Source organism: Salminus brasiliensis, chromosome 18, assembly GCF_030463535.1.
Source record: "Salminus brasiliensis chromosome 18, fSalBra1.hap2, whole genome shotgun sequence".
In the NCBI taxonomy this organism is placed as follows: Eukaryota; Metazoa; Chordata; class Actinopteri; order Characiformes; family Bryconidae; genus Salminus; species Salminus brasiliensis.
The window spans coordinates 31,342,348-31,484,962 of NC_132895.1; the positions used below are offsets into that span (position 1 = coordinate 31,342,348).

The 142,615-nt window shown below is 44.7% G+C and overlaps 7 protein-coding genes and 1 long non-coding RNA gene across 12 annotated transcripts in view; 4 read left to right on the forward strand and 4 right to left on the reverse strand.

Moving 5' to 3' along the window:
* Positions 1–2,093: 2,093 nt before the first annotated feature.
* st6galnac4 (ST6 (alpha-N-acetyl-neuraminyl-2,3-beta-galactosyl-1,3)-N-acetylgalactosaminide alpha-2,6-sialyltransferase 4) lies at positions 2,094–9,245 on the reverse strand. Its single transcript, XM_072662348.1, has 6 exons — positions 9,157–9,245; positions 8,770–8,818; positions 7,886–8,029; positions 7,276–7,685; positions 7,059–7,166; positions 2,094–6,694 (listed from the first exon to the last, which is right to left on the reverse strand). The coding sequence occupies exons 2-6, from the start codon at positions 8,779–8,781 to the stop codon at positions 6,502–6,504; spliced, it is 867 nt and encodes a 288-aa protein (XP_072518449.1). The 5' UTR covers positions 8,782–8,818; positions 9,157–9,245; the 3' UTR covers positions 2,094–6,501.
* A 2,538-nt stretch (positions 9,246–11,783) lies between these two features.
* miga2 (mitoguardin 2) lies at positions 11,784–24,420 on the forward strand. Its single transcript, XM_072662394.1, has 15 exons — positions 11,784–11,930; positions 13,239–13,446; positions 14,260–14,375; positions 14,472–14,592; positions 15,550–15,674; positions 15,891–16,008; positions 16,215–16,324; positions 16,481–16,593; positions 17,550–17,622; positions 17,719–17,805; positions 18,099–18,197; positions 18,283–18,417; positions 19,311–19,364; positions 19,901–20,017; positions 20,344–24,420. The coding sequence occupies exons 1-15, from the start codon at positions 11,835–11,837 to the stop codon at positions 20,566–20,568; spliced, it is 1,797 nt and encodes a 598-aa protein (XP_072518495.1). The 5' UTR covers positions 11,784–11,834; the 3' UTR covers positions 20,569–24,420.
* A 416-nt stretch (positions 24,421–24,836) lies between these two features.
* On the forward strand, positions 24,837–27,378 carry LOC140539308 (uncharacterized). Its single transcript, XR_011977822.1, has 2 exons — positions 24,837–26,277; positions 26,423–27,378. It is a non-coding gene; the product is annotated as an uncharacterized lncRNA (long non-coding RNA).
* Positions 27,379–29,553: 2,175 nt separating this feature from the next.
* dolpp1 (dolichyldiphosphatase 1) lies at positions 29,554–38,064 on the forward strand. Of its 2 annotated transcripts, none has more exons than XM_072661670.1 (8): positions 29,554–29,634; positions 32,296–32,396; positions 33,156–33,240; positions 33,520–33,619; positions 33,939–34,037; positions 34,133–34,261; positions 34,787–34,876; positions 35,334–38,064. In XM_072661670.1, exons 1-8 carry the CDS (start codon positions 29,556–29,558, stop codon positions 35,368–35,370), a joined length of 720 nt encoding a protein of 239 aa, XP_072517771.1. In that variant the 5' UTR covers positions 29,554–29,555; the 3' UTR covers positions 35,371–38,064. The 2 variants fall into 2 exon arrangements, with proteins under 2 accessions (XP_072517771.1, XP_072517772.1); XM_072661671.1 differs by lacking the exon at positions 29,554–29,634 and adding an exon at positions 30,033–30,900.
* Positions 38,065–40,968: 2,904 nt separating this feature from the next.
* On the forward strand, positions 40,969–65,988 carry setx (senataxin). 3 transcript variants are annotated; one of them, XM_072661471.1, is made up of 26 exons: positions 40,969–41,047; positions 47,470–47,664; positions 48,349–48,556; positions 50,141–50,250; positions 50,371–50,581; positions 50,679–50,798; positions 51,508–51,682; positions 51,781–51,877; positions 51,990–55,598; positions 55,683–55,779; positions 56,110–56,283; positions 56,638–56,867; positions 57,386–57,541; positions 57,768–57,918; positions 58,057–58,149; positions 58,543–58,655; positions 59,139–59,210; positions 59,363–59,512; positions 59,611–59,718; positions 60,167–60,330; positions 60,544–60,633; positions 62,368–62,460; positions 62,585–62,746; positions 62,860–62,955; positions 63,260–63,347; positions 63,896–65,988. In XM_072661471.1, exons 2-26 carry the CDS (start codon positions 47,476–47,478, stop codon positions 64,709–64,711), a joined length of 7,572 nt encoding a protein of 2,523 aa, XP_072517572.1. In that variant the 5' UTR covers positions 40,969–41,047; positions 47,470–47,475; the 3' UTR covers positions 64,712–65,988. The 3 variants fall into 3 exon arrangements, with proteins under 3 accessions (XP_072517572.1, XP_072517571.1, XP_072517573.1); XM_072661470.1 differs by having other exon boundaries at positions 40,995–41,148; XM_072661472.1 differs by lacking the exon at positions 60,544–60,633 and having other exon boundaries at positions 40,995–41,148.
* A 17,593-nt stretch (positions 65,989–83,581) lies between these two features.
* On the reverse strand, positions 83,582–86,206 carry LOC140539600 (uncharacterized). The gene is made up of 2 exons (XM_072662338.1): positions 86,162–86,206; positions 83,582–84,898 (listed from the first exon to the last, which is right to left on the reverse strand). Exon 2 carries the CDS (start codon positions 84,888–84,890, stop codon positions 83,862–83,864), a length of 1,029 nt encoding a protein of 342 aa, XP_072518439.1. The 5' UTR covers positions 84,891–84,898; positions 86,162–86,206; the 3' UTR covers positions 83,582–83,861.
* A 6,332-nt stretch (positions 86,207–92,538) lies between these two features.
* Positions 92,539–94,480, reverse strand: LOC140539645 (uncharacterized). Its single transcript, XM_072662389.1, has 2 exons — positions 94,423–94,480; positions 92,539–93,754 (listed from the first exon to the last, which is right to left on the reverse strand). The coding sequence occupies exon 2, from the start codon at positions 93,747–93,749 to the stop codon at positions 92,718–92,720; it is 1,032 nt and encodes a 343-aa protein (XP_072518490.1). The 5' UTR covers positions 93,750–93,754; positions 94,423–94,480; the 3' UTR covers positions 92,539–92,717.
* A 4,563-nt stretch (positions 94,481–99,043) lies between these two features.
* The window catches only part of ntng2b (netrin g2b), a 70,596-nt gene continuing 27,024 nt past the window's right edge, over positions 99,044–142,615 (reverse strand). Inside the window, exons 3-7 of one of the 2 annotated variants that reach the window (XM_072662291.1) lie at positions 130,799–130,971; positions 125,467–125,496; positions 107,644–107,811; positions 105,636–105,770; positions 99,044–101,917 (exon numbers count right to left, since the gene is read on the reverse strand). In XM_072662291.1, coding sequence (XP_072518392.1) covers positions 101,688–101,917; positions 105,636–105,770; positions 107,644–107,811; positions 125,467–125,496; positions 130,799–130,971 — 736 coding nt within the window. In that variant the 3' untranslated portion in view covers positions 99,044–101,687. The remainder of the gene's footprint in view (positions 101,918–105,635; positions 105,771–107,643; positions 107,812–125,466; positions 125,497–130,798; positions 130,972–142,615) is intronic. The other variant, XM_072662292.1, reaches the window with a different exon arrangement.

A 142,615-nucleotide genomic window follows, 5' to 3' on the forward strand; every position in this document is an offset into this window, starting at 1 on the left:
TTCAGGCCGGCCACGCCTCCCTCTTCGGGATTGGCTCGTTGCGAGGCAGGCGGGGCTTGTCTGTGTGAGGGTGGCGGCGAAAAACGGGCAAAAACACGAGTAAACCAACAACAAATAATAATAATAATAATAATAATAATAATAATAATAATAATAATAATAATGTACTGGAGTTGATTTATTATCTATTAGCTCATAAACGTCCAGAAAGTTGTGAAAATTCAGAAAAAGGCGACTTTAAACCGACCTTAAATCTGATTGGCTGCGGAGGCTGCCAGTACCGGTCTGTCTGGTCAACGCCCCGCCCACATTTCTTATGTTGCTATTGCTATTATGTTGGTATTGTGAAAATATTTGATATCAGCTTAGATTATTTAACCTAAGCTAAACTAGCATTTTAAAACTAGCATCTTACACAGCTTTGGTTAAAGAAGCAATATGTAAAAACTGGGAATTACCGTTTGTACCACTGGGAACTTGCACTCGGACCACCACCAGTAAAGCGGTATTCACAAGCGGGATTCTAGACTCAGATGTTTTTAAATTCTGTTTTTAATCTTTTAAAAAAGTTTTTACACTCCGATGCTTAGCTAACATATTAATTCTCTTAGTTTGATATTTCGCAGTGTTCGTAGACGACTCGGCATCATCGTTTTGGGATATCCAACACATTTCCATGCCTAGTGGGTTAAGTTCATGCACTTAAAGCAGGCTTATGTAGGAATTGGTATATTTTGCTCTTGGGCTCCTCCTACAGTTTGGGAGTTTAACTCATTTTTGCACCACTGTCACAAATACAATCTCGCTTATAGCGCCCCCTTATGGAACGTAGCAGAATACCTGACATCTTCAAGTTCTTGTCTATAAAAAAAACTAGACATTTACTAAGGTTAGATGCCGTAAGTGTAAGATCTCCACCAAAGTCCTCTAGTGCATTAGCAGCGGCCTGGGGTGGCAATGACGGAGACGCCATTCTCCCTGTTGAAGTCAGTGGAGCGTCAGGATGATCCCGAAGCTGCTCCCTCTTTCCCCAGCAAAGACCGACCATTGTTCAGACCAGAAATGACCACTGCTGGAGTAATGCTAACTTCTGCTAGCCAGCCTATGAGGACTTGAGCGGAGAACGAACACTTTCGCAATCTGTTCAATCCAGTGTGTGTGTGTGTGTGTGTTTGAGCTAAGACGATAAGCCTTTGTACCACACACACCCAAGAGCAGGGAGGGTAAACGAGGCAAAGAGACCAGTTTCCCTCTCATTTTTGAGCATTTTTTTTATGCTGGAACAAAGAGCTGCTAGTTTTTTTTTTTATTGGTTTTGCAACCCAGATAACATGCCCATGTAGGGCCTGTATGGGTATCTCAAGACAGGTGTGGTCCACAGGCTGTGGTGATGGGACAAGAAAGGGTTAAACATGGGTCCTCTCTGGATTGCACATGACACATGGGGCCTAGATGGGACCCATGTGAGATTGAGGTGGGCTGTAATGATGTATATGGGCCCATTTGGAAAGCCTAACTGGGTATCAACCAACTCAGAGCCCATGCCCACCTAGCGTATGTTCCATCCAAAAGAACAATTTGGCTAAGAAGTCTCAATACCAAAAAACAAGGCCATGTCTTAGCGATGTCCATGTCCAGCACAATTAGGTCTTTATTTGTTTGTTTGTTTGTTTTTTTTTAACATATATATACTGTTGGGCCTCCATGAGCACCAGTAAACTCAGTGTGTCAAAGCAGGGAACTCAAGGAAACTCAACAAACTGTGGACACCAGCCCAGGCCTCGAGGCCCAGAACTGATGACCCCTGCTCTAGAGTGTCAACACCAGGCCAATCCCAGCCCGGGAGGCGGAGCTTATCAGAATACCAGAGGTGGGGTTTCACTTCAGCGCCAGCTCTTAACACCTTTAGAGCACTCAGCAGCAAATAAGATTAGAGAGAGAAGGTGTGTGGTAATCCACAGAGACCAGCCTATTTTAAGCCGGCCTGATTAACAAAAAGAAAATATTCAGATTAAATGTAAACAGAAACCCTATTTTTGGAGCTTTAGGCCATGAGGTCATGGCTGGAGTATAAAACACACATCTAAGAACTGTTCATTGATCACATCACATTTAATCATAGAGAGATCCTCTTGAAAATGTTTAATATTCATAAAACACATGAAAACACATTGATATTTAATACTACATCAGCACTCAAAGCACTTATAGGACACCAGTTAGGCACTACAGCAGGTCATTGACTTTGAGCAACCTTCAGGTTCTCATAACTCACAGCATGCAGAGCTGCAGACATTGAATGATGAAATGATCAAATTATGGACATTAAAGGAATACTTCAGCGATTTTCAATATCACCTCTATCTGTTGCACCGGGCCTGTGTTATCGACTACAGCTGAAAAGAATTCTAACACGTTTCCCAGTTTTTGGTAAAGAACAAAAAACGTGCCAACTCCCAGCATGCCTATAATGCAAGCTATTGGGCAAATGACAAAGGCCCTGTGAATACCTCCAAAATCCAAAGTCAGTTCAAACCCCAAGCTTGTTTGCCAGGTGTCGAAGTGGTCTGTAATAAGCAGGCAGATAGAGACAATGCAGGAGTATTCCTTTACACTGAAGCAAAACAAATAAACAAACAAATAAAAATAGTCCCTGCACAGATAAATACTGTAAGAAACACATTTACAACCCTGTGCAAAAGTCAAAGCAAACTCCAGCTTTGTTCAGATGTAGTAAACAAGGCTAACTCAGTTGTAAACAAACAAGGCTAACTCTTGTTACCTATCAAACAAAGCTAAGTCTGTTGTAAACAAACAAAGCTAACTCTGTTGTCATCTATCAAACAAGGCTAACTCAGTTGTAAACAAACAAGGCTAACTCCTGTTACCTATCAAACAAAGCTAAGTCTGTTGTAAACAAAGCTAACTCTGTTGTTATCTATCAAACAAGGCTAACTCAGTTGTAAACAAACAAAGCTAACTCCTGTTACCTATCAAACAAAGCTAAGTCTGTTGTAAACAAAGCTAACTCTGTTGTAAACAAAGCTAACTCGTTACCTATCAAACAAAGCTAATTCTGTTGTTATCTATCAAACAAGGCTAACTCAGTTGTAAACAAACAAGGCTAACTCCTGTTATCTATCAAACAAGGCTAACTCTGTTGTAAACAAAGCTAACTCGTTACCTATCAAACAAGGCTAACTGTTGTAAACAAAGCCAACTCTGTTGTAAACAAACAAAGCTAACTCTGTTATCTATCAAACAAAGCTAACTCTGTTGTAAACAAAGCTAACTCGTTACCTATCAAACAAGGCTAACTGTTGTAAACAAAGCTAACTCTGTTGTAAACAAAGCTAACTCTGTTGTAAACAAACAAAGCTAACTCGTTACCTATCAAACAAGGCTAACTGTTGTAAACAAAGCTAACTCTGTTGTAAACAAAGCTAACTCTGTTGTAAACAAACAAAGCTAACTCTGTTATCTATCAAACAAAGCTAAGTCTGTTGTAAACAAAGCTAACTCTGTTGTAAACAAAGCTAACTCTGTTATCTATCAAACAAAGCTAAGTCTGTTGTAAACAAAGCTAACTCTGTTGTAAACAAACAAAGCTAACTCTGTTATCTATCAAACAAAGCTAAGTCTGTTGTAAACAAAGCTAACTCTGTTGTTACCTATCAAAAAAAGCTAACTCTGTTGCTAATCACCAAAGACCTCCATGCGTTTATTTAATTTCCTAAGAAAACAGCCATTGATTATCAGTAGTTGTGAAAACTGAAGGCTGGCCTCTGACTTTTGCACAGTACTGTCTATAAACAGAGAGTCCAGAGCACCACAGATTACCAGTGATTCCACTACATTACACAGATGGATTTTTGTAAACCCCTTAAACAAATACAGTCAACAGCAGTAATTCATTTACACGTTTAAAAAGTGTAACAATACAGTTCATGAAAACCAGTGCTTTAAAGACATTTACCTGAAAAAAAAGAAATCTAGATTAGTTCATTTGAACGTCCTGAAATCTTAAACCGCAAAATACTGACAGTCTGTACAGATATGTACACTAAAACAGTAAACATGAGAATCGCATCGATCGTATAAGCAGCTCTGCGTGAGGGAAATGCTAAGTGCTAATCTGACTGAATTCCTTTGGTTTCGCTAAAAGGACGGGCAGTAAGAGAAGTGAACGTAGAGAGCCATCAGGCAAATTCACACTGGAGACTGGGTTTGGAAGATTTAACATGATTAGCATATCTTTTTCAAATTCAAATGGGTCGTTTTATTACTGTCCGACATTTGCAAAACAAAAAAAAGCGGTCAGTTTCCACATTAATGTTTCACATTTGCTTTTCCTTCAAGGAAATCTAGCAAATGAAGCTTTCTATTCATAGCTGGAAAGCAAAGCTAGCGCTGCCGTTTTAACCAACCAACTGTAAAGTTAGCTCTGTTGTTGACTAATAAACAATGCTAACTCCAGCTTTGTTTATACATTGTAAACAAAGCTAACTGTGTTGTAAACAAACAAAGTTGACTAGGCTAACACCAGCTTTGTTTACCAGTGATAGAATTAAACGGGTTATTTCATAAGTGTTCTACATTTGCAAACATTTGCAAAACAAAGGAAAAAAGCTGTCGTTCCTAACAAAGCAACAATAAAGCTAGCTCTGTCGTTAACCAAACAACAAAGCTAACTCCAGCTTTGTTCATTTATAGTAAACAAAGCCGATTCCGTTGCTAACTAATAAACAAAGCTAACTGTGTTGTTGCCTATCAAACAAGGCTAACTCCAGCTTCATTCACATGTAATAAACAAAGCTGTGTTGTTAACAAAGCTAACTGTTGTTTCTTATCAAACTAAGCTAACCTTGTTGTTAACAATCAAACAAAGCTAACTCCAGCTTTGTTTATAAGTAGTAAACAATGCTAGCTCTGTTGTTAACCAACAAACAAAGTTAAAAACTACAAAACAAAACATACAGACTCAGATGTTTTCTCACACTAAAATAGGTTTATGCCATGTGACCTCATGTAGCCTCATGTAACCTAACATAGCTTCACTTAGCTGCTTAAAGCATACAGTCTCATGAGGCAAGATCTTAGGCACCCAAACCCCAATATAACACGCAACCCCATATAACCTCAAATAGTGTCTCAGATTTATTAACTCCATGTAGCCTCACAGAGCTCATGTATCAATTTTTGTAGATGGCCTCATGTCCCCAAGTCTCACATAACCCCAAAGCTTCTTATGTAAGTTCTTGTAGCCTAATATAGCCTTACATGGACTCATGTACCGTTACAGAAATGCATGTAACCTCACATAGTCTAACTTTAAATTGCGAAATGTAGCCTCACACAATGTAACCCCACTTGACTTTACATTGTCAAAAGTAACCTAAACTTTACACCGTCAAATGTAACCTCACATGACATAACCCCACACAACTCTACATTGTCAAAAGTAGCCTGACGTGACCTAACAGGATGTAACCCCACTTTACTTTAACCGTGAAATGTAACCTCACGTGACCTCACATGATGTAACTCTACTTTACACTGTCAAATGTAACCTCATGTCATGTTACCCTACTCTAATGTACACGGTCAATTGTAGCCTTAACTTCACCCTGTCAAATGTAGCCTCACGTGACTTCACGCGATATAACCCCACTCACCTTTACACTGTCAAGTGTAGCCTTACTTTACGCTCTCATATGTAGCCTCACGTGACCTCACATGATGTAACCCTACTTTACATTGTCAAATGTAGCCTCGTGTGACCTCACATGATATTACCCTACTTCACTTTACACTGCCAAATGTAACCTTAACTTCACACTGTCAGATGTAGCCTCACGTGAGGTGCCCCCACTTGACTCTACACTGTCAAATATAGTCCTGCAACAGTAGTCTCACGTGACCACCTGTAACATCTCTCGTAACTTGCTTCCCGTTGCTTCCTTTCAGGCATGCCAGTGACGTCCCATGATGGCGTTAGCTTGGCTAAGCTGCGTCCTGTCATTTTGACCTTGGAGGTCACAGGTTTGTATACAAACAAAATACATAGTACATTAAGGCAGCTGGACCCAGCATGTCCAGAAGTCAGTAGACGATAGAATATTTATAGTTAAAAAAAAAGAAAGTATAAAAATAAAAGTAGGCAACAGCAGCACTGAACTACGCAAAGCGCCTCAACAACAATAAAATATGCAGAAGAAAATACAACACCGAAATGTGGCAAAAAAGGCAAACGGCAAGAGCTTAAAGAAGAAGCACTGCAAAAGATTTCCTTTTGAACCGTTAGTGCATGAAATGGCCATTGTCCGAATATTTTCGGACATGATGTAGGTTATTAAGAGTTTATCACAAGCTGGGCTTGTTGTGGCTTTTTTTTTTTTTTTTCTGACCAGCTTACCAGCTTTCCGGAATCAAGCAAAGAGGAGGAACTAGCGTTTCTGAGGAACCACTTAAAGTGGTCCAGGCGAGCGGTCAGGGAGAGTCTCATTGCCGAGGAGTCCAGGTAGGGTATGGGAAGCGCAGCTTTCCCCGAGAGGCCCAGCGTCTGTAGATGTTCTTCTCCGTGATGAAGCGGTGGCCGCCTCTCCGGGCTCGCTCGTGCACTCTGTACATCCCGCACTCGTCCAGACGGTACGACTCGTAGTAGTGATACGGCACAGAGGTGTGGTTGGCAACGCTACACACACACACACACACACACACACAGATGTGGGAGGATAAACCAGGTTACACTCGTCTAACGTCGTTTAACATTTGATATCTAACAGGTGATACCCCGCAGACTGACCCTTCCCCCTCCCCTAAGCTCCACTTCATCTCCAGCTGGTGAGCTCAACCCATCCGGATAAAGGAAGAGCGCATTATTATTGCATTATATTACTGCATGTGCTGTCAGTGATAAACCACACCGTCTCGCAAAAAAATACCATGTGGATGATTCACCAACCCGATGGTAAATCTTCCAGCAAGGTATAAATGAAATGATATTTGATTGATATGATATGGTGAATTTTTTTATTATAGTTTTTTATCCTACTCACCTGCAGTACGAGCCATCGATCATCCCGTAAACATCAATGCTGTCACACACCTCAGTCGCCAGAATCATAGTGAAAAACCCGGTACTGAGAAACGCGCCTGACTTCATTCTGTGTGAGAGGAGAGACAGACAGAAAGAAGGAAATCACTATAAGGGCCCCAGCCCCCAACACAGTAACCTTCCAAACGCTGACGCTCCAACTGGTCGCCTGATGTTACCTGTTCTTGCCTGTCTCGTCCTGGAACACGCGGTCACAGTACAGCACCTTGTCCTTGCTGACCGTGTAGATGTGTGTGGGCGGGTACTTCCTGGCCAGTCTGACCAGTGTGTTAAACACCCTGCCCTTCCCGTCCTGCCTCATGTTCCTCTCCGGGCCCCAGACCACGTACAGGGTGTCAGCCTCGTGCCTGAAGAACTCGGCCTCGCGCCGCAGCAGGTGGGGGACGCTGGTGTGCGAGACGACGCGGACGCTCGTCCGGTTCCCCACGTCAGCCTCGAAGCCCTGCGTGGGCGCAGCGTTCATGCGGATGACGCACTCGTGCCCGTCGATCTCGCCGCCTCGCCAGCTACCGCGCATGTGTCCCGAGCTGGACACCACGGCGCAGCGGCCACAGTGGAGGGACAGGTGCTGGAGACACAACACAAGCAGTGGCACGTCATACTCTGGTGAAGAGTCCGTTTGGCGTTGGGCGTGTGCTTCTTTAGTTTACAACGGGACGTGCTAGGCTAACATTATCATATATACATATATGCATATCATTAAAATGGTGGAGGGATACATGCAGGGCGTAGTTTGGCAAAATAGCCCCCCCCCCTCCCACAACTCACATGCAGGCCTGACGTTCCGGGAGGCGGAATCCTCTCATAGCCACGGAGGCCGAGGTTCACAGCGAGGTCCCCGGTTCTGGTTACATGACTGTACCACAGCACCAGAGAGAGGGTGATGACGAGGAGGCAGAGCCAGCGTAACTTCTGCACACAGAAGGGAGAGGGCGGTAGAGGTTTCAGTGGGCCGTCAACACTTTCCACTTTCCACAGATAGTCTGCCTAATAACAACAGCTTACCAGGGGTCCTTTGTGCCCCTCAGATCTTTATATGATACCTCACACCTCAGTATGGTACTTTGAGGAGGTCTGTGAAAGGGTTCCTTAAGATCAATGGGCCCAAATTGATCTTAAAGGCCCAATATCAAAGGAAAATACTATATGGACAAAAGTATTGGGACACCCTGAGCTCCAACAGCTTTTGTGTGGTCGTTGATGTTGGACGTGGCCCAGATATCTCTGTTTTAGTTCATCTCAAAGGTATCGAATGGGGTTTAGGTCAGGGCTCTGTGCGGGCCCTCTGAGCTCAGCACTCGGCCCTGACCCCGCTCTGTAACTTTACGTGGTCTGACAGACCTGTAAAGTGAGCTGTTCCTCCTAAACTCTTCCACTGTTCAGTAATAATACCACTCACAGCTGATGGAGGAAGATCTAGGAGGAGGGAAATTTCACCAGCTGACTTGATGTTGGTGCAGCGGTGTCTCCTATTACATACAGAACCACGCTGGAGTTCAGCGAGCTCTTTAGAACCCACACCCATCCTTTCACTAATGTGTGGAAGGTGCAGACTGCATGGCTAGGGGCTGGGTTTTAGTGTCAACATGCAAGAATAAGATCTCCAGGAGGAGGGTTGGAGAGCACTGTTTCTGGGAGTGTGAGCATCCTACCAGAGACTTCATGTCCTGCTGGAACCTGCAGCACAATCATGGCTCCCACCTACACACACACACACACACACACACACAAAAGAAACAGGGCAAGGTCAATCAAAACCAGCATAAAGGTCCAGATGAAGCAGCAGGGCCAGATCAGAGCTGCAGTTTCACCTGCAGTAGATAACAGTAGCTAGTTAACAGTGAGAGTCAGTGAATCAGTGAATCAGTGATTCAATGTGTTGCTAAAATGCTAGCTAACAGGCGAGCTAACCAAGCAGCCGCACAGTCAAAACAAGAGCTGATAACAATCCTCTGCTATATTTCAGATCGTTATTAATGTTATAATAAGACAAATAAACATTTCAGACGTAATTAGCTTTGGGAAATTAGCATCCTTACACAGCCTTGGCACGCTGATGTTTACGTTCCGTGCGTTCCGGCGCACACCGCGGTCGAAGCATTTAGTTCCGCCTTCATCGGTTCTCTTTTTTTTTTTAAATAAAAGGGATACATCTCTATATTTTTAATAATTTATTGTTCGGTTTATTTTAAAGTGAAAATAAAAACTGTAAAATGCGATAAACGTGATGCAATTACCTTTACACGTAGCTCACGTGTCTTTAACCCACAACAGGTCACGTCAAAGTCCGCGATGTTGGACTCGGTTCTTTAGATTCGGTTCTTTTCAATTCATTTCAGTAAAAAAAAAAAGAAAAAAAGAATCGAGTCTTTCCTCTGGAGGCAAAGTTGGAGCCCCTCTTCTGTACTTGACCTAATCCTAATCCTTTTATTATAAATACTGTATTACATTGTTATTATAAGACCGCCTTTGATGCTTTTTCATGGTTGAATCCCAAGTCTTCTTACACATTTAGTGAACTATTTGAGTGCATTGTAGTGTACATAGTTTGTTGTCTTACTACATCTGAAATAGGGAGATATTTGGGCTTTGGCCCATTTCTACAGCCACATATTTCTTTTAATAAAACGAGTCACTTTTCTAAGACTGAGTTTAGCTTAGTTTTCTAAGCCCGCTGAGAAAGATTGGAAGTCATGGAAAAAAGGCGGCCTGTTTAGACAGGCCACTGGGGATTGAGACACAGCCACTGACGGTGGGACCAGTTGCAGTGGGAAATGTTATCTTTTCTAATGACATGGGTTAAATTACAAACAGGCAAGATATTCTCTGTGTGATGTTTACTTTTTTACTTTTAACACATGAATGTGAGTAATAATAATTAAAATAAATGAATAAATAAATTAGTTAATAACAATAAAACGAGTCATATTAATAACGTAACGCAACAATAGCCACAAATTTAAAATATAACCTCATAACTGCATGATTAAATAATTAATACTAGCTATAATCTTCCTCGGTAAATAGAAGCTCTGTAAATCCACGAATCGTCGAATCGGTCCGTTGAGACGGACTGGTCCAAAGAATCGATTCGAATGAATCAACTGAATCAAAATTCCCGTCGCGGTCAAAAGTCAAGTGTCGCTTGTATATTATTGGACGGTCAGTTCAACCCGCCTGCCTTTGTTCTACAACGCGATTGGCTCGTTTTTGCAGAGCCGGCGCGTCTATTGGCTGGCCGTGCTCTCAGTCAACCCGTGCCCCGCCCCACAGCAAAAGTGACGTTAGTATGTGAAATGCGGCGTCGTTGGGAACGTCCTTCTGCAGCGGCGGCGCGCGGCAGTGAGTTCGTTCTCTGGCCTTTTCGCTCAGTCTCTCTTCAGCCGGGCACGTCTGCTCATTTCAGCGGCCTGTACGGGAACTTTCGCCGCAAGTCAGTCCTTTATTCGGCTCGAAACGACCACGGTACGGTGGGCTAGGTTTGCATGCTGTGGGCGAGTTGCTAGCTGGGCTAACTGGCCGTGGCGGTGTGCCGCTTGTGGGGAGACATTGGGTTGCGTTTGTCCCAATCCACATTAACCTTGCATCTGCTGCCTACGTAGGGAGCTCACTTGCACCCTTAAGGAGTAGCGGTGTTTATTCGCGTGTGGTGGGGCTAGAAAAAACACCCAGTTTCGGTTCGGGAGGAGCGGCAGGAACTGTGCTTTTCTTAGACAGCCCACTGAGAAAGATGGGAAGTCATTGAAATAAGGCTGCCTATTTAGACAGGCCACTGGGTATTGAGACACAGCCACTGACGGTGGGACCAATTGCAAGGGGAAATGTCACCTTTTCTGAAAACATGGAGCTTACAAACCACCAAGAAAGCTTTTTGAGGGGCTTATATTCTATGTGTGATGTTTATTTTTGCCCCAAAGTCTAATTTGAACATTAATATGGGTTTGAGTATTAAAACAGACTCTTTATTTTAAAGGAGCTATATGCAACAACATATTATTGTTATTTATTTATTGTATTAGCTAATATGTATATATAATGTTTATAATAATATTTAATTTTTTAATTTGCTTCTCTGTATTTAAAATGCTAAAAGTTAAAGTTTTAAAAATTTTAATATTTATTTATTTATTTTTCATACGGCCCCTTTAATGTCCCCAAGATGCACTAAAAAAAGCTTCTTTTTTTTTTAATTAATAATTTTTTTTTTTTTTTTTGTGAGCACACCTGGCTAACCTACGCTTAGCCAAGCTAGCTTGTCAGTCTACATTCCTATGCGTGACTCCACCAGCTTCATTGGTGTGCAACAACAAAAAAAAGGCCGAGCTGGTCTTTTAGGTGTCCGTATCGGCTCGAGCGGAGGACGGACCTTGCGCTGCACTCCGCTCTTCTCCGAGTGAATTCTACCGTGTGTTGATGTGTGGACTGTTTATTTAAGCAAACGGCTCCAGTCAAGTCTGATAAGCGCTCTGCTCTTGTTTCCCAGGCAACGACAGGGATGAGAAGCCCGAAGGAGGCCTGACTCCGGATCAGATCGGAGACCATTGTCACCGATTCGCTGGCTGAGCTGCCGTCCGATCAAAGGCCCCAGGAGCAGAGCAGAGCAGAGCTGTGCTGTGGCTGACCCTGGATCCTGCGGAGGTGGGGGGGTGGGAGGCAGCAGGGGCAGGATTGTGGATGTGAAACCAGTGTGTGGAGTCGTGGGAGGGGCGGAGCTGAGATGTCCGTCAGAAACGCAGAGGGTGTGTCCATCATGCAGGCCTTAGCTATGACGGTGGCTGAGATACCTGTCTTCCTCTACTCTACCTTTGGACAGGTATGGATGATCTAACACACCCTTTTTTATCTAACCAAACACACACACACACACTCATGCAGAACAACTACTGTGAAAACTGTAGAAGCTTCAGTTTGTGTTCAAATGGTAAAATATCCAGCTTATTTATGTAGCTTTTCAAGTTGGGTGGAAATCTTATGAAATTGGTGACAGTCTAAACGCAGTGTTCTGTTAGCAGCTTTAGCCTAGCATCTCCTGTTGTAAAGTAAAGAGGCATGCGTCCGATACCGAACCAGCCTTGACTGACCGACTGCATCTAGGCTCAGTGATCAGTCATGCTCATTTCATTCTTCACCGAACTTCTCCTTTAATAGGCTGTATTGACGCCTTACAGCAGAAACGGCCCACCAGGGCTGCCTGAGCACCGAAGGCGAGCCTTTGCCACCTAAAAAGTCCCTATCAGTCAACTCCAGCTAGCCTCATTTGACCGCCACTGGCATGGCTAATTTTACCTTTGCCTCACCTAACTATGTCTTATCTGACCAAACACACACACACACACTTGATCTCAGCCACTGTATTCTGCCACACTGGGCAACTCCTACTGCACGCAGACTACTGACCTGGCCGGCGCAGTTTATTGATTGTTCTGGCCACTTCTTTTCGTACACTGTTTTGAAACCGAGCTGAAATGAAAGCTTATAGGTCACTCGGGCTGTTAAGGATATTAGTTCAGTGGAGTTCAGCAGAGACATGCCGCCTGGTTTTCTGCTGTCCGGTGCAGTTTGAGTTTTGAATGAAAGCAAAACAGAGCTGTGGAGACGGCCTTCAAAAACAAGAAGACATATTTGTTATATTTGACATATTTTACAGAGACTTTTATTTTGTAAAGAACCCAAAGAACATTTCAAACCGTCTGCCGGAACCTCAGGCTTGAGCCACGTTCAGAAAAGGGCCTTATCCGCTACACTGTCCATTCGTTACAATCACTCTGGAATAGAAACCTTGATTTCACTAAAAAAGAAAAGGCACCATCTTGTGGATTTGGACAGAAATGCAGTTTAATATTTTTGTATTATAATTATTTCATGTCGTTTTTGTTTTTAATTATTATTTAAACACTTTATTGACTGATTTCAAGGTTGGTGATTAATCATGTTCATTTGATTCTTCACCAAACTGGTCCTTTAACATGGAACTTGCGTCGAGCAGCATCTAAGTCTAAGCTCAAGATCAAGATTATTTGCAACCCTTTAGAAATAAGACCACTCCCCCCCCCTCCCCAAGCCCCGCCTCCTTCCTACTGACGTTCACATTTCTCCTCCTCTTTCCTTTCACCCCCCTCAGTCTATTTTCTCTCAGTTGCGGTTGACCCCGAGCCTGAAGAAGGTGTTGTTTGCCACGGCTCTGGGCAGCGTGGCCTTGGCGTTGACGGCGCACCACCTGAAGCGGCGGGGCAGGAAGAGAAAGCAGGCGGGGGAGAAAACGGCGGTGAAAACGGTGGGCATTCCTGAACAGCTGCTCCGCTCGGGCAGGCCGGCGTCGCTGAAGAGAGGTAAGGGCGCTCATATTTACACACTACACCCAAGACATGCTTCTATACCTTTGTGCTGGAGCTGCAAGTCTAATGTAGCTAACCAGTAATGGAAGCTTATACCCCACCAATTAGCATAGTGCTAACCGTATGCCTAGACCATCCAAGTTTAGGTGTCAGGACACTATTGAATACGTCAGCCATTTGTACTCTCCCAGTCCAGAATGCACTGGTCATTTTTAGTGAACAGCGTCACTGAAAATGGACCACAATGCATTGCGAGTCTCTCGTTACTACGCACCAGGGAGTGGAACGAAATGGATCCTGCTACATTAACTTCATATAAACCAACTTCAAGTAAACTTCACATGCTGTCCCATGTAGTTCATTAACAGTAGGTTTAGGTTGCTCAGCAACGTCACTGTCAAAGTTTATTCCATGAGCCAGCAGGGGGAGCTGTACCCTCGCTGCTCAATCCCAAACCCAGCCTACAAGGACATCCATTGGCTCCATCGAGCTGCTGAAGCTTTCTTCTGTTGGCTCACTGTTGAAGCGTTTGCCTGAAACAGGGTTAGCTTCGTCTTCCACAGTGGTTTGCAAAAGTTCTGGCACCCCTGGTCAAAATTTCTGTTAATGTGAACAGGTAAGTGAGAAGATTGACCGTCAAAACGGGTCCTTTTGGCTACAATAAGGGAAGAAAAAGGGTGCAGAAGTTCATTCAAAGAACACCTCTCCAACTGTTAAGCGTTGTGTTGCAGCCAGTGGCATAGAGAACAGTTGGTTTCAGATTTTTGCTCAACGTTGTTCCCAATGGGTCTCTCGTTGTGTTTCCAGGTCCGTTTCCAGGGCGTCAGATGATGAGCCCCAGCACTCGCAGCAATGACACGATGAGTGGGATCTCCTCGCTTGCTGCCAGCAAGCACTCCAGTTCGTCCCACAGCATTGCTTCGGTACGATACACGACTCCACATCACTTCTTGGTACGAGGCCGTAGTTTCACACACTGTACTCTAGGGGGACGCTCACTGGCCGTGCTTCTCTTGCAGGCTCGAATCCCTTCGTCTCCCAACCAGCCGGCTGCTGCGGCCACGCCATGGGAGGCGGAGCCAGTGGCAGAGGAGCCTGGAGCCCTAGAAGACGCGAACGCGGAAAACCTGTACATCATGGGTAATTGAGTCCAGCACAGTCGGTCTTCGCTTGATTGAGATTGAGACTACTGTCCAGGGAAGATGGCTTTCTGCTAGGTTTTGGAGGAGCACTGATGTGAGGATTTGATTGCATTCAGCAACAAAAGTCTTAGTAAGGTCAGGATGTTGGATGTTGGATGTTTGGTGATCACCACCGCACCTCATCATCCTCAACTCCCCAACTCATCCCTAAAGTACTGGATGAAGCATCCATCATTCCAGTGAACACTTCCAGTTCCGCTTCTCCACACTTCAGTGCTGGGGGGCTTTATACCCCTCTATAGACCTGAAATCAGTCGATAAAGTGTTTAAATAATAATAAAAAAAAAAAGAAATAATTATAATACAAAAATATTAAACTGCATTTCTGTCCAAATCCACAAGATGGTGCCATTTCTTTCTAGTGAAATCAAGGTTTCTATCCCAGAGTTATTGTAATGAATGGACAGTGTAGCGGATAAGGCCCTTTTCTGAACATGGCTCAAGCCTGAGGTTCCGGCAGACGATTTGAACTCATCCCTAAAGTACTGGATGGAGCTCCACCATCCATCATTCCAGTGAACACTTCCAGTTCCACTGCTCCACAGCTCAATGCTGGGGGGCTTTATACCCCTTTATAGCCCACCCTATGGTGCCAATAGCTTCATCAATGTTTATCTGCTCCAGATAGTCCTATTCTATTGGCAGTAGTACTTCCCAACAGGGACTAGACACGCTGTGGGTGTGTGCATTAACACATCTTTGTCAGAATTGGGTTCGTTAGAAAGGGTGTCCACAAATATTTGGACATATAGGTTACCTTGGTTTTTAATGTTGCCACTGAAGTCCACCAGTGTTGTTTGGTGCCTGTTCCAGTCACGTTCACACCTTCAGTCTGTTAAACCCGCTGTATGGAGAGCCGGGTTTGTGTAACAGCGCTGTAATTTGTAACCTGTAGGGATGGAGCTGTTCGAAGAGGCGCTGCTGAAGTGGGAGCAAGCCCTGAACGTCAGACACCGAGGCCACAGCGATGCCCCCCCCTCTGCAAGCAACAGCCTCGTCCTGCAGGGGGCAGCACTCACGGTAAAACGGACTGGAGCTTTTGAAAATTGGCTTAAAATAATAATTGCCTGCCCCTTCACATGTTGGTCACATGTCCTTTTGCTGGTAAAGTAGGTGGTTCTTGGCCCTCTTAAAGGGGGGAGACATTCGTCTCGAATGTGGAGTTTTTTCATGTAATGTAAAAAACGCTTGCAGCCGTCTGTTAAGTGAAACCCCTGTGCTCTCCGATTGCAACAGCCGGACTCCAGGAATCGGAGGTTTGCGGAGAAGCTGGAGTCTCTCCTGCACCGGGCTTATCATCTGCAGGAAGACTTTGGAAGCACTATACCTCCTGACAGTCTGCTGGCTGACCTGGGTGAGTTGTGTTTATATATATATATATATATATATATATATATATATATATATATATATATATATATATATATATATATATATATATATATATATATATAATTACACACACACACATTTCATTCCAGACATTGGACTGTTGACTCCAGTTTGGATACTAAGTTGCCAGTATTATTCCCTGTGTGTGTGTGTGTGTGTGTGTGGTAGAGAGTGAAGGCACACTGATTCTGCCCACCGTGGAGAGCTCCCATCGGATACAGGACGACGACGACGCCGCCACCATCACATCCGACGAATCTTTCTTCTCTGCAGCTGAGGTCAGTGTATGTATATACACGCACACACACACTCACACACACACAGGCTAATAGCTGCAGCAGTTGTCTAGCTGTGGTTCATGTCTCTCTTTTTCTCTCTCTCTCTCTCTCTCTCTCTCTCTCTCTCTCTCTCTCTCTCTCTCTCTCTGTATCCAGCTGTTCGATGCGCTCTCTCTGGACGAGGTGTATCAGCCGCTGAAGCCTGCAGCGCTGTATGAAGAGGCTCTGAGTTTAGTGAGAGAAGGGAACGTGACCTGCAGATCTTTCAGGTAGTGCACTGTCAGATTCTTGCATTGGGGTCTGAGGACCTGGCAATTTACTTGGGAGGGGGGGGTGGTTGCTCGTCACTGTTTCGAATGCTGGCACTTCCACTGGTTACCATGGTGACACAAGAAGCAGAAAAGTCTTACCAGCTCCTTTCTACTCCCTCGCTAAGCCCCGGTTACACCTGCTTGTTGTCGACCCCCCCCCCCCCCCCCCCCCGACACATCATTTTTAGATGTGCTGGGAGGACTGAGACCTGCCGACGCAGAGGGTGGACACTAGAGGGTAGCCTCGGCCCAGCGTGCACTTCCCCTATGCACTTCCTTCTTACGCATCATCCACGCTGCTCCATCACACACTACGCCTACACTCTTGCATACTTGCACACTGTGCACACACTCACTCCCTCCCTCCCTCCCTCCATATGCAAAGAACAAATTCCCACTCCGGGCCGGAACACTGGCCAGACCTGCTGTGTAACGCTGTGTAACTTGAGTCATATTAGTGTAAAATCCTGTAGTATTACGCTATCGCCCAGTCAGTCCATGAGGGGGCGCTCAAAGCAAGGTTTGTTTTTATGGCGGTGGTGTCAAAGTGAATTACACTCCTCACCTGTAGGGGGATACCAGTCTGCCTGGCAGCTTGGGTTGCAGTTACTGGGTTAAGCATATTGCAATTTTCCATTCCACCTTAAACTGTGCATTCGCGCCAGGCGTCTGAACAACAGCTGCATTATTTAAGGTGGACCGAAGCGTTCCAGCAAGGCACTGAAGAATGAGGATCCAGCTTCAGCTTTGTGACTTCTTCAGTAAAACGTTGGGCTCGAAGCCAAGCTGAACCGAAACTCATTTTCACACCTTTTCTCTCTGGGTGTGTGTACAGAAGTGTGTGTGTGTGTGGTCTAATTCACACCACTTCTAACAGTAAGTGCATCCTGTGTGTGGCTGTGTGTGCTCTGCAGGACGGAGCTGCTGGAGTGTTACAGCGATCAGGACTTCCTGGCCAAGCTACACTGCGTCCGACAGGCTTTCCACGTCAGTACACACACACACACACACACACACACACATATATACTTGTGCTTCATCTCTGTAGAGTCTGAATGCTCATTTAACTGTGTATGTGTGAAGGTGCTGCTGTTGGATGAAACCCACAGGACCTTTTTCATGGAGACAGGCAAGCAGATGATCACTGGCCTCATGATCAAAGCCAACAAGGTACTGGAAGCACCTGTGTCCGCAATATGGACAAAAGTATTGAGACATCTGCTCATTCATTGCTTCTTCTGAAATCAAGGGAGTTGAAAAGCGCTTATCCTGCTTTTTTTTTCTAGTAGAAAAGGATTTTCTGGGGGGGGTTATACCTCTCTCTAGCCCACGCCTGGCATTAGGCAGTATGGTGCCGATAGATTCATCAATATTGATCAGCTCCTGAGGGTCCTATTCTATTGGCAGTACTTCTTCTCTACAGGGACTAGACAAGCCTGTTGTTTGTGTGTGTTTGTGCACAGAGTCCAAAGGCATTTTTGGAGAGTTATCAGGACATGCTGTTGTACAGCCAGAGCGAGGAGACCTGGCCCACCACCAAAATGGAGCTGGAAGGACGCGGGGTCTGTCTGATTTACGGCCTCTTTATTAGCTAATCAGCTCTGATGTAATGTCACTGCCTTTGACCCTTTGACCCTGTGCTCGCAGGTGGTGTGTATGAACTTCTTTGACATCGTGCTGGACTTCATTCTCATGGACGCGTTTGAGGACCTGGAGAACCCGCCCACTTCTGTGGTTGCCGTGTTACGGAACCGATGGCTGTCTGACAGTTTTAAAGAGACGGTAGGAAATTCCGGCATTACTGCATTCCAGTACAGTGGTTCTCTGTAATGGGGGGGGTCCTCCAATTTAGCCGTTTTGTTTGTTCTAGGTTCTGATTAGGCATGTCAAGGTTTGTTTTACCCCCCTCCGATCCGATCCAGGTCTCTTAATGCTTGCTATCGTCCGAAATAGCGTCTGGTCCCATCTTTGTGTTTGTAAAAATAACCCAGCTCCACAATTTGGCTAAGCTGTGCTAATCCACAACATTATACAGCAGTAAAATAGTCTTTTTAGTAGCAGTTTCTAGAATCAGACTCAATTCTAATCTCATCTACTTTGTTTGGAGCAAAGTTTTAAACTCTAGTTATGTTTAATATCCTAAAGTCCAGTCTGACCAACCCACCTAGTCCTAGCTTTTATGTCTGCATTAGCTTTAGCATTAGCCTCCTCCTCGGTTCTGAATGGGCCGTTCAGAGCTGGTTTAGAACCAAAGACAGGAGTATGGTTCTCTTGCTGGTAGAACAGAGCATTTCCACCATAGTCTGATTTCCCTGACTAGGGCAGTCCCTCTGCAGAGGCTGAGGGTCGTGTCTAGTCATGGCACCGGCAGATGGACAGCAGATGGGGCTCTGCTACAGCGAACCCAAGGATCGAAAGTAGGTCGGAACCTTAAAAGCTAATACACGGGCCCCCGATTCCGACTCCAACTGGATTGGATCGGGACATCCCTAGTACTGACGCACCTGACTGTGGAGCTGTGGGCCCGTCCTTCATTGGGGGACCACCACAGTTATATTTCTTTAATACTGTTTACTTAATTAACAATTAATTAAGTCTCTAATATTTCATTTTTATTGATTATGATTGTTTTTTACACTTTTTTATTATTTTATTTCTCTCTCCTTTTCTCTCAGGCTTTAGCCACGGCTTGCTGGTCGGTACTGAAGGCTAAGAGGAGGCTGCTGTTGGTAAGTGTTTTGCGTGCTCTCCACACCGCTTCGCCCCCCTCCAATACTGATCGGAAAAGCGAATCTGCGGCATAATTACTGTGAGGCTCAGTGTGTGCACTTCCTGGAAACTCCTAAAATCAGGTTTTCATGATGGGGAACCCTTTAAATAATCCATTACGTAGAAAAATAATAGCCAGGGCCTATTGTTGTGGGCTGCCGTACGCACTATTAGAGCTGAATACAATTACGGTGAAAGTGGCAATCATCAGGGCCCAAGCACGGTGCGCCATCGGAGAGCCAGCGGAGCACAAATGATGTGCCCCGTTTTTATACTGATCTGATAATAGATGTGAGGGAGTGTTTTCTTTTGGGGCATGACTCTGGTTTTGCATAGTCCTGGTTGTCTAATTATTAATGTGAAATATTGTGTGTAAACCCCAGTAGTTTCTGCTACGAACGATGCACCTGGACCTTGCTGAAGGGCTCTGGTTTCTGAAGCTGTCCTCCTTTTCACTGTTCCTAATGTTTCCTGTGCGGGTTTGTGCCTGTTTCAGGTTCCAGACGGCTTTATTTCTCACTTCTACGCCATCTCGGAACACGTGAGCCCGGTTCTGGCGTTCGGTTTTCTGGGCCCCAGGCAGCACCTGAGTGAAGTGTGCACCATTTTCAAGGTAAAAAAAAAACAAAAAACCCAGCAGAGCTTTTGCTAGAGAATGCTGTGTTTGTACAGGCCAGTATAGTGGAAAAATGACTTGCTGAGTTTTATATGGTCTTAAATAAAAAATAATGTCCTAATAATAACCTAAAAATACCTACTTTTTAATGTTTTTTTTTCTATTTCTAGAATGCAAATCATTACACTAATGACCCAGTTCTAGTCCTATTTTCTCGTCTTTAGCCCTTTATGTGATTTTTGGGTTATTATAACTTATAAGGTTAATGCATAATAAGGCATAAATTTATTGTTATTAACGTCCCTCTCTTCTGACCTCAACAGCAACAGATAGTGCAGTACCTGAAGGACATGTTTGACCACGACAAGGTGCGGTTCACCTCCGCGCAGTCGCTGGCCGAGGACATCCTGAGCCTTTCCCACAGGCGCACGGACATCCTGCTGGGCTACCTGGGCATCGACAGCCTCCCCGAGGCAAACGGAGCGCTGCCAGCTAGCCCGTGCCAAGAGACCCCTGAGCATTCGCTTCTCAGGGACCAGCAGGACTGAGTTCGCCCAGTTTGAGAACAGCCAGACAAGTGGAATTTAGAGTCAGGCTGGAATTTTGGAACCATACACTCGGAAATTCTCCATCTCTCAGTTTGGTCCTAAGGCACATGGAAATTAGGCAGTGAAGTAGTGTCTGCACCCTTCAATCCATTATCATCGTTATCAGCAAGCATTTTGCAAAAATTGGCGAGATAAAGGGAACACTGTCTTGGATCTGGGCTTCCATTCACTGACCATCGGATCCCCAACACCGCTCTTCAGAACGTGGGTGTTTTTAGAACCGTCTCCATTGAGATTGTTACAGTATCCAGTCTCCAGCTTTCGAGACGGGCTGGAGAACACTGCTGCTGCTGCTGCTGCTGCTTTTGGAAGCTGATTTCATCCTCAAAGCTGTCCGGACAGGTTCAGAAGCTAAAGGGAGCGGCGAGGATTTATGTAGATCCCGAAATATCATTAAGACGAGACCATAGCCCAGTTTTGCGTCGGCTGCTCTGCCCTTTTTCTGTCTCCTGCATGCCTCCCTGATACTCCCACTCTCAACCAAGCACACCAAAAGATTTGACACCATCATGTCTCTGGTTAAGAGACTGCCACACTTCTGCAGCCTCGAGGGTATTTGCATATCAGTTGTGCGTATCGTTGCTTGACGTGTGAAAGTCGTGTCGTACTTCTAAAAGGGCAGGGCCAGACTGCTGTGCTGGCCAGGTGAAGATGTCCATGGAGTAGGCAATAGCATTTGAATAGGCAGCAGGTCAGTAGGGGTTTTGCATAGTCCTTCTGTTTAACATTGGGCCAGAGGGCATCGTTTGTTCAAGGGAAATGTCAAAAAAAAAAAAATAGCTCAGGTTGTTTGAACAAGTGGCACCAGGCCTTGCCATGACCATAGCACAAATATAGCCCTTTTATTTACTACCCAAGTCCACCGGTGAACCTTCACACGTCTTCTGAGTTTTAAAACGCACTACTGATGATAAAAAACAGTGGCTATTTCAGTATTTGTGGGGTAATCATGTTAACCCCTTGTTGGACCGCATTGGACTTTCCCTTTAAATTGAACCAGTTGACCACTAAAACTACTGCAGCTGCCCTACGTCCTGTAAAATGGTCCAAATTCTGCTCTGTTTTTAACAAATCCCCATCTTGTTCGGTCAGAAAAGACTCCCCAAGTTGTTTGGCATGGCTTATTCGGCCGTATTAGGACCCTGGCGCTGTATTTCTCTCTTGACAGAAATGAAGGAAATTGCAGCTATCGCGTCCGGTGGTAAACAACAGTGTTCTGGACCTGGTCTGTTTAATCATGTGTACGCTTTCCTCCCGAACGCCACGGACGTCCTCTGAGTTAGTGTCGTGACATGCTATGCTAACATTGCTGCTGACTGAAGTGATATAGCTAGCAGTTGGTCCCCTAACAGCACCCGTCCTCAATATCGCCCGTTCTCGCGCAGTGCGCATTTTTGCCATAGATGCGCAAGATTGCGCCGTTGTTAGCGATGTATTGTATTCAGGTGGGTTTTTTTTGTTGTTGCAAGAATAAAGTTGAAATGCCTCTCTGAGGCGCAATCTTAGGCTTTGTGAATTTCATCCAAGCGATTGGCAGAGAAAGAGGGAACAAGCGGAAAAGCGCAATACGCGGTAATGGCTGATATTGGGGACGGCCGTTGTTAAGCCAAGAGACCATTAAATATATATATTAAATATAATTAAATATGCTAAAATAAAGTGTTTTGTGAGGTAAAATGATCACAGTAGTGCTAAGAAATCCTCCTAGGGTAACAGTATGTAAACAGTGCTGTTGGCACCACCACTGTGTGTAATCTGGTACACCTGGGTTATGCATGAGCCTTAGCTGCGTCCCACAGTTAGCTGAAGTATCCAAACCACTAACGTAGATGTGTCTCTTACATGAACCCCATAGGAGCCCCATAGGAACCCATACTCTCAGGCCTCGTCCTGCACAGGCTCGTTCTTCCCCAAACAGGCCTCTACAATAATATCAAATATACCAAATAGTTACAAATTCGCTGTCTGATGTCTGAGTGCATTATTTTTACGATCATTTTGAGAACATTTTGGCTTCTGTGTTTGTTCTTTTGACCGAAAATGGTTGCCAAAAAAATGTAGCCAGTTTTCCCTGTATATTACCATCATCAGCATTACATATAAAACACAGAAAAGGCTCGATTGGTAAAAAAAAAAAACGGCTGTGTGTTTGAGTCGTGGCGACGCCTGGTTTCCATTTCACTCCAGCCGGTGCGTTCAGTCAATACGATGTGCAGTACATTCACAAGAATAAGGCCTTGTGTTCTGAATTTCACCTTTTCAAATCAAGCCCGGGTCCTGTAATCGATTTTTTTGCTGTTTTCGTGCACTTTATTGTAAAAAGAAATGGACACAGAAAACAAAGCGGTATTTTAATCTATTTTTAAGGACGTCCAGAGCAGTCTGACGGCATCTAAAGCAGCGGCTGTGTTTTTAATTTGCTTTGCAAGTTCGTGAAAGTGGTATTTAAGGGAATGTTAAGGATCGTAAAGGGCAGTGTACTTCGCAGTAAGGTTTATTTGATGTCTTTTTGTGCCTGTGGTGTCCGTCCTCACGTTTGAAGCTACAATCATTGTTTTTGTAGAGATGAACTGACCAGTGCCAGTGGTCAGTCCTCCGGTTCTGTGTGTAAAATCATGATTTAGTTGAAATGAACTATAATGTCAGATATGTTGAGGTTGAACAGATCGGCTGTATCGGTCAGAATGACAAACCTCCACAAATGCAGTAACCTTCAGGGGTCAACGGTTTATTTCAGAAGTGGGTGAGGGTCCTCTTGGGCTGGACGATATGGCAGAAATATATTGCGATGATTTGCGATACGTTTTCGCAATACATGAGAAAATATCGTCTTATACCAACCTCTAGGGGGCGCTCTTGCTTTAGAGATTGTGGGCTGACCTACACTCTTTATAAATAAGGTACCAAGAAGGGTTCTTTACAAGATGCCATAGACGAACCAGTTTTGGCTCTTAAAGCAGGGACTTTGTGGTGGTGTTTTTTTATGGTCTGCCACCTGGGATACCACAGCAACCACCTGGGATTCTATAGGATAGGCTCATCAACACCAATGCAACCACTTGTAACTACCACTCGTTTCTTTTTTTTTGGCTCATGTTGGCTCAGAAGTAAAAATCATGGCTGTACATCCGTAGAACCCACTTTGAGAACCATGGCCCTACAGAACTTTTCAATGGATTGTAGTGTTTAGAGTAATGTGGGAATTTAAAGAACCTTTTTTTAAAGCAACCTGCATGTAATGTGAAAAGGCTCTAGAAAGTAGCATTCAGTCGGTGTAGAACCTTTACATTAGGGGAAGGTTCTCCAAAAAGAACCAAAGGTTTAAAGAACTTCCAAATCATGTACAAATGTGTTGAGACTTGTTTGAATGTTCTTTAAAGAACCATATACCAGGTTTTATTTTTTTATTATTGTTACCCAAGAACCATTTAAGCAACAGAGTGGGTCTATAAAGAACTATTTTCTTCTAAAGCTCGTATTTTTTAGGCCGCATATTGAGGTTATTTGACCCCTTGAACCGCTCAGTTTTTTTTTTTTTTTTTTTTTTGTTACAGTTTTGATTTAGCATATCTTGTGGAGTCCCACAGGGTTCTATTTTAGGACCTATGAAATTGATGCTATTTATGACATAATGACAGTAAGAAAGGTTAAAAGGTTAACCATGATGTTTTGTTTTCAATAATTTAGGGAACCAAAATTGGTTCTTTTATGGCACTTACTTTTTTCCCCCCTCTTTTTATTTATTTATTTTGTTTTGTTTTGTTTTAAAGGCTGTATTTACAAATTACTAATCATGCATATAATTTTTTTTAATACATTCAATGGTTCATTCATATATATATATATATATATATATATATATATATATATATATATATATATATATATATATATAATGAACCATTGCATATATATATATAAATATATATATATGTATTTATTTTATTTTTTTAATTCATGTATTCATTTATTTGTATTTTCAGAATGACTCCCCTGTCCAAATGTTCCAGTTCTCATTTCTAACACCATTCAACACGACACATGGGCACGAGTGCGGTCAGTTTGCAGTGATGATGTGTGTGATTAGATTAAAGGGGTGGTTCGCCAACACGGTTGATTGCTGACCTCAGATGCAGCCGATCCGCCAAGACGTGTTTGGATTCAGGCGTGTGCCTCTTAGCTTTTACACCTGGTGTTGCTAAGCTAATGTCGCTAGCAAACACTGGACTTGGACTGTCACCAATCTCATCTCTGTCAATAAACGCTCTTGATCATCTACAAACCTAACATCTTCAGTGAGTGATCCTAGTGTTTACAGAGATGAGGTCGGTGACTGTCCAAGTCCAGTGTTTGTTAGCGACGTTAGCCTAGCATCGCCTGCTTTGCACTAAAGAAGCACGCGTCAGATATCAAACATGTCTTGGCTTATCGGGTGAATCTGGAGTGTTTAATCATGATTTTTATATTTGATTTCTTGCCAAACTAAAATCCTTAAGGTTGGGAAAGGCCAATTGACTGAAATAGGCCTGTTTTTTTTAGTTGGACGTGATTTCAATGTTTCTGATCATTGATTAGTAATCAATAGTGTGTGTTATCTTGTAGTTAGGGCTGGGTTTCTGTGAGCAAGGGTGGATGATCTTGCAAATATTTACACAATTTAACAGGTGTTGATGATACATATTACCAAATGCAGCAGTAGATTTTAACGGTATCTACAATACAACAATAAATTCATTTAATAATTAAATAAATAATAAAATACAGTCAGAATTCCCACCACTACATGCTAAATTATTAGACTGGCACGGTTGTAGCAATACACCGCAGATCCTGTTGTATCGTTGTAGCTAGACTAGCATGCTAGCTTGTGGCTGGAGTGTTAGCTTAGGGTTAACTAATTCGTTTGGGGCGCTGTATTTGCCCAAGACACTGTAAACACGAAGGACGGCGATATTTTTAAATATTGCGCTTTTACGACGTTGAATGCTCTAGTACACTGAGTGTAAGCATATTAGCATATTAGCATAGTAGCATACGCCAATGGCTGTGTACGTTCTACTCCGCATTGCCGACAGCAGCGGTTTCTAGACTGAACATGCCGCCTCCCACTCAGTTCTGGCTTAGGCCACGCCCACCTTCAGTGTGTATCTGAATCGGTAGCGAAATCAAGACGTTGGTGTCGAGAGAACTTTGCGTGATACCCAGCCCTAGTTCTAGACAGGGTCTAGAAGTCCTTAGGAAGGTTAAGAAGTCCTGTTGTCCTCCGATGTCCTGCCTGTACCCAGCAGCTTCCAGTGTCTTGTAAGTCTTGTAAGCGTGCCTGTGGATGTTGCACCTCTAACCGATGTAAGGGAGTCAGCCCCGTTACAGCCAACCCTACATGTCCAAACGTTTTTAGACATCCTTGTCTCCCGAAGTCAGGAATATGAAAAGGACGTATGTCCCCCACCTTTGTTGCAGGACCAGATTCTACTCTCTAAAAAGGTTTTATGCTAGATGGTGGAACATTGCTGTGAGGAGGATTTGATTGCATTCTGGTCCAGAGGTATGACGGTGGCTCCTTGAGGTCTAACAATGGTCCGACGTTGGTCCTTGAGGTCCACTGGTGGTCTTCAAGGTCCGACAGTGGGTCCTTATAGTCAAACAGTGGTCTGATGTTGGTCCTCGAGGTATGGCGGTGGATCCTTGAGGTTCAACAGTGGTCCGACGTTGGTCCCTGAGGTCCACCGGTGGTTTTCGAGGTCCGACAGCGGGTCCTCAAGATCGAACAGTGGTTTGACAGTGGGTCCCTGAGGTCTGACACTGCGTCCTCAAGGTCCAAAAATGGTCTGCCGTTGTTCCCTTGAGGTCCGCCAGTGGGTCCTCAAAGTCGAACAGTGGTCTGACGTTGGTCCTTGAGGTATAACAGTGGGTCCTTGACGTCCAACAATGGTCCGACGTTGGTCCCTGAGGTCCGACAGTGGGTCCTCAAAGTCGAACAGTGGTGTGATTGTTGGTCCCTGAGGTCTGACACTGCATCCTCAAGGTCCAAAAATGGTCTGCCGTTGGTCCCTTGAGGTCCGCCAGTGAGTCATCAAGGTCAAACAGGGTCTGACGGTGGTTCCTCAAGGTCTTAGGAACCATAGATGGACTGAACCATCACTACCCAACACCGTACCGAGCACTGGTGACCTTAAGGTGCTTTTCTATGGGGATTGTTTGAGGTTAAAGGGAGGACCTTGATGTAGTTAAATACCCTGACTGGAAGGGGTGTCTGGATGCTAGTGGACATACTGTGTATTACCACCAATTACTGTGTCTTAAATAACCTTGAATGGTCTTTAAAAAATGGTTCATATGTTCTAGGTCACAGCCGCGGTAAGGGAGTTAGGCCCTCATGAAGTGCTCTGTTTTGCTGTTGTTTTTTTTTGTCTGTATAAAGGAAATGACCGAGTCGCTCCACGAGTAGACTGCGGACACTAGCTTGTGTAAGACTGTACAAGTCAGGTTTATAAGCATTGCCAAAGTGGAGGAACCAGGGGCTGACATTAAAGTTTAAGAATATAGTCTTGTTGGGGTTTTTTTTGTTTGTTTGTTTGTTTTTCTTTCTTAATTTCATTTGCCTTCAGTGTATGATCATTTTGCTGACGATGAACAGCACATGCCACACAAACTGTTGGTTTTAATCTTTTGTATTTTTCTTTTCCTAGTAAAACCTGTGTACATATGATGCCTTTTTTCCCCAGCCAACCATAAATGACCTTAATTTTTTCTGTCTGTCTTGTTTCTCGTCCTTTCGCATTAGTAATTTACTCTAGCTAGCTCTGAAATCGGAATAGGCCAACTGCAATGTTCAGTGCTGCCAGAAGAGGCCGCCAAATTCACCAAGGAGCTGCGTTCCAAAACCTAGGCTGCAGCAGACGGAGGTTAGACGGCCCTATGACAAACCCCTTTTTAGTAGCTTATTGGTCACACAAGTAGACCTCCCCCTAATAATTTACCATAGTAATGTACTCAGAATTAAAAAACAAAAAAGCCCCGCTGCAATGTTCAGTGCTGCCAGCAGAGGCCGCCAAATTCACATCTACCAAGGAGAAACGAGCTACTTTTGAAAACCTAGGCTGCAGCAGACGTAGGGCGGGTAACCAAGGACCGGTAAGGACACAATGGTTGCATCCTCAGAATCGCTCTGCACGTAGTCTGCGTTTCTGGGCTGTATACAAAGGGTCCTTCGCTTTGGAATAGCCTTCTGTGATGCTGAGGCCTACCATAGCTGCAGCCTAGGCTTTAGGATGCCCTCACAGTGTCAGTAATGCAAAGCATCAACAGTAGCACCAAAGTACTAACAGCGCCCTCTAGTGGAGTATATTCAGCCTGCTAAACATGGGGTTCTGAGGAACGATATACCACAAAATAGGTCATGTCAATTTAGCCAGATAACTTGCGCCCAAAGTCAAGACGGTCCTGTTGGGCAATCCTCAACTTTGGGCTTAAGGTATCTAGCTAACTGAGCAGTTCTGCTTTTTGGGACACTCCCCAGGTAAGAACTTCACGTTTTTGTTCAGAGGTTGTCGGTTGTCACTCCTCAGAACCTGGTCTGATTATTGTAAGCTATTGTAGTTTAGCTTCCAGACATTTTAATTAAACTATATATTATGTATAGATATATACAGCTGCATTTATGTGTGTATGTGTAAAATTGGCTGTAGTGTGTTATCTAGGTTAGCTAGGGATACAGTTAGGCCTGTTTGATGAGTATGTGAACACAATAATATGTTGACTATTCTATTAGCCTGCTGCTCGGTCACTACATATTGTGCCTCTGTTTATTAGCCTGCATTAGCAGTCAGGGGGTGCGTCCCAAGCAAGTTTGACCCCTGAGGACGGGAGGACACTGTACGGTAATTTTGCAATTGGAACGGCAGCGTGGTGCATAATGCATTCTGGGATATTTGGCTGTGCCAAATCTCCATCCTCGAGAACACGGGCGGAACCAGAACACTACACTTTTGAGAGGAACGGTACTTGGGCTGCACTTGATGGGGTTTCAGGAACACTTATTAGGGGAAAAAAATGGAGGATAGCAATTCAAGCGCGGCGGAAAGGGCGGCTAGAGAACTTGCAGTGACGTGAATGTTGTCATAGCAACGCTTCATCGCTTCCTGTTAGTAAAATTAATATTAGTACATTAATATTTAGTTTACTAGCCTGCAAAACTGCACCATAAAGACTAGTATATTGTATATACCCTGTAGTGTTAGTGTGTAGTACGCAATTGGGACACAGCCAGGCTTTCTTTATTACAGTGGGTTGCCTAAAGCATGCTGGGTAATGGGCACGAAAATCCTGAATAAAATATTCTGTGCTAGTTTTAGGCTGGAATTTCCTATTAGGAAGCCTCTACATTATTATTAAAGGCAGAAAATAAATATTTAGAGAGGTAAATTGTATTATTTTTTTTTTTTACTTTTTTGTTGCTGCTCCGTATTATATTTATATTAAAATATATTTAACCAAAATATAATATTTTTCAGTGCGTTAAAAATAACGAAGTACACAAACCAAAAAAAAGGCCTGGGTTACGTTTATTGCTGTCCTCCATCCCCGCACGCTTCGTGTGAATTGAGGGGGACTGAAGCGGATCTCTCCATTCACTCGGTTTTTTTCTCCCTTTCATTTGAATAAACCCAATTTTCATACGTCCAGCCAGGCCTGCGCCGATTGGCCAGCGTCCCTCCGCCGGCCGCCTCTGATTGGACGGCTGTTCCCGTGCAGATTTTTTTCCCTTTCCCTCCTCGACTCTCTACGCCGTGAATGGCCGAGCGTGGCGGCAGCGCCCCGACGCGCTGATTGGCTGCCCGCCGTTGGGCAGCGCGCTCTGAGTGGCTGGCCGCTGTAGGGCGGTCCGTCCTGATTCGCCGAGCTCTGCTGCCCGGTGTCCGGGTAAGATGGCGTCGGAGGAGCAGTGCTCGGCGCCGCCACCGCGATGGCAGTCGGTCTCCTTAACCCACGTAGAGTATCCGGCCGGTGAGTGAGTTAGTGTGTGTGCTAGCGAGCGAGCGAGTGAGTGAGTGCCCGCGTGCCCGCTGAGAGGCTTCGCGTTCCCGCTGCGAGACACTCGCGTCGCCGCTCGGCGCTTCGGCTCTCGGCGGGAACGTTTACAACTGAATGGGCGCGCGGTTACAGCAGCAGCGGTTACAGCAGCAGCAGCAGCAGCAGCAGCAGCAGGAGGAGGAGGGAGTGAAGCGGGTGGAGGGGGTGTGCTACCAAATAGTGGCACCGTAAGAAATCGTGCATCCGCGGAGAACTTAAACACCAACAATTGCCAAATAGTGTGCGTGCGCGTGCGCGCGCGCGTGTGTGTGTATGTGTTTAACCCGCATGCGCGCCTGTGCCCTACGCGTTTACCTCGCGCATCCTCTCCTCCTCTCCCCGCGGTGTGTTTCACCTCCTCCTGTCCCGCTTTAGCTTCATTTAAATGGTGTTTACGGGCTAAACTGCACGAAAACAATCCCCGAAGTCTCACTTTGGCTCCCTGCCGGTGTGTTTATGCGGGTTTTTAAACAACACCAGTCAGCTTTGCAGCTTAGCTAGCTGGCTAACTAGCGAGCTAACTTCGCTGCTGCTGCTGCTGTTGTTATTGTTAGTTAGCGCTAGCTAGCTGCCTTGCTAGCTAAACGTTGCATCAGCTCCTCGTCGCCTTTGCTCGGTATAACTTTTAAAATTAGGCTTAATTTAACCCCTAATTTAATCATAAACTGCTCTCAGTAGCTGCCAGTGCTGTTGTTGCCCCACAAAAACAAACGAAAATGTCGTTAAAGGGCTCATTTCCCACGTTTATGCTCATGTTTTTATCCTGAGGTCCACTTGTGTGGATTTATCGTCAAAAACCATCAAAAAAAGCCATTTTTATTAGTACTTTTATCTTAAATTTAACATATGTAAATCTTTCTCTTCTGATTGGTCTGCTTGACTTTTAGAACTAAGCTAATCTGCTGTAGGCTTAGTATATGGGCTGGTGTATGCAAATGAGGTGGTTGTGACATCACAAAAACATGACCATTTAAAATCAGTGGTGGTCAAAACGGGCGAGATTCGGGCGGGCGTCTTAAGGTCCTGGAAAGATAGCTGGGAAGAAATGAGTGGACGACCCCTTGAACAACGTAAACATCAACCTACAGACCATCGTGACGCCGCTACAATCTCAGAGAGTGCTCCTAAGATGTTAATAAGGAGGAACCTAGAGACGAACCAGTTGGGTGACACCAGAAAAAGTAGAGAATGGTCTGATCTGTAAGTGAGAAGGCCGTGAGGGCCAAGGCAAAACGGGCTTGCACCTCTCGAGGTAGACCATTGGGGATTTTGGGGTGTGTTTAGGATCGTTAATTAATCTGCAGTAGAACCTCTTCATCTCCATCTTCACCAGATTCTGTGATGTTTGCGTCCCGAAATTGCTGTTTTTTTAGTTGAACTGTTCTTTCCTCTGCCAGTAAAATGTTCCCTGTGCCACTAGCTGCAACACAAACCCACACTAAGATTGAGTGACCCTGTGCTTAACAGTTGGAAAGGTGTTCTTTTCATGCACTTCAGCCCCTTTGTTTTCCAAGTTGATTGAGGACTTCCCGTCACTGGTTGCTACCTGAGGCAAGGTGCGAGTCTTCACACGAGCTGCCCATTTAATGCGTGCCAAGACTGACGCTGGGATTCCCTCACCTCGTGGGCAGCAGGTTCTTTTTAGCGGCGTCTGCTGCTTCGCTGCGTTGGAGGGGAAAAAATATGTATCCAAGAACAAGGCGCCTGTGTCGTCCTAATTATTTGCAGGATGGCTATATTAAGCCACCCTTCTCCCTCACTAAAAAAGAGAGAGAGAGAGAGAGAGAGAGAGAGAGAGAAATCGCTCCACTCTTCTCAAAGTCTGAGTACCAAGGGACAGAAATTTAGGACACAAAGCGTGGAGCTTACTCAAATCCACTTTCTCTAGTTTTTTTTCCGTCCTTACTCTGAGAATGGAGACCCTGGGTGGAGCGGCCTGGTCAAGGCCCGTCTCCGTTTGGGGGAAATTGAAGGGATGTTTTTCACCATGGCTGGGGCTAGAGCTGTAAGTCGGTAAGTCTTTTGCCTGGCATTCTTAGGAAAGTCACGCTCGCAGGTGTACATCACACAGCAGGGATTCAGGTGCAAGGCCCAGCTGTGCTCTGTGCCAATCTGGTGATCCCTGAGGACCCAGTTGGCAGCTGAGAGTCCCTCTTGGCTCTCTCAACAACTGTCCCGAAATGATTCAGGGGATCAAACCTTATGTTTTCAATGCAAATCAAGGTGTTTGCTGTGCTTTATATCATTTTTATGTTTTTAACTGTGAAACTGTGGTTCATTGTAGAGAGACTTATCGATTTCTTTACAGTGGTAGTGATGGAAACCAGGTCTCACCATGATTACAACACAAATAGAGGCCTTTTATTTACTATCCAAACCCAAACAGTGAACCTACACATGTCTTCTGACTTTTATTGAGTGTTGTTGATTGTAGATGACTGTTTGGGACTACCTTGCCTTAAATGTCCCATGTTACCCCTCCACCAGGAGTGGGTTATATTCACCACCTCTGTGAGCAGTTGCACTCAGAACAGGATATTAATGTAATATAATATAATGTGGAGTCTTACTTTATACCTGTTTGTCTGTGTACAGGTGATCTGACTGGGCAGCTACTGGCCTACACCAGTCTATTACCCATGGCAATCCTGGTTGGATTCGTCACACTCATCATCTTTAAGAGGGAGCTGCACACGGTGAGTAGTATTGACCTACAGCCTGGGATCAGTGCCCCGAGTGTCTCAAGTGTCCGAGACACTCTAGACGCTTCCAGTCTGAGATCTGTCACCGAGTTTAATTGGAGCCTTAATCCAACACGCCTGGCCTAGTTAATCAGGGTCTTCTGCAGCAATGTTTGCGAATTGATTCAAGAGACAAGTCACAAGGGGGTTAAGTTCAACTCGAGGATCTCGGGTGCGAGCCCGAGATAAGGCTGGAGACACCCCTTGGTTTCAACCCAGAGACGAATTTACTGGTTTTGGAGTGTGAACCCAACATTAGTCTGGGGTGCGAGCCCGAGTCTAGTAGCGTTTTTAAAATGTCGGTCCAAGGCACGTCTAGGGTGTGACCCTGAGATAAGTCTAGGAGTGTTTCTGGAGTGTGTGTCCGATACGATTCTTGCACCCTGGGGTGCAAGTCAATGTCACATCTTGAATCTTGAAATCTAATTATGCAAACCCAGCTTTAAACCAGTTCCACAGAATCCTGAGCTTTTCATTAAAACAAAATAACCTTCAGTCTGAAATACAGAACTGAAGCTCAACAAATAAGTGAAATAAAAAAGAAATAATGAACGTCTTTAACTAGATCAGCTTACAGTCTTAGCTAAATTAGCTGTTGCGCTTGCTTGTAAACATAGTTACTGTGAATATTGAGCACCAGATGCTTAATGGCATGCTTTTGGTCATTTAGGGTGTGTTGCATTTAGGGGGTTCAATGAAATCTCTCTCTTTCAGATCTCATTCTTTGGTGGTTTGGTGATGAATGAAGGGCTAAACTGGCTATTGAAACACATCCTGCAGGAGCCCCGCCCATGTGGAGGTAAGTCTGTACACAAACGCGAGACACCGTGCTGGAAGCTTCTGTTACCTGTTAGCTATATTAGCCTATATATATATATATTTTTTTTTTAGTCAAGCTGTTCCTTTAAGTGTCAGGCTAATTAAACACTGGATGTAGTAGAGAGGGGGTTGGGGGCTAAAATGCCATGGGTTGATGATACTGGCAGCCTATATTTAATATCTCGCTGGAACGGATGTTTCTAGAGCTACTAAAACTGAGACGTGTAGCGGCTGTTTGTAAATGTGTGTTTTTTCACAGGAGGCCACAGCACCGTAACGACAGAGTACGGCATGCCTTCCAGCCACTCGCAGTTCATCTGGTTCTTCGTTGTTTACTTTTTCCTTTTTCTTTATTTAAGGTAAGTCCTCATCAGAGGCATGGGCATGAGTCGCATGACTCAGCTTCAGGTCGAGTCCTGATTAGGGACATGTCATATAGGTTATTAACCAGCCTCAAAGTCCTGACTCAGTACAGGTCAGTATTAAGTGAAATCCCGGTCGGTACGGGTGCAGGTCAACACATTTTAGGACTGTAATCCAAATCATTTGACTCAAGTCCACACCTCTGTTTGCTTAGTAGCTTATTGTGATCGAGAACCCGCAAGCCTTGCTTGAATGCCTAAAAGCTGTTCTGAGAATGCAGAGCTTTTTGTTTAGCTTTGTTTATTTATCCCCCAGAATGCATCAGACAAACAATGCCAGGTGCGTGGAGTTGTTATGGAGACACGTGCTCTCAATCATCCTACTGGGCGTGGCTTTGTCCGTATCCTACAGCAGGTAAGGTGTGTTTGTGGATGCGTTTACCAGAGTAGCAGTTTCACACTCAGTTATTGACTAATCCTTTTGTTGTCCTGCCATGTTTGTGGTTACAGAGTTTACCTTCTCTACCACACCTGGAGTCAGGTGATCTATGGGGGCGTGGCTGGAATGGTGGTGGGAGTGGTGTGGTTTTTCATAACACAGGAGGTGCTGACGCCCATCTTCCCCAAGATAGCAGCCTGGTAACACACACAAAACACATGCATACACATGTACAAACTAGGACTGCACAGTACACCTTTTTTTAGAGCTTGTGGTGAGCTCTCGGACGATTATTGATATTTTAGAATATTGCGATTATTTATATCTCAGACTAGATCATCCAAATGGTCATCTTTTGGGTTTGTCACATGATCTGCTACTTTCCTGTAGAGAGAGAATGGTGGGAGGATGCATCATGCAGCTCTGCATTGTGTGTACTTTCCAGCATCCTGATGGAATAGAGTTGTAGTACAATGGTTTCTTAGTTCTGATATTATGGTTTTAAGGCGGAATATTAATAGCAATATACAAATGAGCTCTCTAAACTAGTGTACTGTGTGCATGTGAGCACCCTGACCTGATGGGACATGGCAGGCCAGTCCTTAAGCATTGTACCATATGTAGCAATAGGGCACCTGCTCAATCAAACCATCTACATACACACAGCTTAAAGTGATGAACAGAATTGTGGTCCCTGACTTTTCTTATTTATTTTTCCTTTTCAGGCCCATTTCCGAGTTTTTCCTGGTGAGGGATACAAGTCTCATTCCTAACATTTTATGGTTTGAGTACACGGTCACCAGATCAGAAGCCAGGTAACGCTCACCTGTTTCTACCTGTCGTGTGTAAAGTGCTGCAAGTCCGCAGTCTGAAAATGGCCGTACATGTGCACCAAAAAGCAGTCACCCGTGTTGTACATAGGTGTGTGTCAGTATCCAGGTTTAGCTTTAGCTCTCTAGGTTGCTCAGACTTGACGAGAGTGGCGCCATGTTTGCCTTGGGATTGGTCAGGAATAGGACTATGTAAGCAGGGCCACTTTTAGCACCGCCCATTCCACATGGAGAGGAGAGTAGCCAGATTAGCTTCATTAAAAAGTTTGAAAAGTCCCAAGATTTGTGATTATTAATATGAAACTTTTGTGCATGCAATTATATATTTTTTTCATGTTATTTATTCAAAATAAGAAATAAGTTGACCAAATGTAAAGTAAGTGTAAATTTGGAATTTGGATGGGGAGGTGTTAAAGCTTGTCCTCTTTGTTCCCTCTCACAGAAACAGACAACGAAAGCTGGGAACAAAGCTTCAGTGATCTGCGCTCTGCTGGGTCAAACTGACGAAAAACAAATGGACCACACCTACACACACACACACACACACACACTTGCACACGCACGCACATCCTCTCACTCATACACACCCGCACACACACACACTCACACACACATTCCCACAAACACGCGCGCCTATATTCTCTGAGACACTGGAGATTTATCGCCCGGACTGTTCTGGTCGAGGTATGAGGGCAGGACCATTTTCAGGTGGACCAAAGGGGAGAGGTCAGCCGCGACCGTTATTATCCAAGTGACCAAGAGCGTGTGTGTGTGTGTGGTGGACCCCTATTTCTCTCTCTCTCTCTCTCTTTCTCTTTCTCTCCTCCTTTCAGACACCCTAACACACCCTCCTGCCACCAAACCCCACCCCTTTCCCAGACCGGCCCTGTGTTTCTAATGCATGCTGACCGTGCAAGAGGCGAAGCTATTTAATGAGAAATGTAATATATATATTTTAACCATTGACGCACGCGGGCAAAAACAAATACCCTGAACTGAACTGTAGCTGAGGTAAGGCTGGGGGTGGGCGGGGCTAAAGAGAGGACGCGAAGGCAAAGATTCTTTAGTGTGTAACTTTTGGCTGGCATTGCTACAGCATGACATTAGTGGACCGCTCTATTATTTTTTTTGGTAGTTTTTTTTTTTTTTTAATAACTGTTTAAGGGGGTCAGTATATGGACGGGGTGTTTTCAGTTAGGTTAGACGTTTGGGGTTACTAGCAGGACGGTATAGATATCTTGGGCGGGAGGGTAGGAAGTAATTATTATTTTCTTTTCTTTTTTTTTGGTTATTTTGAGTTTCTGGTAATATCAAATAAGATAATTTGCACTTTGTGAATTTAAGAGGATTAAAAACTTTTTTTTTTAATTTTATAAAACTACTATTAACACTAGAGCCATCAGAGAAAATGAGCGTTCTTTCATTCTCTACTTTGTTTGTCCCTTCATCGTTCCTGCTCTGATCGGCAGCCAGTGTGCCCCAATCACAGCCACTGGCTTTTCTCAGACGTGCATTTCCGAGCTGTGATGAGTCCGAATCGTGGCCCAAGGCCCATTGTGGGTTCACCATGTTCGTTGACCCCCTCCTGTGTTCTGCTGTGCTCTATTTGGTGGGCTTGTATGTATTTGCTCAGTGGAGCAGTGGAGCTCACCCCCTCTCCCCCAGTGCTTGGACCCCTTGATATTGCTTGCTCGTTGGGTGCGGTTTCTCTTTTTGGTGAGATGTAAGCAAAGTCGTGTAGAGAAACTTGCTGGCTGTTTACAGTGCTGGAGATTGGAGCCAGGCGTTGCCATGACTATAGCACAAATCATACATATTTTTATATATATAATTATTTATTATAATTCAAATGTTTTTTTTTTTCTTTGTTTTAAGAAAAACAATAACTAATACACTATCAGGCTCGAGGCAGCCTATTGATTGCTCTTTTATTATAGATTTAGTGCAATAATTCTCAGTGAGGGAGCTTTTAGAGGCATTAAATGTTAAAATTGGTTGGTTAGCCTAGTGGATAATACCACTCTCTCTGTGGCAGGCTGGGTTCATTTGACTGACCAATAACAAGAGACCTGACTCCTTTAACTCTGCAGTCTCCTACCTATGTAACATGATTCAAACCTAAGCTGCTCTGGGTGGGAGCGTCAGTCAAATGCTATGAGTGATTTATGTAAATTGTCCAAAACTATTCAGACGTCTGGTTGCGCTCTCCGTCACTGAGCAGTTGTGACTCTGGACGACTTTGTTTACATCTAACCTAAAAACGTTCTGCCGTACATTTGAAACCAGTATTTTTCAGTTCTAGAAGAAACCCTGGTACTGCTCGCACACACCTGGACAGCTAATTCAGCTAATTTTCTTGAAATTTTGACTTTGACATCTCAATTTTTTTTTTTTTTTGTTAAACAATTTCTCCATTTTTTTTTTTTTAATAATTAAATTTTAGTTTTATAAAATAATGATGGTGTACTATGTTACCATTATGTTGACATTTATCAAAAGTGAATTATTAGAAAGATCAACACTTATTCTTAAGTTGTTTATTCGTCATTTCTTTTATGTGCAAAAAGTTATTATTTTGAGATGCTACGTCAAAAATTTGGGATCTTGCTGACAAACAAATTAACAGGTGATGCCGTTTAAAAAAAATAAAAAATAAAAAAAAGGAGGTCTGGAACTGGGCAACGATTTGATCCACGAGCGACAAAAGAACTGTTCACTTTTTTTGTTTGTTTGTTTGTTTGGGTTTTTTATTATTATTGTTGTTTTTGTTGTTCCCCTCGTTTTATTGGTCCATTCTGTTGACACATCCCAGATCATGGAAAGGCACTGACTGACTGTCCCTGCAAGCATTGCTAACCCTCTGCTCCTCCACATCTGACTTCATCTGGTAGCATCGAAGGAGCGGACGCACGCGACAGAATGAAGAAACAAAAAAATAAAGACTCTGACCACTTAAACCTCAGGTGAACGTTTAGCATGTGCTGACGACGACGACGAGGCCGACGATGCTGTTCTCCTGTTATCATGCCTACGGAGAGAGTGCTCATGATGGGATGTCCACAAAGGGAAGGGACGTTATAGAATAGCTCTCTTTAGATTTTTGTTTTGTTTTGTTTTTCTCTTTATTTTATTGTGTAATTCATATCAGGCTGAATAATAAAAAAAGATGAATATTTGGTTGGTTGAGTCTCAGTCAGTTTGGGAAAATTAATTAATAAAATGTACTTAATAGAATTTTATTTTATTTTATTTAAAAGTTGGATGTTTCCTTGGAGTGATCTACCAGTCTCTGGCATTGTTTTTCCCCACTCCTCCATGCAGAGATCTTTCAGAAGTTTCAGCTTTAGGCAGATGGTCTCACGTTTTCCTCAAGCAGCTCCCTCTGATACAGTAAAGAATTCCTCATTGATTGGATTTTGGAGAGTTCTCTCTGGCCTAATATTTTAACTTTGGATTCATCTGGCCAAAGCTCATTGCTCCAGGTCCTGGTCTTGGTCTAGATGTCCTCTGGAGAACTTGCTCTGATGGGTTTTGGGGTTTGGTCTCTTTCTGGTGGCCGATGCCGTACTTTGACTTCAGCTGTGGTGAGAGCTACCTGCTGATGTTGTTGGATTGTTAGAGACGTCTCCTCATTTTCTGGTTCTGCTCTTGGGCTGGGATGGCATGACCCAGTCATGTCGGCAGTTGTCGCACTTGTAAATGATCTAGTGCAACAGTGGCCGATTTCTAATATTCCTGAGATCGTTTTCCTCCTTTGCATCTACAGCCTTCTTTCTGAAGGCATCAGAGAGCTCTCTGGATCTGGCCATGGTGGTCTTCACCCCTCACTCATCCAGAATCCTCTCGAACTAGGTTCTGCTCATCTCCAGCTGATCCTAATTCTCCACCTGGCTGGATGTAGTAAGCCAGTCTTAAGTGCGCGCCTGGTTACTGATCAATAGGCTAACCAAACCCAAGCTAGAACTATTGCAATTATGCCTAACTAGCCAAGTAGCCACTATGCTAACTGTAGCTTTTAGCTTATTGCACTCAGGTTACAGGTCATTGTGTTTAGTGACCCTCCTCTCCATCATAGTGATGATCAGAGGGCTGTACATACTTATAGGCCGGGGATAAGAACTAAACGTGGGTGAGAGAGGTGACGCCCGACTTCAGGATACATCATCAGAAGAGGGTTTTTTGAGTTTTAGGCCAAGGCTGAGGGTCTCCAGTGGCTCCAGGGGAGGAGGTGAGTAGGCCTGGTGAGGCAGGCAGTTAATAACATGTATAATGTAATGTCGCAACGACAACATGTCTATAAATGTGTTATTACAGATGGTCAGGTAGAGAAATGACTTTATTCTAGATCCAATCACAGCATAACACGTGTGAGTGGATGCAATGTCCTTAAGTAGTTGGACGAGGTCAGAGTTAGATTAGGGTTAGGACTTCAAGATCAAGCCTGCTGTTATTAATGATCATACCAGTAGGGGGCACCTAGTCCCCAAAGGAAATGACGTCGGAATCAGGGGTCGCCAAGCCGACAAAGGGTGGTTCAGAGCCCCTGTGGCCAAAAGCTAGCCCCTCTTAACTGAAGCGGGACCCCCGCGACAAAGTGGCACCCAGTGTGGAAAATTAAAAAAAAACACAGCACGTTTCCCAGTCGGACCTGTTTAGGAGGAGGACCGAGTTTCCCTCGTTCTGAAGTGCGGATCTGTTTGTATAAACCATGTAGCTAAATCTATAAAATTCAGCTCATAATACAGTCAGATTTAACTGGGAACTGTGTGAATATAACATTTAATTAAATCTGAACGTTGACTTTGGTCTCTTATTGCCCACAATGCACAGCAAAGCAACTAGCCCCTCTAACGTAGGGACCCTCCCCGGGTCACAGGGTCTGCAGCCTTTCACTGACCAGCGACACAAAGTCCTACAGACTGAAGATGCAGCTTTTACTGGTAGTAATAATACTAATAATATCAGATCTACAGATTAACAACGTCTTACTGCCGAGACGACTTTTCCTTCATGTCATTTTCACTCCCTCTTACCTCTAATTACATTGTAATTAAATAAGAAATACATTGTAGTCTGACTACAATTGTTAGTTCAGATGTTTACAGTGTCGTTCTTACTAATAAAACTAGTTAATATTATTACTGGTCAAAACTCTGTCTAAAAGGATCTTTGTTTACCTGCAATTATCTGTAAGTTATTTCTGTAAATAATATTGGTATTGCTTTTTACTTTTATTATTTATATTGTGTATATAGTGTTATTTTTTCTACGTTTTTGCATCTGAGTGTCTTGCTATCCCTTTCCTGTTGTGACACTGAGAATTTCTCCACTGTGGGACTAATAAAGGATTATCTTATCTTATATATATATATATATATATATATATATATATATATATATATATATATATATATATATACATACACATGTTCTCCAGGGGTCTGTTTTACCTCAGAAGACTCTAGGTACCACATAATAATATGTTTTTGTGTCATAATAATTATTTTTGTAAAAGCTTAGAGATATTTACCTAATTCAGAATTATTGAATAATTGACATTTATTAAAAATAATTAAATGACTTAATTAAATGTGGGAAATCAGGTCATGGTCTCTCTCTCTCTCTCTCTCTCTCTCTCTCTCTCTCTCTCTGTGAGAGCTGGCCTTTGAGGCCTCTGCACTGTACAGAGCCTGGGAGGGTCAGTGGGTGCTGCCCGGAGCACGGAGAGACAGGGGTGATGACATCAAGTGATTTTTTTAATTATTAAAAAAATAAATATTAAAAAGAAAGACGGCTAAGGACGGACGAGGACTCCTCCCTGCCCTGGGTTAAGGTGTTTATAAAGTAGTGCAGCCTCTTGTGGTTCATTTCTAGAACTTCTTTAATGAAGGCCTGCAGCAGCAGCAGCAGCTTCCTCCTGCTGGGCTCAATCAGGTGTGCTGGTGCCCCCCCCCCCCTCCCCCCGCCCCTGATTTAAAGGTACCGGCACGCGCATAAAATCAGAGCCCGGGGGGTAGTGCGCAGAAGCGGAGAGGCTTCGGCGTGACGTCGTTAACCCAGCGGCCGCCGCGCGGCGTGTGTGAGCGAGCGAGAGAGCGAGCGAGCGAGCGAGCGCGCGCTCGGTGGGATGAGCCAACGCCGGACAGCGAGGGGGAGGTAAGCTGGCGATGAGCGACATGTGCCGCCGTAGTTATGGAGGGAAGTTAAGCTCTGTCACTTCGGGCTGAAGGCAGGACATTACGCCAGTGTGGAAGTCGGTAAGAGGGTCGTCGTCGTTGTCGTTGTTGTTGTTGTTGTTTATATTTGTCCGTGGCGCGCGCATGCCAGCACGTTAGCTAGCTAACCAACTAACGAACGCAGCTGCAGCCCCAGCGCCGCCCCGCCGCCCCCGAGAGCCGCAGAAAGTTGGCTAAAAGTTCCTGAACGACACGTTTCCATCAAAACCAGGTAGCTTTTGACCTCCTTCTGCTCATGAACGGCCCGTCTGCGCCCGGCAGCTCGTCCCTGAACATGCTAAGCTAACAGACACGGCTGTTGGAAGCCAGTTGAGACGAGGCGAGCTCGTCTGCTAGCCAGCGAGCTAACCAGCTTAAAGATGGCCGTGTTTTAGTGCCTCGTCCAGCTCTGGTGTGTTTTTTTTTAGCACCGTGTGAGAAGCTGGGCTGCTTACGAGGCTCGTTTCTCGTTGTTTTCATATTTAGCTAACTCCTCCGTTCCACCTTAAATGCTGCTATTCCTGCTGCATCCTGGCGCCGTGTAAGGTGGACTGGACATACGAGCGGAGTGAAAGTGAGACTGAAGAAGTTCAGGAGACGTTTTTTCACTGGTGTGATCCATGTTTGGGGTCGTTGGGAACCTCTCTTGGGCTGTAATTTGGGAATCCCGCGCGCTGTACCTCCCCAACAGTGCGTTTAAAGGGCCACTGAGATGTAAACAGAGCCGGCCCTTGTGGGGGGCTGTCTGAGCTCACGTGTGTTTACTGTTACTGGTGGCAGTGGGAACCTAGTGAGCCCATGTTGGTTAGCTAGCTAGCACTGCTGTCTGAGTCAGTTTAGGGTGGTTTGGCATCAGAAAGTCCACTGGACCACGGTCCGAGACATGTGATCCGGTTAGTTTTTTTGGGTTTTGTTTGGGGGGGGGGTCAATAGGGCACTAAGGAGCCTAGGCCTTGTATGATGGGCCTACGCCCCGACATCACCGTCTTTCCTGTACAGCAGCCGATTCACCAGATGAACAGTGTATGCCCTAGCCGACCGATAAGGAGGAAAAGGCGGCAGGGAGTCCTCATCCTCTCAGAAAAGCGTTTTTGCACACTGCAGACGAACCGGACCATGATTCGCTTGATCTAGGCCGAGACCACCTTAATTGGTCGGCCCAAATTCCGGGCCTTTGGCTGCTTTGGGTCGGACCAAACTAAAAAAAGCACCCTCAGTGATGGTAAAATAGTGGCTTATGGTTTATTTGGGGGACTATTTAGCTATTTTGGTACAACTGTCTCGGGAATTGGCCGGTGAATTCATAACCATCTGAAGAAATCACTAACTGGTGTACTACCTAGTGTGGTAGTGTGCGGTTTGGGACGCAGCCTACAAGAATGCAGCTGATTGGACTCACTGTGCTGGTTGACCGCCAGAGACACAGAAAATTAGCCCCACGCTACAAGAGGTCACATAGGCCCTCCTCTCCAGGGCACCGGGTAGCTTCAAGCGTGATGGACACAAGCGTCGCCTGGTGGCTGAGGACACAGAAAAGGTGCCCTGGTTCTCCAGATGTTTCAGATACGATGTTTGATCAATTTGTGTTGATCTTCCTTCGTTGGCTGAGGGGCAGGCCTGTGTAAAACAGACCGGTGACCTCAATCGGCCATTATGTGAACCGTAGGCGTAGAGGACAGCGTGTGTAAGGGAACACGGTTTTAGGAAGTCCAGTTATTACACAGTAGTAATGGCCCGAGGGGACTTGATCTGATCCTGGGCGTAGCCAGTCGGTGCGATTGTGTCCTTTCTGTTTGAGCAGACTATACAGATGCATCATGATCCATGGAGATAAGCAGGCCTTGCCATTACTCCATATGGACAAAAGTATTGGGACACCTGGTCATTCATGGTTTCTTCTGAAGTCAAAGGTGTTGAAGTGACTGGGATTTGATCGTAATCCTGTAATGATGAGCGTTGACGAGAGCGGGATGTTGGAGGATCGTCACCCAGCCTCATCCTGAACTCATCCCAAATGTATTTGCAGGAGCCCCTACCATCATTCCAGAGACCACAGTTTGTTCCTCTGCTGCTCCACAGCTCAATGCTGGAGGGTTTTATACCCCTTTAGCCCACGCCTGGCTTTAGGCATGGTGGCTGTAGGTTCATGCAGTCGTGAGAAGGGGTGTCCGCAAACATTTGGACATGCATGGTGTATCTGGATCATTCCGTTTTACAGAACTGACTGCTTTTGGGGACTTGAGTGACACCAGGACATGAGTGGCGGTGTAGCACCTCTGGTACCACAAGCCAGTTGACCCAAAGCCGGTTGCTTCCTCGACAAGAAGGTGGGCAGCAGTTGTGAACGACTTCAGTGCAGTATCCAAAAACGGGCCATCTGAGATCAGAACAACGTGTCCAGTTGCATCCTGTCAGAGTGAAGCAGGGGGACAGGGGGCGGAGCTTGTGCTGTAACTCCCACGTTCCCAGTCATTGCTGTCCTCCTCTAATTTGGCTGATATCCCATAAGAGACCAGTATCCAGGGAGGGTGAGGGTTAGCATGTGCTTCCTCTGAGACTCCTCTGAGACGCTGAACTGGTGCTGTGACAACGCCACTGGAGCTTAACATGCTTGGGAGATGATGCTAACTGCTAATTCTGTTACATCAGCTAACAGATACTCGGGCTGGATGGTATTGTGCTGAGAGACTGGGACTAATGGCTACTGTTGACAATGGCATCACCTGGGGTTCGAACTTTCAGCTTCCCAACAGTGGCGCCAACTCTTGTACCGGTGGTAGGGGCGAGTGGAAGTGACGTGTGTCTGAAACATTCCACGCTCCGGTGAATGCTCTACTAAGTAAACGGGAATATTCCCACGACAGGACCAGGCCTATACCTTCTCGAGATCTTCACCGCACTGGTCAGGATGCGTATGCTGGTGTTTCAAGGCCGTTGGATCTCTGACCAAGTGGGTACAGCGTTTGGTGCTGGTGGGGAGTCACTGTTTTCTACACAAGGTGTTCGCAGAGAACCTAGCTGACAGCTAGCGTTGTTGTTGTTCTAGGTACCAGAGAGGCTTCACCAGAACTGATTGGGCCATCGCAGCCGCCTTAATTACGCCCTTAGGTTTAAGGAACAGCTTGCCAAAATTTAAAAACCTGATCTGTCACTGTCTAGCAGTCTAGCTAGTCTCCGGGTAGTGTTAACACAAAAGACCTCTTTAAAGATGCCTCAGGGTTGTGTTTAGTTCAGTGTCTGTTTAGGTTTTAAGGTACATTTGGTGATTAATGTCCGGATAATTTGTTGGACACATCCTGGTTCCAGCTTTAGCCTTTTTGAAAAGATGGTTTGACCTTTTACATTTATGATTTACTTTGTTTTTGTTTGTTTTTTGGAATCTAATATAGTCAATGCCACTGGCTGCAACACAACCACAAGGCATACTTGACCAATGCCTGTAGTTCACAGTTGGTGTAGTGTTCTTGTCATTATAAGCAGTTCCAAATTTCTCTTTTGGCATCATCACTCAATTTCAATTTCATTCCCCAGCTTGTCTAAATGTCACAAAACATTGAAGGTGTGCTAGATAACGAGGTAAGTTGGAGGTTCCCTCTGGGTTCCGTCGATTTCTTTTGTTTTCAGATCTTTAGAAAGTTGCAGAAGAGTTGGAGAACTTGGAAGGCTTAGAAAGCTTGGTTTAGCTGGAAAAGTGAGCTCAAGCTATGATCTTTCTAGTGTTTCAGGATCTAGTTTGGGACTGTGTAGTCACAGACGTGTCCGAGTGGCCATGCTGGCCCCTGCCCGCTGCCGAAAGAGCCCTTAATGGGTGTGAGCGCATCACAACTGGACTTGGAAGGAGGTTGCCTGGTCAGATTTTTTTAATGATTGGTTTTAATAGATTGGTTTTAATGTTCTGGCTGAGCGTCCTCACCTGTCTACTTGTTCCATCACAAGGTTTAAATGATGTAATGGAAATGTACGGACATGTACATGCTTGAACGGTATGTTCTTTGAATTTCGGATGTTTCTCTCGGAACCGCTGCCTTACTGTAATCTGGATCCATCAAAGCTACATGTTGTTTTTGTACAACAGGACGTTCTCTCTAGGGAACATGGTGTGCCGGTACAGCCCCAGGGAGTCACCTGCCTATGTTTCCTGCACAAGAGAACCACTACTACTATGAGGCAACACTGGAGGTTCAGTGCGAGGGGGTAGGGGGGGTGGCATTTGAAAGGTTGAGCCAGATGAGTCAGGCGGTTCGGTAATTGCACTGTTACAAATCAGCATTGGTAACAGTAACAGTCAGGTCCCAGTAATCTTTGGTTGTATCCAGTGAAGAACCTTGATTATTATACTGAGACCTGTTATTCGTTCAATAAACGTGTGAACAGGGGTGGAAAGGCTCACCTGTCAAGCTTTTATTTGCCACCCAATGGGATTTTAGAGGTACATTTAGCCCCAAGCTGATGACCATGCACTTGAACCAGTATGTATGGCCTTGAGCCCAATAATTCCGGGTACCCCCTGTTCAGCATTTGCATAAAACTAACATGGCGACACACGATACAGATACCGATACATAAACTATGCGCATCGTCCGATTACCAATCCGATACCATTGCTGAATTAATAACCTGACCATCTGGGAGAGGCTTGAGGCATCAGGATTGATGTAATCACTCTTTTACTAACTTTAGAAAAACATACTATAACAAATGAACACAGATCAGGGAACCTGTTTTCTGTTTATTGGTCGCTAAAATTAACAACGGTGGACCTCGGCACAGTGCTGGCTGGGCTCAGGACTTTTATTCTGAAATTCTAAGTCTGTGAGACTAAAGAGGAGTGAGCAGCCCCTCCCTTCTCGGTTCTCCTTGTATGGAGGACGAGCTGGATTACTGATCGTTGATGATGGGTCAGGGGCATTCTGACCCTGGGTTATGAAGCCTAGAATACCGGCGGTGTCGGGACCGATCTCCGATCCTAGTATCGGATCGGTTCGTCCCTACGACAAATGCTACACCTCCTCAAGCAGTCGTGGCCTAAAGGGTGCTGAAGTGGGTTTGGGACCAGAAGTTCAAGTATTTAGACCCTTTGCCCGGTCATTGAGATGTAGCTCTGGGAGCCTCTCATTTCTCTTGATCAGTCAAGGTGTAGAAAGAGAGCCCACCTGTGGTAAATTCAGTTGATTGGCCATGATTTGGAAAGATGCACATGTCTATAACCAGTCTGACGCTGCATATCGGAGCAAAAACCAAACCATGAGGAGGAAAGAACTGCCTGTAGAGCTCAGCCACAGGATCTGGAGAAGGCTACAAAACATTTCTGCTGAACTGAAAGTTCCCAAGAGCACTGTAGCCTCCATAATTCCTGAATTGTAGGAGTTTGGAACAACCTGGCTGCCCCACCAAGCTAAGAACTCAGGGCCTCAGGGGAGAATCAGGGCCTTGTTAAGAGAGGTGACGGAGAACCCAATGCACACTGATGGATTATTTGTATGTAAGAATACATGAGGTACCTATAAACATGTTCACTATGTGTATTCTGCCACAATGACCTTAGCATGAGACAGTCAGCAAAGCTGTACACTCGAGATTAGTGTAATGCCCTTGGGAGACTAGGCAGGGTCTGCTAGGGGTGAAAAAAGTCCAAAACTCTGCAGTATTGCAATAGTCAGCACAATTGGCCTTGCAGGTGTCGGCACTCTTTTAAAAAATAGAGTCGCAAGAACGCAGGACATAAGCGGGTAGAAAAGTAACTGGGGTAAGGGGCTTTTTACTGGGACCCAACCGCGATACATTATGATAAAAAAAAATATGCGTTGGGGTAACCACAGCATGATAAGGACAGTATATAAGGCCCAGGCAGAGCCATACTCTTTAGACTGCTTTGGGAGAGTGCTGGCTGTCTCAGGCTAACGCATTACATGTAGTGCCTTAGTCTTCACCTTATTTTGTACACTTTATGTAGAAATAAAGGTTGTACTCTGCCTTTCTGGAAATCCTTAAATCCAGGTGTGCAAACCTTGTGGCCTCATACCCAAAAAGACCTGTTGTCATCGCTGCCAAAGGTGCCTCAACCAAGTATGGAGTAAAGGGTCTGAATACCTATGTCATAGGCACAGTGGTGCCACATCTAGTACTGTAAGGGATGAGGTGGGGTGGTGATCCTCCAACGTTTTAACCTCACCAACTTGCTGCAGTCAGCTCACCTCTCACGAGACATCATAGTCTCCATTGTTAGCGATACGTACTGCTGAGCTTGTTGCAGTGAGTGAAGCCCATCCTGATCAGCATCTGCTAGGGGTGCGGCATGATGTTCAGAATACCACAGGAAGTTCTTCAGATGATTGAGGCGTGTGCTTGTGGCTTTACTTGCAGGTGGCTATGGCGACGTGTCTGTGGTGCAGGTCCTTGGCGGAAAGCGACGCTGCCGTCACTAGGGCTCTGCAGCGCTACTGCAATGGCGAGCTGACCCCAAAGCAATTGCAGGATGCCAACGATGACCTCATCTACTGCCCAGAATGTGTGGAGAAGTACCACGAGGCGAGAGAGAGCGTGCCCGCACTGCACGAGGTACACACACACACCGCACCACACGACAGGATGGCAACATGTTTATGCCCTGTATGTTAGACCCTACAGGCTCTCCTCAGATCTGAGTCCCCAGTCATTTACGCTGACCGTTGGTAGTTCAGCTCCTCCGCGATTGTTGGTTTAGTGCCTGCGGGCACCGTCCAGAGTAGTCTGCAGAGTGTTGTCTGCAAAACAGTGAACCGGTGGTCTAAAAGCCCACCTTTTCATAAGCATCTAATTTTCAGTATGCACATTAACACTGCTTTAAGGGTTTGCCCTTTAATCAGGAGGTTGTGAGTTCGAATCCCAACAATGACAGTCATCTACGCGGGCCCTCTGTCAGGCTGTCGTCCTTTCTCTGCCCCCTCGTTCAATCTGAGTGCTGCTCTTTGGGTGTTTACCTCCCCAATTGCCCCCACACAGAGCATATTCCCTTCTGTTTGTGGAGGATTCTTTCCTCCACCTTGAGGTTTTGAGCTCTTGGGTTGAACTTGCTAGGCTGGTTTAAGTAAGACGGGCTCCTCGAGAATGGTCTCTATCGACGTTCTAATCATCTGGAGGTTGTAACTGATTACCACCATCTCTAAATATTGCTCAAATTAAAGGTTTTCGTTGGGTGTCCTGATCTGATCTTGCTCACAGAACATAATAACTACTTCTCCTGTGTAACCCCTTCCCTCTCAGCACCTCTGGAAGATCGAGACGACTCGGCTGCTGGAGGTCTTCCAGAATGTCTTGGATACGGAGATGGAGGAAGATGACCTGTACTTGGTGGAAAACGGCGAAGAGCAGCCCATCTCCGGGGTTTCTCCAGATGAATTCCGCAACAGGCTCCGGTACCCGTTCATGGAAGTGCTGAAGTACCCTTACCTGCTGTGCCACCGGGACCTCTGTGAGTGCAGTTCGTTTTAAGCAGCTGCTCATTGATCAGACCCGTGGTGTTTGACGTGTGGGAACAGTAAGTAGGGCTAGCCTGATCTGCTGCGTTAGATGGGCGTCAAAATCTGTTGGATGCAGATCGAGGGGGATAATCTTTAATACTCTACATCTTACTCACTCCTCTTAGTCAGTCTGAAAGGGTGTGATCTCCCTTGCTGATAAGCTCCTCTGAGATGAGGAACAGTGGATTGCTCTTCTGTAAATTGCAAATGGGTTGTAAATGCTATAACACAGGTCAGGGACGATTTTACAGCCCTTTCTTGTGGTCATACCTTTTTTAAAGCATGACTGTTCTGGATGAACTTCAGGAACATGGCACAGCCCTAATTAAAAAAAAAAAGAGAGAGATTGAACAGAAGGATTCCTGGACAGATGGATAATGGGTTCATAATGAAGAAGCTAGTTTTGCCTCTCCTTGGTTACAAACATCCTAAAATCTCTGAAATCACCTTTTTTTTTTTTTTTTTAAATCATGGTGGAATAGAAAACGTACAACAGCCACTACATTTTTGTCCAGGTCCAGATCTTTCCATTTAATCAGAATAGCCAGAATCCCTGCAGCCGGCTCAAAAGACGGCAAGGGCCGGTCTTTAAAGTGCGACCGCTGCTTAAAAACGTAACACTCCCACTGGGAGACGACGCATGTTGGTGTGTGCTGTGAAGTCTTAAAACCTGGAAAGGGGTGAAACACAAATTCGTTGAGTATCTAATATTAAACTAACTTTCCAGAGCTCACAGATTGGTGAAAAACGAACCCCAAAAACCTAAAATGAATAAACCGTTCATATGTATCCCCCTTGTTGCCCCTTAGTTTTACTACATGACCTCAGAGTCTCTTTGCAAAGTAGCCTCTCACCCACAGTGCAACCTGTACGCAAAGGTAATGTAGGTGAAATTGACCAGCTTTTAAAGGTAAATGAATGCAAAATGGGTTTGTAGAGAAGAGGCCACATTCCTTCCAGAATTCGGATGTTAACCCCATAAAACTCCAAGGCTTATTACACACTAAGTAACTGCAGGGACTTATTGTAAAAGCTTTGGCCTGCCAGCAGACCATAGGCTTTCTAGGGGGTTAACATGTTATTACATGCGTAATAGCGCAGCGTAACCTTTACAAAGTTGTTTAGGGAAGTGGGCAATAAAAATGACCATAAAACATTAAATATGGCTAAAACTAAATCACCTGCCAAAATGTACACTGGTCACCACACTGACCCATACGAGGTTTAAATAGGATCGGCTCCTCAGAATCCTCTCTAACCACGTTCTGATCAGCTGCAACTGATGTTCTGCACCTGATAATGATTCTACACATTGAAAGGATTAATAAATGTGGGGGTCAAACTTTTTCCTCGCCGGAAAATAAAATTTCTCTTCGTTCCATTGTATTAATCAGTGCGTTTAGTTTAGCTTACCTCCGTCTCTCAGTACTGACCACACGAAGATCACCTGTCCAGGTGTTTAAAGACAGGTTTCAATGGGGCGTCCTTGTAATGCTAAGAGAGCTAAGGCCTCTGTCTTTGTCCTTCTCCTTCAGGTGAAATGGTGGTGAAAGTGTTGTGTAAAATGGAGGAGATGAACAGCCCTCTACAAGTCTTTGATAAGTATCAAGGAATCTACCTACTCATGGTGCACCCCAATGAAACGGTACGTCTTCTGATGCCTCTCCTCAAATGTTGCGGATGCCACTTGCACCCTGTTTTTCCTAGAATTCCTAGAACCTGTTTTGAACTTCTGAGTTTGACTGTTGACCTTGCGCTCTCTCAGGTCCGTCGCTGGGCGATAGCCACTGCCAAGTCTAACGGCTGTGTGGACAGAGACAGCTTTTACAGCCTTCAGGAGGCTTTCACCTGCATGCTCTTGGTTATCGAGCTGGGAATCTCTCTGGAAGTCATGGAGGGCACTTACTATTCTGGCAAGCTGCATTGCCTACCCTCGCACCTCTATGACCGTGAAAATGAGAAGAACTACTGGTTAGGTTTGTAGGTTTGCTCTGCTTGCAGGTTCTACCAGTTTAACTGAGAACCGAATCGAGTCTGATTCCTATCTTCCTTCCATCCATCCATCTGTTCTAGGTATCTGTATGTTGCTGATGCAGCTGGACTCCCAGGCGATGGATTCATTATTCATGGGCCCCGATAAACAGTGCAACGTTCCCCTGTGCATTATGCATACCATGGACAGAAGGGTAGAAGGTACAGCGCACACGTTCACCTGCTGTATGTGATGTTCATCATCTTGAATCATTTCAAGGTCCCACCCACTCACTGGGACTTCCCGGGACACGGCGCTAATAGCGCTGGGAGGCTGAAGGCTAACTGGGGGTGTTGAGGGATGGGAAAGCGATGTTCCTTCAGCACCAGCATTATTTATTTATTTTTTAATTTTTTTATTTTTTTTAAACCTTTAAGCCATGGCTGCCCAAAGAATATTCCTGATGAGGATAACCCATCAACAATAACTGACCGAACCAAAATTTAATTGCTGTGTTTTTGGGGAATTGAGAGCATAGCGTGGCGAAATCGTTATCGTCCGCAAACTCTTTCTGTAGTTTAGGATGTTCTGAATGCGCACAAAAATGACCCGATTTCCCTTTTTAGAATTATGCAGTAACATCAAAGACTTTAATCCTGCAGTAAACGTAACGCCGGCAGAGGGCTTCGTCTTTGAAGTCCATTTGAAGTCCGCTGGTTTTCTGAGCCCCCTGGTGAGGCGGGTGTGAAGTTGATAGACCCCATTGTTTCAAGATAACCACCAAGATAGTCACCATTTGTCTGCCCATAATCCCCTGACAGTTCCATATATAATGGCATGTGGTAAAACTCAAACTAGTGAAATGAAAATAAGGGCAAGTGCTAATTACCTAAGCTTTCATTTCAAGGTTTTGTTTCTCTTTCTCTTCAGGGGAAAACCTGGCCTCAGATCCGTTTTGGCCAGCTTTGCAATGTTTCATGGTCATTCTCGACCGACTGGGCTCAAAGGTCTGGTGTGAGATTGAACCAGCGGATGCCTTTGCAATGATCACCCGAGCCGCCAGCTACGTAGCCGAACTCGAAGACATCCGTCAGAAAACCAAGGGGTATGTGGCCACTGTCTGACTATGTAATGGACACTTCTGTACACTGCGAAAACACTTCTAACAGTGTCTAACAGTTGTTAATTGTACTTGTTAATCAGGACGCGAGTGAAGGAGGAGCCTGACAGTGACGATGATGACATGATGTCGTGCAGTCAGATAGTGTATGACTGTTACCCGACGGAGCGAGCAAACCGAGTAATCCTCCGTTTTGCTGTATTCTTATCTGCTTGAATAACCTTAACAGATTAGCTTGGACTGACTACTCACTGTTTGTGTGTGTGTGTGTGTGTGTGTGTGTGTCCTGTAGTCGTCAGGCTGCTCATCCAACAGCAAAGAGAAGAACATCAATGAGATTTTTGAAGAGATGGGTTCTCTAGTCAATGACTTGCAGTCAGAGATGGGACAAGGCATCCGCGTGTACGGCAGCACTTTTCTTTGGTTCATCCCCTTTGTCCGCTCAGTCATGGAGCTGGACGAGTTTGGCAATGCCTTCGTTGGCGAGGTTGTCCAGTACCTGTACAATGAGATCGACAAGGATGTACTCTTCGGGAGAACGTACACCTGCGATAAGGTCACGGAGTTCTTCATCGTAATCCTCATTGACATCATTAAACTGCTCCTGAGTGAAGGCTGCATGAGCACGCTTCACTACTGCGCCCCCACATGGGTGAAAGTGATAGTGCAGTGTTCTACTCTTGAAACTCTCATCAACAGAGTCCCAGAGAAAAGAAGTGGGTCGTACGGAGTCACTTTGGCCTCGTCTAGGTTTGGGAGAGGGGATCGAATGGCCGCAACTGGTGTTGGTGCCTTGAGTCAAGCTTGCATGAGGCTGATTCGCTCACTGCTGAAGGAAGGGGAGCGAGTCGCCACCGTCCCGGACTTGGCCAAGTTCCTGAATCGCCTAAACAGGCACTTGCGAGTAAACCCAGACAAAGTCTGGGATCTTTCACTGTTGGACTCTGAAAATCTACAGAATTGCATAACCACGCTTCTGAAGGAAGTCGTGGCTAGAAGAGCAGCCCCAGCTCCTGTTCTATCGGCTCCACCGACACCCCCAGCAGAGCCACCAGAAAATGTTGTTGACCCTCTGCAGGAGCCACAATACAAGGATACTGCGGCAGGTCCGAGTAGTGTGGTTAACTTCATTAAAGATGAGCCGCCGTGGGACGCTGGGGAGTGCCGAGACGACGACGGTGGTGGTGGTGGTGATTTCCGCGGTAAACTTGAAGATTTCAAAGCAAAGAAGGAACCTAGCAGCCCGGTACGAATTTCAGAGTTGCCTCCTCCTCCTCTAGAGTTGAATCGTCTGAGGCCTGACTTGGGGAAAATACAAGAACTCAAGTCCAAGTTGAATGACAGCTTGAAGATACAAGCTTTTGCCAAGAGTAGAATTAAAGGGGTTGAGCAAGAGCAAGAGCAAGAGCAAAACCAAAACGGACGCAGTCGTCTAAAAGAGACGGTACACGTGTCTAGTTCAAGCACCACTGATGCGACCTCGCGGTTTCCGATCTCGGCATCTGCTCAAGCGGAAGAGCCTTCTAATCAGAAATGGGACGACGATGACATGCCCCTTAACGTCCGAAGGAAACTCCTAAAGAAAAGATTGTCCGGTGAATCGGAACCGGACTTGAATGGTGACTTTAAAACATCCGCGTTGACTTCTTCAAGCCATGCAAAAGGAAAATCTGACTTCATAGTCATTTCAGATGATGAAGCTGCTACAGCTGACCAAAAATGGCCAAAAGACCAGTCAGAACCTTCTTCGGACCCTGACTTGAATGAGAGTCCGGGTCGGGATTACGACAACGATTTGAGCGAATCGCAAGTATTCGAGTTCGAAACCCAAGAAGACATGGCGTCTGCCTGGATTGACTGCTCAGTCGTGAACAAGAAGCCCAAAACTGAACCCACGTCGAAAGTATCCACAAGCCTTGCCCCTGTGGAACCCCCGTCCGGCTGGGTCAATGAGACTCAAGCGGTCACCGATGACGCCATCGAGGAAGCCTGTCAGCAAGCAGAAGAGCTGAGCGGTAAACCGCAGCGGCTACAGGAGGCACCTTCTTCGAGTATGCCTCTGCCACCAAAGCCCGAGAGTTTTATACAACCAAAGTCTGTGCCGTTACAAAGTCCCGCTACGAAACCTGGCCTGGCTGAGGAGAGAGGCCAGCAAGGCCTGAAGAACAAAAAGAAATCCCTTCTCATCGAACCACTGGGTCAAAAAGTCAGGAAGCGACGTAGCACGCTCAACACCTCGTCTTCGGAGTCTCCTTCCGTTCCCTCCGTCGCCCGCTCGCTCAGCCTCGAGCCGGAGGGGTCTTCTGGCTCGCGTCCCTTCCGGTCCCCTGCCGTTGTCCCACCGAAGAAGATCCGCAGACCTGCTGAGCCGGAATCTGTAGCGGAACGCATGGGGCTCAAAAAGAAGGAGAGAAAGGCGTTCGATCTCTCGCAGCGCTCCTTGGACACTTTGGGCGAGCTTCGGAACCATGGCCAGAACGTGCAGGTCGAGTCCCTGCAGAAGACGAAGAAAAGGGTCCGTCGCAAAAGCAAGCCCCAGCCGAAGCTGGCAGGGAAGGGTGGGAAGAAGCTGCTTGCATCCCAAGATATGCAGTACTTCAGGCAGAGCCGTGGGATGCTTCAGAAGTCTACGCCAGCCGCAGCTACTGCTGCTACTGCTGCTGCTGCCCTGCCCAAACCGATCAGGAACCCTGTGCCAGAGAGCCTTCCCAAACCGAAGCGTACAGTTGAAAACATGGAGGAGGAAGAGGAAGAGGAGGAGGATGATTATCAAAGTTTCCTTCCCTGTTCCCAACCTGATCCTGCTCGAGCGATCCACCAGACTGCCAAACAAGATAGAGATAAAGTGAGCGAGTCCAGTAAGGCAAAACCTGCGTCGCTCGACCCCAAAAGTAAAGAGTCCTGTCCTAGTCAAAGCAAGGTTGCTGACGGAAATGCTGATTGCACAGCTGAAGGTACCGAACAGAAATGGGTTGGGTATAATGTTGATGACGATTATGACGACGAGTGGTTCCACCAAACGCAGAATGAGCCCACAGACATGGAGTTATGCTCTCAAATGGAGGAGTTGGAGGCAAACTACGAGGACTTTGCTCACACACAAAGAGACCCTGTAGACATGGACATCGATCCGGACAGCCAGCCGGACACTTCTGTTGGAGGCCCAGACGTGCAGCAAAAAGCTTTATTTGCTTTGGTGCCCCAGGAAGCCCCTCCTGCTACTGCTCCTCCTGCTCCTTCTACTAAGAACGCTGTAGATGACAGTCGGCTATTCCTGAAGCCTGGCATGTCCCCTGTATCTCAGAAGAAGGCCAAACCTTCCACGACAAAGATATATGCTCCTAGTTCCCGCAGCGACACTCTGGTTGGGGAAATGGCAAAGTCCACCAAGGCTAAGGTTGCACGGCCACCGCCAATCATAGCGCCACCACCACTTCCGCCCTCAAAAACCCTGCCACAGCCATTTCAACCGGCAAAGGCCATACCGCGACCGTCCGCGACTCCAAAAGCCGCACTAGGGCCGCCGCCGCCAAAGGCAGCACCGCAATCTGGATTTCGCCAGCCTCTTCCGTTCAGTCGCCCTCCTCCAGTCCTGGGGCTCAAGTCAGCCGTTCAGAATAGCGCAACTTCCCATCCACCTTCCTACAAGACGTATTCCCGGCCTGAGGATCCCGTCTCGAAGGCGGACGCCGTGATACATCGACCTCAGTGGTATGACCAGTCGTTTTTGATACAAGCAGTTTTGAAGTGGGAGTACCGCATGTTTAAGAACTATAAAGATAACGGGCTGCCGGACGACTTGTGTCCCTGGCCGCTGAGGGAAGTGCCGACTGTGTTCTCCAGCCACGAGGAGTATTTCGGCGTCATGTACCCACTTCTTCTTGCCAATGTGTTTGAGGAGGTAGGATTTGCTTTCGCTCTTTCTTTTACTTTGCTATTACGCTTATTTTACTGCAATAAGAAAAGGTATTCCTTTGTCCTGTAGATGGTCAGTGAATGGCATAGGAGTGGGAGGATCGAACTTCACCTCAAGGTTCAGGGATTGGAGTACACCAATCGCACCGCCAACGCCAGTTTCACAGGTACGTTCAGCATTTCTGGATCATCAGCTTGAATCGTAAAGCCTAACTAGTACAGTGGTTGGGAGATGAAGGCCAGCTAACAAACTCCTGTGTCGGCCGACGTCGCTTAAGAGTGACGAGGGAAGATTGGGTGCCATCTACCCACCCGGAGAAAGCTCCGCTAGTTGTGCTCTCTTGGACTCTGCAACTGATAGCAAAACAACGTAGCTCAGAATTCGAACTCGAGACCATTGGGACATAGTGGTAGCGCATTAGACTGCTAAATTATTGTAAAACTGCTATCTGAGAATTTCGGTGGCTCTCAGCCTTCTTCCTTCTTGTCCTCCACAGCAAGCCTAACCCCTGAGCAGGAGATCAGACAGTCCTACCCTAAAGAAGATGATCTGGTCTTGCTCTGGCTGCCGAAAAACACAAGCGCTTACGTCGGTGGTGACCCGGACTCAAACGAACGGCATGCCAGTTTTGGCTATGTGTCCCGATCGAATGTGATCAGCAATGGTGCAGGTATGTTCATGTTCATATTGTGAATGCCTATTTTTGTGTGTCCAAATATTTGAGGACACCCCTCCCAATGAATGCGTTCGGCTACTTTAAGTTGCACCCACAGCTTGTCTAGATGAACCTATCGTCACCATGCCTACTGCCAGAAGTTCTGCTAGAAAGAGAAACCTTGTATTGAGGTTCCCAGTTTACCCCTTCCATGTACTGAACTCTAGTCTTCTCTTGAAGTTGTCCGGGCTTAACTTGGACAGGACGGCGGATAAGGGCCGTGTTGTGCAGCCCCAGAATAGTACATTTGCTTTGCTGCGTGTGTCTGTGTACGTTTTGTGGACTGCATTTGTCTTTCTTCGCCTCCAGGTCAACCCTCGACGTTAAACCTGACCATTCAGACGCGGGGGAACGTGTCCTCTGTCGATGCTCAGCACGTGCGCTGCGAGGTGATTAGCTCTCTGATCTCCACCCTGCGGGAGTTCCGAGCACTGTGTCAGCTGAAGAATGGGATTATGGCTCGGCCATACATCCTCCTCAAGCCACATGTCGCGGTCTATGCACCCTGTGAAGAAGGCCTGCCGGATCTCGACATGCCTGTGAGTGGGGCGTGGGCGTGGGATATTGGGGGTTTTCTGGAGGTCCCATGAGGGTGGGCATCCTGCCCGGTGGTGAGGTTTTCCCCTTTTTCCTGCTCAGTCACACCCCATTCAGCTCTCCTGTTGCATTAGCAGGTTTAGTAGGTCTCTGTGAGCAGGGGAATTGGCAAACTGTGCTGGGCTCCACCCTGATCTGGACTGTCCCTGGAAAGCAGATGATTCCCTTTCACTACATGCAGGAACACCATCAGTCGGTTTATGCATCGTACTTGGTGTCCAACCTCATCAGTGAATCTACACATGTCTTTATAAAGCCTCTTTTGTCTCATCACCTTAAATGTGCTCATCCACCATGATTTATCTGACCTGAATTAATTTTGTATGTAACTTGGTTAATACGTTGTTGTATTTTTAATCAATTATGTGGACAGAATGTGAGAAACGTGCCCTTTTAAAGCTAAAGGTGCTCAGTTCAGCTATTTCTCAGTAATTAATCAGATTCTCCTGCTTTGCTGTAGGAGTATAATATGGACCAGGCCAAGGCAATCGGCTGTGGCGTTGCGATGGTGAGGAGGCGGCAGTATAGCTCTCCAAAAATCCTGCTAATTCATGGCCCTCCAGGAACTGGCAAGAGCAAGACCATCGTTGGCCTTCTGCAGAGGCTTTTCTCAGAAGTAAGCTTTCGGTCTGTTGATTATTAATGTGTTGGAGGAGAACTCTAAATAATACTAGACTCCATGAGAAGTGCTCTGAAGATGATTGAGATGAACCACAACTTTCTGTAGGAATGTTATTGGTGTAATTCTACTGTTAATAAACACTTGCCCTGATATGGAGCTTTAGTGCGTTAGTGCTTTATTTTAACATTTATTTATTTATTTATTTATTGCTTGCCTGTAGCACAATGAGAGCGCCTCTGCGAATCGCCACAATAAGGCTCACAGGATGCGGGTCTTGCTCTGCGCTCCGTCCAATGCTGCCATTGACAACTTGATGAAGAAAGTCATCGTCGCCTTCAAAGAGAAGTGCAGAGACATCCTCTGTCCACAAGGTACCGTGTCCAATTTAGTTTAAAGGGTACCTGGTGGTTTGGTGGTTGCCTTGAGCACACGGTCGCTCATTCCAGCCTATACTCATAATGTTGTGTTTTTATGAGGGAGTAATGACGCTGCTGTTTTGGTGCCTGTAGGGAACTGTGGGGACATTAACCTGGTGCGACTGGGCAGTGAGAAGACCATCTCTAAAGGAGTGATTGCCTTCAGCCTTGACAGCCAGACAACAAGTGAGTACAGCAAAGCTCCGTCACACTGTGGGTAGGTGGGCAGGGAGTACTAGCGTTTCCTGTCCTTTAAGCTTTATTATTATTATTATTATTATTATTATTATTTTTCTTAATCATGCCTTTGATCTGTTTTGATAAATCTGTGCCAAATATAAAACCAGCTAACACTACCGAGCGGAGGCTGTATTGCTTCATGAACCTCTTGTAACATCTGTCAAACATGGTGGAGGCAATGTTGTTATGGCATATGTATGTATGGCTGCTAATGGTCTTAAGGGTCTGACAGGCTGCTGTCAGAATCTACAGGATTTGTTGCTAAGGTGGCTTTTTAAAATGTATTTATTTATTTTTATTTAGACCATGTTGCTAATACTCTTTTTTTCACTTTTGCAGAGAAAACCCAGATAAACTCAGACTCCGATGTACAGAGGGTGAAGCAGAAACTGGATCAGGAAATAGAATGTTTCTCACGCCTGTGTGCCAGAACTCAAAAACAGTCCCCTGAGGTAATGCATCCCCCACACAGTAGAGGGCCGTGGTAATGATGCTGTATTTACCTTTTATCTTCATCAAGAGAAATGAGCGGCCCCCCCCAAACTATATTTCAAGGGTCATAGCAAAGGGTTTGAATATTTGTAGTTTTTCCTTTTTAATAAATTTGCAAGAATTACAAATTCTCTTTTCACCTCTCAGGGGTATGGAATGCAGAACAATGTGGGGGGGCTTAATTTTTAGCCTCAACATGAACAATGAAATGGTCACCTGTAGTGTGTACATAGATGCACACACCACGTTTTCGTATATGTGTGTATATAAAATATTAGTGTGCGTCTGTAAATTTTATATATTAAAAATTAATGTGTAGATATGGATGATGGTGTGGTATTGTCTGAGCTACAGTGGTCTAGAAGATGTTAACTGTTATTTCTTTCTTCCTTTTGTCATTTTACTCTGCTTATGGTGTTGTGTTCTCACTGGATTCCCTGCAGTTTAAGCAGTTAATGGCCAAGAAGCAGCAGTGTCTGTCAGAAAGGGAGAAACTCAGTCGAAAGCTAAGAGAGGTAAGCGCTTCACTGATGGGTTAGGAGCCCTACTTTTTAGAAGTGGGAAAGTTAAAGCTCCTGCTGACCAGATGCTGTTGCATGTTTTGCATGTTAAACTTTCTTTATTCAGGTCTTCAGCGGTCTTCAACGTTCTCTTTCTCCGTCTGTAGTTCCGTAGCAAAAGGCAGGAGGTGCAGGCTGTGGTCCTTCGAGATGCCCATGTGATTTGCTGCACTCTGAGCACCAGCGGGAGTAGCGTCCTCGAGTCCGCTTTCCGGCGTCTCGGACGAGAACCCTTCAGCTGCGTCATCGTTGATGAGGTCGGTCACTCTGTGTAATTCAGAGCCTCAGTAATAGAATGGCTTAGGTGTTCATATGTTTGGATACAAAGTGTGTGTGTATCTGTGTGCACTCCTAGGCAGGGCAAGCTAAAGAGACAGAGTCGCTGATTCCCCTGCTCCATCGATGTCCTGCCTTGATCCTAGTGGGTGACCCTGAGCAGCTCACGCCCACTGTTGTCTCCCAGGTGAAGCACCCCAGAATACACTGCAGCGTCCCAACAGCATTCTAAGCGCCCTAGTGAGAACACTACTGACTGGGCAGTAGGTAATCTCCAGTTCAGAGAGAGAGAAATTGTGCATCACGGCTCACTGCTAGCTGTTAGCGCACAGCACTGCACTTCAGACACGACTGGGTGACTGGGTGCCTCCCTGCCTATGTCTGAACGCTGTCTGTCCGAGTAGGCAGAACTTCATACATTGCGTACACGGCCGCAGTGACCTTAAGCAGCATCGACGGCCCAGATCTGCAGCTCCAAGCGTGCTAAAAGAACTCTGGCTGTTGGACCCTTTGGAGATGACCCGTACACACGGATTCATGTAATTTGCTAGAACATGGAGCTGCTGTCAGTTGGCTAAAAGCTAACTGGCGCTAAACCGTCACTTAACCCTTTTTTTGTGTGTGTTTGTGATCAGAGAGCGAAAGAGCTTGGCTACGACCAGTCCTTGATGGCGCGACTCTGGAAGAGCCTTCAACCCTCAAATCCCACCGTCTTCCTCAGCATACAATACCGTATGCACCCCAACATCTGCGAGTTCCCCTCCAAGTACATCTACAGCAAAAGGCTGAAAAATGACTGGTATGATGAGGCATACGCACACCTACACACTCCTCCAAACCAACCCCCCCATGCGCCTGTCTCACACACACACACACACACACACTTTACCACCTGTGTTCTGACGGGTGCACAACCTACCTTCCACCTTTGCTGTAACTGGGTCGAGAATCCAGCGGTTCCGTGTGCCCCCTTATCCTTCAGTGCTGTGTTTTGTTGCATTGCCGCGCTCAGGGCTGGCGAGTGTCTGCAGTTCAGGCATCTGCCGCCAGAGCAAAGGCAGCTTTATAGGTTTGGACTGTGCCGGGCCGGCCATTGCTGTTGGTGAGTCTTGAACTAAGAGGGGTGCTTCTGCATGCCGACCGTTAACACGCCGTCAGTTCAGGAGGGGAAATATCAGTCCCGCGGGACCTGCAGTGTGGCACTGGGTCGAGTGTTCTCCGCTCTTTCAGATGCACCTTGGTTGGACTTCTGGTTGGTCTTGTGGAGGCCGTGCCGCAGTGGCTCAGAGCTGTTCAGGCGGCACAAGACGAGACCTACACTATATTAGACAAGTGACTTTAATGCGTAGTCTGATTGAGGTGCCCCCTAGTGAGTCCAGTTGGTAATCAGACCCTGATTAGAATGCAGAGGATCTGCAAAGAAATGTCTCAGCTAGTTTGGTTGTTTTCGTTGTTGGCCTATCGAACCAGTCCATTCTTGCTGGTTCAGGAGTACACTATAATGGTGCCGCTGCCTATAAGGACTGCTATTGCCCATCCCTCCACTAGATGTCTCACAAATAACCGTCCCGGTGCTCTCTGTAGGGGCTGGGGACAATTGCAAATCTGTATTGAGGTTTCTGAAACCAATCCAAACTAATGGTTGTCTCTGCCTTAGCCAATCAGATGTGATGTCTGTTGTGTGTGGCATGGTCAAGCTTGCACGGCAGCACCTTCCTATTGGGTGCTTTTCTGCTAATGCTGCTGTTTCTGTCTGTTGGGCTGTCTGTCGGTCATACCGCTGTTATGCTGTGCAGTGATGGTAGTACTGCTTGAGTGTTACACAAATGGAGCAGCATCTCTCTCTTCAGTTTGAAACAAGTACAGATTTCCAACACGTTCTGACTGAACATCCCTAATAAGCTGATTTTCTAACAAAGAGGCAAAGAAGCACACTTACAAGTTACAGGCCGAGCATGTAAATGCATAGCATGGGGGAAAACATGAGAACATTGAAAAAGAAAAAACAATAACTTCCACAGCTTCAATTTTTATTTGGCAATTTAGCCTTTTTTGTTTTTGTTTTTTTAAGTATTGGGGGAAAAAACTATTAAATATAACTTGTTTAATCCAAGATAAAAGACAAACCAGGTAAGGTCCTTCTATTCCCAGTATAATCTCATCCCTGTCTGCTGCGTGAATAAGAGTGGTGTTATCCACTATGCTGTACCACCATTTATAAAGTCTGTTGCCTAGGCTGTACTAATATTTGTAGGTAGCTGTGTATCATTTTCAGATGCAAAATAGGTAGCTAGCTAGACTTTTAAATGGCTATGTATTTATTTATTTGTTTGTTTGTTTGTTTTCCACCCTGTTATCTTGGCTCAGAATAAAAGGCACTGATTTTTCTTTCTTGGTGGGCTTGCAGGGGGGAGTAAAAGAGGTCTGTTTGGCTGGGCTTTAGCACCGCAATGGCTCACAGCCATGTATCATAGCATAGCATATGTTGCATAGCACGTGAAGCCATTTATTTTTAGAGCTGTAACACAGACAAATGCTATCTTTTGGTAATTATTCCAAAGCCGTATAGAATAGTGTTGCTGTCCACTTTGTGTCCTCTGAGGGAAGGGTGGTGTGCTGTGAGCTAGCTAAGCGATTGTAGCCAGTTGGTGAGGGTTAGCTTGTAGCCTAGTCCCAACCTAGCACCATGTTGATTTTTCCTCTTCTGCAGTGTGGTTGGTTCTAGTCTGGAGTAGTCCAGCTTGGTCTGAGGGAACAGACACTGGAGAGAATAGATGGTAGGGATTTATCCTAGCATGGAGACCCACTCACTTGTGTGTTCCCTTCCTCTTTTTAGCGAGACGGCTCAGAAGCGGTGTTCCTTCAGCTGGCCTTTTGAGCCCTACCGGGTGTTCGATGTGACTGATGGAAGAGAGAATAAAGAAAATGAGTAAGTTGGGATAGGGGGAAGGGTGGGAGATGGGCAAGAGGTGTACATGGACATGTGCAGGTTAGTTGACTTATTAATAAAAATAAAATAAATGAATTAATTAGAATGTCTTTGTTGCATGCAGTTCTTTCAGTAACCACAAGGAGGTGAAGCTGGTGCTGATGCTGCTGAAGCTGATTGGTGAGAAGCAGGCGGTGCGTGTGGGTGTAATCACGCCCTACAACGCGCAAAAACAGCAGATCCTGAGGGCCGTCGCTTTGGAAGCGAGAGGAAACAAACCTCTTCAGTAAGAGCAATCGTGTGAATTGATTGTAAAGCTTGGGGCTTCATTTGAAGCCCTAATTTTTAAAAATCATGAGGGTAAAAAAAAAAATCTTAATTAATGTGTGTGCGCGCCAGGGTGGAGGTGGACACGGTGGACGGCTTCCAGGGCAGAGAAATGGACTGCATCATTGTGTCCTGTGTAAGAGCCAGCAGTGAAATGGGCTCTATTGGGTAAGACCCATTTGTCTGTCATGCTTACAGAATTATTCCTGGTTTAGCTGGTCTGCAAGCACAATCAACCAAGCTAGACCACCAGTATGGCCAAACGTGACCAAGTCGGATGACCAGCATGACCAAAGAAAAAAATGCAATATACTTACTAATTAGTGAGGTCTATTGAAGGCCTTTACATTTAGCCTTGTAGCTTCAGTGCTAAAGCTAGCGACGCACAAACCCTCTGTGCCTGATGGATTAAGCTGGAGAAATTCTGGGTCGTCAGTCCGATCCCTTTATTATTTCTGTCTTTGTTCTGCAGGTTTGTGGGAAATCGCCAGAGGATGAACGTGACCATCACCAGAGCCAGATTCAGTCTGTTCATATTGGGACATCTCCGCACACTCAAGGTAACTCCCACTCGCACACCATATGTCCAAATATTTGTGGACACCCAATTGCTGACACAGATGTGCAAATGCACTCACAGCTTCTTCTGTAGAGAAGCACTGCCAATAGAATAGGACTCTCTGGAGCAGATAAACAACAAGGAGTAGGATCTGTGGAGCAGTGGAACAGTTGTTCTATCCGATGGTGCTATATATATTTTTTTTATATATATATATATATATATATATATATATATATATATATATATATATATATATATATATATATATATATATATATATATATATATATATATTTTGGGATGAGGTGGGATGGTGGTGATCATCCATCCAACATCTCTTGACCTCACTAATGCTCTTGCTCTTCCTCCCTGGACAGTAGACAGTTACTCCAACAAAAGCTTGCATAATGATGCCTTGACTTCAGAATGAACAATAAAAAAGCAGGTGTCCATATAATGTGTGGTTTTTTTTTTTTTTTTGTTTGTTTTTGTTTTTGTTTTTTTATTAATGTCTCCTCTCCTTTCCTTTGTTCTCTCTGTGTGTAGGAGCACAGTGATTGGGGTGCTCTGATAAAGGACGCCAGGAACAGAGGGACTATAATAAAGACTCAGGAGCGGGATTTCCGAGAGGCCACCACTAAAGTCCTGAAGCCGGCTTGCAGCCACCCGCACGCCGTCCTGTCCCGACGTCACAGCAACGCCACCTCACCCCCACAGCCCACGCACATCCCCATTGAAAAAACGACCGCTCCCCCTGTCCCTATCCCGCTAGCTTACTCCGACCCCAATGGGGGCCACTCTCCCCCCGTTTCCTCCACAACCTGCGGCCCATCTGAACGGGCCAGAGACCCTCGGCTGTCCGCTAGGCCTTCAGAACCCTCCTTATTGGAGCCGGTCAGAGAACGCAGGCAGGACCGGGACAGACGGGCCCCCGCTGACCTACGGCAACACCCGCACGCCCTCCCGTCCCGATGTCACGGCAACGCCGCCTCACCCCCGCAGCCCACACACATCCCCATTGAAAAAACGAACGCGCCCCCTGTCCTCATCCCGCTAGCTTACTCCGACCCCAATGGGAGCCACTCCCCCACTGTTTCATCCTCAACCAGCGGCCCATCTGACCGGGCCAGAGACCCTCGGCTGTCCGCTAGGCCTTCAGACCCGCGCTTATCAGAGCCGATCAGAGAACACCGACAGGACAGGGACAGAAGGGCCTCCGCTGCCCCACGACAACACCCGCTTGCCCTGCGGGCACAGAGAGACTCCTACCAGCGGTCTTCCATACCGCCAGTTCACTCTCGGTCACCACGGAGACGAAGCCAGGACCGTCCCCCATCGTCACCAAGGAGACACAGAAGATGACTGACTTCCTTTCTTGTATAATTATTATACATATTTTTTTATTATTCAGGCTTATGTTTGTTTGTTTGTTTGTTTGTTGAAGTGTCAAACCTTTCTAATGTCCCCCAGAAGCAGGTTCCATGTTGACATGGCGTCCCTGTCCCTGAGCTCTGTTTTCTAACGTCTTCTAACACGCGAATGAAGGACGGACAAAGAATACAATAAAACTGGTCCTGGATCAGCGTCCCTACTCCAACGCTTGATTTCAAGGAGAATTTCACTGATGTATTTCCCCCCCCCCCAAAAATGTCCGAATCGTCCCAATCACTGAATTATGAGTTTGGGTTCGGTGTGAAATCGTGTTTCTGCACAGAGAAACTTTCCGACTGATTTCTTTACAGTGGTGCTGAATGAAACCAGGCGTCAGTGGCCATGACTACACACAAATCTAGCCATTTTATTTACTGTCCAGCCCCACCGGTGAACCTGCAGCTGTTTTCTGAGTTTTAGACGGAATGGTAATGATGGCAATATGGTGGGAAATCTTTGGGCACTATTTTGTCGCACATTACCCTGCACTGTATCCCTCCACCGTCAACATATTTTGAAACATTTTAGGCTGAAAAAGTCCCCGCCCATCCTCTCTCTGTGCCTTTGTAGGTTGTAGCTCTGTAGCAATGAGAAAACGTCGGTGGAGTTCCCCTCTCACACACTGCTGACCATCTCTTCAGCAGTTAATATTGCCCACCTCCCTTTTTTTCTCCCAATCACAGGAATATCGATTGGTTGGCCGCTTCCAGTATCTCCAATAAAGATTAGGCCTCTTCGTCTTCCCTACAATTAAAGCTGATGAACTCCTGCTCCTGCAGAACCGCCTCTCCCTGCTCCCAACACACCCGGTACAGCTCATCATCTCATTATCCAGCCCGTCCTGAGTGTTGGAGGAGGTGTGTTACAGCAGATAACCAATAAACTGGGCAGGGGCACAGGAAATCCTCCAGGAGCAGGGTTGCAAGGAGCAAGGGTCCTTGTGGTTACGCAAATGTAGCGTGTTTTTTGTTTGTTTGTTTTTTAACCACACGTGTTGAGCTGGGTCCTGTGCCCGAGGTGTCTCCGTTCAGCCAGAAGGGGCGAGATAATGTTCCTGGCATGTGTCTGAAAAGTGTAAAGGCTCAGTTTTGTACAGTTGGAATGTAAAATATAATGTTGATGTTTTCAGAAGTGAAAGTGTTTGTTTTTTAGTTGATAATAATTATAATAATAATAATTAATAATAATAAAGCCCTTTATTCTTCCAAGACCAACCTGCCCTCCCTACCTCCCTACCAAAAAGTAGGAGCAGCTGTAACGGGCTTGGGTTTTTAATACCGTAGAGAACCGCTAGAGGCCGCTAGGATGCACCTCCACACGTGTCCCCTCCGGAGCAGGGTAATAGTAGTGGTAGTCGTCGTGGTGGTGGTGGTGGTGGTGGTATTGATAGTAGTAGTGGTGGTGGTGGTGGTGGTATTGATAGTAGTAGTTCACATCCTACAGAGCAGCCTTTTTTTTTCTAACTGCACAGTAAACGGAAACGTGCAGTTTAACGGATACAAATAACGCAATTACCCAAATAAATACTTAAAATAATTAATAAATGAGGGAATTAATTAATAAAAAAATTATATTAGTATTTTTTTTAAATTCCAAACTAATAATAGATGGTAGTGTTACGGCAGGCTAGGAAAATGCAACGACACCATAACTTTGCAGTCTAATAATATTAGCCCTAATAATAATAATAATAATACTAATAACATGTGTTGCGTGCTTGCGCGTGCGCCTCCTCCCCCTCCGCGAGGACGCTGTGGACTGTCTACCTGTGACCTGCGGGGAAGAGGCGCCTCGAACGGGTCGACAGGTGACGAGCCGCCTGAAACATGTCCAACAGGCCGGAGCCGCTGCTGCCCAGAGGAGGAACACACGAAAAGGAGCGGGAGGGAGACGCCAAACGACCGAGGTAATGTAATATGAGGAATGTACACACTGTACAGACGAGACCGGGCATCTTAGTCTAGTTAGCGAGCAAGTGTTGGCCCTTCTTATAATAGTCAATAAAATATTTCCTTTTGTCATTAATATACAGAGCCTCTGAAGTATAGTGGTTGAAAAAATATGTAGACACATAATCCGTCCCTTTAGTATAAAAAAAACATTTTCCTCAGTTTACTAATCCGTTCCTTCACTATAATAATCGTTTACCTCAGTTTACTAATCCGTTCCTTCACTATAATAATCGTTTACCTCAGTTTACTAATCCGTTCCTTCACTATAATAATCGTTTACCTCAGTTTACTAATCCGTTCCTTCACTATAATAATCGTTTACCTCAGTTTACTAATCGTTTACCTCAGTTTACTAATCCGTTCCTTCACTATAATAATCGTTTACCTCAGTTTACTAATACCGTTCCCTCACTATAATAATCGTTTACCTCAGTTTACTAATCCGTTCCCTCACTATAATAATCATTTACTTCAGTTTACTAATCCGTTCCTTCAGTATAATAATCGTTTACCTCAGTTTACTAATCCGTTCCTTCAGTATAATAATCGTTTACCTCAGTTTACTAATCCGTTCCCTCACTATAATAATCGTTTACTTCAGTTTACTAATCCGTTCCTTCACTATAATAATCGTTTACCTCAGTTTACTAATCCGTTCCCTCAGTATAATAATCGTTTACCTCAGTTTACTAATCCGTTCCTTCAGTATAATAATAGTTTACCTCAGTTTACTAATCCGTTCCTTCAGTATAATAATCGTTTACCTCAGTTTACTAATCCGTTCCCTCACTATAATAATCGTTTACCTCAGTTTACTAATCCGTTCCCTCACTATAATAATCGTTTACTTCAGTTTACTAATCCGTTCCTTCACTATAATAATCGTTTACTTCAGTTTACTAATCCGTTCCTTCAGTATAATAATCGTTTACCTCAGTTTACTAATCCGTTCCTTCAGTATAATAATAGTTTACCTCAGTTTACTAATCCGTTCCTTCAGTATAATAATCGTTTACCTCAGTTTACTAATCCGTTCCTTCAGTATAATAATCGTTTACCTCAGTTTACTAATACCGTTCCCTCACTATAATAATCGTTTACCTCAGTTTACTAATCCGTTCCTTCACTAAAATAATCGTTTACCTCAGTTTACTAATCCGTTCCCTCACTATAATAATCGTTTACCTCAGTTTACTAATCCGTTCCTTTAGTATAATAATCGTTTACCTCAGTTTACTAATCCGTTCCTTCAGTATAATAATCGTTTACCTCAGTTTACTAATCCGTTCCTTCAGTATAATAATAGTTTACCTCAGTTTACTAATCCGTTCCTTCAGTATAATAATCGTTTACCTCAGTTTACTAATCCGTTCCTTCAGTGTAATAATCGTTTACCTCAGTTTACTAATACCGTTCCCTCACTATAATAATCGTTTACCTCCGTTTACTAATCCGTTCCTTCACTAAAATAATCGTTTACCTCAGTTTACTAATCCGTTCCCTCACTATAATAATCGTTTACCTCAGTTTACTAATCCGTTCCTTCACTATAATAATCGTTTACCTCAGTTTACTAATCCGTTCCCTCAGTATAATAATCGTTTACCTCAGTTTACTAATCCGTTCCCTCAGTATAATAATCGTTTACCTCAGTTTACTAATCCGTTCCTTCACTATAATAATCGTTTACCTCAGTTTACTAATCCGTTCCCTAACTATAATAATCGTTTACCTCAGTTTACTAATCCGTTCCTTCACTATAATAATCGTTTACCTCAGTTTACTAATCCGTTCCCTAACTATAATAATCGTTTACCTCAGTTTACTAATCCGTTCCTTCACTATAATAATCGTTTACCTCAGTTTACTAATCCGTTCCTTCACTATAATAATCGTTTACCTCAGTTTACTAATCCGTTCCTTCACTATAATAATCGTTTACCTCAGTTTACTAATCCGTTCCTTCACTATAATAATCGTTTACCTCAGTTTACTAATCCGTTCCTTCACTATAATAATCGTTTACCTCAGTTTACTAATCCGTTCCCTCACTATAATAATCGTTTACTTCAGTTTACTAATCCGTTCCTTTAGTATAATAATCGTTTACCTCAGTTTACTAATCCGTTCCCTCAGTATAATAATCGTTTACCTCAGTTTACTAATCCGTTCCCTCACTATAATAATCGTTTACTTCAGTTTACTAATCCGTTCCTTTAGTATAATAATCGTTTACTTCAGTTTACTAATCCGTTCCTTCAGTATAATAATCGTTTACCTCAGTTTACTAATCCGTTCCTTCACTATAATAATCGTTTACCTCAGTTTACTAATCCGTTCCTTCACTATAATAATCGTTTACCTCAGTTTACTAATCCGTTCCTTCACTATAATAATCGTTTACCTCAGTTTACTAATCCGTTCCTTCACTATAATAATCGTTTACCTCAGTTTACTAATCCGTTCCCTCACTATAATAATCGTTTACCTCAGTTTACTAATCCGTTCCCTCACTATAATAATCGTTTACCTCAGTTTACTAATCCGTTCCCTAACTATAATAATCGTTTACCTCAGTTTACTAATCCGTTCCCTCACTATAATAATCGTTTACCTCAGTTTACTAATCCGTTCCCTCAGTATAATAATCGTTTACCTCAGTTTACTAATCCGTTCCTTCACTATAATAATCGTTTACCTCAGTTTACTAATCCGTTCCCTAACTATAATAATCGTTTACCTCAGTTTACTAATCCGTTCCTTCACTATAATAATCGTTTACCTCAGTTTACTAATCCGTTCCCTCACTATAATAATCGTTTACCTCAGTTTACTAATCCGTTCCCTCACTATAATAATCGTTTACCTCAGTTTACTAATCCGTTCCCTAACTATAATAATCGTTTACCTCAGTTTACTAATCCGTTCCTTCACTATAATAATCGTTTACCTCAGTTTACTAATCCGTTCCTTCAGTATAATAATCGTTTACCTCAGTTTACTAATCCGTTCCCTCACTATAATAATCGTTTACCTCAGTTTACTAATCCGTTCCCTCAGTTTACTAATCCGTTCCTTCGGTATAATAATAATTTATGTATAGCTAATTGATTGATAGCTAATAGCTAATTATTGCAGTGATTGATGTTTCTAACATCTCCTGCATATAGCAGATCACTATAATGCAGCAGGGGACACAATACTGTCCGAGGGATTATTTCAGGCAATGTGAAATCAGGATGGGAATGTGAGATCGGAAAATCTGAAGTACATCCAGCAGGAAAATGGCTCTGCACTGCTCAGGGGCTCCTAATCATAGTAGTCTTTGTCATGTAATTACATGTAGCTATATCCTCAGTGTTGTGCAAAAGCTGTTTGTTTGACTTTTGGACATAATTGAATCTGTGGAAAAAAGTCATGAAATTTAAGATGATTTTATTTTATTAGGATTTTTTTATGACAACGACAACATTGACTAATAATATACAATATAATATATAAAATATTTACATTTACAATTGATTAATAATAATAGTGTATAAAATATATTTGTTTTTGATTTGTTTGATAATATCATTGATAATATTTGTTTGATAATCTGATCTGTCCAACCAAATCCAATGAAAACGCTTACTGATCAATGACTTTTATTTATTGGTAGACAGTCCATCTACCATCCATCTCACTAAAAATTTTCAATCACGTTAGACTCAATGACTCCTAGAGACTGGCTGGAGTTTTGGCACAAGCGTTCCAGGGTACTACAGCGAGGAGATCTGAAACTTCAGAGAGGTTTGAGGAATTGAGAGTAGAAAAAGCTCACAGCCACTTTTCAGTTTCGACTGTTGAGCAGGTTTTAGGTTTTGTGGTGAGGACGCAGGAAAGGGTTTCTTCTCATGACTCTTCCATTAAGATCATATCAGTAGAACAGTGCACCACCACTCCAGAGGTCTCCAGGAGTCTCCTGAGGTCTCCTGAAAGTCTTTTGCTTGAACGTTCTGCCTTTTGGTTCAGATCAGATTCATTTTCTACTCACTCAGCCCTGCAGTGTAACAGGAAGTCTGGAGTGCTCTAACCTGTTGATTCTCCTCTGTTCTCATCTGCAGCTCTGGAGGACTTGTGTGAAATCCTCCTGTAGGCTTTCTCTGGTTTTGAAGGCACACCTAGGATCCTGCTTAACATTGTGACCAGTGCTCAGGTAAAAGCTACCTTCGCAGACTCTAGGAATGCTCCATTTCTCCGGGAAGGGTAAGTCTGAAATTGCAGGTTTCTCTTTGACAAAAAATCAGTGGGGGGTCCAGTTCCACAGAACTGGTTGTCTTAATGAAGACACTTATGCAAAAAACCTACTCCATTCACCCTGATGTGCTGAACTTCCTTCCTGGAGGGCTGGCTGAAACGCACGGCAAGGCAATTGGGAAATGGGACCTCGTTAAGATGATTGCCAATAAGTCATCAGGTTTAGAGCACAACTGGAGAGTGTCACTGACCACCACGTATCAGCCAGGAATTCTGACCGCACTGATCGCCAAATTCCAGTTCTCCTTGAATACCGAATACGGTGGGAAACACGTCAACGTGGAAAATGAAAGCTGGGAAGAAACGACCAAGGTGGAGGAGAAGGTGATCCTGACTCTGCAGCCTAAAACAAAAATGCACGTGTGGCAGTACAAGCTCGGCTTTGGGAAGGAAGACGTCCTCTTCTGCCTTGAAATAAGATTTGATGACGCTCCCAACCCACCTACTGTCGTTCCTCTCCCGCCATCCAACAAGTAGCATGTGACCGATCCTCTGGATGTGGGTTCTTCATGGTTAAACACGCTGTAGAGTTTAGATTAGGGCTAAGGCTTAAAGCTACCAGATATGAGGTTTAGTATCAGGACTGCTTAGTTTAGAATAGTAGAAAGAAAGACTTAGTAGAATGTTAGCATGATTAGCCTGTCCTTAACAACTGTCTATTATAGCTAATTACCTTCATATATTCTTACATTCACCATCTTTCCTGTACTGGGATCTTATTCTTTGATTTTAAAGAAATTCCAAATGTTCAAGTTGTCATTACTGTCAAATCATATTAATAGATTAAAAAACCTTGCACTACATTGTATCTGGTGTTTCTCAGAAAACTGAAAACTGACACTAAGAACAACCTTGGGAAAAAAAGCCCTGGACCACAACCTGTGGGCTACACCACGTCCAAGTCATCAAGTGTAGAGCACTGAAACTGAGACCTGTCACCAAGCATTACATACCACACATTTTGGTTTCTGGATTCCAGAATTGCAGCACTCTATTAGCTCCTCTATAAAAGGACGCTCAGAATTCCTGCTGAATCTGTTTGTACAGTCAGCTGCACAACAGCTCGTTCCCATTTCTGGTGATGATGACCAGTGCAGAGTAAATGATTACCGGTGACTGTCAGAAGGTCTGATTACCAGTGATTACCAGAGTAAATGATTACCAGTGACTGTCAGAAAGTCTGATTACCAGTGATTACCAGAGTAAATGATTACCAGTGACTGTCAGAAAGTCTGATTACCAGTGATTACCAGAGTAAATGATTACCAGTGACTGTCAGAAAGTCTGATTACCAGTGATTACCAGAGTAAATGATTACCAGTGCAGAGTAATTCATTACCAGTGATTGTCAGAAGGTACGATTACCAGTGATTACCAGAGTAACTGATTACCAGTGCAGAAAGTATGATTACCAGTAATTACCAGAGTAAATGATTACCAGTAATTACCAGAGTAAATGATTACCAGTGACTGTCAGAAAGTCTGATTACCAGTGATTACCAGAGTAAATGATTACCAGTGATTACCAGAGTAAATGATTACCAGTGACTGTCAGAAAGTCTGATTACCAGTGATTACCAGAGTAAATGATTACCAGTGACTGTCAGAAAGTCTGATTACCAGTAATTACCAGAGTAAATGATTACCAGTAATTACCAGAGTAAATGATTACCAGTGACTGTCAGAAAGTCTGATTACCAGTGATTACCAGAGTAAATGATTACCAGTGATTACCAGAGTAAATGATTACCAGTGACTGTCAGAAAGTCTGATTACCAGTGATTACCAGAGTAAATGATTACCAGTGATTACCAGAGTAAATGATTACCAGTGACTGTCAGAAAGTCTGATTACCAGTGATTACCAGAGTAAATGATTACCAGTGCAGAGTAATTCATTACCAGTGATTGTCAGAAGGTACGATTACCAGTGATTACCAGAGCAGAAAGTATGATTACCAGTAATTCCCTGAGTAAATGATTACCAGTGCAGAAAGTATGATTACCAGAAATTACCAGAGTAAATGATTACCAGTAATTACCAGAGTAAATGATTACCAGTGACTGTCAGAAGGTACGATTACCAGTGATTACCAGAGTAAATGATTACCAGTGACTGTCAGAAGGTACGATTACCAGTCATTACCAGAGTAAATGATTACCAGTGACTGTCAGAAGGTACGATTACCAGTGATTACCAGAGTAAATGATTACCAGTGACTGTCAGAAGGTACGATTACCAGTGATTACCAGAGTAAATGATTACCAGTGCAGAAGGTACGATTACCAGTGATTACCAGAGTAAATGATTACCAGTGACTGTCAGAAGGTACGATTACCAGTGATTACCAGAGTAAATGATTACCAGTGCAGAAGGTACGATTACCAGTGATTACCAGAGTAAATGATTACCAGTGAATGTCAGAAAGTCTGATTACCAGTGATTACCAGAGTAAATGATTACCAGTAATTACCAGAGTAAATGATTACCAGTGACTGTCAGAAAGTCTGATTACCAGTGATTACCAGAGTAAATGATTACCAGTGCAGAAGGTACGATTACCAGTGATTACCAGAGTAAATGATTACCAGTGACTGTCAGAAAGTCTGATTACCAGTAATTACCAGAGTAAATGATTACCAGTAATTACCAGAGTAAATGATTACCAGTGACTGTCAGAAAGTCTGATTACCAGTGATTACCAGAGTAAATGATTACCAGTGATTACCAGAGTAAATGATTACCAGTGACTGTCAGAAAGTCTGATTACCAGTAATTACCAGAGTAAATGATTACCAGTAATTACCAGAGTAAATGATTACCAGTGACTGTCAGAAAGTCTGATTACCAGTAATTACCAGAGTAAATGATTACCAGTGATTACCAGAGTAAATGATTACCAGTGACTGTCAGAAAGTCTGATTACCAGTAATTACCACAGTAAATGATTACCAGTAATTACCAGAGTAAATGATTACCAGTGACTGTCAGAAAGTCTGATTACCAGTGATTACCAGAGTAACTGATTACCAGTGATTACCAGAGTAAATGATTACCAGTGATTACCAGAGTAAATGATTACCAGTAATTACCAGAGTAAATGATTACCAGTGACTGTCAGAAAGTCTGATTACCAGTAATTACCAGAGTAAATGATTACCAGTGACTGTCAGAAGGTACGATTACCAGTGATTACCAGAGTAAATGATTACCAGTGCAGAAGGTACGATTACCAGTGATTACCAGAGTAAATGATTACCAGTAATTACCAGAGTAAATGATTACCAGTGCAGAGTAAATGATTACCAGTGACTGTCAGAAAGTCTGATTACCAGTGATTACCAGAGTAAATGATTACCAGTGACTGTCAGAAAGTCTGATTACCAGTGATTACCAGAGTAAATGATTACCAGTGACTGTCAGAAAGTCTGATTACCAGTGATTACCAGAGTAAATGATTACCAGTGACTGTCAGAAAGTCTGATTACCAGTGATTACCAGAGTAAATGATTACCAGTGATTACCAGAGTAAATGATTACCAGTGATGGCCAGAAGGTAAGTTATCACATTGTAGTTATCAATACTGTATATGATCCATAGTACATGGAGCACATTGAGAAGAAAGGAATCTCTCTATTTTTGGATCCTGAATATTTGATTATTTGATTTAGAATTTGAATCATTTATAGTAGATGCTAAAATGTATAGTAGAAACTGAATGTGGATTCTGAATAATTCATAGTGGATTCTGAGTAATTCATAGTGGATTCTGCATGATTCATAGTGGATTCTGCATGATTCATAGTGGATTCTGCATGATTCATAGTGGATTCTGAGTAATTCATAGTGGATTCTGCATGATTCATAGTGGATTCTGCATGATTCATAGTGGATTCTGAATCATTCATAGTGGATTCTGCATGATTCATAGTGGATTCTGCATGATTCATAGTGGATTCTGAGTAATTCATAGTGGATTCTGCATGATTCATAGTGGATTCTGCATGATTCATAGTGGATTCTGAGTAATTCATAGTGGATTCTGCATGATTCATAGTGGATTCTGAGTAATTCATAGTGGATTCTGCATGATTCATAGTGGATTCTGCATGATTCATAGTGGATTCTGAGTAATTCATAGTGGATTCTGCATGATTCATAGTGGATTCTGAGTAATTCATAGTGGATTCTGAATCATTCATAGTGGATTCTGAATCATTCATAGTGGATTCTGCATGATTCATAGTGGATTCTGCATGATTCATAGTGGATTCTGAGGAATTCATAGTGGATTCTGCATGATTCATAGTGGATTCTGAGTAATTCATAGTGGATTCTGAGTAATTCATAGTGGATTCTGCATAATGAAGGTTAAGTATTCCCACCCATTTGGACCCTGACAGCCTGCCGTAGTTGCCACGGGCGTTGGGCTCGGGAGCCGCTTAGTGTCTGTTTGTCTGAGTAAAGGTAGGGAGCGCGCGCGTGCTCTGATGCTGGACTGGTTGTTTGGGGGGGGGGGGGGTAGTGGAGGGGGGTGTGAACGCTGGCTCGGGTGAGTTTGTCCTGGGTTTAAAAGGACCCATATAAAGAGGAGCTAACGCGCGCTTTCCTGTCTCACGCTTTATCACGCGAGCGTGAACGTGCGGTTAGTTTAACAGAGGCGTGCTTCTCGCGCTGTGAAGCCCACCTCCACCACCCCCCCAGCAAGGAGTGAAGCGCTGAGTCACGCTGCAGACCTGCCTCTGTAACTGAGATCAGCCTCGGCCAGCGAACATCAGTAAACAACACTTATGGTACATATTGTGTGTGTGTGTATATATATATCTATGTGTGTGTGTGTGTGTGTGTGTGTGTGTGTGTCCCATTCTGATTATAAGTGGGTTAATTGCATATGTATATGTATAAAATGTATGTCGTCATTGTCCAACTGTCTGACAGCTGTTCTTGATGCTGTATAAGAGTTTATGATTAATGGACCAATAGAAATGCTCCAAAATGACCTGCAGTAAAATCTTCAGAGTTGTCTTTCATATATTGTTAAATACATATATGGAATTAACCCACTTATAATCAGAATGTGACCAATATTTGTGTAAACATAATAATAATAATATAAGAATAATAACAAAATAATAATGCCATGCATGGTATATATTTCAGTGTGTGATGTGTTGTTTTGTTTATCTTTATTTCGTCTGCTGGTGTGAAATTCTGGGTGAGGTTCATTTACCTGTTCATTTACCTTCCAGAAACGATGACTGGACTCCTCCCAAAGAGTGAAGCCAAAGGCGTTGACTTCTGTGGTGGAGATCCGGCCCATCACTATATTATCCGCTCTGACCTCGGTTGCTACATGTACTCAACCAATATCCACCAAGGACTCGACCTCACAGTTTACGACCTACACCCCTCCTGTCAGGGTGGAGACCACTACCTCGCCTCTTGCGACAAGTTTTACATCATCAAGGGCAACACTTATCGCTGCGTGTCTGACATGACTAAAGATTTCGATTCTGCGGTCTATGACCTCCACCCAAAGTGTGAAGAGGGTGACCACTATGTGTACGCTTTTGGACGTTTCTACATCATCTTTCAGAGCAGAGGCGTGTTTCGCCAGACGTCCGATTTGGCCACGGATAAAGATGGAGTCGAATGCAGCCTGCATCCCAACTGCAGGGACGGCCTGTACTACTGGGGCACAAAGAACTGCATTTATTTAATCAAGCCGAAAAATCAGTGGGGGGTCCAGTTCCACAAAACCGGCGATCTTCAGGAAGACACCAAAGCAAACACCTACTCCGTTCACCCGGGTGTGCTGAACTTCCTTCCCGGAGGGCTGGCTGTAACGCATGGTCCAGCCTTTGCGAAATGGGACCTCATCAAGACCATTGCCAATGACTCCGATACTCCCATAACTTGGGAACAGAAGATCACTCGGAAAGTGGGCTACACCAAGTCCAAGGCCTCAAGTTTAGAGCACAACTGGAAGACGTCGTTAAGCGCCAAGTGTAAGTTGGAAAGTCTCATTCTAGAGGTCATCAAATTACAGTTCCTAATGATGGTGGAATACGGTGGGCAAAGCATCCGAACAGACAGTGAAAGCTGGGAAGAAGCGACCGATGTGGAAGAGAACGTCAACCTGACTCTGCAGCCCAGCACAAAGGTATACGTGTGGCAGTACAAGCTCAGCCTGGGCAAGGAAGACGTCCTCTTCTGCCGTGACATAAGATTCAACAACGGGCCTGATCCTCCGACTGACGCCCCTCTCCACAACCAGTGTTGTGATGCCTGGGGTTGTATGGATATGTTTTTCAAATATTTCTTTGGTTGTCAGTCAAAAAGAAAAGCCAGTTAGCCCTGGATATGGGGAAAAGTAGTATGTCGATTGCCCTGATTGAAGGGCTGTCCCCAGCTCCGCCGCACCTGCAATCATATACTTGTCCAACATCGCATTTAGAGTGACGAAAGGAGAGAGAGCACCGTCTACCTGCCCCAGAGAGAGCACGGCCAATTGTGCTCCCCCAGACTCCGGCCATTGATGGCAAAGCAGCATGACTCAGGACTCGAACTTGCCACTGGGCTCACATGTAGGTTATGTAGGGTAGCTTAGCATAGCTTTCGGTGAACGGATAGCTAGCTAAAGTTATAGTAGCATGGTTTGGCTAATGCTAGTTTTAAGCCTGGCACCAGCCTGGCACCACCGCTTCCTCCAGAAAAGGCCTTTTCTGAGTGGTGCTTCACCTTTAGCTTTTTTTTTTTTGCCTGGCTTTCATATTCTGCTGAAGAAGCTGTTGCGCTTAGCATTCTCCAGTGGGTGGGTGGGTATAACAATAATAACATCTTTGGTGAATGCTATAGCAAAATGCTCATTTTATTTAAACATGATATGTGATGTGTCCACCCTAGAAGTTTGATCCTGTCCACCCCATTATTATTGTTATTATTATACTGTTTATACTACTACTAATTATTATTAACATACTAATAATAATACTACTAATAATCTGCAGCCATGTCTTAAATTAAATAAGGTTTTGACAACCTAATGTATCAGGTTTCCCTCGTTATTCCCAGAATGGCTTTCAATTATATTTTTATTTTATCTGTTATTGACCAGCATTTATTGTGCGAAATTTAGCCACTGAAAACCACAAATGCAATGACGTATTAAAACTGAAATCTCATATTTTTTTATAGATGTATTTTTTATTATGATTGATTTGAAAAAAAAATGAAACATTGTAAAAGGTTACAATTTATGTTCAACACAAATCAAAGAATAACACTATTACATTTTCATTTACATTTTATTTAACACTTTATTTTTTTATTAAAAATATGTAGGCTTCCAGATTTCTTTCCTAATTTTTTCTCCATTTTCTACCCAGTTTAGAAGACCAACTACACAAGCCGTGTTCTTGTAAACTCCCCCATCACTAACAATGCCCTAACACTAGCAGGGTAAAGACTAGCACATGTGAAACCAGCCACCGCCTCTTTTCAAGCTGCCGCTGATGCAGCGTCGCTAAGCAGCCAACGCCAGCATCAGCTAACAGACACCTGTGCTGACCAACATCAGGGCCAATTGTGCTCTCTCAGACTCCGGCTGCCGATGGCAAGCAGCATGACCTGGGAATCGAACCAGCGATGTTTGGCTCATAGTGGCAGCTCCTCAGCCCAGCTCTTCAGTTCTTGATAGTTCAAAGATTTGTGGTCTAAGGGTCTTATTTTGGCTTGAGACCATTCAGACCTTCTCTAGATGTTCTGTAGCATATGTCAGATGTTGGGATTTGTTGGAACTCTTCCATGAAGCTTTCAAGTTTTAGAAAAGCAATGACTCCAGACCTTCCGGCAGGTTCTTATGGGGCACTCATATGGGGCTTTGATTTGCCTGTCTTACCAGCATACCAGGGTTCTTCTTGATTCTTCTTGGTCTTCAGGTCTCATCTTGACCTCCACGGTTCCTCTGAACTGCCATTTCCTCATAAGTACATCCACACTGTAGAATCTCTGTATAGCCTTCCTCTACCTTGTGGCCTAGAATTACGGTAGAGCTTGGAAATTTGATCAGTTGACGGTTCCTCATCTTCCTTCCAAGGCATACCTCAGGCCTGATGCCTACTCAAGCTCTGAGACCAAGCTGATGATATAGGAGGATGAGGATCGGTCACATGCTACTTGTTGGATGGTGGGAGAGGAACGACAGTAGGTGGGTTGGGATCGTCGTCAAATACTAGGTCACGGCAGAAGAGGACGTCTTCCTTCCCAAAGCCGAGCTTGTACTGCCACACGTGCATTTTCTTCTTGGGATCCAGAGTCAGGTTCATCTTTTCCTCCACCTCGGTTGCTTCTTCCCAGCTTTCATTTTCCGTGTTGACCTGAGCCCCACCGTACTCTGCGGTCAGCGAGAACTGGTATTTGGCGATCGATTCGGTCAGAACCCCAGCCTGATAGGTGGTGGTCAGTGATACTTTCCAGTTGTGCTCGATGCTTGACGACTTGGCCTTGGTGTAGCCCACTTTCCGGGTTATCCTCTTCTCCCAAGATATGGGAGTGTCGGAATCATTGGTGATGGTCTTAACCAGGTCCCATTTCCCAAATGCCGGGCCGTGCGTCTCAGCCAGCCCTCCAGGAAGGAAGTTCAGCACGTCAGGGTGAATGGAGTAGGTGGCTGCATAAGTATCTTCCTTAAGGCAACCAGTTTTGTGGTACTGAACCCCCCACTCACCTTTCGGCTTGACTAAGTAGAAGTACTTGGACGTTCCCCAGTAGTACAGGCCGTCCCTGCAGTTGGGGTGCAGTTTGTATTCCACCCCGTAACTATACGTGGTGAGGTCGGAGGTTTGGCGATACACGCCTTTGCTCTGAAAGATGATGTAGAAATAGCCGTAGGAGCACAGGTAGTGGTCACCCCCCCGACAGTTAGGGTGGAGGTCATACACCGCAGTACCGATGTCCCTGGTGATGTCGGACACGTAGCGATAAGTGTTGCCCTTGATGACGTACCACCATTTGGTGTCGGAGAAGTAGTGGTCTCCACCCTGGCAGGAGGGGTGTATGCTGTAGACTGTGAGGTTCTCTCCTCGGTGGAAATTTGTCGAGTACATGTAACAGCCGAGATCAGCGCGAATCACGTAGTAGTTTTCATATCCGCCGCAGAAATCGACACCTCTGGCTTGGCTCTTCGAGATGATGCCCGTCATCTTTTCGTCTGAAATATCAAAGCAATAATTAATAATTCATCAGTTTAGACTAGTATATGTAGTATAATCATTGGACAAAAGTATTGGGACACCTGCTCATTCAAGCTTGTTTAAAGACACAAAAAGGCTTTATCCTGCTTTTGTTGGAGTATCTGTCTCTACTGTTGAGGGATAAAGGCTTTTATACTACATTTTCATTTTCTAGTCCATTAACATTGTTGTGAGGATTTGGTTGCATTCAGCGACAAGAGCATTATTAGTGAGGTCTCCCAAACTCATCCCAAAAGCTCTGTCAATGTTTTGGTCTCTTTTAAAACAAGACCGACAGAGAAAATCTAACTAACTAGCTAGCTAGCTAATAATGCTCTGGATTTCTGATGTTCTTCTTCATTGTTTACCACTTAAGGCTATGATCAACACCTAAGCAGTGTTGTTGGCATGACCTGCAGTTTCTATGAAGCGTTCAAATTCTGTTTGTAACTAAGACTACAAAAGGTCCATGAAAGCCAGTGTGCTAAGTTGGCTAATATTTGCTAACAGTGGCTAGTCAGCTACTGTGCTAAATACTAAAGGATTACAATGCTTAATAAAGCTCAAACCAGTCCAGGAGACCAGCCTCAAGCTAAGAGAGCAACATGCCACGAATGAAATCACTCAGATCACATTCTCCCCCAGTCTGATGGTAGATGTGAAGATTACCTGGAGCTGCTGGCCTGTACCCGCACGATAGGCGGATTAGATCATTGCAGTTTCTACAGCAAGAGTTTCCTCCTTCCTCGCCTCCCGTGACGATCTAACCTGTACTTTAGCATCAACGGTGGTGAGAGTGTCCTGCTCATTTTAGGACTGTTGGACACTTCTAAAGTCATCTTGTGGTCTGATCTTGGGCTCAACTCGCTAGAACGGCCTGACCTGGCCATGTTGGTCAGATGTTTCACTTGTAAATGATTTAGCGGACGGTGGAACGACTGATTTCTAACTGTTCTGAGATCTTTTTTAACCCCCTTCCCCCTTCCCTAATCTCCAACTTTCTTTCTGAAGGTCTCAGAGAGCTCTCTGGATCTGGCCATGATGGTGATCTTCTTCACCCCTCACTTCAGCCATCAATCAAGAGCAGACCAGACTAAACGTCTGAGGTTTAAATTGGACTCCAGACTCCTCCAGAATAATCCTCTCCAACCATGTAGGAGTAATAAATATCTCATTTTTTTCACATGACTGTAGACACTGCAGGTCAACAATACACAAGGATACTTACAGTAACGCTGTGCTGCAAAGTAGAGGGATGTAAAGGACGACTTCTCCAGCTGGAAGCACTGAAGGATGTTCAGCGATTTACCTGTAAAATATACTCCACCTCTCCACCCACTGGGGGTGATGCCAACCAATGGCATCCAGAGCTCTTCAAGACCAAACCTTCTGTTATGTAACATAGGTGCTGCAGTGGCACGCAGGTCCTATCAAGTGCAGTGGTGCATTTCATTTAGCCTGATAAAGACCTCCCAGTCCAACCTTAACCGTGAGATCGGATCTTATACCAAAACAGAAGGGTTGGTCTTTCTAATCGAACCCACAACCCTCTTACCGATAACCCGGCGCTCTAACCGCTGAGCCACCCCTGCCCCACATGTTTAGATTCAACTTTGTCATTGCTCTGTACAAGACAGCGAAATGCAGTACACTGTAAATACTTTATTATAATTAGTATTATTTGTTTTATTTGAAATGTTCCTATAATGAATTCTCCTTATTTTTTTTTTACAATTAAGATGTTTACATTAAGAATTATTTTTAAAATAATTAACAATAAGAGTTTATACACTAAGTACTTTATTATATTTGTTTCAAATGCCAATTTTAGAATAAGATTAATTCATTATTTTATGTTCTTTTATTATTAGCAGTAGTAGTAGTATTTTAATTAAGCGTTTTACTTTATTTAATTAAAATGTGTACGTTAAGTATGTATACACTTTAAGTACTGTGTGTATTTTTCATCTCTATTTTTCCAATCAGCTAATAAGCTCATAAAGAAATTATGCATAATCCATATTGAGCTGGATATTGATCCAGCTCCCTAGTCAATAAAAGGCAAAGACAAAACTTTATTTACCCAAAAGTTTAAAGACAAAGGCACTAATACATACACTAATACACCACGCCCCCAGCCAAGATGGCGTCACCATGTCTTTGCCGAGCACTCCCCTCTGCTTCACCCCACAGCAAACACCCCACGTGACTCTCTCCCCTCCAAGGCCCAGATTTTATTTCAGGTGCTATCCTACTCATATTTCAGGCTGGCCAACTCTAGCGGTCTCATCCTAAGGCCTGGTTCGGTTATACACTTATCAGCACTTTATCATTTAGATAATTTTGACAGTACAAATTATTATTAAAAATGAAAATGTTTACAGTAAGAGTTTATACACTGTAAGTACTGTAAGTTTGTGCTCATTCTCTTTTTCTGTTCTGCATTATTTCTGCATTGTGCCAAATGTAAAGTTTGGTGGAGGGGGGATTATGATGTGGGGTTGTTTTTCAAGAGTTTCAGTGAAAGGAACTTTTAATGCTTTAGCAGACCAAGAGATTTTGGTCATTTTCATAACTTCCAACATCAGTGTCTGGCCTCACAAATGTGCTTCTTTATAGAAGAACTCCTAAACCTTGTGGAAAACCTTCCCAGAAGCTCGTTGAAGCTGTTATAGCTGCAGAGGGTGGCCCGACATCATATTAAACCATATGGATTAAGAGTGGGATGTCCCTCAAGTTCATATACATGTGAAGGCAGGTGAGAGAACACTTTTGGCAATACAGTGTATGTATTCTATGATGTATGTGATAAATGAACTCAATAACAGGCTGGAGGGAAACGGTATTGCTGGTTGTAATACAGTAAACAGCCACCAGAGGCCACCATTACTCCACACTCATAAATAGTACACATAAATAGTTCCCTATGACTTGATCACATGTTCCAAATATGAGACAGTGTGTTCATCATCCTGGACACATCTACACGTCTACATGTCCGTATGTTTGTGGACACCCCTTCTAATGAATGCATGCAGCTATTTTAGGTTGCACCCATTGCTGACACAGATGTGCAAATGCTCACAAACAGCTGGTCTAGTCCCTGTAGAGAAGAAGTACTGCCAAAAGACATCATGAACCTATTGGTGCCATGTCTAATGAGCTGTGGAGCATGATAGTGGTTCTCCATCCAGTACTTTTGGTACTTTTCTCAGTTTAATGTGTGTTGTTTTACTCACTGAGAAACATCAGAGAAAGTGTAGTGAAATGAGAAAGTTCGTCCAAATCCAGTAAAGCAGAGAAGCTGAACAACAAATGATTCTTAATGATTTATTTCACATTAATGACACATTATTAAATGACAATCCAGTACAGGAAAGATGGTGAATGTAGCAACATATTAATTAGCTCTAAAAGACAGATGTTAAGGACAGGCTAGTCATGCTAACATTCTACTGAGTCTTTCTTTCTACTATTCTAAACTAGGCAGTCCTGATACTAAACCTCATATCTGGTAGATTTAAGCCTTAGCCCTAATCTAAACTCTACAGTGTGTCTAACCATTAAGAACCCACATCGAGAGGATCGGTCACATGCTACTTGTTGGATGGTGGGAGAGGAACGACAGTAGGTGGGTTGGGATCGTCATCAAATACTAGGTCACGGCAGAAGAGGACGTCTTCCTTCCCAAAGCCGAGCTTGTACTGCCACACGTGCATTTTCTTGTTGGGATGCACAGTCAGGTTCATCTTCTCTTTTACCTCTGATGCTTCTTCCCAGCTTTCATTTTCCGTGTTGACACTTTTCCCACCGTACTCTGTGGTCAGCGAGAACTGGAATTTGGAGATCGCTTCAGCCAGACCCCCGGCCTGATAGGTGGTGGTCAGTGACACTTTCCAGTTGTGTTCTATGCTTGACGACTTGGCCTTGGTGTAGCCCACTTTCCGGGTTATCATCTTCTCCCAAGCTATAGGAGTGTCTGAATCATTGGTGATGGTCTTAACCAGGTCCCATTTCCCAAATGCCGGGCCCTGCGTCTCAGCCAGCCCTCCAGGAAGGAAGTTCAGCACGTCAGGGTGAATAGAGAAGGTTTCTGAATAAGTATTTTCCTTTAGACAACCAGTTCTGAGGTACTGGACCCCCCACTCACCTTTCGGCTTGACTAAGTAGAAGTACTTGGACGTTCCCCAGTAGTACAGGCCGTCCCTGCAGTTGGGGTGCAGTTTGTATTCGACTCCATCGCTGTCCGTGGTCAAGTCGGAGGTTTGGTGATACACGCCTCTGCTCTGAAAGATGATGTAGTAATAGCCGTAGGAGCACAGGTAGTGGTCACCCCCTTGACAGTTAGGGTGGAGGTCATACACCGCAGTACCGATGTCCCTGGTGATGTCGGACACGTAGCGATAAGTGTTACCCTTGATGACGTACCACCATTTGGTGTCGGAGAAGTAGTGGTCTCCACCCTGGCAGGAGGGGTGTATGCTGTAGACTGTGAGGTTCTCTCCTCGGTGGAAATTTGTTGAGTACATGTAATAGCCAAGATCAGCGCGAATCACGTGGTAGTTTTCATATCCGCCGCAGAAATCGACACCTTTGGCTTGGCTCTTCGAGATGATGCCCGTCATCTTTTCGTCTGAAGTAAATAAAGGGAAAGACTGTCATCTAAAACTTCTCACTAGATTACAAATGAAAGGAAAACGAAAGAATCATGAGATAATTAAGCCAGCTCACTTGAACATGGTAAAATTGCAATTTACATTATTAAAAACAATTAGGTTTAGCAGCTTACATTTTGTGGATAACTAGCAAATTTTAGAAATGTACAAAACACTGCAACTATGAGCCAGACGTGTGAACTGAACTGTGTTGTATTGTCTTTGTGTTGTGTATGTGTATGGTTCCTCACAGAGGAGTTTACCACCGTACCAAACAAAAAAGCCACTAAGAGTGACGTTCCCCATAGAGGCTTGCTTTCTAGAGTTGGTCTGTACTGCAGTAATGAGGCTTCCTAGACTGGCTGCTTGACCAAGTCTGTGTTGCAGAATCCATAGTCAATACTGCTCTAATCTGTACCTCACTAGTCTATGCTGCACCGATCTATACTGCACTAAACTGTACTGCTCTAGTCTATGCTGCACTAGTCTACCACACTAATCTGTACCGCACCAGTCTATACTGCACTTATCCAGTCTATGCTGCATTAGTCTATACTGCAGTAATCCATACTTCACTAATCTGTACCTCACCAGTCTATACTGCAGTAATCCATACTTCACTAATCTGTGCCTCACTAGTCTATACTGCACTAATTTGTACCTCATCAGTCTATACTGCACTGATCCATACCTCACTAGTCTATACTGCTCTAATCTGTACCTCACCAGTCTATACTGCACTGATCCATACCTCACTAGTCTATACTGCACTAATTTGTACCTCACCAGTCTATGCTGCACTGATCCATACCTCACTAGTCTATACTGCTCTAATCTGTACCTCACCAGTCTATACTGCACTGATCCATACCTCACTAGTCTATACTGCACTAATTTGTACCTCACCAGTCTATGCTGCACTGATCCATACCTCACTAGTCTATACTGCTCTAATCTGTACCTCACTAGTCTATACTGCACTAATCCATACTGCACTAATCTGCGCCTCACCAGTCTATACTGCACTAACCTGTACCTCACCAGTCTATACTGCCCTGATCCAAACCTCACTAGTCTATACTGCTCTAATCTGTACCTCACTAGTCTATACTGCTCTAATCTGTACCTCACTAGTCTATACTGCACCGGTCTGCAATGCACCAGTCTACATTGTACTATTTAAAATGTGAAGACCAAGTTCTACCAGACAATGCAGGTCAAAATTACACAAGTATACTTACAGTCAGGTTGTGCTGCAAAAGCTGAGTGAAGTAAAGAGTGTCGTCTTTTGCTGGAAGCAGTGAATGATGTTGAGAGGTGGATCTGTGTGTGTATATATACTGTACAAGGAATGAAAACTCCACCTACTGTAAGTCATAATAACCAATGACATCCAGAGCTGTTATCTAACAGAGATTAAGCACCACAGACTATTCAGCTAATTTGAATCAGCCATGCATTAAGCAAGCTTTACAGTGGTCCAATTCATTAGGTACGCTTACTGTTTGCAGTACACTGTTTACACATTTTAAGCTAAACACAGGAATACGCCAATAAGCACTATAGTTATATATTGTGAACGCTACTGAAATACACAGCTAAACACTATAGTTATATATTGTAAACGCTACTGGAATACACAGATAAACACAACTTGTATATGTTGTAAAGCTACCGGAATACGCAGCTACACACTATAGTTGTATATATTGTAAACGCTACTGGAATACGTAGCTAAACACTATAGTTATATATTGTAAACTCTACTGGAATACGCAGCTACACACTATAGTTATATATTGTAAACGCTACTGGAATACGTAGCTAAACACTATAGTTATATATTGTAAACTCTACTGGAATACGCAGCTAAACACTATAGTTATATATTGTAAACTCTACTGGAATACGCAGCTAAACACTATAGTTGTATATATTGTAAACGCTACTGGAATAAACAGCTAAACACTATAGTTGTATATATTGTAAACGCTACTGGAATAAACAGCTAAACACTATAGTTGTATATATTGTAAACGCTACTGGAATACGTAGCTAAACACTATAGTTATATATATTGTAAACTCTACTGGAATACGCAGCTAAACACTATAGTTGTATATATTGCAAACGCTACTGGAATACGTAGCTAAACACTATAGTTGTATATATTGTAAACGCTACTGGAATAAACAGCTAAACACTATAGTTGTATATTGTAAACACTACTGGAATACGCAGCTAAACACTATAGTTGTATATATTGCAAACGCTACTGGAATACGTAGCTAAACACTATAGTTGTATATATTGTAAACGCTACTGGAATAAACAGCTAAACACTATAGTTGTATATATTGTAAAAACTACTGGAATACGCAGCTAAACACTATAGTTGTATATATTGCAAACGCTACTGGAATACGTAGCTAAACACTATAGTTGTATATATTGTAAACGCTACTGGAATACGCAGCTAAACACTATAGTTGTATATATTGTAAACGCTACTGGAATACGCAGCTAAACACTATAGTTGTATATATTGTAAATGCTACTGGAATACGCAGCTAAACACTATAGTTATATATTGTAAACGCTACCGGAATACGCAGCTAAACGTTATAGTTATATATATTGCAAGCGCTACTGGAATACGCAGCTAAACACCATATATATATATATATATATATTGTAAACGCTACTGGAATACACAGCTAAACACTATAGTTGTATATGTTGTAAACACTACTGGAATACGCAGCTAAACACTATAGTTGTATATATTGTAAATGCTACTGGAATACGTAGCTAAACACTATAGTTATATATATTGTAAACGCTACTGGAATACGTAGCTAAACACTATAGTTATATATATTGTAAACGCTACTGGAATACGCAGCTAAACACTATAGTTGTATATATTGTAAACGCTACTGGAATACGCAGCTAAACACTATAGGTATATAATGTAAACGCTACTGGAATACGCAGCTAAACACTATAGGTATATATTGTAAACTCTACTGGAATACGCAGCTAAACACTATAGTTATATATATTGTAAACGCTACTGGAATACGCAGCTAAACACTATAGGTATATATTGTAAATGCTACTGGAATACGTAGCTAAACACTATAGTTATATATATTGTAAACACTACTGGAATACGCAGCTAAACACTATAGTTATATATTGTAAACACTACTGGAATACGTAGCTAAACACTATAGTTGTATATATTGTAAACACTACTGGAATACATAGCTAAACACTATAGTTATATATTGTAAACACTACTGGAATACGTAGCTAAACACTATAGTTATATATATTGTAAACACTACTGGAATACGTAGCTAAACACTATAGTTATATATATTGTAAACACTACTGGAATACGTAGCTAAACACTATAGTTATATATATTGTAAACACTACTGGAATACGTAGCTAAACACTATAGTTATATATTGTAAACGCTACTGGAATACGTAGCTAAACACTATAGGTATATAATGTAAATGCTACTGGAATACGTAGCTAAACACTATAGTTATATATTGTAAATGCTACTGGAATACGCAGCTAAACACTATAGTTATATATTGTAAACACTACTGGAATACGTAGCTAAACACTATAGTTATATATATTGTAAACACTACTGGAATACGTAGCTAAACACTATAGTTATATATTGTAAATGCTACTGGAATACGCAGCTAAACACTATAGGTATATAATGTAAATGCTACTGGAATACGCAGCTAAACACATTTTTTACGTAAGTTCCAATGTGATTCTGCATAATAATTCATATGTAAGAACAGTCAGTGCAGCATAACTACTTTGAATCCCTATAAAATAATGTCTCTGTATAATTGGTATTGGTATAATTGGCATTGCATTTAGCACAGTTCTATATCACCATACGATCATATTTTTCTGTTTGCACATTGGATAACAGTAATAACGATCACTTTATTGGTTTAACATATCAATAAAACACCCGGGACAGCTGAAGAAAAGCCTCATTGCGGTTCAGTGTAATGACCACAAAGACAATTCATAAATCTATGTGAGATAAAAAAAAACAACAGCCCTGTGGTCATTATGAAAATGGACTACAGCCACTCTTAAAAACCACCGAAGCATCCAGTCTTCTGACAAACCGCATAGTGAGGATAAGGAGATGTGAGATACATGTGAGAGCTTTTAGTTTTTATTACTTCATTACTTTATTAGGGCCGTCACCCTGCTTCTGTAGCCCGTCTGTGTCTTTACTACTCCTTTTGCATTTCTTTTATGAGAGCTAAGAGGCGTGAGCGGCTACAGAAACGAGTTCTGTTGGGAGCCTCATTCAGCAGCGGCTTTTCTAAAAGTATTCCAACCCCTTAAACTCAGCGGATTGGTCTGAATTACAAGCAGCCCTGGCACAGACTGGTTTGCTCTTAAAGCTTCAGAGTCGAGCTCATTATTTATCACCAGATCTTACTGGTGGAGTTGGAGGTTCTGGATTGGCCTGAGACTCGGCCTTCGTTGGTCAGCCAGTCCTGCTGGGGTTGAACTTCCTCCCAAGCTTTAGTTTTTAGCAGAGCAAATCAGACTGAATCAGACTGCTGCTGAACTCCACATACCGGCGGGCTGCAGCAGCAATGGTAGAGCCAGGATTAGGGTTAGGACTAGGTTTTGGGTTTAGGGTTGGATTATGACCAGGATGAGGGTTAGAATTCGGTTCTGGGTTGAGGTTGAGGTTAAGATAAGGACCACGAAGAGGCTTCAGATTAGGTTTTAAATTGGGGTTCGGATTAGGGTTGATGTCAGGGTCAGGAGGTGGGTTAGAATTAGATTTTTGGTTGAGGTTAGGATTAGGTCTAGGGCCAGGATGAGGGTTAGCATTAGGGTTAGGTTTAATGCCAGGATGAGGGTTAGAAATAGGTTTGGATTGACATTACGGTTAGGATTAGAGCCAGGATGAGGTTTCAGATTAGGTTTTAGGTTGAGGTGAGGTTTAGGGCCAGGATGAGGGTTAGGATTAGGTTTTGGGTTGAGGTTAGGATTAGGACCTGGGTGAGGGTTTGTATTAGGTTTTGGGTTGAGTTTAGGGATAGGTCTTGGGCCAGGGTGAGGGTTAGGATTAGATTTTGGGTTGAGGTTAGGATTAGGACCTAGGTGAGGGTTTGTATTAGGTTTTGGGTTGAGTTTAGGGATAGGTCTTGGGCCAGGGTGAGGGTTAGGATTAGATTTTTGGTTGAGGTTAGGATTAGGACCTGGGTGAGGGTTTGTATTAGGTTTGGGTTGAGGTTAGGGATAGGTCTTGGGCCAGGGTGAGGGTTAGGATTAAATTAGGTTGAGGTTAAGTTAAAGATTAGGATTAGGACTAGGTTTTGGATTTAGGGTTGGATTAGGACCAGGACAAGGCTTCAGATTAGGTTTTAGGTTGCGGGTTGGGTTCGGATGAGGGTTGAGGTTAGGGTCGGGGTCAGGAGGTAGGTTAGAATTAGGTTTTGAGTTGAGGTTATGATTAGGTTTAAGACCAGGATAATGGTTAGAATTAGGTTTGGATTGACATTACGGTTAGGATTAGAGCCAGGATGAGGTTTCAGATTAGGTTTTAGGTTGAGGTGAGGTTTAGGGCTAGGATGAGGGTTAGGATTAGATTTTGGGTTGAGGTTAGGATTAGGACCTGGGTGAGGGTTTGTATTAGGTTTGGGTTGAGGTTAGGGATAGGTCTTGGGCCAGGGTGAGGGTTAGGATTAAGTTAGGTTAAGGTTAAGTTAAAGATTAGGATTAGGACTAGGTTTTGGATTTAGGGTTGGATTAGGACCAGGACAAGGCTTCAGATTAGGTTTTAGGTTGCAGGTTGGGTTCGGATGAGGGTTGAGGTTAGGGTCGGGGTCAGGAGGTAGGTTAGAATTAGGTTTTGAGTTGAGGTTATGATTAGGTTTAAGACCAGGATGATGGTTAGAATTAGGTTTGGATTGACATTACGGTTAGGATTAGAGCCAGGATGAGGTTTCAGATTAGGTTTTAGGTTGAGGTGAGGTTTAGGGCCAGGATGAGGTTTCAGATTAGGTTTTAGGTTGAGGTGAGGTTTAGGGCCAGGATGAGGTTTCAGATTATGTTTTAGGTTGAGGTTAGGATTATTGTCAGGAGGAGGGTTGTAATAAGGTTTTGGGTTGAGGTTAGGGATGGGTCTTGGGCCAGGGTGCAGGTTAGGATTAAGTTAGGTTGATGTTAAATTAAAGATTTGAGCCAGGATTAGGGTTAGGACTAGGTTTTAGGTTTTGGGTTGGATTAGGACCAGGACCAGGACAAGGCATGTGTGTGTGTGTGTGTGTGTGTATATATATATATATATATATATATATATATATATATATATATATATATCTCGTAGCAGATGTGAAGTGAAGTGTATGGCTGTAGTTTAAAATGGCCAGAATTATTATTATTAAATTATTATTACTATATAATGTACCTTGTTTCATTATGTGTGTGTGTATATATTTGTATTTATTCAATGACGTGTGATTTTAGCTCAAAAACAGGCTGGAGGGAAACGGTATTGTTGATTGTAATACAGTAAACAGCCACACTCCATAAATAGTTCCCTATGACTTGATCACATGTTCCAAATATGAGACAGTGTGTTCATCATCCTGGACACATCTACACGTCTACATGTCCGTATGTTTGTAGACTCCCCTTCTTACGAATATATTCAGCTACTTTGGGTTGCACCCATTGCTGACACAGATGTGCAAATGCACACAAACAGCTGGTCTAGTCCCTGTAGAGAAGAAGTACTGCCAATAGAATAGGACTCTCTGGAGCAGATAGTCATATAAACATGGATGAACCTATTGGCACCATGCTGCCTAATGCCAGGCCAGGCCAGGCGTGGGCTAGTAAAGGGGTATTAAGCCCCTCAGCATTGAGCTGTGGAGCAGTGGAAGAACTGTGTTCTCTGGAACGATGATGGTGCAGTAGTCAGTACTTTTGGATGGGGGTGTCTCGTTTGTCTTTTCTTTATATTAACCCTTTAATCCCTGTACAGAGACTCTCACTTCAGTTCTTCACTATTAAAAACTGCATTACTGGCGTAATTAAAAGTTGTCTAGGCCCTAAAATGGAGCCCTGTGGATTCCTATAATATAATGATTCCTACTAGTTTCTGCTACTGAATCATGACAATAGGCTTCAAGGGGTAAACAGTCCTTGCTGTTTTACATCTGTGAGCAAGTTATTCACTTTTCAGATGCTTTTATTTGAAGCGGCGTACGAATACAATCAAGTGCGATCAAATCTACAGCTAAAGGAAATAAGCTTGCAGTAATAAACCCAATGTGCACCTTGACCCTGGTGGCAGCTTGAGTCCTGGGCTCTTCTTTGGGCGCGGCCTAATGTGTGTTGAACTCTGTAGCTAGTATATGGACGTTTTACTCACTGAGAAACATCAGAGAAGTTCGTCCAAATCCAGTAAAGCAGAGAAGCTGAACAACAAATGATTCTTAATGATTTATTTCACATTAATGACACATTATTAAATGACAATCCAGTACAAGAAGGATGGTGAATGTAGCAACATATTAATTAGCTCTAAAAGACAGATGTTAAGGACAGGCTAGTCATGCTAACATTCTACTAAGTCTTTCTTTCTACTATTCTAAACTAAGCAGTCCTGATACTAAACCTCATATCTGGTAGATTTAAGCCTTAGCCCTAATCTAAACTCTACAGTGTGTCTAACCACGAGGAACCCACATCTAGAGGATCGGTCACATGCTACTTGTTGGATGGTGGGAGAGGAACGACAGTAGGTGGGTTGGGATCGTCATCAAATACTAGGTCACGGCAGAAGAGGACGTCTTCCTTCCCAAAGCCGAGCTTGTACTGCCACACGTGCATTTTCTTGTTGGGCTCCAGAGTCAGGTTCATCTTCTCCTCCACCTCGGTTGCCTCTTCCCAGCTTTCATTTTCCGTGTTGACACTTTTCCCACCGTACTCTGCGGTCAGTGAGAACTGGAATTTGGCGATCGCTTCGGTCAGAACCCCGGACTGATAGGTGGTAGTCATTGCCAGTTTCCAGTTGTGCTCGATGCTTGACAACTTGGCCTTGGTGTAGCCCACTTTCCGGGTTATCCTCTTCTCCCAAGCTATAGGAGTGTCGGAATCATTGGTGATGGTCTTAACCAGGTCCCATTTCCCAAAGGCCGGGCCCTGCGTCTCAGCCAGCCCTCCAGGAAGGAAGTTCAGCACGTCAGGGTGCATGGAGAAGGTTTCTGCATAAGTATCTGTCTCAATATTATTAGTGCAGTGGAACTGGATCCCCCACTGATCTTTGGGCTTGAGCATGAACAGGCGGTTATGTGCGCCCCAGTAGTACAGGCCGTCCCTGCAGTTGGGATGCAGGTCGTACAGACGCCCGTCGTGATCCGTGGTCAAATTACAGGTCTGGCGAAACACGCCCCTGCTCTGAAAGACGATGTAGAAAAGTCCATGAGCAGAGAGATAGTGGTCGCCCCCTCTGCAGTTTGGGTGGAGGTCATAGACTGCAGATTCTAAATCTTTAGTCATGTCGGACACGCAGCGGTAACTGTTACCCTTGATGATGTAAAACCTGTCGTAAGAGGCGAGGTAGTGGTCTCCACCCTGACAGGAGGGGTGTAGACTGTAAACTGTGAGGTCGAGTCCTTGGTGGAGGTTTCTTCCGTACATGTAGCAACCGAGGTCAGAGCGAATAATGTATTTACTGACTTCATTTGTACCACAGAAGTCAACACCTTTGATTTTGCTCTTCGGGAGGAGGCCTGGCATCGTTTCTGGAAGGTAAATCAACAGGCTTTAGGAAGTTCATCCAGAATTTCACACCAAAACAGACAAAACAACAGTGTTTACTCAGGAAATACCCTTAGCTAGTTTGTAGAGGCTAGAAGCCAAAAGATCCCTCTAAGCTTAGACTCCACTAAACACAGAAGTCAGTGTGGAGACCACAACTCTGCCTAAGTTCTCTCAGAAGAGGAGGGTCTTCAGTCTGGGGTTGAAAACAGCGAGCGTTGGACTCTGCTGTTTGGACACCCAGGGGAAGTTCGTTCCACCACTGTGGTGCAGGACAGAAAAAAGCCTGGACACTCGTCTTCCTAGATCTTAAAGGATGGCGGGTCAAGCCGAGCTGTACTTGGAAGGGCTCTTGGTGCAGATCAGGCTTTTGATTGACCATCACCATCAAGTACGGAGGGGCTGGCTGGTTCAGTCTTGGCTTTGTAGACCAGAGTCAGGGGTCTGAATCTGATGACCTGGGCAGCAGCTACAGGAAGCCAGTGAAGCAACACCTTCAAGCAACACCTTAAACACTCAAACGAAGTACACTAGCAGCTCACTGGAGCACACGGTCATCTGGACCTTGCTGTGATAGGAAATGCAGAAGAAGTGGTGGAAGAGTAAAGTTACTGAGCAGATGGAAAGGTGGAAAACGTGCAGGGATACTTACAGTTGAGTAAGTTGAGAGTAGAGGCAAGTAAAGGACGTCTTCTCCTGCTGGAAGCCCTCACGGATGTTCAGCGACGCACCTGTAAAATATACTGCACCTCTCCACCTCCTATAGAGGGTGGCCAACCAATGGCATCCAGAGCTCCTCAAGACCAAACCCTCTGTTATATAACTGCTGGGACAAGAGCCAACAAACTCAGGTCTGAGCAAGTGACTCATTTTTGAGGAATGCACCCTCAACTGTAGCTAATGGGTTCATACCAAGGCACCAATCATGTCACTATTTGAAGATCATGTTGATGGAGCTGTAGGGGCTGTATCAGGGTAAAAGCAGGCTTGCCGTTGTGACCGAAACCTCAAGCGTGTCTGCACTAGAATGTTAAACTGGGGCAACTCTGCTCGTAAAGGAACTGCCTTCCACCTCACTAAGAAGCTGCAGTAGGAACAAACCGTCCTGCCTGTGCTTGTTTTTTAGCCTAGCCCCTGTATGTATGTATTGGGCCTGAGGGCTCAAGCTGAGGCATAGGTCGGATACTTTTAGAGTGGGCGTTGGTTGCATTCGCTGGTTGTGGGTGTTGTTTAGATTCTTTCATATTGGGCATTGGATGGGTAAATTCAGAGCTGGCTTTGGTTGGATTCTTTAAGAGTGGGCATTGGATGGGTAAATTCAGAGCTGGCTTTGGTTGGATTGTTTAAGAGTGGGCATTGGATGGGTATATTCAGAGCAGGCTTTGGTTGGATTGTTTAAGAGTGGGCATTGGATGGGTAAATTCAGAGCTGGCTTTAGTTGGATTCTTTAAGAGTGGGCATTGGATGGGTATATTCAGAGCAGGATTTGGTTGAATTATTTAATGCTAGTCCGCCCAACTAACCATACCTACGAGTCTACGAGTGTGACCGATCTTGTTGGAGTGGACTCTAAATAACAGGCTGGACAGAAAATGGGTATTGTTGATTGTAATACAGTAAACAACCATCAGAGAGTGCCAGAGACTGTTACTCCACACTGTAACGAAGGCCCCGAATCTCACCCGGGACAAAATGGGCTCGAAGTTATCTGACTTAAACGTTAGTTATTTGTTCATCATTCTAGACACATATAAACTATATGGGCAAAAGTATTTGGACACCTCCAAGGGTATTAAATAGAGCTGATCCTGCTTCTGTTGGAGTAACTGTCTCTACTGTCCTGGGAAGAAGGCTTTCTTCTAGATTTTGGAGAAGCATTGCTGTGAGGATTTGATTGCATTCAGCGACAAGATTGAATGCAATCAACTGCTGTTTCGTCCACAGTAATCCATCCGTTTTTGCTTCGACTTTTCCTGGTGGAGTCGCTTGGGCAAGCCGGTCTGTGTTGCTGTCACTGTGACCTAGCATTTTTAAACCATCTACTTCTAACCCCCCCCCCCACCCCCCAATCTCCCCACCCCCCCAATCTCCCCACCCCGCCCCCATTCAACCCTCATTACTGTTTCTATTCGTAAACCTGCTGACTGTGCAGGCTCGGAGTTCCTGCTTCTTATATGTATCTCTCTTTTTTTTTTGCCATTATTTAGGTTTTCCTATCATGCCTTGCTTACTACATCGTCTGGGGTGTTGTTTTATGAAAGAGCTTCATAAACTCATTGTGTCTACAGAGCAGGAAAGTGAGCAGGGCACTCTCTGGGTTTCACTGTAGCTCATTCTTATTCTGCATTTGGCCTATATACAAACAACCAAACAGGCCAAGGCCAACTCTTATTGGTGTGGTATGTAGTGCTTGAACCCTAGTCTGCCTCTAGACATGGGGCCTAGATGTGACCCATGTGCGGTCGGGGTTGGCTGTAATAATTGGGCCCATTTGGGAGGTCCAACTGGGTCCCAGTAACAACACATGTACAAACCCGCTCAGAGCCCATGCCCATGCCCTAGCCCACATTCCTTGAGGTTGGCTGAGTCTATGGTCCTCTATAGGTGATCCACTGATACAGGAATGCTGATTATCAGCAGTATTTGGGTATATATTTCGTGTGGGATTAGGTTTACGGTCCGATTTGGACTGATTAGGGGACAGTCCAGTCAGACTAGGAAAATCTACACCTACCTTCAGGATGCATCATCAGAATCGGGTTCAAACCGGTTCAAAACTGCGAGTTTAGTTGTATTTCTTAAACTTGTTGTTGAATGTTAATTGAAGATAAGATGAGCAGCTGAAAGCTTCTATGATGGACTATTAGAAGTTAAGGCTGACCCTACGTCAGTTGTGTGCAGGTCCAGTCCAAGTAATCTACTGTCCTGAGTTTCCCTAAAGCATGTAAGTTTCAAGATCATCTTAACTGGTAGAGAGAGTGACTGCCCCTGCCCCTAACCTTAACCCTAACCCCAACCATAACCATACTAACCCTAACCTTAACCCTAACCCCAACCATAACCATACTAACCCTAACCCCAACCCTAACCCCAACCATAACCATACTAACCCTAACCCCAACCATACTAATCCTAACCTTAACCCTAACCCAAACCATAACCATACTAACCCTAACCTTAACCCTAACCCCAACCATACTAATCCTAACCTTAATCCTAACCTTAACCCTAACCCCAACCATAACCATACTAACCCTAACCTTAACCCTAACCCCAACCATAACCATACTAATCCTAACCTTAATCCTAACCTTAACCCTAACCCGAACCATAACCATACTAATCCTAACCTTAACCCTAACCCCAACCATACTAATCCTAACCTTAATCCTAACCTTAACCCTAACCCCAACCATACTAATCCTAACCTTAACCCTAACCCCAACCATAACCATACTAACCCTAACCCCAACCATAACCATACTAATCCTAACCTTAATCCTAACTTTAACCCTAACCCCAACCATACTAATCCTAACCTTAACCCTAACCCCAACCATAACCATACTAATCCTAACCTTAATCCTAACCTTAACCCTAACCCCAACCATACTAACCCTAACCTTAACCCTAACCCCAACCATAACCATACTTATCCTAACCTTAATCCTAACCTTAACCCTAACCCCAACCATAACCATACTAATCCTAACCTTAACCTTAACCCCAACCATAACCATACTAATCCTAACCTTAATCCTAACCTTAACCCTAACCTTAACCCTAACCCCAACCATACTAACCCTAACCTTAACCCTAACCCCAACCATAACCATACTAACCCTAACCTTAACCCTAACCCCAACTGTAACCATACTAACCTTAACCCCAACCATAACCATACTAACCCTAACCTTAACCCTAACCCCAACCATACTAACCCTAACCTTAACCCTAACCCCAACCATAACCATACTAACCTAACCACAACCATACTAACCCTAACCCCAACCATATTAGCCTTAACCTTAATCCTAACCCCAACCATAACAATACTAACCTAACCACAACCATACTAACCCTAACCCCAACCATATTAGCCTTAACCTTAATCCTAACCCAACCATAACCATACTAATCCTAACCTTAACCTCAACCATAACCATACTAATCCTAACCTTAACCTTAACCCCAACCATAACAATACTAACCTAACCTCAACCATACTAACCCTAACCATAACCATACTAATCCTAACCTTAACCTTAACCCCAACCACAACAATACTAACCCTAACTCCAACCATATTAGCCTTAACCTTAATCCTAACCCAACCATAACCATATTAATCCTAACCTTAACCCCAACCATAACCATACTAACCTAACCACAACCATACTAATCCTAACCTTAACCTTAACCCCAACCACAACAATACTAACCCTAACCCCAACCATATTAGCCTTAACCTTAATCCTAACCCAACCAGAACCATACTAATCCTAACCTTAACCCCAACCATAACCATACTAATCCTAACCTTAACCCCAACCATACTAATCCTAACCTTAACCCTAACCTTAACCCTAACCCCAACCATACTTATCCTAACCATAACCATACTAACCATAACCCTAACCCCAACCATCTTAACATTAACCCCAACCATAACCATACTAATTCTAACCTTAACCCTAACCCAACCATAACCATACTAACCCTAACCTTAACCCTAACCCCAACCATACTAACCATAACCCTAACCCCAACCATCTTAACATTAACCCCAACCATAACCATACTAATTCTAACCTTAACCCTAACCCAACCATAACCATACTAACCCTAACCTTAACCCTAACCCCAACCATACTAACCATAACCCTAACCCCAACCATCTTAACATTAACCCCAACCATAACCATACTAATTCTAACCTTAACCCTAACCCCAACCATACTAACCATAACCCTAACCCCAACCATCTTAACATTAACCCCAACCATAACCATACTAATTCTAACCTTAACCCTAACCCAACCATAACCATACTAATCCTAACCATAACCATACTAACCATAACCCTAACCCCAACCATCTTAACATTAACCCCAACCATAACCATAGTAACCCTTATCTCATTTCACTGTCCAGAGCAGCAGACCCCCAGGACTGGACTCGGGCACCTGTACCTTACGCGATCTTTCTTTAGCCTGTTCTTCAGTATCAGAGTCAGTAACACACTCACACAAAACACACAGCTGAGGTCCATGTTAACAGTCACATTTACTGTAAAGTTTACAGTGTGGTAAAATCTCAGCCTTTCACATCTCGTAATGCTTCTGGTGTACAGCAAGGTCCTACAACAGTCAGGGTGTGAGAGATATTGCATTTCTGGAACCTTTACATTACCAGACGTTACTGTCAGGTCCTTCTGGCATATTGCTGCAAGCCTGGCATATGTTGGCGTGGGGACGGGGGGGACGGGGGTAGAACAGACCCCTCTCTATATTCTCTTCTCCCTCTTAAATATAATCTGTGCCCATAAACCCGATCCTCTCTCTGGTTTTATATAATAATAATAATAATAATAATAATAATCTCCTGTAATATCTCAAAATCGGTAAAGTTTACAGTGCAATAGACGTTTCCTCTGTGATAAAACTCTTATAGTTGCTGGACTACTGCAGATGCTAGAGTGCTGTAAAGTTCACTGTACAGCCACAGTGCAATAAAACCTCCCCTTTTACTACAGAGCTGTAAATCTCAACAAAAATAATCATCTCTACCAAAAATAGTAGAATGTAAGTATACTGCTGTTTTTCTTTACCCCTGCAGGCGAGTCGTTCCGCAAAACGGGTGCCATTTGCGTCCAAAATGTTTGTTTAATGAGATGCTAGTTAAAATTAAAAAAATTAATTTAACAGTTTTTAAAAAAAAATGTCGGAATGTCTTCCATACTGTAATTCCACTACGCAACAAAGAAGTGCAGGATGAAATTTAGCTCTGCGTAAGTTGTGCATAAATCGTGGGGTCCAAGCACTTTCTGAACTCGCTACAGTGAAGGCTTTCTGAGGTAAAACTGAGCCTTAAACAAGATGTGTCGTAAAAAATGCAATGAAGACAGATTTTATTTATTTATTCATTATTTCGTTTTGATTTCTACACTAAAAATATCTGATCTACATTTTTTCCAGATAAATATGTATATTAGGCAGGCTAAGGCAGGCTAACTGTTTCTACCAAGATTTTAAGTCCAGTTTTAAAAGAAGGAAATTCATTCGGCAATTTTTTTAAGGTAAATTAAAATACTGTAATAAACCGTGTATCATATATATATATATGCCGACATTTTCACATGTACTGGGATACACATTGTCGATCATACCGCCCAAAGTGTTTTTCTAAAGCCTGAAGCATTTAATTCAAGTGTCCTCGATTAAGATATTTGAGACGATGTTATTTCTTAAAGAGTAATATATTTTGAATGTTTGGAAATTTTCTTCAGTACTTGTCAATTTCTGAATGTCCAGGCTGATCTCAACAAATAATATTTTTTTAATATATTTTTTTTTATCTTTACTTTTTGACAAAATATCACACTAACCTGTCTGGTTAGTCTATAAACAATGTACTGTGGCCTTAAATGACATCACGATAAGGAAGTGACATCATTTGAGCCTTTGGTGCAGCCGGGAACAATGAAAGGCAAGTTCTGTTGTGTGTTTTTTTTTTTTTTTTTTTTTTGTTACATGCTTTTTTTTTTTTTAACTGTAAGACAGGCTCAAGCCAACCACCCTGTCACACCCCGTTTTATTTATTTATTTATTTATTTAACTTTTCCAGAAAATGCTGTTTCAAATGGATTGGCATGTGTGTGGTAGGTTAGAAACTTGACCGCATGGAGAACTACAGCTATTTTAGGATGGGATTTACCACCCCGTCACGTCTATACAGTGAATATGGCTCCCAAATCGGAATAAAAATGATCATATTAAAAAGGATTTTCTTGTGTTCTTGATGTTTTCTTTGAGGATGGACATATTTTTAACAGATAAAATATATATATATATATATATATATAAATATATATATATATAAATATATTTTTTATTTAAGTGGCAACCCGTTTGGTAGAAAGACTCGCAGTGTGTGTGCGTGTGCGGAATATACCGTGTCTCTCTCTAACTGTGGTGCCTAAAGTCTTTAATATTATTAATATTACAACGTTGATATTTACTGATTTTGTAACCTTTAGCCTTTTTTTATTATTTATTTATTTATTTATATTTATTTCTGTATTTTTTGCCTTTGCTGTACAGTGAGCTTGTTATATATATTAACTTGTAATATCAAAAAATAATCCCCCCAAAACCAAACCAAAAAAAAAAAAAATCAAAACAGCAGCAGAGCATTGTGACCTCGTGAGGGCGGAGCTTGTCTCCATTACCGTGGTAACAGCACCTGTTTTTCCAGACCCGGGCACGAGGGCGTGTCCCTTTCCCACTTTCTCGCTTGTCTCGGTCAGTCTGAGTGCAGAAAGGTGCAGCGCTGGCTGAGGTTGAGGTCAAGGGGGAGGCGGCGCGGGAGGTGAAGCTGCTCTAACTCCGCCCCTTTCCGACGAAGAGTCCTCTCACTGGTGCAGTGGCTGTGTGATTGTGTTAGTGGTGTGTTTTTTTCACCCTAAATACATTTTTTTGGTATGATTTTCCTTCATGATAAAAAAAAAAAAGCTCTCATCTGGAGTCTTTTTGCTGTTTATTTGTTTGTTTAATTAATTTTTTGTTTATCCATCTGCTTCCCACTGCAGTAGTCACGTGACCCCCTGAGTGGGGTGGGGTCCTTAGCTCTCCGCCCCTGTGGATGTGGGTGTCTGTGGATGTTTTGTGTTGGTGTGAGAGGAGGACGGGCAGAGTGTCAGGGCCCAGTGGCCAGCAGCAGCGTGGTCAGCGGGCTCAGCAGCAGCAGGGCCAGACTCGTGGCGGCCGCAAGGGAGGTGCCGCCGCCGTGGCTGCACTTCTTCCCGCCTTCGCAGCGCGAGTGCTGGCACAGGACGCCCTTGTATTCGGGCGGGCAGACGCAGCGCTGGTTCTGGTAGCACGTGCCACCGTTCTGACACAACAGCAGCTCCTCGTCGCACACGTTCGCTAAACAGAGAGAGAGGCATGTTAGCAGGATGTTCAGTGGACGGTCGTACCCGAGCACTGTCGATCATGGGGGTTGTCATTTGGTGGATTGCCGTTTGTGTCCCTCTAACAGAGCTGGCTCTGTCTAATAGGTGACACATGCGGCTGTGCAGGGCCCTGCAACCACCAGGGGCCCCCCTTACTTGACCTTATTCTTATATATAAGAAAAATAAAGTGCTTAAATAACCCATTAGGGGGTCCGGACTTGGTTGGGTAGGATGGCCCTCCCTCTCCCCCCATCACTCTTGTGTTCTTTAAGTGGCTTCCAGTGATCGGGGAGTCCTACCTATTGGCTGGGAATTGGTAAATTGGTAGGGGGAATCTAAATTTGGGAGAAGGACATCCCTTATCAGAGGAAGGGTGTCCGGCGAAGTTAAAGGAAGGGGATGGGATGGTGGTGGTGGGATACAGGCAGAAGCTTTGTCATGGGCACTAAAGGTGGAGATGGAATTTATCGGACTTTAGATTGGGAGAGGGAGGGATTTCAGGAATGCCCCTCCCCTTCCCCAAGTTCTTCACCCCCAATTGACTAATTACCTAATCCCACCCACTAGCTACAACTCCCCCTATCATTGGAAGCCGAATGTCAGTTAACGCTTGCTTGTGCTGGCTAACATTACTCTAAATGATGGGGGGAGAGGGAGGGCCGTCCTTCCCACCCACACAGAGCAAGGACCGTTATGCTCTCTGGGAATCCCGGACACAGATGGAGTGGTATCACTAGGGATCAAACCTGACAGTTACGCCACTCAGGACCTCAGAATTTGACAGATCTGGTCCCGGACCCCCTTGACCCTTCTTGCATTTCCCTGGTCCCTGCAGCCGTACCCTACCCCTCACCGTATCTGATGAGTCACTTTGGGCATGGTCACTCTATTTGCAGCTCTCTGTGTGTGTTTGCCCGATAGTGCTTGCACAGTGTTAGTGTGTGTGTGTTCTGTGAGTCAGCGGTTTTGGGTGTTGAGACGGGGGTGGGACGTCCAGCAGGCTGCAGGCCACTCTGCCTGCCACATTTAACACACGAGCCAAACGCCATTAAAAAGCCGCAAAGAGGCTCTGCACGCTGCCGCCACTAACGAGAGCAGGTGCTGCATTCAGCTGACCTCAAACTGCCTCACGCAGGTGAACGATGACGGTGGAGTGTGTGTGTGTGTGTGTGTGTGTGTTTCTATATATGTCTATATGTGTATAAGCAGAGTGTGGGACTCTGCTTAGCTCTTCTTGTGGGGACTGACATGAAAGGTAGACAATAGCACTGACACTGTTGTGACACTGGCAGGATACCATGAGGACAAATGAGCCAAAAATGAGATAGTGTGTGTGTGTGTGTGTGTGTGTGTGTGTGTGTGTGTGTGTGTTTAGGTCTGCAAGTTTAATCCACATCAAGCTTGAAGTTCAGTTGTCATACCCAATAGGACGTTTCCAACTAATGTCATTTCCAGAATGAATTTTAAATATTCAGCCATAGTCATAGTCACAGTCAATAGTCATATTTAGAGTTCTAATACATTTCTAATGAAATTCACGACCAGAATAAGGTTATAATAAGGTTATAATAATATATAGGATAGGTTATAAGTTCTAATAAAATCATTTCCAGGATGAATTTCAGATAAAATATCCAGAATAAAGTTGTAATGTTATGTGCAGAATGCAATTTTTACTAGAAACTTTAATAAATAAAAATCCTGAAAAAAAATCTAATATATAAAAAATAGTTCTAATATATATAAATCCAGTATGAGGTCCTAATAAAATTCACGTCCAGTTTGAAGTTCCATAAAAAAATGTAAATCAAAATCCACATGGAATTTATTAGAACATATACTGGATTTTGTTTTTGTTTTTTTAAGAACTTCATACTGGACGTACATTTAATTAAAACTTCATACTGGATGTGATTGATTTATTTATTTTTTTTCAGAATGAGGTTCTTATTAAATTCACGTCCAGTATGAAGTTTTATAATATATATATATATATATATATATATATATATATATATATATATAAATTCACGTTCTTTTTTTAAATATTTTTTTAGAACTTCATATGGGATGTGAATTTTTATTTTGTTCATAACAGTCATGAGGTTCTAATAAAATGCACTTCTAGTCTGAAGTTCCAATAACATACATATCCAGAATGATGTTCCAAAAATACAAATATATAGAGTAGGAAGTTCTAATGGTCATATCATTATTGTTAGTGAAATTACAAAAATCCTTCATATAATAAGTGATTTCCCAACATTTGCAAGGAACCCTTTCCAACTACTACTAATAACAGTAGTAATAATAAAGCCCAGTATATGTGTGTGTACCTAGAGTGTGTGCCGGTGGGAATGGGGGCCAGTCTGACCCATACTGTAGGCTTTACTGAGCAGATCGGAGCTCAGTACAGAACGTGCTGTGAATGAGGAGGAAACTGGGCTGATAACGTTCGGCATGACTCAGCATCCCGGAAAACAATGAAGAATAAACTGTATAACAGTGGCTTTGATTCTACAGTACTTCACATGCCAATCCACACAGGACCCCTCTCTTTCCTTTTCCTGACTGGAAGGAGCTCTGGCTTGCAGCCCGTTTCATCCCGAAGATGAATTGCGATGGAAATGCACAGATGAGGTTTCCTAAGCAGCCGGGGAATCGGGTACAAGTGTGATCATTAACCCACAAACAAAGTAACTCGTAAATACAGGCTTCCTGGGCTGCACGGGGCTGCTAGTTGCGAGGATAAACGTCTGGTAGTCTTAGTCTGACACCCCTTCCAATGAGTACAACCAGCTACTCTAAGGTGCACCCATTGCACAGCTTGTCTAGTCTCTGTAGAGAGGCACTGCCAATACAATAGGACTCTCTGGGGCAGATAAAAATTGATGAACCTTGATGCTGCCTAATACCAGGCATAGGCTAGAGGCGTATAAAGCCCCCCAGCATTGAGCTGTGGAACAGTGAAACAGTGTTGGGGGTGCACCAATGCTCCTTTCGCCGATTTACCTTTGATTCCGGGAGATTGGTGAATGAGCAGGTGTCCCAATACTTTTGTCCATATGGTGTTTATAGTATAGTGGGATCAGAGCACAGGGTCTTGGTAGAGGGCTGTGCTGTGGCGCCGTCTGGAGCAGAATGGGTAAAGGGCCTTGCGCAACAGCCCAACAGTGACACCTTATCAGACTAGGGTATTGAACCTACAACCATGTGATCGATCACCTAGTGCTCGAACCACAACTGCCCAAGCAGTTTATTCATGTAAACAAATTTACATATTTAATATTTGACTTCTCAGTCTATCCAGCTACATCTCAAACCCAGGTTGCAAATGTGTAAACCCTCCCTGGGTTGGACTGTGGACTAGCAGAACCACATTCTCAGGAGTGATTGAGCTCCATCCCACACCTTTTGGGATGAGTTGGAATGTTCAAAACTGCTCAACCAGCATCAGTACCTGACCTCACTGATGCTCCAAGTGATGCAATCAAATCTCTAGAGCAATGTACCACAGTTAGAAGTTAGAGTCTGTAACTTGCTTATAGAAGAAACTATGGATGACCACACGTCCACAAGCCTTTAGCCATTCAGTGTAACTAGTCCTGGTCTCACTCTGGTCCTGGCTATATCCCGTAAGTTGGTTGTATGTAGTTGTATGAGTGTGTGTGTGTGTGTGTGGCCTACTTACGGTAGCAGCCCTGTTTCCAGTAGTAACCAGGAAAACACTCGTCGCACTTTGTCCCTGTGGTGCCGTCTTTGCACTGGCAGAATCCAGTGCTGTTACACCGGTCATGCTGGGAGCCCATCAGGTTACAGCCACACTCTGGAGAGAGGAGGAGGTCATTAAGTCTCAGCTTTTTTTCCCCTCAGATCCACGGAAGACCCTAGTTGTCCTTTTTTGGGGGGCTTTGTTTCTTTCTTTCATTCCAAAACTCCTAAGCTGACAGTCGCTGTGGACAGACTAAGAAGTTTCACAGCAGTTCTGTAGGGCAGTGGTGCTCATACCAGTCCTGAGGGACCACCAGAAAGTCCAGATGCTTATGGACAGAGCAATAATCCTGACCTTCAGGGTGGTCCCTGAGGACCAGCTAGAGAACCTTTGCTATTCATCTTATTCAGCCCAGCTTTTTCTCTTACATGGCAGCTCTTACACGTTTTTCTTCATGTTGACCACTTGGACATTCTCGAGAACAACGTTTTGGACAACACTCACGAGAGCATTGAAGTAGACACAGCATACACACAGCTAGGTTTCCTCCATCGCCGCATTAAAGCCTACCGTTGCTAGAAAGGCCAATCAAAAGACCCCTCTGTAGGGGTCTCCTCACCACAAACTTCTTCAGCATCTGAGAAGAACACCTTTCCAACTGTTCACCTGGATCATGCTTTGGCCTTGTGTTGCAGCCGGTGGCACAGGTAACAAGCATCCTACCCCTATGACCCTAAACACACCTCAGCGTCCACGATGGACCATCTCATTAGGAACGAGCTGTAGGCGTTACTATACACTGCAAGCCATGCAGGCTTCCCAAACGTTGGCCTTGAGGCCTTTTTCCTTTTTTTTTGTTCCTTTGAAACTATAAAGGAAAGCGATGATGGCCGAGGCAAATATGTAAATTAGATGGGACATGGTTGGAGATGGTTGGATGTTGTTGGTGCCGATGTGTGACCCCAGGCTCAAGGTGAACGTGAGCAGTGTCTCTGCGCCCTCGTCTGTTCCCGTCTGTTCTGTCGGTGTGTGCTCTGATGGAGCCAAATGGCTCTCTGTGGAGCTTGGGAACTGTGCCAGGTGAGTGGTGCCCAGATCTTGGGACTGATGACTGACTGTCCTGTTTCTGCCAAGCCAAGAGTTTTCCTCTCCCACCTGAGCTCTCCCTCCCTCCAGCCCAGTGGACAGGCGCTGAAATGCTGAGACGCTGGACTGAGGGCTTCTGTGATTTCACAATGCTGCCATACAAACTCGGCGAGGGCCCCGCTCGGCGATGGCTCCCTTCTTTTCTTCTTGTCATGGGCTTCAGTCGTGTCTCTTTTTTTTTCTTGTCCTGTGTTTTGTTACAGTTGGGAGGGATTTTCTTTTTTTCCAGGCTGGTGTTCTTACATGGCCAGAAGATCTCTTTGATTCGGCGTGCTGGCAGTTGGCTTTGCTTGTCACACTCGTCTGCAGGAACCGACTCTCTTTAATGTGCTCTAGCTTTCGCGCTCTCTCTCTCTCTCTCTCTCTCTCTCTCTGACACTCCCCCTCTCCCTCTCTTCCCTGAGGCATGATAATCATCTACTTGATTTCTTATTCACCAGCAAAACACATTGCAGTGAAAATTCAACAGAATCAAACATTCAAGGCCCCCCTCATGTGCTTTGTGTGCTGTAACAGAAGAGCCCAGAATATTCGCATTCTTCGTACCCTTGCCTGGTGCAACCCGATTAAAATTCTGGAGGCGCGGTTCTGACTCTGCGAGCCAGAAAGTAGTTGGCCACTCCGCCTCTCTCCTCTGTCAGACACCTCCCGTGTTTGCTAAAAACAAAGAGGCCTCCAGAGCGAAGTCATGATGCTAAGTACCGTTGAGGACGGAGAGTTCCTGAGCGCGGCCAGTGCGGCATCCCGTCAGGTTTGGACCGAGAACCAGTGCCAGAACCAGTGCCCCCTTACACACACACACACACACACACATACATACACATGCATGCATGATGCTCACCCACACACACGCTCTCGTCGTCCAGCTCTGCGGAGGCGTTCCTGTAGTAGCCCATGCGACAGTGTTGGCAGTTCTGGCCACGGGTGTTGTGTTTGCAGCTCACACATGTGACGATGTTCAGGTAGTCGATGTAACTGCAGCGGTTGGAGTGGCCGTAGCACTCGCAATCTGAGAGAGAGAGAGAGAGAGAGAGAGAGAGAGAGAGAGCAGATGGGGTCATAGCTGATACAGTAGGGAGAAAATTGACTCTGGTGGAAAGAAGGGACTGAAAGAGAAAAGGAAAAGACAGGGTACAAAAAGAGGGGATGGTCATGGATGTCATGGTATGGAGTTAAATCCACCTTTGTTCAGTCCAATTACCAGTTGGTCCATTACCATGACCACTCAAGATCAGGAGAAGACCTGATACTGTCCAAATACTGTCCAGATCAAAGCAAGTCTGACTACAAATACTGTCCAGATCAAAGCAAGTCTGACTACAAATACTGTCTAGATCAAAGCTAGTCTGACTACAAATAATATCCAGATCAAAGCAAGTCTGACTACAAATAATGTCCAGATCAAAGCAAGTCAGACTACAAATACTGTCCAGATTAAGTCCAACTACTGTAAATAATCAGAACAAGGAAAGTCTGACTATAAACACTATCAAGACCAAGAGAAGTCTGAATATACTGTCCAGATCAAGACTAGTCTGACTATAAATACTGTCTAGATCAAGACTAGTCTGACTACAAATACTGTCTAGATCAAAGCTAGTCTGACTATAAATACTGTCTAGATCAAAGCTAGTCTGACTACAAATAATATCCAGATCAAAGCTAGTCTGACTACAAATACTGTCCAGATCAAGACTAATCTGACTACAAATAATATCCAGATCAAAGCAAGAAAGACTACAAATAATATCCAGATCAAAGCAAGTCTGACTACAAATACTGTCCAGATCAAGACTAATCTGACTACAAATAATATCCAGATCAAAGCAAGAAAGACTACAAATAATATCCAGATCAAAGCAAGTCTGACTACAAATACAGTAAAGTCAGTAAAACTACTGTTTAGTTGAAGACAGATAAAACTGTCCAAGACACAGTCCAAGTATCCATGCTTCTTACCTCACTCTCTCCCTGCTTTACTCTCAGCGTTGTCAGTTGAAAGTGTGTGTGTGTGTGTGTGTGTGTGTGTACAAGTTGAGGTGTGATTGTTTGTGCATGCTGACAGAGCATTATTTCACTCTGTGTGTAAGGAGCCTTACCCATTTGAAGTGTGTGTGTGTGTGTTTCAGTTTTTTTGGGAACATGATGAAAACAGCCTTCACTCTTTATTGAAAAGCTTACCTCTCTCTCTCCCTCTCTCTCCCTCTCTCTCCCTCTCTCTCTCTCTCTCTCTCTCTCTTTCCTGGTGTGTTCCCTCAAGCTCTTTGATGGGGGTTGCTAAGTGAACTGCTAAGTGAATCGATGGCTCCCCGATTCTCGACTGTGAATCAGCTGATCATAGTGAATCTCTAATTGCAGCTGCCGTATTGACCGGGCCTGAAAGGGAGTCACTTTCGTTTAGCCCCCGCTGAAGCCTCCCTGGGGGGGATGGGGGGGTGGGGGGAGTGGATTTAGAAACGGGCCAGGCAAAGAGAAGCAGATGGCATGAAATGTGTGTAAAAGGTGAGTGTGTTCGGAGTTTGTGGCCGTTTCCCTGTACCTGCGCCCGGTGGGGCGAGAGTTCACAGAGCGCTGGTCAATAAGTCACCGAGGTGCTACCAGCACACCTACCAGCACACCTACCAGCACAACTACCAGCACAACTACCAGATGACTGGCTATCACCCAGTCACAATCCCGACGAGCCACTGGTGCGCTGGTTGCACTCGTGTTGGGATGTCTTAGGTTCTCCCCATCGCCATGCTCTACTTGATGACCATATCACGGCTCTATCGAGCAGCAGTACAGTCGCTGCGCTGGGACTGTGGTCCATATCGTACAGCCCTGCTGTTTATATAAGAGAACACTTGAGATTTTCCAAATACCCGTTCTGGCAGCTAAATGAGGTTTGCACTTAATCAAGTTTAATCCTCAGAAATGCTTAGTTGCTTGTGTGTGTGTGTGTGTGTGTGTGCTTGGGTGAAATATTTATGTGCTGTTTTAGAAGGAGGACTTGGTAAAGGGCCTATCTCAGCATACACTAACAAGAGAGGCAATGAAATATTAATGACCAATTACTAAACACTCACGCTCACACACATGCTGTCTGTACCTTTCAGCACAGAGACACACACACACACACACACACTCACTCACACTATCTCTTATAAGCAAGTACTCACACACTCATTTGCACCTAAAGGTATTCTAATAGGCTCACATTTTGCAACAAAGTACACTTACCTTCCTCAGGAGTGAGGGGTCAGAGACAGGAAGAGGAAGCAAGTGAAGGAAGTGAGACAATCAGAGCAGCGTGTGATTTACTGAGTCGAAGCCGAGACAGCGTGTGCAGCCACTGTCAAACAGGTGCGTTTTTAAATTAGAATGTCGACATGGAAGTGATCTATTCATCCATCCACCCACTATGAGAAGGCTTAGATCCATCCATCCATCCACCCACTATGAGAAGGCCAAGATCAGTCTGTTCTACTATAGGGAGATCTACTTCGATCTACCATCTACTATGAGAAGGTAGATATCTAGTCATGCATTCATTTCCCATCCATCCATCCATCCATCCATTCATTCATCTATTCTGAGTAGACCGAATCCACCCATCCGTCCAACCATCATCCACTGTAAGACAGCCGTGAGACAGCTGAGATCCATACATCCATACGTTTGTCCGCTGATTATGAGATGATAGACATTCATGCATATCAGTCTACCTGTTCATTTGTCTACCAGTCTATTCTACTACAGGAAGATCTATTCCATCATCCACCTATTCGCCCATCTACTTCTTCATCTACTCTTAACAGAAGGCCATGGATCTATGAATTCATCCACTACGAGTAGGCTGACCTCTGTGCATCCACCCATCCATCATATTTGCCTCACCTTTAAAGTCATCGTATATGATGCCCTTCAGCCTCATGGGCTGAGGTCCTCCAGACAGCAGAAACTTCAGCAGAGCTTCAGAGAGAAAATGCATTTCATTTCACACACTTCCTTTAACACAGACACACACAGCTCAGGGCTAGTCAGGGGAAGGCTTCACCCAAACACACCCATCTTCTTACTAATAATGGAGCACTAGCAGGAGGAGACCATCATACAGTCTTCTCCATCCATCCACCCACTATGAGAAGGCTAAGATCCATCCATCCATCCATCCATCCATCCAGCCACTATGAGAAGGCTAAGATCCATCCATCCACTACGCTAAAAAATACTACGCTATCCACAATGCTCTACTTGACTTGCACGTCTACTTGGCTGGGTGTTACCTTTCTTATTCTCATTGTCTTTGTCCTCTATTTTGTCAGTTTTCTCCCACTCTGTCTCAAAGAGGTTCTCTCTGTCCTCTCTTACAGATGGGCTTTCTTTCTCTCGCTCTTTCTCAGAGGACCTGTCTTGTTCCTCCCCTCTTGCAGACTGCCATCTCCTCCCGTTTTCAGAGGCTTCGTCTCTCTCTCTGTCCTCTTTTGCCGAGTACCTTTCAGTTTCTCGTTCCTTCTTGGAAGGCTTCTCTCTCTCTTCATCCCTCTCAGAAGATTGACCTCTCCCTTCGTTATTCAAGGACCTCCCACTATTTTTCGGTCCTCCATGTCCTTTTCCTTCGTTTTCAGATGTTTTCCTGCTCTCCTCTTTTTTTGAGAATGTCTCTTCTCTTTTAAAGTATCTCTCTACTTCTCTTTCTGAAGGTCTTCCTCTCACCTCTCTTTCAAAAGATCTCTCTCTCTCTTCTTCTCTTCCTGAAGGTCTTCCTCTCTCCTCTCTTTCAAAAGATCTCTCTCTCTCTTCTTCTCTTCCTGAAGGTCTTCCTCTCTCCTTTCTTTCAAAAGATCTCTCTCTCTCTTCTTCTCTTCCTGAAGGTCTTCCTCTCTCCTCTTTTTCCAAAGATCGCTCTTGTTCTGAAGATCGCGCTCGTTCCTCTTCTCGTTCTGAAGGTCTTCCCCCCTCTTCTCTTTCAGAGGATCTTTCTCTATTGTCTCTCTCCTCTTCTCTTTTTGAAGGTCTTCCTCGCTCCTCTCTTTCCGAAGGTCGCTCTCTTTCCTCTCGTTCTGAAGGTCTTCTTTTTGCCCCTCTTTCTGATAATCGTTCTCTTTCTTCTCGTTCCAAAGATGTTTCAATATCTTCTCCTCTTTCTGAAGATCGGCCCCTCTCTTTTCTTTCAAAGGAACTCTCTCTTTTGTCTTCTCTTTCTGAAGGTCTTCCTCTCTCCCCTCTTTCCGAAGGTCGAACTCTTTCTTCTTCACTTTCTGAAGGGTTTCCCCTCTTCTCTCTTTCTTCTTCTTCTTGTTCTGAAGGTCTTCCTCTCTCCTCTCTTTCTTCTCCTCTTTCTTCAGGTCTTCCTCTTTCCCCTCTTTCCGAAGGTCGAACTCTTTCTTCTTCACTTTCTGAAGGTCGTCCCCTCTCTTCTCTTTCTGGAGAACGCTCTCTTTCTTCTTCTTGTTCTAAAAGTCTTACCCTCTCTTCTCTTTCCGAGAATCTTTCTTTTTCTTTTTGTGAAGGTTTTTCCCTCTCCTCTCTTTCAGAAGACCTCCCTCTTTTGTCTTGTTCTGTAGGTCTTCGTTTCTTCTCTCCTTCAGATCTCGCACTTCCTTCTTCTTTTTCTGAAGGTTGTCCCCTCTCTTCTCTTTCTACTCCTCTTTCTGAAGGTCGTCCCCTCTCTGCTCGTTCCAAAGATCGCACTCTTTCTTCTTCTTGTTCTAAAAGACTTCCCCTCTCCTCTCTTTCAGAGAATCTCTCTTTTTCTTTTTCTCTTTCTGAAGCTCTTCCCCTCTCCTCTCTTTCTGGAGAACGGTTTCTTTCTTCTCGTTCTGAAGGCCTTCCCCTTTCTTCTCGTTCTGAAGGCCTTCTCCTTTCTTCTCGTTCTGAAGGTCGTCCCCTCTCCTCTCTTTCCAGAGAACGCTCACTTTCTTCTTCTCTTTCTGAAGGCCTTCCCCTTTCTTCTCTTTCTGAAGGCCTTCCCCTTTCTTCTCTTTCTGAAGGTCGTCCCCTCTCCTCTCTTTCCAGGGAACGCTCACTTTCTTCTTCTCTTTCTGAAGGCCTTCCCCTTTCTTCTCGTTCTGAAGGTCTTCCCCTTTCTTCTCGTTCTGAAAGTCGTCCCCTCTCCTCTCTTTCCAGGGAACGCTCACTTTCTTCTCGTTCTGAAGGTCGTTCCCTCTCCTCGCTTTCAGAAGATCTCTCTTCCTCTTCTTGTTCTGAAGTGCTTTCTTTCTCCTCTCTTTCAGAAGATCTCTCTCTTTCTTCTCGTTCTGAAGATCTCTCTCTTTCTTCTCGTTCTGAAGATCTCGCTCTTTCTTCTCGTTCTGAAGATCTTCCCCTCTCCTCTCTTTCCTGAGAACGCACTCTTTCTTCTCGTTCTGAAGATCTTCCCCTCTCCTCTCTTTCTGGAGAACGCTCTCTTTCTTCTTCTCGTTCTGAAGACCTTCCCCTTTCCTCTCTTTCTGGAGAACGCTCTCTTTCTTCTTCTTGTTCTAAAGACCTTCCCCTCTCCTCTCTTTCTGGAGAACGCACTCTTTCTTCTCGTTCTGAAGACCTTCCCCTGTCCTCTTTTTCTGGAGAACGCTCTCTTTCTTCTTCTTGTTCTAAAGACCTTCCCCTCTCCTCTCTTTCTGGAGAACGCACTCTTTCTTCTCGTTCTGAAGACCTTCCCCTGTCCTCTTTTTCTGGAGAACGCTCTCTTTCTTCTTCTTGTTCTGAAGACCTTCCCCTCTCCTCTCTTTCTGGAGAACGCTCTCTTTCTTCTTTTCGTTCTGAAGACCTTCCCCTCTCCTCTCTTTCTGGAGAACGCACTCTTTCTTCTCGTTCTGAAGATCTTCCCCTCTCCTCTCTTTCTGGAGAACGCACTCTTTCTTCTCGTTCTGAAGACCTTCCCCTGTCCTCTTTTTCTGGAGAACGCTCTCTTTCTTCTTCTCGTTCTGAAGACCTTCCCCTCTCCTCTCTTTCTGGAGAACTCTCTCTTTCTTCTTCTCGTTCTGAAGACCTTCCCCTCTCCTCTCTTTCTGGAGAACGCTCTCTTTCTTCTTGTTCTGAAGGCCTTCCCCTTTCTTCTTGTTCTGAAGATCTTCCCCTGTCCTCTCTTTTTGGAGAACGCTCTCTTTCTTCTTCTCGTTCTGAATATCTTCCTCTTTCTTCTCGTTCTGAAGGCCTTCTTCTCTCCTCTCTTTCTGGGGGCTTTTCTCTTACGTCTTGTTCTGAAGGCCTTTGTTTCTTCTCTCCTTCAGATCTCTCACTTCCTTCTTCTATTTGTGAAGGTCGTTCCCTCTCCTCACCACCAGAGGATCTCTCTGTTTCTCCTTCCTGTTCTGAAGCTCTTCCCTTCTCCTCTCTTTCAGAAGATCTCTCTTCCTCGTCTTGTTCTGTGCGAGGTGAGAAAGAAAGCACTTCAGAAGATCTCCCTCTTTCTTCTTCTTGTTCTGGAAGTCTTTCCCTCTCCTTTTTTCCTGAAGATCTCTCTTCTTTTGTTTCCAAAGTTCTTTCTCTGCCCTGTCTTTCAGGTGATGTCTCCAATTCCTCCTCTCTTTCTGATAATTCCTCCTTTTCTTCGTCTGTTTCTGAAGGTTGGCCTCTCTCCTCACTTCCTGAATCTCTCCCTTCTTTTGACATTCTTTCTTTCCACTCTCTTTCATCTTCTTTTATAGAAGGTCTTCCTCTCTCCTCTCTTTCAGAGGATCTCTCTTTTTCTTCTCTTTCTGAAGATCTTTCGTCGTCACCCTCTTCCACTATTTCTGACCATATTTTGCTCTTTGCTTGTTCTTGATCACTATCCTCTTCTTCTCCTCTATCAGCTCCCCCTCCTTTCTCTTCTGTGTCGTCGTCTTCTCGTTTCCTCCCCTCTTCCTCTGATGGGATGGACAGTACTACAGAGCACAACAGTGAATTGAGACTGCCAGAAATGGTCTCGGTCTTGGTGCCTTTCCATAAATTTAATTCCAGCTTTTTTCCAAATCCGAAAATAAGTATATGGACACATTACTTTGCAGCCAGACTCTGCAGACAGGACTGACATGCTGACATCTATGATTTACGGATCTACAGATTACAGGTCTCTCCCCTGACAATGTGCCTCATGTGCCATACAGGAAACATTGAGGTGCAAATCCCTGCTGTGCAAATGTACCAACGTAGTCTGAGAGTGTTGAGGCACTGAGCAGGGCTGCGGGCAACAGCGGCAGGATGCTCGCTGCCCTTCTAGTTACGTGGAGGTTTGTGATGGAGGAGAAATGACTAAACTAAGGACTAGCTAGAGGCAAAAGACACTACCATCCATACCTTCTATCTCTGTCTCTTTCTCTTCCCTGCCCTCCTTCTCCTTTCCTCCTTCTATCTCCCAGAGTTCCTCGTCACCCTCTGGTCTGGGCCTGACCGCCTCAGATGCTGGAATGGTTTGCTCTGGTTTTGGAGTGACTTGTTCTCTGTTGGCTGATTGAAATGGGGGCATGTAGAATGACAGTCCACTCAAATCCACTTGAAGAGAAGACTTTAAGGTAAAGTATCTTTTTTAATGTTGTAACCTGTAGCCTGTTTTTTACTGTATTCATGGTATTGCGTACCCTTTTCTGCTACTAATGCGGCAACTGGCCTCTGCTGCCTCTGTTTTGAATGATCCCAGTTTTCTTGATCCAGACCACCATCAATACAACCAGTTATTTTAAGTATCAAGCTCTATAATCGAATGCCCATTTGTCTGTATAAATGCAGCCTCCCGAGTCAAGCTTTGCGCAACAGAATGAACCGGCTGGATTTAAACGTGGGTGATCCTGTACACAGGAAAATAATGGATGCTTTTAAAATGATGGGAAGAGCCTTCCTATCCACTGTAACAGTTTTTATTAGTTCAGTTATTATCTCAGTGAGGCAGTGATACGACCCCTGACACTGCTTTAAGTGTAAGAAAAAAACAGAAGAAAAGAACAGGTGATGATGATGATTAAAGCATTGTGTAATTAAAAGCCTTTGGGCAGGTCTCTTTCAAAGGTAGACATGGAGAAAGTTATGCACATAATCAGTGAAAGCACTGATAAGATCATCTAGTGCCCCTGGGCACTCGAGTTCTACCAGAGCCAAGATTATAGATCCTCTGCTCCACCTGAGCTTTAGAGTGCTACCAGGTTCCCCTAAGCTTTAGAGTCCTACTAGGGCCGGATTAAGACTCTCTGGTCCCCCTGGACATCATAGTCTTACCTGGTTCCCCTGAGTTTTAGAGTTCTATCAGGGCCAGATTAGGATCCTGTGGTCCCTAGTTTTTCCAGGGTCGGATTAAGATCCTCTGCCCCCCCTTGAGCTTTGGAGTCCTACCAGGGCCAGATTAAGATCCTTTGGTCCACCTGGACATCATAGTTCCACCAAGGACCGGTCAAGATCCTTCCCCATCCCTTCAGCCTTAGAGTTCTACCAGGGCCAGATTAAGATCCTCTGGTCCACCTGGACATCATAGTCCTACCTGGTTCCCCTGAGCTTTAGAGTTCTACCAGGGCCAGATTAGGATCCTGTGGTCCCCCCTGGGCATTTAAGTTTCTCCACGGTCAGATTAAGATCCTCTGGTCCACATGGACATTAGAGTTCCACCAAGGCCAGATCCTGTAAGGCCCTAAAACGTTAAAGGTCTACAATGGCTAAATTAAGATCCTCTGATCCCCCTGAGCTTTAGAGTCCTACTAGGGCCTGATTAAGATCCTCTGGTCCACCTGGACATCATAGTCCTACCTGGTTCCCCTGAGCTTTAGAGTTCTACCAGGGCCAGATTAGGATCCTGTGGTCCCCCCTAAGCATTTGAGTTTCTACACGGTCGGATTAAGATCCTCTGGTCCACATGGACATTAGAGTTCCACCAGGGCCAGTTCCTGAAAGGCCCTCTATGCTTTAAAGGTCTACCATGGCCAAATTAAGATCCTCTGGTTCCCCTGAGCTTTAGAGTTCTACCAGGGCCAGATTAAGTCTCTCTGGTCCACCTGGACATCATAGTCCTACCAGGGCCACCCTGGGCATTTGAGTTTCTCCAGGGTCGGATTAAGATCCTCTAGTCCACATGGACATTAGAGTTCCACCAGGGCCAGATTAAGATCTTTTGCACCCTGTGGACGTTAACATTATACCGGGACAAGATCTTGAGCTTTAGAGTTTTACCAGGGCCACCTGGACATAATAGGTCCACCAAGGACCGGTCAGTAGGCCTTAGAGTTCTACTAGGGCCTGGTTAAGGTCCTATCACATCTCAACTTTTCATAGTTTCAGATTTCCTATGAAGGATCAACATCCTCTCACACAAGCTCTAATTTCCCATAAGATGTTCACTTACTCCTATCGACGTTACAATAACCGTCTCTATCCTGTCAGCCACGGCTTCTGCCAACTCAGCAAAAGCAGGTAAACCTTTTATTTTCTTTCTTTCTCGCTCGCTCGCTTGCTTGCTCGCTCGCTCAGTCCTTCAGCATCTCTCTCTCTCTCTCTCTGGCTCCATCTCTCGTTTGATCACATTTCCTTTTGATCATCTTTCAGGCTTCGGTTTTTCTTTTTTTTTCTCCCAGAATGCTCTGCGTTAGGTTTTGGGAGTGCCGGAGGGTTACTCCAGAGTACAAGTTACACATTTTCTCTCTCTCTCTCTCTCTCTCTCTCTCTCATTCACAAAGCTGCAAATACAGTCATTTCTGCACTGACCTGAATGTCGCTTTCCCTTAAGACACGCAGATCGAATATCTATTAGACTGTCCCATGATCCTTCAGGAGCCTTCAGTGCACGGGAAGTGCTTATTGACCGACCAAGCCGTATCCCTCACGCACACACACGCCTTACAGAGGGCGATACTCACTTCAAAACTTGAACATGGTACACACTGGACACTACTTGTTATGCAGGTCCAGTAACCTCGCTCGCACACAGAGCGGCTCTGCGATCGAATTAAATGTGTGTGTTTGCGAGTGTCAGCAAAAAGCAAGCCAGGAGTAGACACACACACACACACCTACACACGTATATACCCACCCACCCACATTGCTCCTTCATCATCTCTAACATTCAATTATTTCAACATTAAGCAGCTGTTGGATTTAGATTAGTTAAGTTGCGTCTCTCTGCGCTGTTTATCATACCAACGCGCTGGACGTCTCAGTTTAAGGGTCAAACGTTGGTGACCCTGGGATGAATAATCCTCATCTGATGTGTCATGAATAATTCGAAAGGCTTATATGCTAATATGCGAATATGCGATACCAAAAGAAAACCACCCAGGTTCTGTAAAGTATAACTTTCAGAACGGCGAGAGTTTGGGTAAATCTTATGGATCATTAGCCCTCCAGAAATGAGAAAACAGGAATTGGTGTCCGAGTGGCTACTATGGCCCGGGAGTCGTGGGTTTGAAGACCCAAGCCGTGACGATTTGCCATCAGAAGCCAGAGTCTGAAAGAGCACAATAGGCCAAGTCCTTCCCTTCCTTTTCTTCAGTGGTTAGGACCTCACAGGACCACCACAAAGCAGGTGTTATTTGGGTAGGGTGGGTCATTCTCAGCACTGCAGTGACCCTGACATGGTACATGATGTCACTACAGTGCTGAGAATGACCCACCACCCAAATATCACCTGCTCTGTGGAGATCCTGTAGAGTCCTGACCATTAAAGAAGAGTGAAAGGAGGCTTAAAAAAAGTATGGACTGCAGTCTGGAATGATGTGTATAAAAACTTTCAACACACACACACACACACACACACACACACACACACGCACTACCTGCCATGGGACTGCATGCTTTTCAATTTTAAGTCGAGGTACTGTTGTGCCTCTCTTCTCGGTCTCACTACCCCTGTTCTCGTCCATTTTTCATATCCCCCCACCCCCTCTCTCCCCGCCCTCAACTTGTACATTTCACGCAAGCTGGAGTTCGACTCATTTGGCTTCATGAAGTATTCATTTATCTCACGAGCAGGCCTGGGTTTAGTCAATGGCCTTGCATGTTTTTTTGTGCTGAATCGACCGCTGTTCACTTTCCGAGAGATGGGTAGCACTGTGCTACGCTTTACCCCTTTCCTTAAGTAAGGTTCTGGATAAATGCCCGTTTTTTAGAGGTGACTTTATGCTCTTATTCGAGGGTTTATGTCAGGGGATCGTTCTTCTGGAGGTTTGTCACTCTTCGTCCAACCCAGGATAACCAGAATGTGATGGGCTTCTGCAAAGCAAGACCCCCGGCCTCATACTGAAGAAGCGAGCTACCGTACAAGCTACCAATCAACCAACAGCTACATTCCCATCATGGAATACCATCACCATGAACCTGCTGTGCCTGGTGCACCATGATGTACCATGTTCCTGATCCACAGATGATACTTATGTAGGTGGCACCTGCCAAACTGGCATCCACAAGAATTCTTGGACCCAGAGTCTTCTAAGCAGGACAGGCCAGAGCATCACACCCCCTCCACCGCCACCTTGTCGTCTTCCCACTGGAAGGACTCTGGCATGTCCTTCGGAGATGCTTTCGCAGGGGTGGACCGGGGTCTTCATGAGCGCTCTGACCGGTCTGCTGATTGCCAGACCTTGTTGCCTCTGTGCACTGATGACCCTTGGGCTCCCGACCCCCCGTTTCTGGCTTGTGGTTTGGTGGCAGGTGCTCACCACAGACCTTTGCCATTTCAGAGACGCCCTTTCCCATGTAATGCATTTGCCTTTCATCCCCACAGACGCCGTTCTCATTCAGATCCGGTATCACTCTCCGTGCTCGGCGAGACGGCTGCTGTTTAACAGTTTAAGCGTGCGCTAATTTCCCACAATGCACTGTGGTTACCCACAGTACCCTGGAGAGGTATGAGGAGAATGGGCTAGCACTTTGTCTGTCTTCTTGACTGACACGCTGAATGCTTCGCATTTCTGCTTCTCTAAGAAGTCTCAGCTAACGGTGGCTTACCTTCCCTCCCCATAATAAGCTCCTCCTCCTCTTCTGGGGGCGTGGCTACAGAGGGCTGGACTTCGTTCTGCTCAGTCGCAAGAAGTGAAGGGGGCAGGGGTACGGTTGTGGTAGGAAGAGCAGGTTCAGACAGAGCTGTATTGGGCATGCCTGCGATCGTGAGTGGATGAAGGTCTGTGGGGTACGGCTCAGTGGGCGGAGTCTCCTTCGAGGGGTCTTGAGGGAAGGGTATGGTGAGAGTAGTTAGCATGAAAACACGCTAGTTTGAACATGGTTGAGCAAGGAAATGATTGTGCCTTCATTCCCGCAGTACTGCCTCTAATAGCCACTAGGGGACGGCACCACTGGTCACTGTCCACTTTATTAGAAACCCCCGACTTTATCCGTTCACTGTATTTATTTTTTTTACTTCATGAGCACTGTGGGGGGGTTTACACCATGAGCGTGTCACTGCTAGGTTAAGAGTGGTCCACCACCTAGACGTGCCCTGTGTTTGGGCAACTGATCAGGCAACGCAGGGTTTCTGATAAAGTGGACAGTGGGTTTTGTTGCACCCTGTTGAAGCTTAATAAGCCATACAGCCCTTGTTTAGTAGCGTAGCATCTAGATACATCCTAGAAGACACTGGAATCCCAGAAGTTTCAGAAGAACAGTAAGCAGGGTCTGCACTAGCCTTCCCATGGTGTCTCAGAAGGTGTCCTGTGGAGTCTGGCACCAAGATGTTCCAGCAGATCCTGTAAGTTGTGAGGTGGAGCTGCTGTGGTTAGGACTTCTTGTTCCAGTGCATCCCACATATAGTCGATCAGATTTCGGGAACTGGGGGAATTTGGGGGCCAGGGCAAGACCTTGAACTTCTCACTATGTTCTTCAAACTGTTCCCAAACAATGTTTGCAGCATGGCAGCTGCAAAAATCCGGGAATGCCACTGCCGTGAAGGGGTGTACCTGGTCTGTAACAATATTTAGGGTGGGTAGCACCTGTCAAATTGGCATCCAGACCAATTCCTGGACCCAGGGTCTCCTAAGCAGGACACTTGCCTTCTTCCCGCAGAGCATCCTGGTGAGGTCTTCTACTCAGGTTAGCGGAGAACAAGTACCCGGCGGATTCATCAGACCAGGTGACCTTCTTGCGTCACTCCAAGGTCGAGTCTTGAAGCTTGTGTGGCCATTGTAGTGGAGCTTTCTATGGTGGACAGGTGTCAGAATGGGCATCTGTTCTGTCCAGGAGGGGTAGCTTAAATTGCCCTCTGTCCCTCCCCCTCCCGCCACCGCTGGTAGGTACTCTCACTACACTGCTGACCAGGAGCGCGCCTTGGAGCTGTTTGAGAGACACTCCGACCCCCCCAGTCGTCTGGACAGAACTGTGATCTGACTCTCTTCAAAGTGGCTCAGGTCATTTGTCCACATCTAGAACATGGACAACTACATGGACGACCTTTTGCGGGACGAGTTTTCTACACTCTACTGCGGCTCTACTGCGCTCGTATGGTCTGACCTGGGCACCGGGTGAGGAGCTCACTGAGTGCTGTGCTGACCTCCGGAGTGGACGATTCTGGAGCTGTGTTCAGTAAAGAGGGACAACGGTGAAAATACAACAGCGCCACCTGCTGTCCATACATTCAACCTAAGGTAGGTTCACTTACAGACAATAAATATACAGATACCTGTATTTACAAACACTTTCCACAGTCTGTCTGCAGGGTCCTCTGTTCCCCTCTGATCTTTATGAGACATCCTACCTCTGTGTGGTTCTTTAAGGGAACCGATATATATATATATATATACACACACACACACACACACACACAGGGAGGTCTACATGTCAACTTTGTCCTGACTAGTGAGAGACCTGCTATAGTGGGCATGGAGTGAGTAATATAGTATGTGATTATATATATATATATATATATATATATATATATATATATATATATATAGTGTGTGTGTGTGTGTGTGAGAGAGTCTCCAGGAGTTGGTTGGTCAGCTGGCGGGAGGTGGAGATAAAGAACACTGACCTGATAATCCACATCTGTGTTACAACACACACACACACACACACACACACACACACACAGTAATAAAAAAAGAGTAGCTTTGAAGGTGTTGGGAAAAGTGTGAAATGCTTTGTGTGTGTGTGTGTGTGTGTGTGTGTGTTTGTTTGGTGAAGGATAGAGTGTAGACCTTTAGCCCACATGGGAAGAGGAACAGGATGATTAATGGGTTTGGATTCAGAGACGTACGTATGTACTGTGTACACACACACACACACACACACACACACTCTTACTTCATGCTCTGCTAGTCTCCTGTCGGTGTAATTAAGCACTTTTCTCCGTATTTGGTAAACTCCCGGTCCATAGAGTTAACAGACTCCAGGTAAACGAACTTTCCTGTTGTTAGCACGTTAGCTTGGGAATAGCGCTGTAGAACAGGGCCGTGTTTACCGCATGAGCTTGTGCTTAGCATGTTAGCGGAGTTAGCATATCTACTCACTTTTACAGCCTTAACTAGCTTGTGGTGTGTTAGCTTGTAGTTAGCATGATGGTTGGTGGCTAGCACGTTGTTGTACAGATCGCAAACAAGTCAAACGCAAGTCACCCGCCCCCCCAGACCCTTTCTGTCGGAACAGGGCCGTCACACTGCCGGGTTAAAATTAGACCTCAAGCAGCAGGGGGACCAAGACCTGCTCCTAAACTCACTCTGTACACACTGTGTGTGTGTGTGTGGTGTCAGAGAGTGTGTGTGTGTGTGTCCACGTCTTTGCTTTTGGGAGGGTTTGCATGTGTTTGGTCTCAGAAGTGCATCATTTGAAATAAAAATAGAGGAATTTGCGTTTTCCTTTTCTGCATCATCTTAAAACGGGTCAGAATAAAAAGTAAAGTAAATAAGTCATCATTTCAGCGAAACGTTCACAATCTTGAGCAAATCAAATCAAATCTGAACAAAATAATCAACATTTAAGGCAAACAAGTTGTAATTCTTAGAAAACTGCTCAAATTACGGCTTTAAAATCACAACTTATTTTTGCTCAGATTACAATTTGTGCTTGACATTTTGACTGTTGTTTGACTGTTGCACAATTTAGAATATTTCAAGTAAATGTTTCGTAATTTCAACAAAATAGTCAAAAACTCCAGCAAATAAATTGTAATTTGAAAAAACGTCTCCGCAAAAAAGTCATTATTTTTACTCAACAGTTGAAATCCCAGGCAAGCAAGCTGTATTTTTAACCACATAATCAATATTTCAGGTACATAAATCATCATTTCAACAAAATAGTCAAAATCTAGAGCTTAAATTGTAATACAAATCTCAAGCAGATAAATTGTAATTTGAACAAAATAATCAGAATCTTGAACAAAAGTGAAAAATATTGAGCAAATAATGGCAGATTTACGCTACGTGATTTTTAGCCCAGAGTCGCCTACGTTTTTAGAGAACAGCGACAAAAAGCCGTTGCTTGAAGGCAAATCAGCGTTCACTCTGCCACTGTGTTTGAACTGCTGCAAGATGCGGTCCAAGAGCCAAATGACTGGACCAAGTGTAGGACCAGTTTTAGACCTGAAAGACATTTATGACCAGTTTTAGACCTGAAGGACATATAAGACCAGTTTTAGACCTGAAGGACGTATAAGACCAGTTTTAGACCTGAAGGCAATATATGACTAGGTTTAGACCTGAAGGACGTATCAGACCAGTTTTAGACCTGAATGACTTATAAGACCAGTTTTAGACCTGTAGGACGTATATGACCAGTTTTAGACCTGAAGGACGTATATGACCAGTTTTAGACCTGAAGGACGTATAAGACTAGTTTTAGACCTGAAGGACGTATAAGACCAGTTTTAGACCTGAAGGACGTATAAGACCAGTTTTAGACCTGAAGGACATATATGACTAGTTTTAGACCTGAAGGACGTAAAAGACCAGTTTTAGACCTGAAGGACATATAAGACTAGTTTTAGACCTGAAGGACATATAAGACTAGTTTTAGACCTGAAGGACGTATAAGACCAGTTTTAGACCTGAAGGACATATAAGACTAGTTTTAGACCTGAAGGACGTATAAGACCAGTTTTAGACCTGAAGGACGTATATGACTAGTTTTAGACCTGTAGGACGTATAAGACTAGTTTTAGACCTGTAGGACGTATAAGACCAGTTTTAGACCTGAAGGACGTATAAGACCAGTTTTAGACCTGAAGGACGTAAAAGACCAGTTTTAGACCTGAAGGACGTAAAAGACCAGTTTTAGACCTGAAGGACATATATGACCAGTTTTAGACCTGTAGGACGTATATGACCAGTTTTAGACCTGTAGGACATATATGACTAGTTTTAGACCTGTAGGACATATAAGACCAGTTTTAGACCTGAAGGACGTATAAGACCAGTTTTAGACCTGAAGGCAATATATGACTAGGTTTAGACCTGAAGGACGTATCAGACCAGTTTTAGACCTGAATGACTTATAAGACCAGTTTTAGACCTGTAGGACGTATATGACCAGTTTTAGACCTGAAGGACGTATATGACCAGTTTTAGACCTGAAGGACGTATAAGACCAGTTTTAGACCTGAAGGACATATAAGACTAGTTTTAGACCTGAAGGACGTATAAGACCAGTTTTAGACCTGAAGGACATATAAGACTAGTTTTAGACCTGAAGGACATATAAGACTAGTTTTAGACCTGAAGGACGTATAAGACCAGTTTTAGACCTGAAGGACATATAAGACTAGTTTTAGACCTGAAGGACGTATAAGACCAGTTTTAGACCTGAAGGACGTATATGACTAGTTTTAGACCTGTAGGACGTATAAGACTAGTTTTAGACCTGTAGGACGTATAAGACTAGTTTTAGACCTGAAGGACGTATAAGACCAGTTTTAGACCTGAAGGACGTATAAGACCAGTTTTAGACCTGAAGGACGTAAAAGACCAGTTTTAGACCTGAAGGACGTAAAAGACCAGTTTTAGACCTGAAGGACATATATGACTAGTTTTAGACCTGTAGGACATATAAGACCAGTTTTAGACCTGTAGGACATATATGACTAGTTTTAGACCTGAAGGACGAGTGTTTTATCAGATTTCAGACGGCGATGAAGTCCCAGTGAGTGTGAACACACGCTCGGTCCGGAGGTTCTGGACTGCAGCGCTCCGAGAGTCGCAATTGCAGCGGATAATTCGGGCGTGGGGGCTCGGGTGCGAGTCGTGATAAGCGAGTGGTCCTGCAATCGAGTGACAAGCTTCTATTCTCCCGCAGGAGAAACCCACAGCAGCTGTGTGTGTGTGTGTGTGTGTGCGTGCGTGTTGTTTCCGGATCTTTCTTTCGGAGTGCGTGGAGCTGGGGGCGTGTCCTCAGAGAGAATCTCTAATCACACTCCTTCTGTTCCACCCCTCCGGGGGATCACTCCATCCTTCCTCTCTCTCTCACTCACTCACACTCTCTCACTCTCTCTCTACCCACACACTCCTTTCTCTTAACTGTCTCTCCTTTATCTCTCTCTCTCTCTCTCTCTCTCTCTGAGCTGAAGTCAGTGTTCCTGGGCTGTGTTGCCGTGACGATGATGAAAGGCTTGGGACAGGCGGCCTATTAAAAATGAAGCAGATAGAACGAGGGGGAGAACGCAGAACAACAGAGAGAGAGAGAGAGAAAAGGAGGGATGACTGACATAAGGGCTGGAGGGAGTACAGAGAGACGGGTGGGGGGGTGGAGGAGGTGGAGGGGGAGTGGGGGAGTCTCTTCATGTGTAGTAAAGAACAGCTCTACTTACTGGAACCAGAGGAAGTACCGGCCTGGGCACCTGAGAGAGAGAGAAAGCGAGAGAGAGAGAGAGAGAGGAAAGTGAGGACGAGAGAGAGGCAGAGAGGGACAGAGAAAGTGGAAAGTGAAAGGGAGAGAGGGAGTTATCGAGAGAATTAGAGAGAGCACAGAAAAAGAGAGAGAGGACGGAGAGAGGAGAATAAAGAGTGAGAGAACAGGAAAGAGCGAGCGTGTTGAGAGAGGGAGAGAGAGCAGAAAGAGTCCGAGAAAATAGAGGAGCGAGAGAGAGAGAGAGAGCAGAAAGAGTCAGTGAAAAGAGAGGAAGGAGAGCGAGAGCAGAAAGAGTCAGAGAAAATAGAGGAAGGAGAGCGAGAGCAGAAAGAGTCAGAGAAAATAGAGGAAGGAGAGAGAGAGAGCGAGAGAGAGAGAGAGAGAGCAGAAAGAGTCAGAGAAAATAGAGGAAGGAGAGCGAGAGCAGAAAGAGTCCGAGAAAATAGAGGCGCGAGAGAGAGAGAGAGAGAGAGAGAGAGCAGAAAGAGTCCGAGAAAATAGAGGAAAGAGAGAGAGAGAGAGAGAGAGAGAGAGAGAGCAGAAAGAGTCAGAGAAAATAGAGGAAGGAGAGAGAGAGCGAGAGAGAGAGAGCAGAAAGAGTCAGAGAAAATAGAGGAAGGAGAGAGAGTGAGAGAGAGAGAGCGAGAGCAGAAAGAGTCAGAGAAAATAGAGGAGAGAGAGAGTGAGAGAGAGAGAGCGAGAGCAGAAAGAGTCAGTGAAAAGAGAGGAAGGAGAGCGAGAGCAGAAAGAGTCAGAGAAAATAGAGGAAGGAGAGAGAGAGAGAGAGAGAGCAGAAAGAGTCCGAGAAAATAGAGGAGAGAGAGAGAGAGAGCGAGAGAGAGCAGAAAGAGTCCGAGAAAATAGAGGAGAGAGAGAGAGAGAGCGAGAGAGAACAGAAAGAGTCCGAGAAAATAGAGGAGAGAGAGCGCGAGAGAGAGAGAGAGAGAGAGAGAGCGCGAGAGCAGAAAGAGTCAGAGAAAATAGAGGAAGGAGAGAGAGAGCAGAAAGAGTCAGAGAAAATAGAGGAAGGAGAGAGAGAGCAGAAAGAGTCAGTGAAAATAGAGGAAGGAGAGAGAGAGCAGAAAGAGTCAGTGAAAATAGAGGAAGGAGAGAGAGAGAGCAGAAAGAGTCAGTGAAAATAGAGGAAGGAGAGAGAGAGAGCAGAAAGAGTCAGAGAAAATAGAGGAAGGAGAGAGAGAGAGAGAGCAGAAAGAGTCAGAGAAAATAGAGGAAGGAGAGGGAGAGAGAGCAGAAATAGTGAAAAGAGAGGAAGGAGACAAGAACAGAAAGAGTCAGTGAAAATAGAGGAAGGAGAGAGAGAGAGCAGAAAGAGTCAGTGAAAATAGAGGAAGGAGAGAGAGAGAGCAGAAAGAGTCAGAGAAAATAGAGGAAGGAGAGAGAGAGCGAGAGCAGAAAGAGTCAGAGAAAATAGAGGAAGGAGAGAGAGAGCGAGAGCAGAAAGAGTCCGAGAAAATAGAGGAGAGAGAGAGTGAGAGCGAGAGCAGAAAGAGTCAGAGAAAATAGAGGAAGGAGAGAGAGAGCGAGAGCAGAAAGAGTCAGAGAAAATAGAGGAAGGAGAGAGAGAGCGAGAGCAGAAAGAGTCAGAGAAAATAGAGAAAGGAGAGCGCGAGAGGAAGAGCAGAGTAAGAGAGAGAGAGTCAGTGAGTTAAAACTATCATTCATAATCATGTGTTTTTAAGCAGATTTCAGGAACTGTAGCTGTTGAAGGGTCTGAAACGGCGCGGGTGTGAGAGCAGTGAGGACTCGCGCGAGAGTGTTTTCATTGTGTTTAAATGAACGCCTCACCAGCTGCTGACCACTGCCAAGCTTACAGTCCAGAGGAAAAGTTCTCGGCTTCCTACTGACCACACCTGAAGGTGGGGCTGGATCTCGACCATGTGATTACAGTTACGTCCCTCCATCCATCCACCCTTCCTGGTCAGGGTCACAACGGGTCCAGAGTCTACCGGGGACCCCCCCAGGACCCTGCGGCAGAAGCTTGTTTGGATAGACACATGTCATGTCCAAATGTTTGTGGACACCCATTTTAATAAATGCATTGTTCAGACTGTCTAGTCCCTGTAGAGAAGAAGTACTGCCAATAGAATAGGACTCTCTGGAGCAGATAAAGATTGAGGAACCTGTTGGTACCATTATGCCTAATGCCAGCTGTGGGCTATAGAGGGGTGTAAAGCCCCCCCAGCAGCATTGAGCTCTCTGAAAAGATGGTGTTTCTCCATCCAGTACTTTTGGGATGAGTTGGGAATGATGAAATGGAGTGGTGAACATCCAACATCCTGACTTCAGCTGATCTTCAGCTCTTGTCACCGGACACAATCAAATCCTCACAGCAATGCTATGTGAAAATCTGGTAGAAGACTCTCACCGCTGGACAGTGGAGACGGTTATTCGGAAGTCAGGTTTATAAACATGTGGGACGTGGGAGATGTTTGGTGGAGTGGAGGTGAGGCATTTGACCCAGACCTCAGGATCGGTGCTGTTAAGCATGGTGGTGGTAGTAGCATCATGCTGTTCTATTGCCAGTGAAGGGGGAAGGGGTGGGGTGTGGTGTAATGCTTCAGTCTTCGCATTCCTGGGACCCCCTATAGCCAGCCACAGAGTATGTGAGAGTGTGTGTGTGTGTGTGTCTGTTTGAATGGTGGAGTCTGTTCAAGGCCAGAATCTGTGTGTGTGTGTGTGTGTGTGTGTGTGTGTGCTCTCTGGGAATTGGGCCTCCATACCAGCGGTCTTGATCTTGCTATGAACTGACAGATCTGTGTGAGCTAAAAGGCACTGCGGCTCTAAAGTGTGTGTGTGTGTGTGTGTGTGTGTGTGTGTGCATTGAGGGATACAGTCGGCTGGATTCAGTTGTGTGTGTTTGTGTGCGTATGAGCAGCGAGACTAAGAGAAGGGAGTGAGTGTTGCAGCAAGTTGAGGGCTGCAATTTGCTGGAAATGTGTGTGTGTGTGTGTGTGTGTGTGTGTGTGTGTGTTGCCCTAGATTATTATTTGATCACAGAAGCTGCTGGTTGGCTGGATGGCTCCTGCTCTTCTCTTTAGGAGGATTTCCCTTCATACCCTCAACAGAGAGCAATCTCTCTCTCTCTCTCTCTCTCTCTTTCTCTCTCTCTCTCTCTCTTCCTCCCTCTTTCACACACTCTCGCCCCCCCTCGCTATCCCAAACACCTACTGTCTCTCTTCCTCCCTCTTTCACACACTCTCGCCCCCCCTCGCTATCCCAAACACCTACTGTCTCTCTTCCTCCCTCTTTCACACACTCTCGCCCCCCCTCGCTATCCCAAACACCTACTCTCTCTCTTCCTCCCTCTTTCACACACTCTCGCCCCCCCTCGCTATCCCAAACACCTACTGTCTCTCTTCCTCCCTCTTTCACACACTCTCGCCCCCCCTCGCTATCCCAAACACCTACTGTCTCTCTTCCTCCCTCTTTCACACACTCTCGCCCCCCCCCTCGCTATCCCAAACACCTACTGTCTCTCTTCCTCCCTCTTTCACACACTCTCGCCCCCCCTCGCTATCCCAAACACCTACTGTCTCTCTTCCTCCCTCTTTCACACACTCTCGCCCCCCCCTCGCTATCCCAAACACCTACTCTCTCTCTTCCTCCCTCTTTCACAAACTCTCGCCCCCCCTCGCTATCCCAACCACCTACTGTCTCTCTTCCTCTCTCTTTCACACACTCTCGCCCCCCCCTCGCTATCCCAAACACCTACTCTCTCTCTTCCTCCCTCTTTCACACACTCTCGCCCCCCCTCACTATCCCAAACACCTACTCTCTCTCTTCCTCCCTCTTTCACACACTCTCGCCCCCCCTCGCTATCCCAAACACCTACTGTCTCTCTTCCTCCCTCTTTCACACACTCTCGCCCCCCCTCGCTATCCCAAACACCTACTCTCTCTCTTCCTCCCTCTTTCACACACTCTCGCCCCCCCTCGCTATCCCAAACACCTACTGTCTCTCTTCCTCCCTCTTTCACACACTCTCGCCCCCCCCTCGCTATCCCAAACACAGCATTGGGCTGTGGAGCAGTGGAGGAACTCTGGGATGCTCTTTGGGATGATATTTGGTGGATGGTCCAGCTCTTTTGGAATGGGCTGTATGAACTGTTAAGCATGGTGGTGGTAGTGTCGTGCTCTGGGGCTGTTTTGCTGTTTTAGCAACCAGAGTCAGACCGTCTGTCGTGTTTATGCAGCTTTAAACATCTCACTGAAGTTTCTGAACATGGAAACTGTGGTTCTGAATGTTTTCTGCTGCTTCTGCAGAAGATAAACAACGAAATCCTGCATAAATCAGTTCCTGATCTGAGCTGAGCTGAAACGCGCTGAGCGAACGCGGCGCCTCCACCTCCCCTCTTCTTACCCTCCTCTAATTTCACCCTCTGGCTTCCTATTGCAGCACTCTTTCCATCCTCCGTATTTCACAGGCGCTTGATTTGGTGTCAGTGTTTACCTCTTTGTTCTGTTTCTGAGCTTCGCAAACGAGCCTCACAAATAATTAAGGCCCTACTCTGAAGGGAACGCTGTGGGGTCTCTCTGGGAATCCATACAGGAGTACGAACAGCTGCATGGGTCCCGACACCCAGTTCTTAGTAAGGCTACCAACTTCGTCATTCTAATCAATGCGTTGTTCAGCCGAGAAGAAGTTTTGCCTGTAGAATAGGACTCTCTGAAGCAGGTAAAGATTGATGGGTGTATAGAGCCCCTATAGAGGGGAATAAAGCCCCCCAGCATTGAGCTGTGGAGCAGTGGAGCAGCTGGATGGTAGTGGGATGAGTTGGGGAAAGTCGGAAGAAAGTTTTATGGTTGATGTGGAGGAATTATGGAAGGAAGTCAACCCCAAGGGACGTGTATGAACTGTTAAGCATGGTGGTGGTAGTGTCATGCCCTGGGGCAGTTTCGCTATGAGTGGAACTGGTCCATTGCATAAAGGAGGACGATCTCAGAATTCTTGGATCGAGTTGGAATGGAGAGGTGGGGTGGTGATCATCATCATTCAACATCTTGACATCCTAACTCTCTCGTAATCAAATCCTCACAGCGAAAGCCTTCTTATCTGGACAGTAGAGACAGTTACTCCAACAAAAGCAGCATCAGCTCTTTTCAATCCCCTTGATTTTAGAGCGGGTGTCCCAATACTTATGTCCATATAGTGGATTATTTTTGTTTAAGTATGTCTGAGGTGTTCTGAGGTGAAGTTTTTGTTGGTTGCTAATAACATTAACATTACTGAAAAATATCTGGCTCTGTGTGTGTGTGTTCATGCATACTCACATGTGTTTGGGGTGCCGTTAGGGGTGGGCAGGTAGGACCCCGCTTTCCAGCTCTTGGCTTTGAAGCCCTTTTTGCAGCGCTGGCAGTCCTGACCCGTGGTGTTGTGCTCACACACACACTGCAAGTTGCCGTCCACAAACACACACTGTGCCGAGTGCAGATTACACTTGCACCTGGGCAGAGAGAGAGAGAGAGAGAGAGAGAGAGGTTAGTGGGACGCGGTGGAGTGCAGTATCCCCGTATCACGGGCTGCAGCACAAGCTCACGCATGAGCCATCAGCAGCTTGCACTTAACAGTTGGAAAGGTGTTCTTCACATGAAGTTCTGCAGCCGTCCTTCTCCAACCTGCCCTCTCCATCAGTCCACAGTCTCTTGCAGTCTCTCTCAGGTCCAGATCTCAAACTCGTGGGTTCAGGTGTGTGTGTGTGTGTGTGTGTGTGTGTGTGATTAAATCTAATTTAAAAATCTATAAATACATAAACGAGCTCCATCTCACACTCAAATCCTACAAAAGTCTTGCTGATGGATTTTAGGAACACTTATTACAGGAGCATGTGTTGTCTGACCTGAGTGTGTGTGTGTGTGTGTGTAGCTGTGGTGCTCAGGTGTGCTGCTGTAGATTGGTTATCCTGCATAGAAATGAGGGTTTTGTGTAAGACCGAGAAGGCCTCATTTTAAACAAGCCTTTTCCACCTGAGCGTGTGCGTGTGTGTGTGTGTGTGTGTGTGTGTGTGTGTGTGTAAAAACTGCACTGCTCCAATCCGGTTTGTTCTGCTGGAGTGAGCACAGATCCATCAGCATCAAATATTCACAACATGGTCCTGTACCTCTGACCAACCTTCATCCGTCTCTCTCTCTCTCTCTCTCTCTCTCTCGCTCGCTCGCTCTCTGTACTCTCTGATGTGACGTGACCTTCTGGTGGCTCTTCCATGAAGGTCATATTAGCGCAGGAGTCGCCGCACAGTAGGACAGTAGCACCACCACCACCCCAGGGTCTGCTCAGCCTGTAGGAGACTCTGTACCTCTGTTAGAAGCTGTAGGAACTGTCTGAATGTCCGGTACGACTCCTGAGTCCTGATATCTGTCAACTATCTAAGTCCCAAGCAGGCAGGAGAACCTCCTTCACCTTGAGTGGGTGGTGTAAGAATGAAGCGGGTGAGTGATTAATCACTGGGAATGCCCTTTTCTAGAGATCCTCCTCCAGGAGCCCTCGACCAGGAGAAGCTGATATTTCAGAGCTTGGCGTGACGTGGTGATCGACGACCAGGCTCCGGGTGGTCTTCTCTCTGACAGTGATGTAATGATCTATCTGTGTGGTGTGTGTGGATGGCGTGGGATGAGCAGATATGTGTGTAGTGACTCTGTAGCATTCTTGTCCTGAGGGCAGTGCCAGGGTCCTGCTGATATTGGAACACAGCCCAAGTGCTTGAGAGGGCACAGAGGGCAGCCGGGTCAGCAAAATCGACCAATGCCCATCTGGCACCTCCATAATCTCTTAACACGCGCACACACACACACACACACACACACACACACATACCACATATCTCCTGCAAGGGGTGGGGTTGATGCATTTGATTGACAAGTAGGTAAACGCAGAACAGCACAGGTGTCATTTTCAGTCATAAGTCATACCGCTCATACCCGAGTGTGAAGACGGACTCCAGTGGTGGAGCTCCGTCTTGGTGGGCTTTAGGAAGTCGAGCGGATTCTGTTACAGATGTGCTGTTACAGACACGCTGTTACAGATGTGCTGTTAGACACACCGTTTCTGACAGTTACAGATACTGTTAGACATGCTGTTACAGATGTGATGTTACAGAAGTGCTGTTACAGATACAGCTGTTACTGACAGTTACAGATGTGCTGTTAGACACGCTGTTACAGATGTGCTGTTACATAAGTGCTGTTACAGATACAGCTGTTACTGACAGTTACAGATGCTGTTAGACACACTGTTACAGATGTGCTGTTAGACATGCTGTTACTGACAGTTAAAGATACTGTTAGCCACGCTGTTACAGATGTGATGTTACAGAAGTGCTGTTACAGATACAGCTGTTACTGACAGTTACAGATACTGTTAGACACGCTGTTACAGATGTGCTGTTAGACATGCTGTTACTGACAGTTACAGATACTGTTAGACACGCTGTTACAGATGTGCTGTTACATAAGTGCTGTTACAGATACAGCTGTTACTGACAGTTACAGATGCTGTTAGACACACTGTTACAGATGTGCTGTTAGACATGCTGTTACTGACAGTTACAGATACTGTTAGACACGCTGTTACAGATGTGCTGTTACAGAAGTGCTGTTACAGATACAGCTGTTACTGACAGTTACTGATACTGTTAGACACGCTGTTACAGATGTGCTGTTACAGAAGTGCTGTTACAGATAAAGCTGTTACTGAGTTACAGATACTGTTAGACACGCTGTTACAGATGTGCTGTTACAGAAGTGCTGTTACAGATACAGCTGTTACTGACAGTTACAGATGCTGTTAGACACGCTGTTATAGATGTGCTGTTAGACACGCTGTTATTGACAGTTACAGATACTGTTACAGATGTGCTGTTACTGTAACATTTTACATATAATCAGTTACAGAAAATTCTCTGGTTTAGAAGGTGAAGCTACAGTAGATGGAGGGATGACAAGAGGGAGTGTGGGAGGGAGAGAGTGAGGGATGGAGAGTGAGGGAGAGAGTGAGAGAGTGTGGGAGTGTGGGAGTGTGGGAGTGAGAGAGTGAGAGAGTGTGGGAGTGAGGGAGTGAGTAAGAGAGTGAGAGAGTGTGGGAGTGTGGGAGTGAGTGTGGGAGTGAGGGAGTGAGAGAGAGGGAGTGGTGTTTAGAGGAATAAATAAAGAAAAAGAAAAACAAACATGAAGGCGGGAGCGGCGGGACTCTGGAGACGAGGAGCAGCTGGAGGAGCAGCTAATGACTGTTTTTCCTTCTGTCGTTTCTATCCCTCCTTCACCCTGCTCACTCCATCCTCTCACACACACACACACACACACACACACACACACACACTGCCTTTAGCACAGCACTGTACACCCAACACACACACACACTTAACTGCACACACTCTTATTCTGTCTATTCTTTGTCTCTCTCTCTCTCTGTGTCTCTCTCTTTATCCAGGGATTTAATTAAGTAATCTGGTCCTCGGAGGCCGTACGGTGCGGGAGATGGGGGTGAAAGAGAAGATGAAAGGAAGAAAACAAGCCAGCGAAGGAGTGACTTCCGCCATTAGTGCATTTGTGTGTGTGTGTGTGAGACTGAATATACTGCAATACGTCCCGTTCAGCGGGCTGGACTTTGACCCACCTAACTGCCCCAAAGCCTTATCAGGCCCAGAGCTGCGTAAAGATAAATCTATAGACGTATACGGCAGCACAGTCCTGCTGCTTCACCATCAGCAGCCAGAGCCTGAGTGAGCACAACTCAACATGGTCTCTCTCTCTCCCCTCATCACTCCCATTGTGAAGTGTCTGCTGGCTGATGTATCAGAGCTGGGGATTTTGTGTGGGCTACTCGAAGCAAAAGTTTGGGTCCTCTGCATGGTCAGTACTCTACCCTTACTCGTAGAGTCTTTCAGGTCAGTGTGGGGAACCTTCCTTCATTCTTTCTGCAATAAGAGCTTCTAGTTCTGGGAGGTTCTTGGCTCGCCTTGCTTCTCTGGTCTTTTGAGGTGTATTCACAGATGTTTGATGACATTTAGGTGCACTGTGAGGGCCAGAGGGCCATGGCAAAACCTTCAGCCTGCTCCTCTTGAGGTAGCCCATTGTGGATTGTGAGATATCTTTAAGCTCATTAATTATTGTGCTGTAGAAGCTCATCCTCTTCTTATTGCTTGGAAGAGGCAACTTTGCTTTTTGACTGACTGAAGGACAGAGTTTGCCCAGCACCTACTGTGGCATTAGCGTTGCTACTGAATCCTTGGTATTGGTGCACTGTGCCACTGGCTGCAACACAAGCCCAAAGCATGATCCATCCACTCCCCTGCTTAACAGTTGGACTGGTGATCTTTACATGAAACGCTGCACAGGAGACGAGTGGTGATGCGCTGTTCTACTATATATCTTGACGCAACTCTGGGCCTACTAAGGTCTGGCTGCACTGATCCTACAGATTACATTCTGGGGGTCCAGGTAGTCATGGATACAGTGTGACTGATAAGGCTAGTTTAAAGTATATTGCAGTATTTTCCTGGGTCCTGACCTGAAGGTCTCTTGCAGTCAAAGCAATCCTACACGGCCTGGCTGTAAAGACCGCCCTGACGAGGCACAGACTCACAAGTGTGTGTGTAAGCGACTGAGACAGGAGGTAGATAGTAAATTTGCTCTCTCTAATTGGACATGACTGCGTTTGTGCTTCAGGTTCATAAATATGTTTCGGGTGAAGGAGGATATTGATTTCCTTTTCCCGGCAACTCACTCGCTCGTTATCGCCTCCGCCGCCTACCACTGATTTAACAGCACGCACACGCACTCACAACGTGCAATTACACCATGCTGCTCAACCTCTCTCGCACACCTGTCTGCTTCTCCCTCTGGTTCATCCCTTCCTTTCCTCTTTCTGTGAAGCCAAAAACTTCATTAGTGTTTTATACCTCCAAACATTCCATGCAGGCTTATCCAACACTGCCAGTCTCCTTCCGTTTAATGTGTGTGTGTGTGTGTGTGTGTGTGTGTGTGTTTATACACACAGCAGTATCAGAATATTATGACCTTCTACTAGAGATGGAAAATCCAGGTCCAGAAAGTAAAACTCTGCCTGGATTTTCCATCTCTACCACTTATCTAATGCCGTGGTATGGACTGCATTAGGTGATGGAAGGTGTTCATTACAGAGGTTAGCTGCTCCACAGTGGCGCGTCGATTGCTCCGTACCACTCATCCAAGCCGTTGTTCCCCTTCTGGAATCGGCGGTCTGTGGGACTCCGCTGTTATGCCGCTCGGAGGCGCTTAGTGTGCAAAATACTAAATATTTTCTGTACACCTTCTCTACGGCTACCCCACTTCACTTGGTACCCTATTATCGTGCCCTTTTAGACATTAGACAGCCCATGGAGGTCGTTTGGCCCGAGAAGACCGTTAGTTCCACTGCTCCACAGCTCAATGCTGGGGGCTTTATACCCCTCTGTAGCCCACACCTGGCATTAGACATGGCGCCAATGGGTTCATGTTTACCTTATGTTTATGTGTGTATGCGTGTGCGGTTGGTGAGGGGTGGGGGAGGTAAGAGAGAGAGACCCCCTGCAGTCTGTAACCCTAATCCTTTGCGGATTACACAGAGAGAGAGTTCAAATGGTCAGGAGTTCAGTCGCTGCTTTTAGAGACGACCTTCAAACCACCTCCATGGCCTGCTTTCATGGATTATGCAGTGCAAACACACAGACAGTGTCCGGTCCCATGCCAAAAGAAAGGACATGCAGATTCAAAAATGTAAAAAGAAAAATAATTGTACCCACTAGAGGGCGCTAAACCAGGTCTTTTATTTAAGCCACAATGACCAACCGTAATATTAGTATTACCCAGCGACCTACTCACCCAGACATACTAAATCAGTGACACTATTTTTGCTGTATCTCTCTATGAACAGGGTTTCTGGTTGTGGGGGGTCCTCTTACGAGCTTACGAATGGGAGCACTGGTGTACTGTGCACAGCTTAGAGCAAAATCTTTCCTGTTCAACAGCAGGTCGACTGAAGACAATAGACGTGTCGGGGACACGTTCTTTCCGTTCTCTAATGAAACAATAGGGATTTAACGGACAGTTTAATTCAACTGCCTGAGCCACTTAAACTTAAGTCCACAGAACAAAGAGCAGGAGAGTCCCTGAAGTTAGAAGTAAAATCGACGAAAGCTCAGAGTGCTCAATTTTAGATGTGATCTTCATGAATGTGTCTGGAATCACTTGTCTTATTAATGAACGAAGTTTTTCTAGATGTCCCATTGAATGTGTCACATATCGGACAACAAAGAGAAGCTAACTGAAAATAAATAAATAATATAAAATGTAATAATATACTATTATCTTTTTATGCGTATATACAAAATGTATGTCCGTATTGACTTTTACTTTGAAATGTGGCAGAATGACAAACAATTGTGTGTGTGTGTGTGTGTATAGTATATATATATATATATTTTTTTTTTTATATATATATATATTCTGTCTAATAAAGTGTAGTAATACAAAATGTTCAAGTTAAAATGACTTATTTATATATTTTACATACATACATTTTATTTACAGCACTTATTTTAAAATGTATTGTTTGATTGATGCATGTGATTATTACAGATGCAATAACAACTTTTATGGATCCGTATACCCATTAGCAATGCCGCATACCCACTAGAGGGCGCTAGAAATAAGTCTTTTATTTAGGCTATTTATTAATGAAATATATATATATATATATATATATATATATATATATATATATATATATATATATATATAATGATTATGTCTTCAAGTTATTGCAAGACAATTTATTACAGGTAAAACTGCCATCAACACTGCCCCCTATAGTGTCTTCCATACATCTCCTATAGCAACTTAGTGTTTTTTTTTTATTGCATATCAAAGCAAAGGACTTTAGTACAAAATATTTACTAAGTTTATTTCTATCTGTTTGTGTCTGTCTTGAGGTGGACTCCAACTCAAGGGTTCAGGCTAAGACACCTCAGGGACTGAGGTGGACCCAAGTGCACAGCCGACTGAGTGAGCTGAGTGAGGAACGCTCAGAGCTCTAAAGAGAGCCAGAACAGCTGCATGTGAAGCTTCGAGGAAAGGAAATCACTTGGAGAGCTTGGGAACCAGCAGAGAACAGAACTCGGGATGGCCCTGCCGCAGGCGTGAACCCGGGCTGGCAGGGTAATATTACCAGTGATTGTGCCACTAAACCAACTCTCAGCCCCACAATAACACAGAGAGAGGGAAGAGCTAGACAGGCCTCAGAAGGGAGAAGCAGCAGCATAAAAGTGGGGCAATAACTGCAGCTCCTCTGAAACCTGGAGAGGGGGAAATGAGGAGGAAATATACAGTATATATATATTTTTGATATGAAGTAGATTTTTCTATACTTACACTGAGCGACAAACTCAGAGGGTCTCAGAGCAGAAGCTTGAAAACCGGACTCGAGAGAATGGCCTAGGTTTGCCGCCTCAGTCAGAGTCTAAATGTTTCTATGCTCTCTAAGCACAATCACAGACATTTTCTTTTAGTCAGGGACCCTGCCAACATGCTCACACGGGTGGAACGGCATGGGTTAGGTGGGTTCCAGGTGGGTTTCAGATGGGCATCTCTGAGTGGATCTGTACATTTAGGCTTCCCAAATGGGCCCCATCATTATGCAGACCACCCTAATCTCACTTGGGCCCTTATGTGCAGTGTACAACCCAGATGGCAACCATGTTTAACCCCTCCTTGTCCCATCACTGACCCTCCTGACCTGAAGTTGGGCTACCCATACAGGCCCCACATGGGCATGTGATCTGGGAAGTACACATCCACCCACCCAGGCCATTAATACAGTGGTGCTGAAAGTTCCACAGTGTTAAGCATGGTGGTGGGTGCATCATGCTCTGGAGCTGTTTTGCTGCCAGGTTGAAGCAACGGGATGACAACCCCAAGCACCCACCAAAGGTGGTTGTGGGGCCTTTCCAAAGTCCAGAATGCTCCATTAGATTGTTCCAGAGGTCATTCAGTCTTTCAGAAGTCCTGCTGTGAGCTGCAGTGATGAAGGTTCGATCGAATGAATAAGAAACTTACCTTGAGCTCAAGAACCCCCTCAAACAAGGCTATTCCAGCATAGCACAATGAGGCGTGTGGCAAACCTCTTCCACTAGGCCTTCAATGCTATCTCATGAATCCCATTTTCAGCTTGTAAAGTGCTCCCCTATACCTTTACTGACACTTAGTGGCCGGGGTAGGAATTACAATGGGGAAAAAAAACATGCCAAACTGTCTCACTCTACCAATTCTGTTGTGGTTGGATATCCAACCAGGCTTCAGCCACCGAGACACTGAGGTGAAGGTGTAACTTAGGGATACTTAACTTGGGATGAGGGGTTCTGTCTGTATATTTTGGACCCTTGTATTTTTGTCTTGTTTTTGGTCTTCTGACCAGCTGTGGGTCCATCCTATGTTACAGACTGGGATCTCACAGTACTGTACGTGGACACAGGCATGTGCATGTGGCGGTGTGCTGCAGGGGCCAGACGAGGAAGTGCTACACGGTAAGTGAATAATTTACACACACTGCAGCAAAACTTGGCTTGTGTCCTTCTTTACAGTTTACACACACTGCTTCCTACACACTGCATGTACTTAAAGAAGCTGGTTTACAGGGTCTCGGAATTGTGTGCCGGAGGTCATAGAGTTCGGGCTCAGATGGGGTCTTATACGGTGGTGGTCGATGTAGACCCACACTGCAGTTCCTCCCTACAACCAACACTCAGTCAACTTCATAGACCCTAAAATAGAACCCTGTGGGACGACACAACAAGTGCTAACCTAACTCATTTCAATTAGTTCATGCTTTAGGAGTAATAACTGAGGACATTGCACTGTGTCCAAGGGCTTGGATTTGTTATAGTTACACCTTGACATTTACATAAACCCCGCCCACTACTAGATGACTGGGCTACTAGCTGACTCCTGCTGCTGCAATTGAACCGGCGACCTCAGGGTCATAGTGGGAGCACTGGTGGTAGCACTCTGAGATTTTTGCGTGACCATGATGAAACACTGGTTAATTAACGAAGCTAATTTATGGAAAACGTAACTTTCAACGACATCCGATCTAAAAGCCCACCAGTGATCATTAGAGTGAGTGAGCTGTGTTAGCGCACTGAATGGGGTGAGAGACACGTTCCTTAAAGGGAAGAGAGAGCGAGAGAGAGGGAGAGAGAAGGGTCGCTGAAGCTGGCAATGGGACAGGCGTATGAAATAATGATGAACGACACCGCTGTGGGAGAGAAAGTAGGAGCGAGAGAGATGGAGAGATCCAGGGGAGAGAGAGAGTCTCCTGTCTTCCTAAAGGCCCCCTGGGGTGTACAGTATCTGGGAGCCTCTTCTTGGGGGGGTGGGGGTGGGGGGGGGCTTTGAGGGAGGTGTGTGTGTGTGTGTGTAGATATTTAGATTCTCCCAAAGAGACAGGATGGCCACTCATTGACCTCTGTAGATGCTGCTGAAAATGATGGAAAAGAAACGCTGAACACACACACACACACACACACACACACACACACACTCTGTAATGATGAAGCACAGTGCTGCAAAATTCTCCCAGTGCAGATTTCTTTCTAACAGTGTTTATTTGTGTCCAGCTGGACTCAGGTGACCACTGTAGACAGAAACTCTACACTCTGGACTCATATGAACCCCGGACAGAACCCTGCTACGTAATTAGACTGGACACAAGCGGTTCCCCAAGTGGAGAAACCAAGATGCGCAAAATTGCAGCAGCTGGTTTTAACGCTAGCGTGGCCGGGGCGGTCATTCTGGAGTCTGTTCGGACTCAAAAGACCACCACAAAAGACCATGGCGGTCATTCTGACCGTACACCAGCTCAGTGGTTTTCCAATTAAGTAATTGAGTGCAAAGCTTACGACTCTGGGAAGGTCACTGACATGCGTAACCAGCCTTCGGCTCTTTTCCGACTGCCGCCGATGCAAGCTTACCGGACAACCAACCAACCAACCAACACGCTCTGAGGAAAACTCGGGTACCCAGCTGTGATGCATCGGCTAGCAGACACCTATGCCGGCCAGCATCACGCTGAAGTGATGTGGGGCGAGAGAGAGCGGCGTCTACCCATAAGTAGAGAGCAAGGCCAGTTGTGCGCTCTGAGGCTCCGGCTGCTGATGGCAGGCAGCACGACCCAGGACTCAAACCGACTACCAATGGGAAACGGTGGCAGTGTGCCAGGTGTGATCTGTTCTGACTCAAGGTTCAGAACGGGTGAAAGAGGCCATCATTAGTCTGGACCAAAAGAACAGACCAATCAGAGAGAGCAGAACCTGTAGAAGTGGCCAAATCAACAATCCGGTCCATTCTGAAGAGGAAGGAATGCCCTGACGAGCTCAGCAACACCAAACACCCTCAACAGCATCTGATAGGCCTACTGCTCGAGGAGGTAGGCTTATCATTGCCAAAGTCTACAATCAAGAGGTGCCTTCAAAGATGCAAACCACTGGTCAGGAACAGAACGGTCAGGTTCGAGTTTGCTAGATTCTTTGGATAGATGATAGATTAGAGAGCATGGAACAGAAAAGGAAGGGTTTAGGACCCGAGGCGTACCTCATCATCTGTCAAACATGGTGAAGGCACTGTCACCCTGATATCACATGTAACACTGCTAATAAAAGGTTGCCTAGAGCTTGTCTAGATACTGTAGAGAAGAAGTACTGCCAATAGAATAGGACTCTCTGGAGCAGAGCTAATGCCAGGCGTGGGCTAGAGGGGTATAAAGCCCCCCAGCACTGAGCTGTGGAGAAGGAGTCCAGTACGTTTGGGATGAGCTGGGGAGTTGCAACGCCGATCAGTCACGAACCCGCCTGGGACCACGCTAGCTGTGTAGCATGCATGCTAACATTGAGAAGACGTTCCGGAGCGGCGCTGCTGCTTTGATGATGTTATGCTAATGAACAAAGCCTCTGAGAAACGGTTCGCCCTCCCAAGGACACACTCTTCTCCTCATTCTCTCCTTCCCCCTCGCTCCGCCGTCCTCCCATGTGGTGCGGGAGAGTCTCGTACGTTGGACAGAGAGTGCATGCGTGCGAGTTTGCGAGAGTCCGCTGCTCTTCTCTTTGGTTATCGTCTGTTTAAGAGCAGGAGGAGGGATCCAGCAGGGGAAAAGGGCCTCGGCTCCAGAAGAAAGAAGGAGAAGAAAGGAAACGAGATTAAAATCTGCTGACGCCGCCCGGGCGAGGGGCGTAGGAGGAATACACACTGATTATCAAATCAGCTGTCACTGCCACAGCATAAATCACACAGTCCGTGCTGACACATCTTTCTCATCGTCTTCCTCGCGCTCTCTCGCCCCCCACCCCCCCCCCCTCTCCCCGGCTTGTTTGTGCCTCTTTCTTGCAGAACTTATGAATAAACAAGAGTGAGTCTCTTTAACACTCTACTCGACAGGTTCTATTCGCCACTCGCCCTCTCTCTCAACAGCAGGGTTTCAATTACAGCGGTTTATAACGAGCCCGGTTCGGGACGGTCTCCTCTCATCAGGCTTTTAATGCAGTCTGTTGCTAGCAGTCTCAGGCTAATTATCTTTGTAGAAGGATCTCGCTCTAATGATCCGGGTTTGGATAAGTCTCTCCCTAATGGACTCTATCTGATGGAGTATTGTCTGAAACCTGATCAGTCTGTCGCTCGCTCGCTTGCAGGGAAGCTGTAGGAACTGAGACAGTTCTCTAATGATCCGGCGTAACGTGGCTACAAACTTACACTGAAGACGTACTGCTGATGACCGGGTTACAAAGTTACACTGAAGACGTAGTGCTGATGACCGGGTTACGAAGTTACACTGATGACGTAGTGCTGATGACCGGGTTACGAAGTTACACTGATGACGTAGCGCTGATGACCGGGTTACGAAGTTACACTGAAGACGTACTGCTGATGACCGGGTTACAAAGTTACACTGAAGACGTACTGCTGATGACCGGGTTACAAAATTACACTGATGAGGTAGCGCTGATGTCCGGGTTACAAAGTTACACTGAAGACGTACTGCTGATGACCGGGTTACAAAGTTACACTGAAGACGTACTGCTGATGACCGGG

Excerpts from the sequence above, each read along its gene's own strand:
- setx (XM_072661471.1), top strand. The coding sequence starts at position 47,476 with ATGGCGACGTGTCTGTGGTGCAGGTCCTTGGCGGAAAGCGACGCTGCC. Across the intron at positions 50,799-51,507 it reads CATGGACAGAAGGGTAGAAG|GGGAAAACCTGGCCTCAGAT; the intron begins GTACAGCGCACA and ends CTTTCTCTTCAG. Across the intron at positions 51,683-51,780 it reads ATCCGTCAGAAAACCAAGGG|GACGCGAGTGAAGGAGGAGC; the intron begins GTATGTGGCCAC and ends CTTGTTAATCAG.
- LOC140539600 (XM_072662338.1), bottom strand. The coding sequence starts at position 84,890 with ATGACGGGCATCATCTCGAAGAGCCAAGCCAAAGGTGTCGATTTCTGC.
- st6galnac4 (XM_072662348.1), bottom strand. Across the intron at positions 7,686-7,885 it reads CCGGAACGTCAGGCCTGCAT|CACCTGTCCCTCCACTGTGG; the intron begins GTGAGTTGTGGG and ends TTGTGTCTCCAG. Across the intron at positions 7,167-7,275 it reads GACGAGACAGGCAAGAACAG|AATGAAGTCAGGCGCGTTTC; the intron begins GTAACATCAGGC and ends CCTCTCACACAG.
- dolpp1 (XM_072661670.1), top strand. The coding sequence starts at position 29,556 with ATGGCGTCGGAGGAGCAGTGCTCGGCGCCGCCACCGCGATGGCAGTCG. Across the intron at positions 34,038-34,132 it reads TTGTCCGTATCCTACAGCAG|AGTTTACCTTCTCTACCACA; the intron begins GTAAGGTGTGTT and ends TTGTGGTTACAG. Across the intron at positions 34,262-34,786 it reads TTCCCCAAGATAGCAGCCTG|GCCCATTTCCGAGTTTTTCC; the intron begins GTAACACACACA and ends TTTCCTTTTCAG.
- miga2 (XM_072662394.1), top strand. The coding sequence starts at position 11,835 with ATGTCCGTCAGAAACGCAGAGGGTGTGTCCATCATGCAGGCCTTAGCT. Across the intron at positions 11,931-13,238 it reads TCTACTCTACCTTTGGACAG|TCTATTTTCTCTCAGTTGCG; the intron begins GTATGGATGATC and ends CACCCCCCTCAG. Across the intron at positions 16,009-16,214 it reads CAGTCTGCTGGCTGACCTGG|AGAGTGAAGGCACACTGATT; the intron begins GTGAGTTGTGTT and ends TGTGTGTGGTAG.
- LOC140539645 (XM_072662389.1), bottom strand. The coding sequence starts at position 93,749 with ATGCCAGGCCTCCTCCCGAAGAGCAAAATCAAAGGTGTTGACTTCTGT.